This window comes from Leptinotarsa decemlineata, unplaced genomic scaffold, assembly GCF_025532065.1.
Source record: "Leptinotarsa decemlineata unplaced genomic scaffold, Ldec_3_MD MMD2_tig00078422_RagTag_RagTag, whole genome shotgun sequence".
Taxonomy (NCBI): domain Eukaryota; kingdom Metazoa; phylum Arthropoda; class Insecta; order Coleoptera; family Chrysomelidae; genus Leptinotarsa; species Leptinotarsa decemlineata.
Window position 1 is genome coordinate 9,765,442 of NW_027412747.1, and position 118,650 is coordinate 9,884,091.

General features: G+C 34.3%; 4 protein-coding genes across 9 annotated transcripts in view; 3 read left to right on the forward strand and 1 right to left on the reverse strand.

The window, feature by feature from the left end:
* Positions 1-21,749: 21,749 nt before the first annotated feature.
* Positions 21,750-29,496, forward strand: LOC141487217 (uncharacterized). The gene is made up of 2 exons (XM_074186030.1): positions 21,750-21,903; positions 28,888-29,496. Exon 2 carries the CDS (start codon positions 28,892-28,894, stop codon positions 29,405-29,407), a length of 516 nt encoding a protein of 171 aa, XP_074042131.1. The 5' UTR covers positions 21,750-21,903; positions 28,888-28,891; the 3' UTR covers positions 29,408-29,496.
* A 10,776-nt stretch (positions 29,497-40,272) lies between these two features.
* LOC111503334 (uncharacterized) lies at positions 40,273-56,893 on the reverse strand. 2 transcript variants are annotated; one of them, XM_074186167.1, is made up of 6 exons: positions 56,784-56,893; positions 56,353-56,706; positions 50,874-51,031; positions 48,547-48,740; positions 48,230-48,457; positions 40,273-45,263 (listed from the first exon to the last, which is right to left on the reverse strand). In XM_074186167.1, the coding sequence occupies exons 2-6, from the start codon at positions 56,637-56,639 to the stop codon at positions 44,829-44,831; spliced, it is 1,302 nt and encodes a 433-aa protein (XP_074042268.1). In that variant the 5' UTR covers positions 56,640-56,706; positions 56,784-56,893; the 3' UTR covers positions 40,273-44,828. The 2 variants fall into 2 exon arrangements, with proteins under 2 accessions (XP_074042268.1, XP_074042269.1); XM_074186168.1 differs by having other exon boundaries at positions 56,777-56,809.
* An 8,060-nt stretch (positions 56,894-64,953) lies between these two features.
* lig (ubiquitin-associated protein-like lingerer) lies at positions 64,954-102,137 on the forward strand. Of its 3 annotated transcripts, none has more exons than XM_023157623.2 (17): positions 64,954-65,080; positions 66,118-66,249; positions 67,546-67,733; positions 73,599-73,806; positions 74,658-74,921; positions 76,968-77,245; positions 77,842-78,195; positions 80,094-80,375; positions 80,757-80,999; positions 81,334-81,577; positions 83,138-83,344; positions 83,402-83,556; positions 90,582-90,860; positions 91,628-91,876; positions 94,742-94,924; positions 98,757-98,786; positions 101,566-102,137. In XM_023157623.2, the coding sequence occupies exons 2-17, from the start codon at positions 66,165-66,167 to the stop codon at positions 101,662-101,664; spliced, it is 3,348 nt and encodes a 1,115-aa protein (XP_023013391.2). In that variant the 5' UTR covers positions 64,954-65,080; positions 66,118-66,164; the 3' UTR covers positions 101,665-102,137. The 3 variants fall into 3 exon arrangements, with proteins under 3 accessions (XP_023013391.2, XP_023013392.2, XP_023013390.2); XM_023157622.2 differs by having other exon boundaries at positions 65,071-65,140; XM_023157624.2 differs by lacking the exon at positions 98,757-98,786 and having other exon boundaries at positions 64,955-65,080.
* An 8,156-nt stretch (positions 102,138-110,293) lies between these two features.
* Positions 110,294-118,650, forward strand: part of LOC141487184 (uncharacterized) — a 9,730-nt gene continuing 1,373 nt past the window's right edge. Inside the window, exons 1-3 of one of the 3 annotated variants that reach the window (XM_074185961.1) lie at positions 110,294-111,076; positions 112,353-114,833; positions 116,847-118,650. The exon at positions 116,847-118,650 is cut by the window's right edge and continues 1,373 nt beyond it. In XM_074185961.1, the coding sequence (XP_074042062.1) occupies positions 110,725-111,076; positions 112,353-112,393 (393 nt within the window). In that variant the 5' untranslated portion in view covers positions 110,294-110,724 and the 3' untranslated portion in view covers positions 112,394-114,833; positions 116,847-118,650. Of the gene's footprint in view, positions 111,077-112,352; positions 114,834-116,846 lie in introns of those variants that run through there. The other 2 variants (XM_074185959.1, XM_074185960.1) reach the window with 2 other exon arrangements.

The window sequence follows — 118,650 nt, forward strand, 5'->3', positions numbered from 1 at the left end:
CAATCAACAACCTTACACCTTATATTTTGTTTCTTCTAAACACTTTATACTGGGCGCTAATGACCGTGATGATGTGATATCACATTACTCCCCCCTCTGATTGAGACTATGGATGTCTTGAATAAAAAATTTAACTTTCCTTCCAGAGCGAGTGGTGTAGGACCTTTCCGTAGAAACTTTTTCCATTTCGTCTTCATTTTCAGTAGTAAGATTTTGACGGCCAATTTGGTTGATATCTTGTTCATCCCGAAGATTCTATATAAAAGCTGGTTTGAGTCTCTCTATGGATATATTTTTTTCCTTATCGTTGAATAAAACTGTGAAATATTTGTCATTTCGCTTTAAAACTTTGTATGGTCCAGAATATGGCTGTTGCAAAGGTTTTTTGACTGCATCTATTCTGACGAAAACATATGTAGCAGTTGGTAATTCTTTATATATGAATCTTTTCCTGTTGCTATGATCGGAACCTTGTGTTGTTTTCTTTTCATTCATTTTCTTCTTGAGGCTGTTTAAAAATTCTTCGTGATTAGGGTTGGATCTTGCATCTTCAACAACCATCTCTCCAGGGATTCTTAGGGTCATTTCATATACCATCTCAGCGCTACTGATAACACCTAAATCTTCTTTCGGTGTAACTCATTAAAAAAACAATATGTGTGAGGTTGTTGATTGATTATTTGAGTTGTTGCAGAAGTTTAACCATCTTTTTCTAGACAGTGTTAACGTTCTTTTTCGGGGTCACCAATTGTAGTTAACAAATAACTACTAACAACTTCTTCAATAGCAATATATATTTAAGAGGTTTGGACAAGTATTTATATTAATTTCTGAAAAATCAATCAATAACCTCAAAAACATTGTTTTTTATATTTTGTTGCTTCTAAACACTTTATACTGGGCGCTAAAAACTGTGATGATGTGATACCACATAACTATAGTATATTGTTAAAAAATAAAAAAATTGGAATCCTTCAATGTTTCTCAAAGTTTTTGTACTACTACTCCATCTTGATATAAAGAAATTTGGGAATCTTCCAATGAAAAGAAGGAAGTAATCAATTTCAAAAGAAATAACGTTATACATAGATGTGTAGATCATATGCAAAGAAGTAACTTTCAGACACAAATTGGAAGAAAAAGCCTTCCTGAAACAGCTTCTTTTATATAAACATTGAATTACACGAAAGAAAAATTCTTTCGAAACAAATACTTTTATATGAACACGGAATTATACAGAAAACACTTTTCTCTACTTTACACTTTTTTTTCTTATAACGTATATAGTGTAGAAACCCTGTGAATGATATCATATTTAATTTCATAACGAATGTTTGGAATACAAACTGAGTAGAGAAAAGTGTTTTCTGTATACTTCAGTGTTCGTATAAAAGTATTTGTTTCTAAAGAAATTTTCTTTCGTGTAATTCAATGTTTATATGAAAGTAGCTCTTTCAGAAAGGCTATTTCTTTCAATTTATATCTGAAAGTTACTTCTTTCAAAATTGATTACCTACTTCTCTCCTTTCTTTGGAAGATTCCCACATTTCTTTGTATCAAGATGGAATAGTAGAAAGCGAAAAATGTTCTTTCCCAAAAATTAGTCACTCCTAAAAATATGACCCTTTCAAAATAATACAATATGATTTCTTCAAAATTATTCAAAATTCAACTTGCAATTTACCACAAGGATCGATCTATTGAAACAATTATCTATATAAATTCACTACCAAATTCCAACTGCAAGGTATAATGAAATTATTTTCTGTTGGTACTACAATTATATATAAATGAAGAATGATGAAGAAAGGTTCGTATTCTCAATTGGTTTCATCAATATGTTAAAAGGCCAATTGATACTTCTGATTTGATAATGTTTAATAACAATGCAATCAAATATACAGAAATGATGAAATTTTTAGGTTTTTGCATTGATGACACATCATTCGGAACAAAAATTACTACTTTTGTCCGTTTTAATGTCATATGTTTTTGTACTCCATATTTCAATAAATATTTATTCTACTGTCGTTCAAAATGTTGTACTCTATTCATTGATGATGTTCATTTTTTTCACCAAATTGAACCAAAGAGCTGCCAAAACAACCCTAAAAAATTACCGCAACTTTTGGCAATGATAGTGTTTAAAGACGCATTGTTTGACGTTGGTTTGCAAAATTTCATTCTGGTGATGAGCCCCGAAGTAGTTAAGCCACGATATACTCATAACGGTATGCCGACGCGCATCTCTCTGTCCGCTCTGTTCTGACTTGTGACGTCACTGCGAAGCACGGAGCCGGACAACGCACAATTCATTAGAAGGAGAATGAGATTCGGTCGAATATCTCCAGGCATTTTCGCATGAAAATGGAATTATTAGTCTTGATGCATAAATACATACATGTTGATTTTTTCAGAAGTAGGTATATTTGTTTCCTGAGTCTACTGAATACTAAAATTATCAGTCATTTTCTCACCCTATTGATGAAACCGAGGGTGATACATACTGGGATGATATTTCCGACTTTTGACAATATTTTTGACAAATTCAATCGGCTACGTAATAAAATACATATTTTTTGAAGTACTTTTGTTTTCAAAAAAGATAAATTGCACGTGGGTCAAATTTTCCATATTCTAATTATTTGAAGTAACAAGACATATGACAACGAGCTACAAAATGAGATAGAAGCTATTTTGGTAATTCATCGAGTTTTCTTTCGTTGATTTACGAAATTATTAATTTTTTTTCCATCCTGTTTTTCAAATTATGGAAACTTATTTGTTTGTTAATCTCCCGCAATCTTATATAGGTCCTTGTTCTGCACAAACAATGTAATGCATCGTATGGTATTGGGTTTTCTATCTTTTCTATGGTTCTTTGCGTTAAAGTTTTGAAGATACCTTTTCCTCTGGATAATGTATTTCCATGCATTTTCTGAAATTCGGTTTCCATTATTTGTGCTGCTTGAAGGAATGAGTTATTGGGTCTTAGAAGACCTCCCCTTGATATGAATTGCAACCAATCCAAATCTTTAGAAGAAGCTGGAAGAACTTCCGTTCCCAAATTATTTTTTTTCTTGAATTTATGAGCCACATAACCCGCTATATAAGTTAATGAGTCATTGTTTATTTTTTCTTTTAATCCGAATAACTCCAACGCCTCTTGCGACATATCTGGTCCATCAGTGTGACATTTTTCATAACATGGATTTATAAAGGAATAAGAAATCAAATTTTCTTCATCTTGGAATTCCCGGGAGTTTTCCAAACATTCCGCTCCCGTTGATATATTCCCAAACATATCAGCAGTAATGCAGATTAACTCTTCAAACTCAGGATGTTCTGAAGTTTGTTCTAGAGGTTGGATTAAACATTGCTTTCCGGTTTCTTCGGTATTCCTGTTCTCAGTGAAAACTGATGCTGAGTGTTTTCCCAAAATGAACCAACGCATTCTATAAATGAAATCCAGAGGATTTGGATGATCATTAGATAACCCCATTCCTCGGATGTAAGAAAAGAAGTTTTCCAGAATATCCTGATTCAGTCGCGTAGTAAGAATATATTGGACATCAGAGTGCCTCTTCTGAAGATAAAGGAAGAGCTCAACAATTGATCTATTACTCAAAAGTATACCTTTCTGAAACTGAATCAAGGATTTATGTTTTCCCACTCGTAGTGTTTTAATCACATTGGAAGTTTTTTCTAGTACTTTTTTCTGATCCTCTAAATTTATACCAAATGCGTTTTTAGATGGTTCGTTAGCCCTTATTTTCGTTTTCGAATTCATAACGTCAAACCATCTGTTAATGAGCTGACCGAAGTCTGATACTTGTTCCCAGGGTAACTCTGATGGCATTAATCCGCTTTTTCCACAATATGAAACTGTGTTCGAAACAGAATTAGAGAACAGTTGCACTGCTGGCCTAACTTTTTGTCTTTCAGTTCCCTTCAATTCGATATGGTACTTGCTGACTTTATGTACTATAGAAAGCTCTGATGTAGATATATCCAGGAGACTTTCGAAACAGGATTTATCCATAAATGTACCATTTAACCAAAATCCTTGATCAATGAAGTGATTTCTGAATAACTTGATTAGATGTGGTACATCGACAAACAAAAAAATCCTCATAGATTCATTACAAGGATGTGGGAATGAACAATCCTTATCGTGAGCAATATTAATTTCCGAGAAATATTTCATATTCGTAGGACCCATGTCACTTACTATGGCTACCACGGTGAAACCGGCATTGAATAATGCAGATATAATTTGGTTTAAAATTTCTTTTTTCATTGGTTGATCAAAATCATAAAACACTGGTGCTTCCAGTTACTAATCAGCCTTCGTGCCATTACAGTTTGGCAAGTCTTATGTGGGCCTATCACTTGTTCATCTTTTTTATTTATATCAATCCTATTGGATAAATGGATTTCGTCGAAGGAAAGAACACACAACTTTTCAATGTCTTTCAATTGAAATGACATTTTTTGCATGAGATTGATAACATTGGTCAAAAGTCCGGGGCTGAGATTGAATGAAGAAGCCCATTTCCTTAAAGTAGAGAGTGCTGGTAGGGGCAATGCGTTCGCTCTCAAATAGCGATAGGCCTTTGGACTAACACTTCTCAATGATATGGCAGATGCAATATCCTCTGCTGACCACTTTCTAAGATTCTTATGGGGATTCAATAGTCTTTCTATTTGACCAGACGAAAAACATTTCTCCAATGATTTTCTGCATGTCTCCATATCTTTCTTCAGCTGTAAATTTTCATCGCACAGCTCCCTATTTAACGATTCCAAATGTGCAACCTTTTCTTCTAGTTCTGCTATACGTAACTTCGCAATTCTGAAAAAAATTAAAAATGCATAAAGAAAAAAAATCGATTAGAGGCAATATTCACAGTGACAATAAGTTCGATTGATAAAAGACCCTAACCTCTCTTTTTCTGTTTTTTGTTGTGCATTCGACTGAACTGAAGTACTGCAAGTGCTATCTACGTTTGTTTGTTCAGGTTGTTTTATCTCTTCAGTATTTAATTGTAGTGATGTGGAAACACTACCTTCATAATTTTCCAATTGTTACTCTGGTAATTGGATTTTCTACTTTTAGCAAAACGAATTGTTCTTTCTGATTCTTCAAATTGCTTTCTCTTAAATAAGAGGTTCAGAGTGGGCACAGCATCAGTTTTCAAAACACGGGCGTTTTTTGTTGAAAAAGTACCATATTGCTCTTTGACTGATAAATCTTCGAAACAATTTTTATGGAAATGAATAGAACAAATAGTTGCTGAAAACTATTGAATACCTAATAAATTATGTGTCATCATTGCTTTAATTAATACACACCATTTTTCAAATTGATGTTGTGCTTCCTCCTACATGCTGAAATCCATTGTTTAGACAGTTCTTTGCTCTTTGGGAATCGAAAATACTTAATATTGGTCCCTTTTGTCACTCTGTTGTAATTATTACAACCAAAAACCGCACAACCAGGCATTCTTAGTTATATACCTACCTACTCTTATTTTTGTTTAATTATTGAAGCTTCGAATACGACACTAAATTGACAAAAGCTAATTAAAAATGTTTGAAAACCACTCTTGACAATAATTTCGTAATAATTCTTAAACTTCACAGCACAACAGAGAACTTGTGGGAAATTCAAATTGAATTTAGGCAAGTCTACGAAGTTACAACCCCGATATGCTTCGCACTCACGTCATCTGCGCGAACTGGACGCGTTTGGAACTAATGAGTAGCATACCATTATAAGTGTATCGTGGTTAAGCTACAGTAATCCAGGTCGAGGATTTGAGGACCCTGGTGGAGACTGACCCATCACAAAAGGTGCATAGGATGACGGAAGAACTGGGCGGTTTGAAACTGGATGGTTTAAAACTCATTGGAGAGGTTAGCTTAGGTTACGTCCAAAGGTGAGTGGGTCTATTCGACCCTCCACCGCAACCCGCAAGGGTTTATTGTGGCTCACACCTTGTCATACTCGACCAAAAAAAAAACAGCTTCTTAACGAAGCCGATTACTTTATATGGTGAGTGGTCTTTCAGGTCAGATAGTAAGAGTACGGCTCTGCCGAACTCTAAAAACATGATTTGGTCCCCAGCGGGGCAGGCACAAAGTATGTGATCTGTTTCATCATTTTCCAAACAGAGGCGACACACACTGTCTTCCGACAGTCCGAGTCTCTGCATATGATGATTCAAATGACAGTGACCTGTAAGAAAACCTGTTAGATATCGTAGTTCATCCCTATTGTAATCTGTTTGGTATCACTATAACGTATATAGTGTAGAAACCCTGTGAATGATATCATATTTAATTTCATAACGAATGTTTGGAATACAAACTGAGTAGAGAAAAGTGTTTTCTGTATAATTCAGTGTTCGTATAAAAGTATTTGTTTCGAAAGAATTTTTCTTTCGTGTAATTCAATGTTTATATGAAAGTAGCTCTTTCAGGAAGGCTATTTCTTTCAGTTTATATCTGAAAGTTACTTCTTTCAAAATTGATTACTTCTCTCCTTTCTTTGGAAGATTCCCACATTTCTTTGTATCAAGATGGAATAGTAGAAAGCCAAAAATGTTCTTTCCCAAAAATTAGTCACTCCTAAAAATATGACCCTTTCAAAATAATACAATATGATTTCTTCAAAATTATTCAAAATTCAACTTGCAATTTACCACAAGGATCGATCTATTGAAACAATTATCTATATAAATTCACTACCAAATTCCAACTGCAAGGTATAATGAAATTATTTTCTGTTGGTACTACAATTATATATAAATGAAGAATGATGAAGAAAGGTTCGTATTCTCAATTGGTTTCATCAATATGTTAAAAGGCCAATTGATACTTCTGATTCGATAATTCACAGCACAACAGAGAACTTGTGGGAAATTCAAATTGAATTTAGGCAAGTCTACGAAATTACAACCCCGATATGCTTCGCACTCAAGTCATCTGCGCGAACTGGACGCGTTTGGAACTAATGAGTAGCATACCGTTATGAGTGTATCGTGGTTAAGCTACAGTAATCCAAAGGGTGAGCCAATCCTGGAAGATCCTGCCAGAAGTCCATAACTCTTCTTGCCATCCAGGTGTTCAATCTTTGTTTGGCAAAGCCTAAAGCGATGCCAATGACGGGTTCTGGTCCGATGAAGCACCCTTCTTTGCAAGGAAGTCAGCAACCTCATTGCCTTCCAGGCCAATATGGCCCGGAATCCAGACCAGAGACAATCTGTTAAGTCTTCCTATCGAGGAGAGTCGTTTTTGGCAATTTGCTGTCAATTTAGACGTTGCGCGGTAGCAGCTAAGAGCTTCCAACGCCGCTTGACTGTCCGAGAATATTTTTATTGAGGTCAATAGGCTCAAAAAGTGGCTACCCCACAATTTGAACGATCGACAGAAATTGTCTCGAGGTCTGTACTTCTTGGCTTTTGCGCAACCAAAACGATCCTATTTTTGATCGGATCGTCACGTGTATTGAAAAGTAGATCTTCTACGATAACAGAAGACGTTCAGGACAGTGGTTGAACACTGGTTAGTCACCTAGGCACTTCCCAAAGAGTAAACCCATAAAAAAAGACCATGGTTACTGTATGGTAGTCAACGGCTAGTGTGATTCACTACAACTTTCTGCAACCGACAGGAAATCGACGAAATGTAAGAAAAATTGCATTAGCAGCAGTCGGCACTGGTCAACAGTGCCGACTGCTGCTAATGCAATTAGCAACGACAATGCCTGTCAGTTTCACAAATCACCGTCCGAAAATTAAACGAATTGAGCGTTGAAGTTCTGCCTTACCCGCCATACTCCCCAGACCTCTCACCAACCGAGTACCATCGACTTCGTCGAATCCCGAGCACACAATTGTTATGCTGACAGAACGACTTGTGTTACGTTGGCAAAAGTACATTGATTCAAATGGCGCTCACTTCGATTGAATTGAATAGGTATTCACTGAGATACTACAGTTTAAAGTACTCATAAAAACAGACAAAACTTCTGAAAGAACCTAATAATAATATTTACCTTTGATAAAACTTACTCGAAAAAAGTGTATTCATAATTGTTAATTCAAATTTTGAAGACAAAACAAAACAAAAAATTTTCGCAATTGACATCTTTCTTTATCACGTTTTTCACATCGGTTTATTAGGCAGATCAAATTTATTTTCTTGTGCGATACAGGGGTTACCAGATTCGCTCAGGTAGCTGATACGAGATTGTGTGTAAGTTGTAATTAAAGGATAATCTTTAAATTATTAGACGTCAACTCATCATGCTTCATATACCCTTATCAATGGATAGCCAAAGGGCTTTGAATGATCCAGATTGGGCGAAACTTCCAACACTTATATCTTTGAAGCACGCTTTTCAGGAAAAAAGACGAACCTTCTTCTTGGATATATGATGGAATTTGCCGATACTTGATGAAATTCCATAAGTAACGTATTCAAAAAACACTTTATTGGGAGATTTTCACTAGACGATTTTACAAAAACGCAACACGTGTTTCGCTTCTTCGGGCGTGTCTTCAATTTGAAGTACCTACATTTCAAGTCCCTGAGTTTTACCTGAGTTTGTAGTGAATTAAATTACCTATTACCTATTCTAATTGATCATTCAGTAAATTACCTGAATTCCTGAATCTATTGATTACCAAAAATTTTAGAAGATTGAGTTCCAAACTCTTCTCTTCTAAATGTAACATGTCGTATTCATGACTGAACTCATGTCCTTCTGCTAAAAAGTGATTTGCAAATGTGGAATTGGTCTTTTTATTTACAATACTACTTATGTGATCTTTAATTCTTTGGGGAAATGTTCTCCATGTTTGGCCAATATAGAGTATTTTTGATTTTTTTTTTCTTGAATGGAGGATAGAAAGCTACTAGATCATATATTTTGCTTGACAGATTCAAAATGACATATACTATCGTTAGACAGTTCAAATTGTTCATTGGAAGGTTTCATCTGTTTCAATTATTTTGTACTACACAAATAGTTGTTTTCACAACTATTATTCACAGTAAGTAAATTCAATATCGCAATTATACATTTCAAATGTATTGGGGATGGCTCTGTATAATGTTCTGCACACTGGAACATATTCAAATTACAAGATATGGGAGTTGAAATATATGATTTTTTTCTGTAGAAGAATTATTATTCAAGCAAATTTTATGAAATTCAGCGAAATTCGTAACATGGGGTTTTCACAATTAGTTAATTTAAAAAATGAAGGCAATTTTTCATTAACAGGTTGGGCTGTTCGCAGCAATTGCTACATAGTTGCGTTTTCATTAATTCATCGAACAAATGTGAAACTTTTGTTGAACAGAAATCATTTAGTTCTTCGCTTCAATTATTATTTTCACATATAAAATGAAAATATAATTAATCATCATCAATATAACGCATAGTTGCGTTTTCATTCATTCATCGAACAAATGTGAAACTTTTGTTGAACAAAAATTATTTAGTTCTCTGCTTTAATTATTATCTTCATATATAAAATGAAAATATAATTAATCATCATCAATATAATGTGATATTTTAATAGAATTTTTTCAAAAACGTTGTATAGTGAAAAAAAACACTGCCAATGGTATACTTTTCATTAGCATTACGGTCATTTACTACATAGAGGGCTCACTGTATATTCAAAAATGTTTGTCAGGTGAGGCAGAAAACTCCATGAAAAATCATATCTGTATCACATGATGAACTCAAAGACATATTATATATACTGTTACCTTAAATGGAATCCGCTAAACAAGGTGTGTCCTTTCGTATTAAACGATTATGTAGTTTACGCGTGGGAAACCAATTATAAAAACTCTTGCGAGATAAATAAGTCATATAAACATGGTCTTGTTATTGAACGATGGATTATGTTTACAGCGGTCGTGTTTTTGCCTACCGTAAAAAAAATTCACAGAAGAGTAATTTATTCTTAAAACCAATTTTGTTGAAAAAAAATCTGTTTTTCCGTTAATCAGCTGTCGCCCCCATACGAACGACAACTCTCAGAAGTTGAGAAACTTGTGCGAGCTAAGGACCAACGAGGTCTTACCTTTTAACGTGTGATTCCTAAGTATCAAAAAATATTGAAGAAATTGAATAAATACTGAGTAGGTACATCTCTTTATAAACACTGGCGTTTCTATTTTTAATATACCTAATCATTCCAAGAAACTATAGTAGTACGTCATAGGGATACCTACTAAATGTTTTCTACTGTTTTTGAGTGTCTAACTGTCCACAATATGAATAAAATAAGTAGAATTTTTTTATGTTAAATGGTTTTGTACTAAAAACTAAAAAATAATTCGTTCTAGGTATTAGGTAGCAGTCACCACACCACACCCTCAGCAATCTACGGTATTGATCAGATAAAACAAAAATAAAATCGTTGGGCGTAGCGTAACCTGAGGAAATATGTAAATACTGCCCCCAACGAGTTTTTTATCAATACCGTAGATTGCTGAGGAGAGTGGTGTGATGACTGTTACCTAGGACCTTCCGAATAATTCTTAAGTTGTCAGTACACACATTTTTTACTTATTTTATTTTCAAGATTTCAGTTTCTAATTTTGTTACTCAATTCTTCTCATGATGTTTAGTTCATTTAATGCCTCAGTGTTACAAGGTATTACGTAATATGCCTCTTTGTAGCTGCGGCCATCTTGAATTTGCATCTTTTTCATAGTGTATTACTATTCTACAAGTCGAGTCCTGTCATTTGATACCCATATGGAGGTAGTTGTGAAACAATATATAATTCGCCATTTTGTAGCTACGACCATCTTGGATTTACAATGATACAGAAACCTTGGTTTACCACTGCCTACCGGCAGTGGCGCAAAAATCCCAGTGCCGTAAACCGACCTAGGTTTGTTAATGCTCGCAACAGTTGCAAACTTAGAATAAATGAAAACAAAGAATTTCACAATCAGAGAATCCCAAGGGGTCTAGATCCTTCTGCTCAGTAGCTAAAGATGTTAGTCAGAACTTTACAAAATCCATAATTTCACCACTAACCCAAGCGGATGGTTCAATCGCAACAACAGCCATAGGAAAAGCAAATCTACTTGTTGAACAATTTGCGTCCCACTCCATCGTCGAGTTTCTATGAAAGGCACCACCCACTATTCTCACACTAGAATCCACAATGCCAGAAATTACGACAGCGTCTAGCGAATTTTGAAACAGCTCGATATCAACAAGGCGTCTGGCCCTGATGAAGTACCCGTCATCATATCTACTTATGGCTTGTCGAATCATTTCTGTGAATGGTTCTCTAACTTCCTGAAAGAAACTTCCCTACAAGTGGCCGTCGATAGATATCTCTCGAATACTTTTAATCATCAACGCTGGTATTCCCAGAAACCCACATTGTCTCCAACCCTCTTTTTATTATATATCAACGACCTATTCGAAAAAAACAGAAATCCAGTATATTGCTTTGCTGACGACAGCACACTTGTCTCGTCACTCCATTTGGATTCCAGGACATCGTCTGCGGATGCACATCTTCACCGGCAGCAGGAGGTTGCTTATCTTAATGAGGATCAAGAAGTGATTTCAAATAACCAAGTTCAATTCAATGCCACAAAAACCCAGGCATCGGTTTTCTCCAAAAAGATAAATGTCTCCGAATCGGATATAATAATGTCAGGACAAACAATTTCGCTTTCTGCTTCGATAAGTTTGTTGGGGGTTAAAATAGGCACCAATATGTCTCATCACAATCATGTCGCTGGATTTGCAAAGGCTGCTTCTCAAAAAATTGGAACACTGTTCCGAACCAGAAAACTGTACACACCTTAGTAATGTTTGTTGCTTTATAAAACTCAGATCAGATCTTCTTTGAAGTATTGTTCTCTTGTATGGAGCTCCGCCCCTAAGCATACCCAGAAGTTGCTAAATTCCGTCCAGAAAAGAATCATTAGTTGCAACTTCGATACTCTGGAACATCGAGGAAAGGTTGGAGATCTTTGTGTAGCAACACGTATGATACGTCTCTCGAATATATCGTCTTTTTAAGCTGAAGTTGACTGAATCTAAAAGAGTGTGTTATACCAAATTAATCATAAAAGTAAAGCCTGTACGATGGTATGAGGTTCACCAAAAAATACTAAGAATCACCAAAGAAAATAGTGCATAAAGTGTAGAGTGCTATGACTGAAATTCTTAGAAGAAACCGAAAGTGATACAAAAAAAAAATAAAATAAAAAATTCATTACAAAAACATACCGGTAGACCGCTGTCCAGGGTCGGATTAAAATATTCATAAGAACCCCAGAGTATATATGGAAGAAAATGAATAATACGAACGACTGCCTGGAACAAATTAAAGAAAACAAAAAAAATGTTACTGTGGAAGATGTATATAAATTATTGGAATTCATGAATGGAAATTTCATCAAGAAGTTTGAGTCTATAGATAATGAAATAAAATCGTTGTTGATGATTGTAGAACATAAATGCACCGATGCTGAAAAAAAGATCTCATCATTAGAAGCTGAAAACTATGAACTAAGAGTACGAGTCGAAGAACAAGAAAAAAAATTGAAAGGAAATAACTTAATAGTATATGGTATACAAGAAGAAGAGGGAGAAACGTCTACTAGTCTGACAAAAACAATCATCCAAATTTTCGAAAATATTCTTCATATCAAATTGGAAGTGATAGAAATCACGAACATATACAGATTAGGAAGAAGGAGTAACTCAACAAGACCCGTGCTATTAACACTACTCTCGAATTTGAGAAAAATTGAGATTCTTAAAAACTGCTATAAGCTAAAAGGATCAAACTTTACAGTGTCTGAAGATCTCACTAAAAAAGAAGTCGCGGAAAGAAAAATTCTGTTAATTCATCTGAAAGAGGCCAAAAAGAATAATCGACAAGCCATCTTGAGAAGAAATAAACTAATAATTGAAGGAATCCCCTACACTCTTTCTGATATCCAGACTGAAAGCGCGAACGACCCATTCTCTAATCCAGGGAAAGCCCTCAGCGACCCGTCAACTCCTTTACCAAGGGGTGAAGAATTCGTTATATCATCAGAAGAAGAAGCAGAAGAAGGAGGAAAAGGGAATGAATATAACAAAAAAGAGGCTATAGTAGATAAGAAGAAAATAACCCAAGAAGAAAAACCAATTACCCAAAATCAACTAATCAATCAGAAATCAAGAAACAAAAAACCTACGTCAAATACGGAAACCCCAAAGAAACCAACTATAACCCGTACAACCAGGAAAAATCCGTAAAAATATTGTAGTTCAACAAAGCATAGACCAAATTAGTGAGTAGTAGTAGTATATTTTATATTATCTCATGAACTCTAGTGAATTTTAATGTATTTAATTAAGGAAATTAGATAGATTTATGGAATGGAGCCTTATATAAGAGATTTCCAAATAGAATCATTACCAACCTACCCATTAAGTAACACCCAAGAGGCGAAAGAAGTTTTGCAAATTAACCAAAATTCTATAAATTTCAAAATAATTCATAATAACATTTGTAGTATTGGGAAAAATATTGATGAATTCAAGGTTTTCGTTGAGGGACTTGACACTTCATTCGAGTGCATCGTTTTAACAGAAACATGGCAAATTCCCGATACTTCCATTTATGATATTGAAGGGTACACCACTTTGTATAACCACGGGAATTTGAATCAAAATGATGGGGTGATTATGTTCATAAAATCAAATTTATATCAGTCCCATAGTTTAATTGATCTCAACGGAAGCGTTATAATCAAAACAAAAGCAAAATGTTCAAATAGTACACTACTGATATATTCCTTTTATAGATCTCCCTCGACTGAGGTAGATCTGTTTTTGGGACAATTGAATGATATACTGGCTTCAGAAAAAGAAGAATATCAGTACAATTTATTTCTTGGTGACATTAATATCGATTTACTCACTGAAAATGAATTATCAAAAAACTATTTGGATCTTCTAAGCGAATATGGTTATTATTCTGCAATTAACACCCCCACTAGAGAAAAAAAAAATACGAAAACTTGTTTAGACCACATATTTATTAAAGAAAAAAGTAATAACTACAATTTCATTTTACCTATCACTATAGCTTCTTCAATAACCGACCACTATATAACAATAATACAGATCGTAATGAGCAGGTGTAACAAAACAAATAGTAACTCAAACAGAAACTACTACAAAGTAATATGTGAACATCTATTAATCGAATCAGTTAAAAACATCAACTGGAATGAAACCCTTTCGTATCAACAGGATCTTGATTCTGTAACAGATAAATTCATAGCTACATTAAAGGAATGCATACAGAAATCAACAAAGAAAATAAAAATTAAAAATAATGAAAGAAAGAGAAATAAATGGATCACGAAGTCTATCATTGAATTAGTCAACAAAAAAAATTATATGTATCTTAAATGGAAAACATCTCCAAATGATGAAGTACTAAAACGTGAATATATGAAAATGAAATATAAAGTTGAACAATTAATTGAACAGGCAAAAAAAACTATTACATAAAACGTGTGGAGAAAGAGCAAACTGAATCTAAAAAACTTTGGCAAACGGTAAATGAAATACTAAAGATCTCACATCAAAGTAAAATAAATGAGATACAAAATGGAAATGGCGATTTAATCAGCGACCCTGAGCAAATGACGAGGTTATTCAACAAGTATTTCATAGAAGTGGGAAAAGATTTAGCAAAAAATATTACTACAAATCAAAATTATAGAAATGAAAAAAAAATAACACCAAACTCCCTTTTCCTCGCACCTGCAAATGAATTGGAGGTTTTTAACATTATAAATAGTTTGAAAAATAAAAAAGCTCCAGGTTATGATGGCATCAAAGCGGAAACGTTAAAAATAATTTCAAATTACATTAGTACTCCTTTGACATACATCATCAACAAATCCTTTGAAGTAGGTTATTTTCCTACCGCTTTCAAGTTGTCAGTCGTTAATCCTGTACATAAGACAGGAGATAAACAAAATATTAGTAATTACAGACCAATTTCACTTATCACAACATTAAGTAAAGTTATAGAAAAAATCATAAAAAATAGATTAAATGAATTTTTAAAAAAATACGATCTTTTATTTGATGCACAGTATGGTTTTCGTGATCAAAAATCGACTCAAGATGCAATACATGTCTTGACAAGTACGATATATGAATGCTTGGATAAAGGTATCCCATCATTAGGTGTCTTTCTCGACTTGTCCAAAGCTTTCGATACCGTCGACCACAACATCCTCTTGAATACTCTTCATGAAATTGGCATCAGAGGTACAACATTCAATCTTTTCAGAAGCTATCTGACGAATAGAAAACAAAAAGTAAAACTCAATGATATATCTAGTACCGAAGAAATAATAACATGTGGAGTACCTCAGGGGACAGTTCTGGGACCCGTGCTATTTACAATTTATATGAATAACCTCTTCATGCAAGAAAAAGATGGTCAAATAATAAGCTTTGCAGACGACACCGTGATAATTTACAAAGCTGAAAACTGGTATGACCTAAAAGTAAAAGCAGAAAACGACTTGAACAACTTGAAAGATTGGTTCGATAGTAGGCTTTTATCAATTAACTTCAATAAAACCCATTACCTGCCTTTTAGTAGCCAAGAAACTTCTCTTCCCAACTATAACTTGATGATCCAAGATAATCTGATGTTAAAACCTGTAAACAAAATAAAATACTTAGGTATATTTTTAGATCCCCACCTGAAATGGAATGAACATATTATATATCTAACAAAAAAACTAAGATGTATATTATACAGATTCAAACAACTCATCACCTACCTTAATTACAAACAAAAACAAATTGTTTACAAAAGTCTCGTTGAAACTCACCTTAACTATGGCATTATAGCATGGGGAGGGGTATCACGAACGTCCATGCATATGCTCGAAGTCTCCCAGAAGAGATTTCTGAGAATGATCCTACAGAAGGATAAAAGATATCCTAGCGAAAATCTCTTCCTCGAGACACAAATAATGGATGTTAGGCAACTTTTTTATATTCAGGTTTGTATAAAACAACATTTAAATAAAAAAAATCTGATATTACCTGCCCATTCATATAATACTAGACAGAGAAATAGATATGTGATTCCCAAAATGAATAAAACAGTTGGACAGAAATGTTTTCATCATATAGCACCTAAAATATATAATGACCTACCTGAGAACTTAAAATCTGAAACTTCTTTGAAAAAATTCAAAATACTGTTGAAAAAACATATATCAAGTAAAGAAAGAAGAAAAATACGAGAATATATTGATTGAATTCCGTATAGTACCTCTACCTTACTTCGCTTATTAGCTTTTAATAAAAAAAAAAAAAAAAAAAAAGGTTACTTTTAAATTCCCAACTTTCATATTATATGTAACTTAAGGATTTATTTTTATCTATTTTTATTTATTACATTTTACATTTTATGTCATATTATTTTATTATTGTATTTACTTAATATTATTATTCATTCCGATATATGTATTTCGTATTTTATTATATATTTCTTAATATTTGTAAATTTTTTAACCACACACAGGTTTGTAACCTCAGTGGGATTTTGAATTTATTCTCAAATTACTTAAAATTGTATTAATTGTTATTCTTACATTCTAAGTCTTAAAATAAATAGTATGTATGGTTTCCATTTCATATTTGAGAATAAATGATTTGAATGATTTGATTTGATTTGATTTGATCTGTCTATCTTCTATAGATACTTTCACGGGAAGTGTTCAAGTGACTTGGTACATTTGATTCCACCAAGAGCGGTACATATCAGAAATACGGGACGCACTAAGAAATTGAGGACGCCCAAGAAATTGAAAAGGTGTTATTTTTAGGGTAGATTAAAAAAGATTTTGGCTTTTTACTTCTCCATCTTTATACAAAACAAATGTGGGAATCTTCCAAAGAAAGAAAGAAAGCAATCAATTTCAAAATAAACTCTTCACAGAGATATGTACATCATGCAAAGAAGTAACTTTCAGACACAAACTGAAAGAAAAAGCCCTCTCAAAACGACTACTTTCATATAAACATTGAATTATGGGAAAAAATACTTTTGAAACAACTGCTTTAATATGAACATTGAATTATATGAAAAATAATTTTTCCTATTCATTTTCTACTCCAACCATCCGTTATGGAATTGAATCAGATTTCATTCACAATATAACATATGAAAGAGGTAAAATTTCACTTACATGGAACACCTGAATGGCGGACATTCGATGTTTCGGAATAATACACTTGCCTTATTGCCTCTTCAGCACCAATCAGGATAGCATTACTAAATGAAGCACTCAATTCATTCATAAAATTATGACTTCATGTCAGCCATAGAAATCATAGAATGATTTTTGAGAAAGAGAGGTTTTGGCTTTCTACTTCTCCACTTTATACAATAGAAATATGGTTATCTTTCAAAGGAAGGAAAAAAGCAAATAATTTCAAAATAAACTCTTTACAAATTGTGTAGGTCATGCAAAGAAGTAACTTTCAGACACATGAACTACATGTCTTTGTACAGAGTTTATTTTGAAATTATTTGATTTTTTCCGTCTTTGGAAGATTCCACATCATTTTGTATGAAGATGGAGAAGTAGAAAGCCAGAACTTTTCTTTCCCAAAACCGATTCTCTCCTAAAAGTATACCCCTTTCAATTCAAACAAGATTTCTAACGTCATTACGTACTGTCATCAATGACATCAGTATATTCAACTCATTCGTGACAGTTTCCCATATAAGTGAAATTTTACCTCTTTCATCTATCTATCTATACTAATATAAAACTATCTATACTAATATAAATGTGAAAGTTTTGAAGATAGATGTGCGTATGTATGTATATTTGTGGCTCTTCCACGATTAAACGACTGAACGGATTTAGATGAAACTCTACATAAATGCAGCTTATACATCAGAATAACATATAGGTTACAATTTACTAAGTTTTTGGGTAAATTTTGATTTATTTTTTATCAAATATTTCACTTGTTGAAAGGTACAATGGAAAAAAAGATGAAAAAATATATCTTCCAATATACAATAACAAGGAAAACGTCAGCTTAAAAAGAAACTATTTACATTTACAAATGATTTGCCACAATGAAAAAAAACACAAATAACATCGATAAAATTCATTCAAGGAGTAGCAATTTTTTTCAATTAAAAAAGTTTTCAATCTTGATTTAAAAATATTTATATTAGGGGCTGCCTTTATATTTCGTCTAATTTGTTGAAACTTTTCGGTCCGAGATAAAGATGGCTTTTCTGGTAGAGGGCTGTTCGATGTGATCAAGGTAGCTAGCAAATTTCCAGAGCGAGTTGGATTATCATGAATTTGCTTGTTCGATAAAAAACTTGATATGTTATTATAAACAAAAATACATAATTCATAAATATATATCCCAACAACCGTAAGAAGTTTCAGTTTTTTGAAAGAGCTCCTGTATGACTCTCTTCATCCAAGTTTAGCAATTATTCGGACTGCCGACTTTTTTAATATGAAAATCCTTTCCACGGACGATCCCGTACCCCAATTCAAAATCCCGTATCGCAAATGACAATGAATAGTGGCATAGTACAGACTCAACAAGATTTCAGCATTACAGTAGTTAGACAAGAATTATAACGTATAACAATTTTTACGTAGTTTTTCACAAAGTGAGTCGACAGGTGGTGTCCAGGTGTGTCTGTAATCAACTGTGATGCCTAATGATTTAGTTTCTTTAGAGGATTCTACATGAAAATCATCATCATCATCATCATCATCATCATCATCATATACTGAAAATCTCGGACTCATTTGTAACCATAGTAAATTTCATCAGCACAGTTTTAGTTATATTTAGTTTCAGGTGATTTTTACTTGCCCATGTTATAATTTACAGGTATACCTTTCCAGTAATATCTGATAGAGTTGCCGAGTCTTTCTCTGTTAAAAGGAAATTTGTATCATCCGCATATGTTACCACGTGCACTGATGAAAGTTGTTGAAAATAGTGAAACAAGTCATTCGCAAAAATGATGAAGAAAAGTGGTCCAAGTATAGATCCTTGAGGGACACCTTGCTCTATTTTCCGTGGTTCACTCACATCGTCGTCAACAATAACTCGTTGAATTCTGCCTTGCAGATATGATTTAATTAACTTCTAAGCAGTTCCTCTCACGCCATATCGTTCCAATTTCTGTAGCAGTAGTTCATGGTTCACGGTGTCGAAAGCTCTTGAAAAATCTATAAATAAGCCACAAATGTGTAATTTGCAATCAAGAGCATTTATAATGTGTTGACTGAAATCACATAGAGCTGTTTCTGTACTCTTATTCCTTGTGAATCCATATTGGTTTGATGAGAGAATGTTATTCATAGAAAAGAAGGAAATTAATCGATTTTTGATATTCAACTCAAAAACTTTTGATACACTAGAAAGCAAACTAATGCCCCTATAGTGATCATACAAATTTTTATCACCCTTTTTATAAATTGGTACAACATTAGCAATTTTCAGTTCGTCAGGAAACATTCCATATTCTAGTGATAGGTTAATGATGTGATGCAGCGGATATGATAACTCATGAGCACATTTTTTAGGAGCTTGTTTGAAATCTCATCATAACTACTTGCACCCGAGTTTTTTAGTGTTTTTATCAAATCAATTATGTCAAATTCACTAATGGGATGCATAAAAAAGGATTTTGGCAGATGGGAACATTATTTTCCATAAATTTAATGTCTATCTCATCATGACACTTCATAGGGGAAAAAGGGCATTCAAATCATTAGCCATCTCGATTTTTGATATCTCAACAGTACCATCATTCATTTCAATATTATTGCTTCGTTTGTCATTTTTCCTGAGATGGTTAATCATCTGCCACATTGTTTTCGACTTGTTATTGGATTTTGCTATTATATGATCAACATGGCGTTTATGATTTTCCTTCAATTCTTCCCTATATATTTGTGCGAGATAGTTGCTCACAGTTTTATAGCGATCATCTTCCCTGGAACACTCTGAATAAAGCGAAACCAAGCCTTTGAGTTCCTGGGTGATAATATTAGAATTTTTTTTTTCTTTTTCTCTGTCCACGAAAACGAATTGGTGGAAAAGCCACTTCAATGTAATAATGAATTATATTATGGATCATAATATAACGATAAGTATTAAGTAAGTCGGAAAAATTCTTGCCCCCGATAACTATCTTGGCGTGCGCTGCCTGAACCGTTGGAGTTACATGCAGAATATGTACCGTAAGATTATTTCTCTAAATAAAAGTCGGGGAACGATGCGCGGAGGTAGAGAGCGGTCTAAGCAATGAAGCGTCATCGCCGAGAACGCAACCCGAACGCGGGCAGACGCGTGGGGGCAGACGTCATTGACGCTTGTGTTCGCTTCGATTCTCGAAGCTATTCATTACCTAGTGCAGTAGGCATATTTTTGTACGTAACTGAATTTTTCAAGTAAAAATATAAATTACCAGCTAATGCCCGCTCTTATATTGACTTACAGCCGAAGCTACTGGACGTGGATTCTTGAAATATGCAGGTAGGTTCTTTGTATCGCGTAAGTAAGCATCAAGAAAGGGAATCAGGAATTTCCACCCCCAAAGGGAAAAAATAAGAGTTTGAAATTGTATTAAACTCCATCAGTTTTGGAGTGAGAAACCTGAAGTTTTGAGTTGATAAATGAATGATATCTGATTCATTTCCATAACGAATGTTCGAAGTACAAATCGCATAGAAAAAATCACTTTTTCTTTTCGTTTGTGTCTGAAAATTACTTCCTTGCATGGTCTACACATTTTTTCAAAAACTGAATTTTGAAAATAATTGCTATATTTTCCCTTTTTCTGGAGTAGAAAGTCTAGACGTTTCTTTCTTAAAAATAAATCTCTCCTAGAAGTAAACCAACCCCATTCAATTTAAACATGATTCCTATGATAGTATCAAATCAAATAGGCGAATGAATGTCGTTTACGTACATGTCGATGACATGACTAGACTAAACTCATTCTTGACAGTGTTCCATGTAAGTGAAATGTTACCTCTTCCATATACTATATTGTGTAACAATCCCGTGAATGATATCTAATTCAGTTTCATAACGAATTTGTGTAGTACAAATACAATATTTATATAAAAGTAGTTGTGTCGAAAGTATTTTTCTTTCTTGTTATTCAATGTTCATTATATGAAAATAGTTGTTTGTAAAGAGTGTGTGTAGAGTTTTTTAATTATTTGCTTTTTCTCTTTCTTTGGAAGATTCCCACATGTTTTGTATGAAGATAGTATAAAGCCGAAACCTGTGTTTCCCAAAAACTGTCAAAAAAATTCTAATAACAATTTGTAATTTCCTGTCATTTGTGTAATACCTATGTTCATTCTTTATTATTTTGCAAAAAATTTGTAACTTTGCCTACTCCAAAACTTAAGAAAAATTTGCTGTTTCGTTTGAAACAACGGTGAATAAAGTCACACAAGATCTAACATTTTTTCGTGGTACATACATCAATATGATATCATTTCATTACCAGACATTCAATTGATCTTATTACCATACCTATTTTATGCTTGTTAACTTCTCAGCAAAACCCTCGTACCTTATACGATTCTGGTACAGATCTGGATTTAATAATGAATTCATTATGCATGAGTGGGTTTCAACATTACCTTATTCGAAGGCATGGACAATGGGAAAAGAGAACAACTTGCGTGCACATTCTGAAGGATAATTTCAGTTTCATTCAGTCTACAACGAAAACCTCTGCCGAGAAGGTCTACCCAAGTGTTTTGCAATAATATTAATTGAAGGTGAGTCATAATCCTTATGTGCGTAATGTGGGTAATAGTGACATATTTTTGAGTAATGGTGAGTTTTCTCTAGATAAAATTAGTTCCATTCATTGAGTTCATCCCCTTATTCAAAAAATATATTTTTCCTTGGCAACAGTAAAAATATACGAGACGTTCAACCTTGTCGATTGTAAGGGATAACTATTTTGCGAAATGTCCCAGTTTAGGAACTTGCAGATCGATCCTGCCAGAGATGAAAATTAACCGGACTGCTATAATTTCCATCGGTATCGAGTATGGAAAACCGTAAGGCACAGTTCTAGGTCCAGCTTTATTCAACCTATATGTGAATGAAGTGTTCTCAATAGCTAGTGAAGGGGACATCATAGGATATGTGGATGAAACTGTTGTCTTTTATCAGACTCCTACATGGCAGGAATTGAAAAATACTGCAGAAATAAATTTCAAATTTATTAAAGATTGGTTTCATAACAAACTATTAACAGTCAGTTTTGAAAAAACCCACGTTATTCCTTTCAGTTGCATCAAATATGTAGTCCCCCTTTTCACCAACTAGAAATAAATATAGATGGAAAAATAATGAAATTAAACTCTGTAACTGTAGTAAAATACCTAGGAATATGTATAGACAAACACCTTAAATGGGATTATTATATAAGATATGTGAGTAGAAAACTTCAAACCCTTCTATATAAATTTAAATATCTAAACACTTACTTACCCATCGAAGAAATGAAAGTAATCTACTTCGCCCTCGTAGAAAGCCGTATCCGGTATGGTATTATACACACATCGGAAAAGTCTAGGGATATTTTTATAACATACTAAATATCATAAAAATAAATGCATGAGGTCGTTTAATTTCGATTAAATTGGTACACTCGACCACCCTGTAGATTTCTATGGGTTGAACAAAGCCTACAAAACGGTAACTAATCTTTTATCAAGTTTTTTACAAACTGTAGGTTTTCGGCTAAAATGAATAATCTGAAAGTGTCGAGTTTGTACATTCTATGCAGTTCTTGCTCAGCAATTAAACTAGAAATATTGTGCTTTAACATGGAACGCCATCACTTACCATTGGCTGAGATGAATAGAGCTGTAGGGCTTCTTCAAGGTGGCATGCGATAAAATGACGTGGCTCTTCGTTTGGGGGTCTCCCAAAATGTTATCAGTCGATTGTGGCGGCGTTTCCGTGAAACTGGCAGTCCAGCCGAACAACATCCAGGGCAAGGACGCGCTACAACTGCAGTTCAAGACCGATTTTTGGTCTTAACCGCAAGAAGACAACCGACAATCACAGCACCTGAGTTGGTTAACGTGTTGCAGCAGACGCACCAGGTAACCATTGGTCGTGATACTGTCAGAAATCGACTGCATGAAGCAGATCTCCACAACAGAAGGCCACTTAGATGTCCACCTTTGTCGAAAGGCAATCGCGGTAGAAGATTAGAGTGGTGTCAAGAACATCAAAACTGGGATGTAAATGATTGGGCCACAGTTTTGTTTACAGACGAATCCAGATTTGGATTTCATCCAGATTCTCGTCGAGTAAGACTGTGGAGACGACCTGGAAATAATGAACGTTTGAGACACGTCCAGGAAGTCCAAACATACAGAGGTGGTACAGTAATGCTATGGGGCGGAATCATGATCGGCGGCAGAACCGTTCTCCCATCGAGCATGTGTGGGACATGCTTCAACGAAGAATTACTCCGCATATGGGGAACATTCACACAACGTTTCAATTGAGAGAGCTTTTAATCGCTGAATGGGCAAATGTACTTCAACAAGACATTGACAATCTCATTTTGTCGATGCACGATAGATGTAGGGCCGTAATAAACCAGCGTGGAGGCCATACTTTTTACTGATTCCAATTTTTTTGTATTATGATTTTTTTTCGGGGTGCCAAAGAAGAGCCATATTTTTTTTAGTTTTGCTTATATGCGCACTCAGTATTTTTGACCATTTAATAAATTTTGTTGTAAGTTACATTCGTTTAATAATCACCCGTCAACTTTTTTCTCTAAAGCGATCTAAAAAAAATTATTGCCATTTTTAAAAATATCCCTAGACTTTTCCGATGTGTGTAGCTTGGGGTGGTGCGCTCAAAACTCATCTCAATCAATTAGAGGTAATACAAAAATGGTTCTTGAAATTAATTCTACGGAAAAATCTTAGATACAACTTTAATAGCTTCTATAAAGAAACAAAAATTATGGAGATCAGGCAATTATCCTACCTTTGTATGAATATAAGGTAGGTACCACTTCCAAAAACAAAGCTGAGATTCCCAACCATGAATACAATATACGAAACCGTAACAAACACACCCTTCCGCATGTTACAAAATCTAAAACTTAAAGAGCATACTCTCTGCACTTATCCTAAATCATATTGTTCACTCCATGTATTTGTATTATTTATATATGTTCAGTGTGAACACAGTTATTATTTTTTTCACAGTTAAAACAGAAAATATAAACCTAGTAAATCATCTAAAAGAACAATTCGTTCAGGCCAGTCTCAACTCCCTACACAGTAGGTTAATGGACTGACACCTATCAAAAAACAACTACTCTCCTGGCTAATACCACGAAGGGCGTTGGATTATATCTGACAGGTGTCAGTGCAGGATTCTTCACTGAAGTTATTCCTGCATATGCTGTTGGCGATACAACTGCCGCAATAGATTTTCAATTATTGGAACACACTTGCAGACCGGTTTCGGGCTGTTTGGTCACTCGTCAATGCAAGGTAGTGTATATCATCAATATAAAGTTGATGATTTCCGATAATTGAAAATCGAATTCCGTCAGAGTATCATTCCTCGAACTAAGCTGTGAACGAGGAAACCAACTGCATATCCGAAATTTACCCAATTCCTCGTATAAGGAAAGAAAACTTTCACATATAGTCAAATACAGCCCGAAACCGGTCTGCAAGGGTGTTCCAATAATTGAAAATCTATTGCGGCAGTTGTATCGCCAACAGCATATGCAGGAATAACTTCAGTGAAGAATACTGCACTGACACCTGTCGGATATAATCCAACGCCCTTCGTGATATTAGCCAGGGGTTTTCTGATAGGTGTCAGTCCATTAACCTTCGGTGTAGGAAGTTGAGACTGGCCTGAACGAATTGTTCTTTTAGATGATTTGATTTATAGCCAGTCTTCACGTATGCCCACTGACTATATGTGAAAATAAATCTAGTAGTTTTCTAAATATTTTTGCATTTCGTGCTTACCACATATTGATCCATTTCCCACAAAAATAACACTTACTTCTTTGCATGATCCACACAACTTGGTCTTCCTTTCTCAGGAAGATTCCCACATGTATAAAGATGGAGAAGTAGACAGTCAGAACATTTCCCAAAAATTAGTCTCTTCTTAAAATATACCTCCCCCTTTCAATTTAAACAGGATTCTCATAACTGAGATAAAATCAATGTCATCACTTACTTTCATCGATGGCATGACTAGATTTAACAATATAATTCGTGACTAAAGTCGTAATTTTATGAATGAATTGAGTGCTTCATCTTGTAATGTTATCCAGATTGTTGCTAAGGAGGCAATAAGTCAAGTGTCTTATTCCGAAACATCTGATGACTGCCATTGAGGATGATAGTGTTCCATGTAAGTAATTTTTTTCTTTCATATATCCATTGTGTAGCAATCCTGTGAATGTTATCTGATTCAATTCCATAACGAATGTTTGGAGTACAATCTGGATAAAAAAATGTCCTATGATGTGGTCACCTAAAATTCCTGCCCAAACATTTAGTTTTTGAGGTCGTTGGGTATGAACTTGACGGTATGAATGAGGATTCGTTTCACTCCAATATCGACAATTTTGACGATTCACCTCTCCATTCAAACTAAACGTTCATTCATCCAAAAAACAAATTTTATACAAGAAATTCTGATGCAAGTTGACCCGTTCAGTGATACTTTTACAAAAACTCGAAATAATTTTCGTTCAATTCATGAACTAGTCTAATCTTATATGGATAAAATTTGTGAGGACTTATGAAGGATCCTGAAAATATTTGTAGGACTGATTCCTGATTCTCGAGATAATTCAGTAAGAGATTGCGAATTTTCCATTAGTCCAACGTGCCCTAAAACTGCAGTACAAATAGCTTCGTCGGTGATAACTCCTGAACGGTTACGCTTTTTATTGTTAACAGATTCAGTTTTCATAAATTTGTTCAATAATTCCGAAACGTATTTGTGTCGTACATTTCTTCCTGGATGATTATTATTGAACATGCGGGCAGCAGCTCTAGCACTATTTCCATTCTGGTAGTACAAACTTACTATTTCAATCCATTCTCGAAGCGTATAAACCATTGCTTCTCAAGAATTCACAAAAACAGATACACAAATTGTAACTTCACCTGGTAGGTATATAATCGTTATTGTAGAATGAGACTAATACAAAATGCAGAGAATATCGAATTCAAACTTTAGATAAAATAAGACTTTTTTGAAGCATACTTCACAAAAACACTTATGAAACCAAGGTAACAGATTGTACAGAAGTTCATTCAAGGTGGCCCGTTTTCAAATCAAATAATTTTTAGCTTCCAAACTATGAGCTTCAGACCATAATGTATTCTACTTTGTTAAAATCTGTTCATCATGGAACATCTGATAATGCAAAACAATTGATCCATTTAAAAAAATGGTCACATGCTCTGGGGGTGCGATAGGGAAAGTTAGATCAAATGTAAATATGTCAAAATGTGTCCCCCATTATACTATTGTTAAGGTGTTATTTTATTTTTCCTGAAAATCATTGTTCCAAAAGTTATTCAGGGTGGCTCGTTTCCAACTCAAATAATTTGTAGCTTCCGAACTATAACCTTCAGACCATATACTTTGTTGACATCTGCTTATCATGGAGCATCTGATAATGCGAAACATAATACGGTGATCCATTTAAAAAGAAATTATGACATGCTCTGGGGTGCGATAGGGGAAGTAACTTCAAAAGTGAATATGTCATACTATGGTTGACGTTTTTTATTTTTCCTGCAGATCATTGTACTAAAAGTCATTCAGGGTGGCTAGAGTTTATAATAGGGGAGCCCAAGCGGGGATTTCGGGATTTACTAAAGCGCGGCAGATTAATATACAGAGGGATACCTTGTACCCGGTTAAGTACATCCACCAAATATGAGCCACATATATAAAGCCCCATGTGAGGAATAAAGAATAAGATAAGTAAAAAAAATTGATCATCAGAAATTCTCGAGCGCATCAGATTAAGGTATAGGGTGAGTTAATTACCTGCTAAAAGGTGATTATTCCAGTAATCTGACAATTTGAGAGTGACGTAAAGAAAGGGGAGGGCAGCAAAGTTGTAAAAAAATAACGTTAATTCGACATGCTCGAGCGTAGCTAATTTTTTTTTATTTTGAAGAAAATAATTCAAGGATAACGAAAAATATATAATCTGAGGATTTCCGCAGGCCGAAATAACAAAAATTCGTCGATAAAGTTTAATGCGTGCAGCTGTGTGATACCTATATATCCCTCTCCGAGTTTCTATTCCTCTACTCTTCATTCACTTTTTCTTTATCTCCCACTCCGTCCCCACTCTGAATTTTGTTGCCATGACGCCATCACAGCTGATCACACAGACTCGTTCGTGATGAAGATGAAGATGATGACTAATTAATCAATTAATTGATGGATATAGCTATTACTACGTGGTAGGAAATCATAATGAAGAAAAGAGAAATTAAACTTTCTATATTTTTTACCACTTTTTTTGTAACTAACGTTACTGCAGTTTCGTCCTATAAGGACATTTTCAAACTTATACAATATATAAGGACATTTTCAAACTTATACAATATATAAGGACATTTTCAAACGTATACAATATATAAGTTTGAAAATGTTCTTATAGGACGAAACTGCAGGAACGTTAGTTACAAATAAAAGTGGTAAAAAACATAGAAAGTTTCATTTCTCTTTTCTTCATTGATTAATCAATTGATTATAATAAATAAATTTTTTGAGCATTTTTTTTATTATTTTCTTATAAATACAAGTATTCTACTTAAAAAGTATACACTTATTTATTTGCATGCTTTTCTTGAGCTTTACAATTAATTAAGTTCAATGAATTGAAAAAAAATTAAAAAAATATTGTTTTCGTCAGATTAAGCGAATCCCTTTCGATAATCGTCAGATTATGAGACAGCACGCCCAAAACATAAAGATGAACCATATACATCTTAATCTGACGCGCTTGAGTATTTCAAAATGGCGAATTTTTTTTGCACATTATAATAATGGCCGCGAGTTTGCGTCAGATCGAAATCGTCAGATTATTGAATGAGAGCTTTTTTGTTGCACTCAACACCCCCTTAGAAAATCTGATACGCTTGATTAATTTTTTTTCTTTTGACTTTTAACCCTTACGTACAACCACCCACATCATGCAAACGATCAGACGAACATAACAATATTATTAAAAATACGTAGAACATTGATGCTATCAATATCTGACGCGCCAGAGTCTGTCCATGCAACAGTATTTTTTTACATATTTGAACATCTATAGCCGCTTCCCCCACCGATGAAAAGGTATATATTATATAACATTTTTTTCTTCTTATCATCTAAGCTTTGCAACCTAATATGTCTTGAGTAAATCCCCATTTTGCATCGTGGGCTCCCCTGCTATTATCAATGCCCCGACGGCAGCCTGGCTCCTGTAGCTTGAAGAATAATAGTTTTCGAGATGGAAACCATTCTTGTTAGAATTTTGAGAAACAGTAAATGAAATTTCAATAAACAATTCCAAAATACACCAGCGCGCTGCAAAGTATGCGTTCAGACGGACAGTATACGAATGTTTTTGAAATTTGTGGCCGTTGATTATACGCTCGTATGCCTCTAGTTTGAGATCACGTACAAAACAACCTCACATTTTCATTTTATTCTTTTTTCAGGAACATGGCCAATGTATTTGTAGGATTCCAAAACAATCAGAAAAATTGCAGACGGAGTTTGAAGCCTCCAGGTGGGGGTACGTCAGATTTTTTCAATTTTGGAACAATTACAGATGAGCACAAGAAACCAGAGATAATAACACAGGTGGAGCAAAAAAAAGATGGTGGTTATCCTGTAGAACAAACAATAATATTTGAAAAAAATGAATTGGGAGAAGGAAAAGATAATACGTCAACAGGTGATCAGATCTGTGAAACTTTTAACGATATGACTGTGGATCAGATATGCGAAATTGAAGAGAGTGAAGATGAATTGAATAAAGATTCGGCTCTGACCAAAATTACAGAAAAAAACGAAGAAGTGGATAAGGAGGCTGGTGTGGACAAATCTACAAATGCTACTACTACTACGAAATCTTCAATTACAATGAGTAGTACTACCACCAGGAAAGAGTTGACATCCGAAAAACAATCATTCAACCGCGTACCGCCAGGGGGGCATTCAAAGGGACTCTGGTAAAAAAATTATAAACTATTGTACATATTCTTTATCTACTCCTTTAATATGTGTTTAAATATGGATTTTAAAATAAAACTACTTGATTTCTCCATAGTGTCTTCATATTTGTAATGTTATACGTTTATAAACGTATATTGGTAATGTTATACCTCCTTGAATATTATATATAAAAAATTGAAAAATAAAAATTCTGTAAGTCTAAACGATATTCCAATAAATAGTCGAAAATTCCGTCCTTTTGCTATGACTGTGTACTACTGCTAGTTATACTACCCCAACACTAAGTGAATGGAGTGGCATGTTTAACTACTTTTCAAGCTTACATTCAGCCAAAAATGTGTCAGATTTTAATATTTTGGGGAAACTCTATTGAAACCCCGGAATTTTCATTTTACAGTAGAGATATGTATCCGTTCATCAATTTACCGGAAAAGTATACCGATTCCTGTAGAACCTTATTTATAAATAAGTAAATTCTAACCATAACTTCGATTCACATACCAGATACTGTATCATTATTTGAAAATGATTTCAATATGTTCGTGATTATGAACAAACACATCATCGTTAAAAATTATTTTTGTGAATATGTACAAATGCATAACAATACATGGACGCCCGAAATTTCATTAAAACCTCCCAAGTCAAAGATGTCTTTCATTAAAAAAAGTGTCGTTGGTGAACTAATGAAAATTTACAATCACTTCTGTTCCCAATGCAAAAAAATATAAATATTGTAAAAGTACAATTCAAATCTACATTCAAAAAGAAAATTTTTAGGAGACTAGTTTTTTCGGAAAAAAGCTTATTGACTTTCTATTTTTCCATCATTGAACAAAAAATGAGAGAAACTTTCAACAGAATAAAGAAAATAAGTACAAAAAACACTTCATAAAGATATGTAGACCCTACACAGAGTTTCTTTCAGATATAAACTGGAAGAAAAAACCTTTTCGATTGATGGAGAAAAGAAAGTAATAATTTATTTTCGGAAACAACTAAAATCCTCTCTACTTTCAAAGGGAACGTATTCATTATAGAGTTTTAAAATGGCATTAGTCAAATGTTCGATTTTATATAAGTAGTTATCTATCTATGTATTATTTATTTTGTTGCTATTATTCTGAGATAAGGAAAAATATTAGTATCAAACTAGCCGTATTTCGTGACTTCCTTGGCGTTGATTTCAGTTTTCGAGTTTACCCATTGTTTTTATCAGCAAAACGTTCTTTTGTATCGACACAACTTTGATTTATATGAAAACCATTTTAGAAATATAGTTAACAAAAGTTTTAGCTGAATCAATTGAACAGAATATTTATAGTATATTTTGAACAAATGTTTGAAATGATTTCTCAATTGATATTGATATAACTTTTTATGAACCGACAGAAATAAGTCAAACAATTAATAATACATAAGTGAAAACCGCAAAAACCACAAACAAATAGAAAAACCAACAAAAATTCAAAAAAATCAGTATTTTAGGTTCTATTGCTTCAATAAAGACCATTGATAATAGTTACTCTCTGTGATGGAATCGGCAGATACTTGATGAAAATTAACAATTAATTCAAGAAACATTTGTGAGATTTTCACTTAACAGTTTTACTAGTTAGGTATATACTAGGTTAGGATAGGTTAGGTCCAAAGTGAGTGGTTCTATTCGACCCTCCACCGCAACCCGCAAGGGTTTATTGTGGCTCACACCTATTCACACTCGACCAAATAAACCTAGCTTCTTAGCAAAGCCGGTTAACTTGTATGGTGAGTGGTCTTTCGGGTCAGATGGTAAGAGTACGGCTCTGCCGAACTCTAAAAACCGGATTCGGTTCCCAGCGGGGCAGGCACAAAGTATGTGCTCTGCTGGTTCATCATTTTCCAAACAGAGGCGACACACACTGTCTTCCGACAGTCCGAGTCTCTGCATATGATGATTCAAATGACTGTCATAGGTATATACTAAGTTAGTATAGACACTACTGACACTATTTTATAACGAAACACGTGTTGCGTTTTTGTAAAACTCTTTAGTGAAACCCTCACAATAAAATGTTTCTTAGATTAGTTACACTTTCATTATACTTACTAATTGGTTTTGAATATCCTAGTGATACAGCAAATGAAATAAAATCATGATTGTTGAAGATTTTCCTATGTAATGTATGCTCCGAAATATATAGATTCTGTTGTGACGGATAAAAAATTGATCCCATTTTTAGATGGTAAAAATCCTTAAATGAATACTTCAAGAATGAGCAAACTGGATGATACCCTGGATATTTGATTTCCTCTTTGAAAGAGAATAATCTCAAATGGCTGTTCAACTCAAAAATTGATTCTTATAACAGAATACCATTTTTAACACAAACATTTCATTTTAAATGATTTTTGTGTATAGTTTATGAATCAGGATGCAAGAATAATCAACACCGCCAAAATGCTGAATAATTGTGCCAGAAGTCCTGATAAATTAAAAATATGTAATTCTATATAGAATTCATCTGTTTCAGACATTGAACCACAAATATATTTTCTAATAACATTGTCCACAATTATTAGTAAAATCCTGAATCTGCTATATCATTACACAGTATATAAAAAAAATACGCTTTTAAAGAACATCGAACTAAAAAGTTAAAAATATTTTTTTAAATAAGCTTAAAATAATAACGAACGAAAAATACTTTTTTGGAGATGGAGTAGTAGAAAGCCAAAAACTTCCTTTCCCAAAAAAGAAAAATACTAGTATTATTGTGAAAAAAGCGACGGGCGCTTGATATACAAAAAATATGGCGCCCACGCTTTTTTCACAATAATACTAATATTGTTATACGTTCGTTATTGTTTTAGGCTTATTTAAAAAAAAAGACTTTTCAAATCGATGTTCTTTAGTTCTTTTAAACTATATCTATTTTTCATTATTTAGTTTCGTATGCTATAAAAGCGTATTTTTTAGTCTTTTTAAACTATATTTATTTAATCTAAACTTTGGGATCAATCAGCCGTATATTGTTTAGAAAAATGACCATTAATATTTTCCGATTCCGGAAAGGGAGCCTGAAAATCAGCTACCAAGCCCAAGGAAGGCAGCAGGCGCGCAGAGGAGGGTTACAAATAAGGCAGCAGGCGGGCGTGTTACTACAAAAAAAAATAATTTTTTCAAATGAAGAAATCAAGTAAAGTGAGTTCGAATTATATCAAGGTTACGTACAGCGCCATCTGCCCGCGAATAGACGAAGCAATAATGTCGATAATTCCGTCAAATACAGATCCCGAGCATTCAGACGGGAAAGAAGGGTTACAAACAAACAAACATACATACATATAGGTGAAGCTAATAAAAGCGTGTTGATTAAAATATAAACAAAGGCGCTTCCCACTGTCTATCCCTATGTATGCTTAGATCTTCAAAATTACGCAAGTGTTTGATGCGGATTTTTTCAATAGATAGAGTGATTCGAGAGAAAGGTTTATATGTATATAACATGCATAATACAGCGTGACTCACGGTCGATGGTAGGTTAGACGTTTCTGGAAAACGCAAAGCATGATTTTTCTGAAAATTTCACCTTCATATATCAATACATTTTTGGAATCCCTCTAGTATTTTAATACTTTTTTGTTAATAATGTCCTATACCTATCTCTATCTGTTTTCGAGATAAAAAATAAATTGTGCTAAATATGGTCCAAAACATAGCCTTAATTGAAATTAAGTACATCAGTACTCTCAATTCATGAAAAGTTGATATTTTGATGATAGTTTGGGCAAATTCGAAATATTCAAATAACACCAAGAAATCGACTCCATATCATACAGGGCGTCCTAAAATTACTGTTATTTCCATTGTGCATAAAAGTAGTCGAAAGTTCATTTTTTCAAATGAAACCCCCTGTATCTTACTCGATAAATTGATAGATGGTGAAAAATGCTTCAAGATGATATACATGTCCCTATACCTAAATCGTCAAGTTTTCTTAATAAAGCCGTTTTTGTGGAAAAATAGTTATTCATGTTTTACCTACAAGTGTTGCAAAACGAGCGTCAGCAAGTGGAGCAAACAAATGTATCATACAAAATTTTTTGTATAACGTTACTGCTGATAATAAAAAAAATTATAGGGTCCATGGGATTTGAACACACGATCTTTGGATTACAAGGCATATGTTACAACTACATACGCCAACTCACGTTATTTTAAGGAGGATTATTGGTTAGTCATGAAGGACTTTCTACAGTTGGACTGAATACTACTTCGTCATCGTCAGTAACTTCATAGGGATTTAATATTACCAATAGCACGAACTGCATGTGTGAACTTTTCTAAATAATTTTTTGGGTAGGTGTTCTGATTGAAGTGTTTCTATCAAAGAGATTATCAATAACAGTTTTACAAAAAATAATTTTTAAAGAATTTGATTTCTAGGTAGCCGTGGAAATATCAAGCTTATGACAGTTTGGTGACTTTTATAAGTAACTGATAAATGGTTATTGACGGTGTTTCAAAAAATCGCCAAAAATGAATGCAAATATTGATTATTCAAACGAAGTTCTTATGAAATTATTTAATATACACGGACAGTGTGATCAAATCATTGTCAGAACTTGTAGAAAATTCAACCAAATGTATCCTGAATTAACACCAGTGAACGAGAGGAAGTTTGTAAGATTACAAAATAATTTCCTTAACTATGGCTCCATGTTAAAAGCGCCTTCAACATTACCAAACCCTGTTACTTGAAATGATGATAATACTGTTAACGTTTTGGCATATTTTTATGCATATTCAGAAACTTCCATTCGCAGTGCAGAAAAAGATTTAGGTGTATCACATTCTTCAAGTACAACGAATTTTGAAAAATCAAAAAATAATTTGGAGCGACGAATCAAAATTTACGAGGGGTGGTATTTTCGATAGAAGGAATAAACATTTTTGGGCTGATCATAATCCTCATGTTACAAAAGAAATGGGTTTTCAAGAAAAATTTGACCTGAATGTTTTCTGTATTCTGAAGAACAATAAAATTAGCTTTTTTATTTATGAAGATACACTAAATGCAGAGAGATATCTCCAAATATTAAGGACGACTTTAACCAATTTTCTTGAAAATTTGCCTTTAGAGGAATATAGGAATACGTGGTTTCAACTGGACGGAGCGCCAGCTCATTCCACCCAGGAAGTTTCCAGGAAACTTGACGAACTCTTCGACGATCGTTGGTTTAGACGTTTAGGGCCGTGGGATTGGCCACCGAGATCACCCGATCTCACGCCACTTGACTTTTTTTCATGGGGTGTTTTGAAAGAAAGGGTATACAGTACTCCAGTGCCTACCAAAGAAGAATTGCGACGGCGAATAGTGCCGAGTATTGAAGATCTGGATCCCCAGGAAATTGAGAAAGCAACCAAAACTCGCGTACAAAAAAACATTTTAAAGTGTTTACAATTTTGTTATTTTGAATCATCCTATTCTGTTATTGTCTGTACTTTCACATGTTTTAGCCCACAAAATTTTACTTTTTACCTAGAAATGACTGATTTTTGGTACAGTTGTTCCCTGGAAACTTGATGATTCGAAACACCGTCGATAACTCTTTGTAAATTACTTATAAAAGTAACCAAACTGCTATAAGCTTGATAATTCCACTGCTACCTAAATCCAAATTCTAAAAAAAAAATAATGTTTCTAGAAGAAGCGACTTCATTGAGAAAACTTGACGATTTAGGTATAGGGACATGATACATCATTTTGAAGCATTTTTCACCATCTTTCAATTTACCGAGTAATATACAGGGGGTTTCATTTGAACACATGAACTTTTGACTACTTTTATGCACAATGGAAATAATAGTAATTTTAGCACACCCTGTATGATATGGAGTTTTCTTGGTGTTATTTGAATATTTCGAGTTTGTCCAAACTATCATCAAAATATCAACTTTTCATGAATTGAGAGTACTGATGTACTTAATTTCAATTAAGGCTATGTTTTCGACCATATTTAGCACAATTTATTTTTTATCTCGAAAACAGATAGAGATAGGTATAGGACATCATTAACAAAAAAATATTAAAATACCAGACGATTCCAAAAATGTATTAATATACGGGGTGTTCCATTTAAAAAAATAAAGTTACTAGGACTTTTTGATGGAAGTGGCCGCAATGCTAAAATATTTTAGATCGATAGAACAGGTAAGGAAATGTGCGAGGTGAAATTTTCAGAAAAATCATGCTTTGCATTTTCCAGAAACGTCTAACCATCGACCATGAGTCACGCTGTATAGTAGAGAAACAATGATAATTTCAGAAGTTTCTGGTGTGATGCGAATTAACACATTTTTTGCGTTTACATTTCACCAGCCAAGTTGGCATATTCAATAGATTAGATCTACTTCATCTCTTGGTGTTTGGGAACAGGGCATTATTTGGAATATTCGGATTTTTTTTTACACAATAGGTCTAACAAAAAAGAAGTCACAAATGATAAGTTAACATCCGCTTGTCTATAATCAATGTTTAGCTTGTGAATCACTATTTATTCAGAAAAAGTGTTGTATTGTTTTACTTTCCTATGTTCTACCAGATATATAATATAATTTAAAGTCGGAATTATTGAAGTCTGGTAATCATTTACCTAAAAATAGTTATTTATTATACCTACAAGGGAGCTAAAATGTCAGACTTTTTCCTCGTCACAGAAAAAAATAATATTTATAATAATAGGGGAGCCCACAATTCTGAATGGGGATTCACTGTAACGTCGAGAGGGCCGATTGACTAGATGGAAGAAACAAATTATTTGATGTACACCTTTTCTTAGATTCAGAATGTATACATAGATTTTCTATTTAGTTTATGTGATGTCAGATAATATCAGTTAATCTTGATTGGAAACCTCATAGAATGGGTAAATAATTCACCGGATGATTCTGCTGGCGAATTTTCCAATGAAATAAACGTGTCAGGGGATTCTAAAAGAGTTGTTCTATACTGTGATTTGCCCAGTCCCATTGATTTGAATATTACATCTAAAACGAAAAGGGGTTTATTGTCAATAGCTCAAAAGAAAAGATCTTTGATCCCATTGGTTTCACATGTCCAGTAACGTTGATTCCGAAACTGTTATTACAGTTAACATGGACACTAAAAATTGGTTGGGATGAAGAATTACCAAGTGACATAATCGATAAATTTCGTTAATGTACCTATATAAAATCTCTAGATCGCTCAATAATTAAACTCATTTCATTCATGAAAATGTTTCTATTAATGTATTTTGCGATGCCAGCAAAGCAGCATTGCATCTTGTGTATTTTTAAGAACAGAATAAGGAAGTCGTTCTACAACTCATTCAGGCTAAATCTAGAATAATAGATAATATTTATTTACATTACATTAAAAGAAAAGTTAAAATAAAAGAAGACATTCAATGGTAAATAAATACATACTACCCAACAAGGCAAGCCTTCGTAGTGGGATTAAAACTTTACTAAAGTTTTAGTCCCACTACCAAAAACACCACAATACCAAGGCTTGAGTTATTAAGTACAGTCATTGGAGAAAGATTATGTCAATATATTAAGAGGGTGGAAGAGATGAAATAATTGAAATCAATGTATTCGTGCAATAGTATTGATGATTGGTATCATGTACCAGGGGACCAAAATCCGGCAGATATTGCATCACGAGGACGCACTGCGAATATACTGATTAAATTTTAAGTGGTGGGAAGGTTCTCATTGGTTAACAGAGTCTAGAAAATTGCCCCCATACAGAAATAATTTGTTCAACGGATGATATAAATATTGAACAGAAAAAAACTATTTCTGTTAACTTCGCACAAAGCGAAAATTTTCCCAGAAATTTCGTATACTTCTCCAAAATATACGAAAATTGTGAGAATGATGGATTATATGGTGAGATTTTATAATTCTTCAAAGAAAAATCAAATTAGAACTGGCAAATCAACTTTCAATGAAAAAGAAATGGCAGAACTTCGTATTTTAAAACTTATACAGAGAGAAAGTTTTGGTTTGGATAAAAAATCAATTGGAAATCTTCATTTGATGATAGACAAAAACAATATTATACGTGTACAAACTAAACTTATACTGGGTGATGACAGTAATGACTTCAAGTATCCTGTTGATTTACCCAATAGGTAAACATGACATTGTTAGGAAATTGATTGAAGAACAACACAAAATACACCTTCACGCAGGTGCTCAAACACATCTTGGAAAACTTCGTGAAAGATTTTGGATACTGAAGGGAAGAAAGTTTGTTAAAGAAATGATAGAGAAATGTGTCCAGTGTAAACGATTCAGAAGTAAATGCATAAATACACATTTTGCTCCGCTACCGAAAGAAAGGATAAACAGGTGCTCAAACACATCTTGGAAAACTTCGTGAAAGATTTTGGATACTGAAGGGAAGAAAGTTTGTTAAAGAAATGATAGAGAAATGTGTCCAGTGTAAACGATTCAGAAGTAAATGCATAAATACACATTTTGCTCCGCTACCGAAAGAAAGGATAAACAATGTGTCCGCTTTTAAGATAACGGGAGTAGATTTAGCTGGACCGTTGTACTTGAAAGTGGGAGAGAAGTCCTGGATTGTATTGTTTACCTGTGCAGTATATCGAGCAGTGCATCTAGAACTGGTGAAATCTCTATCAACAGACGCATTTGTATCATCACTAAGGCGATTTATAGCGAGAAGAAGAAGAGTTTCAGTTATATATTCTGACAACGGAACAAATTTTATTGGAGCAAAAAAAAATATTTGAAGAAGATACACTGGAATGAAGTTATGGACTACTCTACAGTTAGAAAAATCAAATGGCATCAGATTCGTCCAACAGCCGCTTGGTGGGGCGGTTAATGGGAACTCATGGTCAGGAATTATTTCATAGAAACTTAGGGAAAGCAACTTTAACATATGAAGAATTGATGGCGACTTCATGCGATTGTGAAGCCATAAATAATGCAAGGCTTTCAACTTATATTACGGATGAAGATAATTTAAAACCTCTCAGCCCTTCTATGTTTATTTCGGATATATCTACCAGTGAAACTCTAGATTTCGATATCATAGACAGACATCATTTAGTGAAACGACATAGATACCTGCAAAAGATAAGAGATGGTCTCCGAAGCCGATTCAGAAAGGACTATTAAGCGGAACTCGTACATACTGGTCAAAGGAAAACAGGTACTTTAAAAATTGGAGATGTTGTTCTTGTCAGCAGCGACAATGTGACGCGAATAAACTGGCCTATAGGAAAAATATTGGAAATTTATCCTGGAAAAGATGACGTACCCAGGGCAGCAAAAATAAAAGTGAACAATGGATAACTTATTCGACTGGTTCAGCGTTTACATCCTTTAGAAGTTACGACAGAAGAGGACAGTAAGAATTTTCATCAAATGGAAAAGACAGAAGAGCAGGACATCGAAGAGAAAACGGAAGAGATAGGGGGCGAAAAGTCAGAGCTCCGCATAGTTATAGTTTCGAGTGAAATTTATATTATTTTGAAATTTCTGTTTTGTTTTTCATTTTAATTTCAAAATGGGGGAGAATGTTACATTTAGAATGTATGTTTTTATCATTCCCTCTATATAAATATTTTCTATTTAGTATATCTGTTTAAAAATCTGTTTAAAATCTGTTTTTCCGTTAATCAGCTGTCGCACCCCTACGAACGACAACCCTCAGAAGTCGAAACTTGTGCGAGCTAAGGATTAACGAGGTCTTACCTTTTAACGTGTGATTCCTAACACGGGTTGGACGGTAGCAAGTGAAGATCGATCGTTCAGACTAGGGCTTGAACCACCGACCAACACGGCAGTCAATTCGAGTGAGTGAACAAAGCACCCACGCCGAACCGCTTGGCTACCGACTGACGACTGATGTCTGATGAAATTTTCAGTTGAAAAAAGTTTGTTAGTGAGATCTTGATTATAGAGTTGTCGAACAAACAGAATTTAAAAACGTCAGTAAGATTTTTTTTGATAATAAAATTATATCCATCCCATATTTAAAACCTTTATACCGATGGAGGAGCGCCTGGAGGTATTCAAAAATAAAAAAATAGTTACATGAAAATATTCAAGTGCTTCAGATATTGGTAGTGTAAATACCCCATGTGTCTCCTATGATGGAGATATATGTTAATCCGCCGGTTTTTACCTATTTTTCAAATAGGTAAAAATAAAATGTATTCGATAGCATGAGATATTCAGAGGGACTGTTAAGTGAACCCCAAAAAAGCTCCCATTCAAAAGACTGACGATTCGGGTGTGACACAATTTTGAAATACTACACGCGCTAAACTTGTCGACAATTTCGACAAGCTGATAAGTTAGCTTGTCGAAATTGTCGGATCATATTTCTTTCAATTGTGCCCCATCTACTTCCTTAAGTCACGCTCAAATCATCCGATTATCAAGATGCACACTTTTGAGCATGTAAATAATCTCATCATACGCGCTGGAGTATTTCAGATTATCGATTTTTTTACTATTTTAAACGGTTTCCACGTGCGCGGCCCTGTCTATATAAAGGACTAGATTATGTCAAGGTATTCGATTGGGTGCAAGGTATCCCTCATATGTTAGTCTGGTGCCCTTGAACAAATATTCAAAATTCCCTGTTGGGTTCCCGACTAAAATATTAGAGAAATTGAAGCAACTGTTATAGGTTGTTGCCTGAAAACAGTCAGTTGTCGATTAAGAGTAGCTAGTAGTTCATGGCAGAGTAAGCACTTTCATTGATTTGTACCAATAAAATGTCATTTGTACCAATTCAGCCATTCATGTGAGAGAAAACAAATAAAAGTGCAATAAAAAATAAATAATCTGTAGTAAAAAAGTTTACTATTATCAATTCTCTTACAATCTAAAGGACAATGAAATAATTGCAAAAAAAATACATAATTATGCATAGCATGAATATCATCACATTTGAAAAATTGTAACTAGTCAATTTCGATATCAATTTGTTCATATACACAGGTGTAAAAACCATCCATGTTAATGACAAATTAATAATATGAAATATTACAAAATTCCAGTTCAACAAATCTCTCAACCGTTATTTTCCTAGACTCTTTCTTCCTAATAAATAACATAATAAAAAAAATAAAAACCATATTATATACAAAAAACACACATTATATACAAAAATTAAAATAACTAGGTAATAATCTTTAAAAAAAGTACATCTAAAAACCGATATTCTTAAATACTACAGAAAGAAAGTAAGTAAAATTACCCATTCCACGTTTGCAAATATTATTTATCCTTAATTTACACTTCAATCGATTCGGTTATTCAAAATCACATTTCCATAAATCCAATAATAATTATCTACAGCAGTGAATCATAGTCACAAGAATATATTCAATATTGAAGAAATATATCATATAGGAACCACACAAAATTTGTTAATATAAATTAAAAATAAATTAGTAAAATGTTAAATATTAAACACAACCTTGTAAGAAATCCAGGTTTTTCTTGGATTTCCAAGTTGGAATAAAAAAATCTCTTATACAAATTCAGACACATTTTAAATTGTTACCAATATATAAATAGTAAATATAAATAGAGAGAATCCTAATTAAAGAAAACAAAATCCGAGCAGGTAGGCCATAAAAGTTTCATTTTCTATTGTGACAAACATCATCAGTGGTATGTGTGTTGACTGCGGGGACGAAGGTTATATCTCGAGATATAATATTCTTCCTCAAAGTCAACGCACATACCACTGATGATGTCTGCCACAGTAGCAGAAGAAACCTTTGGTACTTCATGTTCCATTTCGTACTCTTTAATCGTGACTCCGGCCGTGAAAGATTATGTTCTTATAAATAAAATTATATTCAAAATTACTAATAACACACCATATGGAAGTGTCTATTGAAAAAAAAAAAAACAAAAATATGGTGAAGAAATGATGAAGATACAGTTTTTACTATGACTAAAAATATTTTATAAAATCTCAAGTGAGAATTGAAATTAAAAAAAAAATGGAATGCCATGCTGTTTCTTGCAATTCCATGAAAACTGCACCATTTTACATTTTAAATTTTCATTAAAATTATGGTTTTAAAAGTCAAAACTTTTTGACAATATTAGGTGAGATCAGAAATAAATTTTTAATATGAACATGTATAAAAAGAAGTAAAGTAGAAACTCAATTGTGGATGACCTAATATTAAAAAAAAAATTAGAAAAAGAGAGAAACCATTAAAACAAAAATATATACAGTTCCAATATCACCCACATAGTGAATAAAAATAATTTTATAGAGGAATCTTAGTTTTTGTGGCATTTTCTGAGTATTTTCTTTCGCAGATTGAAATACATCAACTATTTTAGGGATTTTTGACCTTCGTTTATTTTTTCTCTCCTGGCATTATATTTATATGCCAGCCGATGGTGGCTAATTGTTTTCAACTGGTTAGTACCATTTACTAATAGAAAAAATAAATGTTTTATCTGCAAAATTAAAAGGTGTTCTTCGAAGTTGAAGAATATGTTTCAAAGTTTGAGTATGGGAAACTTATTCAAAATCTAGTCTTCTTAATTCGCCTTGACATACCCGAATATGACATAATCAAATCTGGACGAATTTTCTGAAAGTTAGTTTACATGTATACCTTGTTAGTTTAGTATGAAAAATTCATGATAGTGAAAACAATTCAAACGAAAATTTGAGAAACGTTTCCAATTTTAGAAATCCCAATGAAAATTTGTTCGATTGATGACTTATTTATTTTGTAGAAATTCATATTGAATATAGAATATAAAAATAACTCTTTTCTGATTTCCACAAAGTTTTTTGTTACAACCGGTTTTTACTTGAAAATGGTTTAACAAACCAAAGCGGGTCATAAAAAATGAAAACTTATTAGAAATCAAACAAAAGTTATTTTCTTCATCCTATTCCCAATGATGAACATGTCTGATAATTGTCTGAGGTATTTCTCAGAATACACATCGTTTCCACTCCACTATATACCCTTTCAAAAATCCCATTATGATATAAAAAACAAAACCTTTTTGGCTTTTTACTTTCACAAAATATATATTCACCTTTCAAATTATTTGACACCAGAGAAATAATTACAACAGAAACACAAAGCCTTCAAGTGAACTGAAAAAGTAACAAAAATGTTTGTTTGATGGAATATACGAGTTTTCACTTCCAGCAGTATTATTATGAAAGCCCAAGAACTTATTCTGAGCACAGAGATGGACAATACATATAAATTGTGTTCATCCATGTTCCTAAAACCAAACTACATAGCTTGAAGTAATAATACTCTTCCGTTCATTACCCTCCTCATCTTCAAAGTCCCCAATAAATATTATGCCTTCAAAAGAATCCCTTGATGAGAGACATTCCAAAGAGCCAGGTGAAACATGACAACGCAAAAAAAATATTGCCCTTTCTACACCTGTATGAAGATTTCCACTATAAATCTTTTTTTTTTCAGATTATGGAATGTGCAAAAATCCAAAAAGAGTTGACAAAAACTTCAATCAACTTCCTCAAAAAAATGACTTTCATTCAATACATCATTCAGTTTTTGTTTATGGTTTCTTATAGATGTTACCCACTCCATGATCTTCACAAATTGTAAATATCATGAAATGAAACTGGAGGACATAATAAATTATTCAATTGCAGTATTATCAAAGTAACCCGTGTAAAGAAGGTAGATAAAACTTCGTGATTCTCCATATATATCACAAATGGTTTTTTCTTGTTCATTATAAGAGTTATGAACAAAATAAAATGTTAACCCAAAATATCAGTATAACTATTTTCAAGTCAACAAAAAAAACAAAGATTACCTGAAAACTATGAAAGATAAAAGGGATATCTCTTATAGTCAGAATGTTACACTTGAAAAAGAACAATAACTAAAAGAGTACAAAAGCATAAGATAAACTATGGGCTATAATTGATGACCATTTCCTAAATAACCATGTAAAAAATTGAATGGAAAGATCTCAGGGACAGGAAAAACCAATCATTAACCTCCTGTTCAGAATGTTACATAACTTGCACTTGAAAAATATAAATAACTAAAAGAGTACGAAAGCATAAGGTAAACCAGGGGTCTCCAACCTACGGCCCGCGAACAGTTTTTTTTCCGGCCCGCGGAAAATTAGCATACTGAAAAGTTATTTTCATCGGATAATATAATTTCTTTTAAGCATTTTTACCTTTAAATAAAAATAGAACTTGTCTCTCACTTGTCACTTATGTTCTAAATAGTGTAAAACTGACTGTAAATAAGTAGCGGTCAACCCTTGAGCGATTATAAGTAGTCACGGACTGTATGAGTAAGGGTAGAGAGCTTAGCGCTGTTGTACTTTATCGCAGACATTTTTTTAGCCAACAACAAAGTTATATAAGGAAACATAAAAACTTGAAAAAACTAACGCAATAAACTCTCAAAAACCACCACTGAGCTCTCAATTATATAAATTTCTGGGTGTATGGGGGAGGGGCTTGACTTTCAGCCCAGAAATATTGCTGGCCCGCCTATCCCCCAAAAATTAACAACGTGGCCCTTGAGTAAAAAAGGTTGGAGCCCCCTGAGGTAAACTATGGGCTATAATTGAGGACTATTTCCTGAATAACCATGTAAAAAGTTGAATGGTAAGATTTCAGGGACAGGAAAAACCGGTCATTAACCTCCTGAAGTTGATGATCAATAATTCCAAAAAATAATGTAAAATTGTTAATTAACTCGAAATCCTCCCATAATTTACTTGAAAATCTAACTGGCGTTTTACATTCCACAATAAAAAATCAATATTACTTACTTATTCCCGTTGTTTATTATCGTTCCAGCTATATTTGAGCAATTGAAATTGCTTTAAAAAGTACCAGAATTCAAAAATAAAATAATAGCATTTGACGAGTGTCCAAGTCATTTTTCAATTAATAATTGAGTGTGAAATGAGACTCATCATCACTCAAAAAACAAAAAAATGCTACTTTAAAAACTAAATATCCACCAGAAGTTCACCGTTTTTGAAATATATTCAATAAAATCAGTTTAGGTAAAAACAAGGGGCCAGTCACAACCCTAATAAGAGCTAAAAGTGTATGAAACTGATTTGTTATTTATGAAGCTCAAAGGGAAGATCAACATGTTCCTCAAAAACAGGTTTAGGTCATTTACTTGAAGAACAAAACAGAGAGCCTTTTCCAGGAAATCAATTCCTCAATTTCAGATCAACTATACGAAAACAAAGAAAAATTACTCATATCATTTTTTCTGCCCCTTCACTGTCAAATCCAACCCCTCAGCAAAACAGCAGCCCCCGAAATTATCGCAAGACTGCTTCGCTTCCTTCTTCATGCTCACCCATACGGAGCCCAATCATCTTCTAACTATAGTCATTCTCGAACCTATCATCATGCTCCCAACCCTTGGAAGACTTGGAGCCCTTCTTACCGTCTGACCACACTCCCTTTGGCTTATTTGTCCATCCGCTGCTTTCCTTCCATGTAGAATTGGGTTCGTTGCTACCCTTACTCTTATTCAATCTCGCGCCAATGCCTAAAATTGGACGACCATGCTTTCCTGAATTAGGAGGTGCATCCCTAAAATGCGTAGACGAATTTTGAATGGAGGTATCAGATATGAAACCACTGGAGTAGCCAAGAGACGAGTTGTTCATATCTGAAGTAGAAAACTGAGGTAATTGGTCATTGGAGGTTTCTATAGGGCTCGTGACTTGCAGAACATTGACGCTGCTCTGGTAGCTGTCAAGGGTTTTGTTGTTCTGGGTAGTTTGCACGCTCAGAACAGAAGGTGTTCCCTGAAATAATAATGTACGGTTTGAAAATGAAGGTGAAAACAATAATAAACTAGTTTTTGGTGTGTCAAAGGCTTCGACTGCTTTGGTAGTTAGCCTCGTGTTCTGGTTAGGCAATGTTAACAACTCCCCAAACAACCTAGGGAGCATAATGGCTATTTTCAGTCAGTCAGCCATGTAACATTGCAGAATCATCCCAACTTCAACAAGATAAGTTCTCGAGAGAAATATCTGATCGAAGTTGGGTTCGAACTTATGACCTTTCGATCGTAAATCGGACGGTACCGCTGTCATATTAAAAAAAAATTGTTAAGAGTTTTAGGTATTTTTAGAAAAAATAATTTTGATGAAATTTCTGACTCTAGTCAGCACATAGTATCTTCAGAAAAGAGTTCATGACACATTTCATTTGACACAATACCTTCTTTTCTTCAACACTAGTCATTCTTAAATAGTTGTAAAAAAAGTTTACTTACATTACAAGAAAATCATAAACAACAGTACTGTCATAAAAAGAATTTGTTGATTATATATTAGAGGTTTTATGATGAAGAATAATACCACAAATGTCAACTTATCATTCACATAAAACAAAACACAACTAATTATACAAAAAAGTATTCAACATATAGAGACTTAATAAAAAAAAGTATTCAAGAAAGTGTTTACTATACCTAGACCCACAAAAGAAATATACAGACGTTCTTTCTCTTACATTGTAGCAATTTGTATCAACAATATTTTCAAAGTAAACAGTAAATTTTTAGAATAATCGCCAACAGCATTTCGTTTTGAATTTAAACAATATTCATTTAATTCCCAGTGGTGAAGTCATGACTACATTACAAATATTGCTTTCTCTCTTTCCTCTCATTTTTTCCCTCATCTATTTCCCTTCCATTTTTATCGCTCCTTGGAAAACATTTCAAACATGTTGACATCAAATTAGTCATTACGCTGTGAAATCCTCTTTCTTTATCTCTTCAGGTCGTGATGGAAAAATAGAAGCAGTATTTGCTGCTATCTGAATCAATGTGCCGTTTTCTCACTGCTGTCTCACCCTGATATATGTGTCAAAAAAATTTTCTTTTTTTTTTGTTAATCATATCTTCATTATAAGACATTTTTAACTGTAATACGTGGTGGGAAATAAAACTATTATCATTATTAAATTTTAATAGACCACTTTGGGTAATGATTTCGTTCGGAGCACAAGTATTTTTTTCTATGTTGGCTACTCTATGTACGTCATTAGTATCAGTTCTCACATGTAGATAATGTGTATATTGTCTATTTGAAAATCGTTTTTATTTTATTCATTTTATCCGCTACACGATAAAGATTTTATTCAGAACCCTAATAGTTTTTTAAGTTGGCAACTCTGTGTATTTATCGTGTCAGTTGTCATACGAAGCTTATGTTTTCAAGGGCGGCACATCCAAGGAGACGGCAAATCGAGTGATTCATCACCTAATGACGTAATATTCAAAAGCATTGCATGAAAAAGTCCCGACCGGCGGGCGCGCAATCTAAGCTTCAACATCGCCATCTACTGGCATCTGTTAAGACTAAGATGCAATGAAACGGTCGCCTGTCAGCAGGTGGAACCTCTCGCCCCCCGCTTGGAGGCGCCGCAAATTCGGTACAAGTATACATAGTCGTAACCTATGACAGGTGACAGGCAGGGGGAATCCCCTCTGAGCTCGTTTCTCAGTTGGTAGGTTGTAGGTACTTGTACTCAATTATGTTGTTAACAGTTCTTCGGAGGTGGTTCTAGGAATAATTATTGATATTTAAACTTTGATAGTGTTGATTATAATCAAATGTATCATCTGTCAGTGCAAAACAGTAGTGCAAAGGAATCGTAATCATGGCAAGTACTTACCTTGCATTTATTTATTGTACGACTCATCAAAAATAAATAAGGTACACTGGGGTTTGACCGCCATAAAAAATCTGAAGTTGACTTTACAATAAATTTCTAGTATGAATAAAATAAGTAGGATAATAAAATAAAGATAATAATATACTATGTTGCTTTAGGTAGAAAACAAGTGTGCTATATTGTCATTTACTATGGTGGAAGAGGAAAAACAAACGATAGTTCTCATCAGAGGTATTCCGGGAAAGAATGATAAACATCACCTGAAGATATTGATATAATTTGACTCTGATATAAGTATAACTGGAAGACCTAATATTGAGCCAACTCAGCATATGAAGTCGTAGGGCGACATACTTGGTATTGCGCGCCAGCGGTCAAACAGCTAGCGGCGGGCCTAGACCTCAGATTCATGAACGTGAATAACTACACTTTATAAGTGACAAACTTAAACAGGTTACTGTTCAATTTATACTGGGAAATTCATTTCTACCTAGATTATTTGTGACTTCAAAATTATTTTTATCTCTTGACTTACTGAAGACAGACAACAATCTTCAACTATTATAAAATAAAGATAGTAATAATTAATCTGAATGTACATAGTATCTTTCCTTCATTGACACACAAACTTCTTTCATTTCCTAGTATTCTGAAGCTGTTTCAAATATTTTCTGAAAATTTCATCAAAATTGGAGAATTGAATAGAACTGGCCGATACTTGATGAAAATCCATATTGAAAAATCAATTATACAGTTTATTGTATGATTTTCACTATAAGGGTTTTACAAAAAACCGCGACACGTGTTTCGCTATACAATAGCTTCTTCGTGCTTGAAGAAGCGATTTTTTGTAAAACCCTTATAGTGAAAATCATACAATCATACAAGCATGAAGACGCTATTGTATAGCGAAACACGTGTCGCGGTTTTTTGTAAAACCCTTATAGTGAAAATCATACAATAAACTGTATTGATTAGTTTTTTAAAATTGGAGAAGGCATTACACTATTCACCCCTTCCTCGAAGCAGATTTGATTACTCTTTCAAACTTAATGCACTGTATATCCTGCATGCTAATTCTTACCTGTATGTTGGCCATAAAAGCTTCTCCCACATTTTCCTGGTAAAATGTATACAATTCTGAGGAAAGCAGTCCAAACCTGTTACTGGAACCATCTAAACACAGCAGCAACCATATCTTACTCTCTTTTGTTAATTCATTGTTTGAAATGAGCATAAGTCTTATGTCATTCATAAGCTTATTGTATTGTTCCAAGCATTCCTTTTTTATGGAAGTACCATTCATGAAAAGCTAAAAATGTTAACAAACATTATAAAGCACAACTTCACCTCATTTGACAACCACAACATATGGACATTTCATAAATCAAATTGCTTTACCTGTGTTGTTAATAGTTGTAAGTCTTGGGGTTGACCACTTTCCAGAAGCAATTGGAGATTTTCCACCAATGGAGCTACTAAGAATGGGAAAGGATCACCATTTGCCATCCGACCTTTGTTATAGAAATCTCCTAACATCCGTACACAATTTCGAAAACCTACTGAATTTGTTTTTTTATGTAGAATGTCAGTGCCTGAAAATCAATAAAGTTATTAGATAATTGTGCAGGAACTATTCACAGCGACTAATTATAATTCATTCACATAATTCTCTATGTAACAAATTCAAATTAAACAGTAAAATGACTTCTTGTATATTTTTCAACTAGCGAAAAATGTGTTCATTCCAAATCATAAAAATGGAGTTTTCCTACTTTCGCCTTCAACTTGCATCCTGAATCATTCTAGCAAGTAATGACCATTTGTTGCGAGTTGAATAGTATACTTTTTCTTTGACTAAAATCAGGAAAATTTCAAAATAAAACTAATTTTTAGAAGATATCCCAAATAAGGGTGATATCATTAAATTTCATAATAAGAAACAAACATACTGCTGCAAATCATGCGCTAAAGAACATAACGCCGGCCACCACAGGTAGCCGTAAACCAACTGTGACTTGGTCAAGGCCGCGTGCAGCCTCGATTATGCTAGTCTTCGCATTGGCTTCGATGGAATTCTGAGGAATTTTCTACGGCCTTAGATTGCCAAATATAAACACGATCCACTCACCTGTGGAGACAGTCAAGTACAAGTGACAGAGCGGTACATGAAACAATCTAATAAGGCGATAGGCATTTGAATAATAGTTTAAGTCAAAGTCAGCAGCACTCCTTGACCTCCATGAGTTGAACACTCTGGCCAGATGGCGGTGGGTGCTTGTTAGTTTTTTTCCACCAATAAGTGTTAGCCCATCTGGGCCTGGAGCAGCAAAATTCTTGGAACCCACAAGAGCTCTTCGAATGTCATCCGAGGTTATCGGGTTGCGCAGTTCATTGAGCTCAGGCTGTTGAAAGCTTCGAACTGTGCTAGGGCTAGAGTGTCTAACTTGAGTGGCTACAGGTGATCATAGATATCCTCCCAGAAGGATTCCACATGATCAGCGGTTGGCGGATTATCCATAACACGAGGAGGCTTTTGGAATAAGCGAGAAGGTTTCTCGCGGAACCTAAGATTTCTCGCGGAACCTAAGGTTTTCCGCGATACTTCTCGCTCGCCTCACAAGTGACTTCTTAGCAGCCACTAGCATTCGTACACTATCAAGGCAGTGCTGTTTGGTGGTCAGCAGCACGCCTTGACTTAAAGATGGATACGTCATAGTTTGACGGCTATTCGCCGCACTGTGGGCGCGTGAAAGGCCTGTTGGCCGCCCTGTAATCCATCACACATTGGATACGAAACGCGTGTTGTCTCGCCGACGTGATCTTAGCCTCCATTTTGTGTACACGCCGTTCAATCTTCCGAATCGCAAGGCCGGGATTTCGTCCTTCCGCTTCGGAAAGCGATTGGACGACGCTATACTATTATTATTAACTGTTTCAATAAAATTTGGTAATTGTTATAAATAACTACCTTTAAATATAAGAAGTTCATTGAATATTTAATTTGTATTTCTTGGGTCACATTGGGTGACAATGTACATGGTGCTATTCAGTTAATCATGGGATAAAAAATTAGAAATTAGAATTTGAAAAATTTCGTTTCATAATTTTTAATTAAAAACTGAGAAACAATCTTCTGTTTCACACGCCAAGTTGTATGACATTATTTTCATTGATTACGCCATTGAATTTGGAGAAAATGGCATGTATAACCCGTTTTCAAAGAAAATGTTCACTTGTGTTACATTTTTGGAAAGAGAAATGTATAATCCATCAAATAGCCAAAAAAAGATTACAGGGTTTCTTCAAAATTCTTGACATCAGTTAATTTTCAGTAAAGTCAAAGTAAATTTTCAATTTTTTTTTTCATTAGAAATGTTGACTCCAAAGAGCTATACATTCATCCTGAATGTCAAATTTCTTGACCCAAAAACAACTGAATGGTGCCGTATAAAATAATTTTATTGTCGCCCTGTATACCTTCCATTGGAAATAGAAGTGAAGCTTCATCAGTGGTGCTTGGCTGAACCACAAATGCATTGCTGGACTCAACTGTCTTAAAAGGATGAGCCTGAGTAAGTGAGGTTGATGATATCTTTCCTTATGAAGAGGCCATCTATGGGATCGACAGAGAACTCAATTCACTCTGTATCAATCAATGGTTTTCAATATCTCAAAAATATCAATAGTCGTGATTTGTTTGTTTCAATACTATATATAATACTCACCATCAACATATTGTTGTAGTTTTGCTAGAAAAAGTAACCGAATATTTTTATTCTGAACTTCTTGAGATAGAAATGATCTCGATGATATCATGTAAACTAATTTGGAGGCCAGATCTTCATCCCTCAAGCAATTTTGGTAAATAGATTCAAAACTTTTCCTGAAAAAAAATTAAAGGTGAATAAAAATATTAATGGTTATTAATTTTGTGTTATTTATAATTATTTTACTAATTTAAATATATTTTCAGTGATAACAACCCAAAAACAATGATAATCATGAGGTTATTGTGATTATTTTATTTGCTGTTTCCGGATTTATCCAGTCCCATTATAACTGTAACGTCCATTTGACTGTGTCGATATCCTCGTGGCTAGCCTTTATATATAGTAATCGAATGCGCCAGAAAATTTCGCCGAAATTCCGTTGAAATCAGTAGCATTATTCTGGCTGCTTCTAGAGCTGCAGGAAACATTGTGCATTTGCACTCTCTTAGCTACGTCACGTTTAGTTAATGGTTACCAGTGGCGGCCGGCGTTATTTTCTTTCGGGCATGATTTACAACAATACTATCGCATATATCATGTCTATATTTGTTAAGATTATGGAAATTTTGATAACTAAATACTAGTATCTATTCTTCTTCTGTTTTCTGCAATCGTCATGAAATCGCCATAAAAAATTCATGCACCGAATATGGTTCCATGTTACACAACAAATCGAAAACTAGATTCTTAAAAGTATGCCGTCTGCCTTCTTCTCTGTAAATGATTGTATAATTTGATGGCCATATAGCGTGGACCTCTTTCTGTATTTCTTAATCTATGTGCAGAAAGAATGGGGTTCGAGTTATTCCTAGTAAAGTACTCATGAATGTTTTTATGAATGATTAATTTTTATTTATTATTATAAACGAAGTGTGCTTGCCAAAACGAATTTTTTTTATATGTAACTGATCTAAGGCATGTGAAATATCGTTGACTTCAGAATTATCGTCATCAATTTTGGCTTTAGTTGTAACTGCGTTGGACTCAGGGATGTACATCATTATGTTCCTGGATCTCCTTTCGCGTTTTTCCAGTTCATGAACCACTGAATCGAAATCATTTTGTTGAGCTGGAGATGCTTTAGCATGCTCGAGTGTAGTGAGTTTGCTCATTCATCTTTTGTTCAAGAGTTACAATTTGTTTTTTCATAATTGGCAATAATCTAAGCAAGCCTTTTTTAGCAGTTGTTGCAAAAATACTTCAATACTCTTTTATTTTGGAGCTGCATACATCTTATTTCAGAAGATGTAAGCTCAGCACATGTAAAGTGCATTCTTTGTATCACACTTGAAGCATTGCATGGTTCCTTGGTGTCAAAAGCATATCACTTTTGACTATTTCTCCTGGCCTATTCTTTTTTGGGTCCTTTGTTTTATACAAATGAAAAGGACAACGAGATAGGAGTTCTCTCCAAGACAAGAAAACACTTTATACTGAACGAATTGCAGTGAAATAGTTTGAAAAGGAGTTTTCGGAGTTGGTATTTTCGAAATTAATGTGATGAAAGGATCCACAGATTCACCACCAATCTTATATCCAAATAATAAACTTTTCAACTGCAGAACGTCAGCTAATATTTCAGTTTTAAACAGAATAAGAAAGCCACGTGTATTTACTGTACACACAAATATTGCGATTCTAGATCCAATACCTCAAACATAATATATTGTAAATTGATGGATGTAGCCGTTACTATGTTGTAGGAGATCATGATGAAAAGAGAAATGAAAATTTCTATTTTTTTTACCACTTTTATTTGTTAGTTAGTTACAAATAAAAATGGTAAAAAACATAGAAATTTTCATTTCTCTTTTCATAATATATTGTAATGCTTATACTTGACAAAATAGTTAGGTCAATGGAATATATTCACTTATGTAAAAGGAATGTCAATGGTTTTTCGAGATTGAAAAATGTCTGAATAAAAACACGTATTCACAACTGCTGCGGCGGTACAACTTCTCCTGCAATAGTTGTGTGACGAATGATTTATGGTTCAGTCAAATTGAGAATAAAATTTGACTCTCACCTACTTTTCCTGGAATGCCAGCCCCAATAGTAACAGCAGATTGTCGATATAGTATGGTATCACTGGGCGGTAATGGGTTAAGTATACCAGGAGTATACCGAATAACATGTAGTCAATTTGAAAATGTTTATGTTTCTTGGTGGTTGTTAGAAATTGAAAATTTCCAGGAGAGCAAATAACATAAAAGTGAATAAAATGGTAAAATCATTAATATAAATTCTAGAAATAATTGGACCGAAATATTCGTTGCAGACGAATCATGCCCAAAAACTTGCAGACCACAGCTGATAAACCTAGAGCAGCAGATAACCTGCTAAAAACTAGAATACACACCATGATCAATTGAGATATGATTTTTTTGGGTTATTTTCGTTACAGGCCATTGGGCTTGAAGAAATTATCATTATTATTAACCCTAGATCGCTACATCTTTATAAGCATCGACATAAGGGTCATTTTCGTAATACGGAAAGAATATTCACATAAACTATTTTTTGCACAGTGTACATTTCTTATTCTACATTCGGTTGAGGTGTGTTGTTTAAGCTTCATTTCGATCCATATATTGATAAATATTGTGACGAATATTGAGATATTATTCTTGGTGAGTTTTTTGATATTGGGTGGAGTCTGGAAGACATTGTTTCAAAAAAATCTTATGTTTTTTGTGATGTTTTTCAGATATGATACAAAACGGTTCACATTACAATATCGGTACATAAACAAAAATGAGCCGCAAAACTTCCTGAGTGGTGTGCTGATCATATTTGGGATAGTGAAGATGGTTTAGATGATGATGCATCAGATTTGGAGGAGACTGATGTGAATAATATAGAAGATATTGACATTCAAAATATTCCTATAATTTTTGAAGATGGGATTACATACAGTGAAGATGATGGATTAACAGAAGAGAGGATAATGGGAAATAATTCCACTGGTCCTGTTTTGGAAGAAAGACACACACTGGAAGCAGAAGATTCGGACGATGAAACTTTAGCGGATATAGCTAGAAAAGCGGCACAAAACAAAACTGTAATAAAAAATGACAAAAAAAATAAGAATATAATTTGGAAGAAAAATCTAGTGTTGGAGGAAATTGCAAAAACTTTCAGAGGAAACGATGAATTACCTCAAGACATTATGGCTCTCAGTACCCCATACTCCTATTCAAATGCTTTTTTACTGATCAAATAATAGCGGACGTTGTAGACCAGTCAAATCTATTCTCGCTGCAGAAAGATCCCAATAGGCCAGCTAATATTACTGCACAAGAATCACATAGATACTTGGGCATTTGTATTTATATGTCGATAGTTCACATGCCTAATATCAGATCCTATTACAGCTCAAATTCAGGTTTCACTCCGATAAAGGAAGGGATGAGCGAAAAGAGATTCGAAAAAGTAAGACATTATTTACATTTCAAACATAACAGTAATATGTTACCAAGAGACGAACTAATCACGATAAACTGCATAAACTGAGATCTATAATCACCAATATTCTAGCACGATATCCGACTGTTCCACTCGAAAATCATTTATCTATTGATGAACAAATGTGTGCCGTTAAGGGCAGACATAGCTTGAAACAATATATGCCTGCCAAACCCTACAAATGGTGAATCAAATTATTCATTCTTGCTGGTGTGTCAGGATTTTCCAACTTCGAAATTTATACTGGAAAGGGCAATGAAAGTGAAGCTTTGACAGATGCTGAAGAAAATATAGAAGTCACTAGTAACCTACTTCGAAAATTGTGTAGAATTATCCTAGTGAACCAAAGCTACATAGTTTATTTTGACAATTTTCATAAGAGTCTGCCCTTAATTACTTCTCTGGCTAACAGAGGAATACTTTCTCTGGGTACAGTACGGAGAACTAGAATACCAAATTGTAAGTTGCCACCAGAGAAAGACGTGAATGAGTGGCAACAAGGTAGTTTCTGGAATACACATGATGGTGTTGATATTTCGTGTGACTGCTGGAAACACAATAAAACAGTTTGCTTACTCTCCTCCTATATGGGAGAAATACCTAAAACTACTCTGATAAAATTTGATAGGAAGCAAAAGAAAAAGATTGATGTGGACAGCACAAACACCATCATATATAATCGCCACATGGGATGTGTCAACTTGATTAATAGTCTCATTGGACGATATAAAATCAAAATCCGTTCGAAAAAATGGTATATCAGGCTATTTTACCATTTGCTGGAGCAACTAATTGTAAATTTCTGGTTTCTGTATTACAGAACAAAAAGCATCATTCCACTACCACAGCTTATATACCACCAAAGGATGTGAGGCTTGATTCAACTGGTCATTGCAAGTCCATTACCTTCATCAAATTTCAAAAATGTGGCTTGAATTTGTGTTTGAATAAAAACAATAATTGTTTTATGAAATTTCATGCAACTTGATTTTTTTCACCACAAACCACTTTGTAACTCATAAATATGATAGAACAATTTTTTTCCATAAATAAATATGTTTTAGATGATTTGAATTTTTTTACTATTTTTCCCTGATTATTATCGATGATTTCTATCTGAAAATATGTTTTTACTTTAAAATAAAAAATCTCGCAATGTAGGGTTGAGTAACTTCCAATTCATATTCACATGAAAACATTCAAGAAAATATATCCTAATATTTTCTAGAATGAAATTTTTTTTATTATCCAATAATATTGTTCATGATATATTTGGCCAGGTCGGTAGCCAGACGGTTCAACGTGAGTGCCTTGTTCACTCACTCGAATTGACTGCCGTGTTGGTCGGTGGTTCAAGCCCCAGTCTGAACGATCGATTTTCACTTGTTATCGTCTAACTCGTGTTAGGAATCACACGTTAAAAGGTAAGACCTCGGTAATCCTTAGCTCACACAAGTTTTGACTTCTGATGATTGTCGTTCATAGGGGTGCGACAGCTGGTTAACGGAAAAACAGATTTCAAACAGATTTAATACAGGCCATATCTTCCATCAAGTGGTAACGTTACTATATTCTAAACCTCAACTGGATGTGATTTTTTGAACTGGATGTAAGTTCATGCAAGATATTATATCTTTCGAACCAATTGAGATAGATTCATGCTTCAAAATCCAAAAGGGAATTCACCTAACGAATTGATTAAAAAATTAAATCTACTGGAATGCTGGTAAAATACACAGGAGATTTTGAAAATACCATAAAAAAAACATCTACCTATACACCCACACCACTAACATATATGGGACACTCTAAGCTGTGTCACGATATGCCAACGAATAATTTTAATAAAAAAATGCAATTGGAATCCTATGTTGAGAGTCATGGAGTTTTGGAAACTATCTAAATATTTGTTGCGCCCGTTTTTAGGAACCTCAGGGTATATTTCAAAACATAAATCTTTACTTACTCCACGTCGTCGCTGGTGAGGCAAACTGCTTTCCACTGCTCTAGTAGGTGTCTTATTTTCTGGTTGAATTTTATACCATCATCATCGATATTCAATTTCTTCACTATGTTGACGAGGTCATTGTATTCTTGAGCATCCACAAACAGATTTTCATCATTCGTGGATTGAATAACGTGATTAGATAGGTTTCCAACAGGAACTACCGGGTTTGACATGTTGCTCGAGGAGGAATTATTTTTATTCAGATTCAACCATCCTCGTCCTCTACCACCGCTGTTCTTAGACATTTTTATTTCCGGACTTTCAGTAAGTACTATGAATGAAATTCGATATATTGGAAGAAAAATGATCTGTCTATAAACAAAAACAAATAGTAATAACTGTGATTACCGATAACTTCAATGTAAATATATTTTAACCTCACTTTATACCTTGTCTTATCGCTTGTCTGCCTGGCCTGTAGCCTACCTACTCATACTCATCCTACTTTCTACTCTCCCACTCCACCATATCAGTCCTACCTCCCACTTGTGAAGACAGAAGAGTAAACAATCACAAGGCAGTGTTGCCAACTGGATGAACCAATCAGTTCGCGCATGCACCTCATCCAAAATTAAATACCACAGAACTTATATTTTGTAGTTGGTATAGTGGTCAGATACCATAAAACTGAACTGTAACTATTGCCAGGAATCAGGATAATGCTAATTTTCAACCGCGCAACTTAGTAGATAGTACCTAATTTTCTAAATTTACAGCAGTTGATTTTTGAAAGTTGTGGTTTCGACCAAACATTTCTTAGCTTGAAATGATGATTTTAAAAAGTAAAACAAAATATCAATTTTTTTACGTACGTATAGTCACACTGAGTTCTTAAACGATCATTCGCGACCGGTCTAATCCATCCTTGCAAGTTGGAGTCAGACAACTAATGTTGAAGAAGTTTGATTCCGAGACTTTTTGTATTTTTTTATACATGTCCCGTTTCTGTCAATTATAACTGCGGTAGCTCTTTCGCTCGAACTACAATCAGATGACCTATTTTCCATTTTCACTATAATTTATTCCATAGAATTAATAATACTCGAGAGAGTCGGGACTTTTAGTTTCAAGATATTGGAGGTTAGATGGTTTATGACATGAATGAAAATATCCAAAAATATTCGTTTTCTCTTTCATCATGGAATGAACGCAGCTACTGAGAGTTTAATGTATTAACTGTGCATTCGATTATACAATTATCACCTGTCAGTTTCGAGTGCTCTCCACTGCCTCTTCTCAAATATTTTTTTCGATATTGATTATTTGTAGAAAATTTCGCTACGTTATGTTCAAATCCGCTACGCCCCTACCGTCAAATAAATTCCGCTGCAGTAACGGAAATCCGTTACGGTAACGGAATTCCGCTACAGTTGGCAACTCTGTCAAAAGGTATGCTAGGGGGCGGCACTATTCATGTAATTTTGTTGACCATTTTCGGCAGCGTTGCCGAAATCGAAGAGGGCGATCGAATTCAGAGAATTCTTGCGTTTAACAGTTTTCAAACAAGTATCAAAGCAGCTTTACCGCTGAATGTGGTAGAGGATGAGACGGTGACGGTAATCGCTGAATCCAACCGCTGTCGCTGGATGAAATGAAAACACTTTACTTTTTTGTTGGCTGCCAGTTGACAGTTCTGTTTTTGTCCATAAAACCCCCTTTGAATTAAATTTGAAAAATAGCATATTGAAGAGTGTAAAGTTTTATCACCGGAAATGTCAAATTCATTTTTCAGGTTTGTTGGCCATGATCACCGACAAATAACGTTATGTCGATGGCCGTGATTCGCAGGTTTTTATGTTGAAATAAGATTCCAAATGAACTCTGCAAATAGCCTTGATATGATTTTATATTTTTCGTTCATGATAGTTATTATACATACTTTCGACTGATAATATCAAAAAGCATACAATTTGGGATAGGTGGCACCCGCCAGTTTTAAAAATAAAATGTGTGTGTACTTACGTATTTTGGTGTGTAGATTACGAATCGAAAAGAATAAATTGATGATTTCCCTAATTTCATGAGTTACAACAAATTAAACTAAAAAACAGGCTTTTAAAGAACATCGAACTGAAAAGTTGAAAATATTTTTTTAACAAGCTTAAAACAATAACGAATGAAAAATACTAGTATTATTGTAAAAAAAGCGTGGGCGCTTTGTGCCATATTTTTTGTATATCAAGCGCCGTCGCTTTTTTCACAATAATACTAGTATTTTTCGTTCCTTATTATTTTAAGCTTATTTAAAAAATTATTTTTAACTTTTTAATTCGATGTTCTTTAAAAACGTGTTTTTTAGTTTTTTCAAACTATATTTATTAGAATATATACACAGTCTGCTGCGAAGATGTCAAAGGCACCTGAACAGACATGACTTCACCTCATATATATATATATATATATATATATATATATATATATATATATCCACAACACTTCCTTGAGCAATTCGAAAGTCACCGGAGCCCTTTCGTTATGGTGGAGAAGGGGAGAGATCTCTAAGGCTCTCAAGAAGCTCAATAATATAGAAGAGATATGACGTTGATCAACGATTTCATCAATAACTACAGTTTATGATAATTGTATATATGCATGTTTTGGAGAGGCGACACAAACACATTTCCAAAAGCGTTGACGAAAATCCGATAATCATGAATTGAACAACGAAAGTTCTAACTTGGTTTTTTGGCACGCCCTTTTCCATGAGTCACAGTCATGAACCCGAAGGTCAGCAAATGCGATCTTTGATGGACCTCAAGCTGTTTGAAAGTTTGCAGATCAACTGCTGAGTTCTCACAAGAAACCAATTAGTCTTCTCACTTAAAACGTGAGAGATGCTCTCCACTATCCTGCCTTTTTGGCGGGATCGTGAGGGTGCCACTTGTTCTTGGGTTTTCCCTATGTTTCCCCTTAGATAAAATGTATATATTATTTGTAAATGAAGAATTTTTATTTTTTGGCTGGTATCTGAAAGTCATAAGTTCAATTCTCATAGATTGCACATATTAATATTTATCATCCAGTCAATTCCTGAACTGTTTTGAATTGAATGAAATAACAAAAGTAGAGAGAGAGAGTGAGATTATCCTGTTCGTTTCCATTATAATATTTCTCTCTCTCTTTTGTTGGACATAGCCTCAGGGCAGGCGCATTTGGCCAGTTCTCCTCCTATTATATGTCACTCATGAAGCAGTATATAGCTTCGTCCGAGAATACAGTTTGCCTTGCACAAGTACAGAATTTTTTCATAAGGTACAAGCAAGGTTATAGGATATGATTTTTTTCAGGAAAGGGATCTTTTTCCCTTTGCTATATTTTAATTGGTTATGTAACATAAATCGTATTATTTCTTTAATAATTTTTGTGTTTAGATTCTTAAGTACCGTAAACATTGGCGGGTTGGCTGTCCTTGTTCATCTTTCACTGCCTGAACCACTGTGCATGCTGTTTTCGGCGAGTGCATTGGCTTGGGATGTGGGGGTTGAGCAAACCGGCCATCGGATGCCTGCTTCCACGTAGCCCCGCTGGATACGGGAATAACAAAATCACTTGTGGTTCTGTTATTCCCTAACTGAATGGCATCCCAACAATGGCTCAATCCTAAGGTGTGTGTATCTGTGCCGAGAGGATGAATGACACTGAGCCTATCAGCTGTCTCTACGGAACCTTCGAGAGACCTTCTTGTCACGGTAATGCGGGGCTCTGCCGTGATTGACCTTCTTTTCCTAGCTACTCGTGGGACTTTAATGGACAGAGTAAACTTAAAAATTCTTTCTGACCTCCCTGTAAATTTAATTCAGGAGCGAGTCTACAGAGGAGATGGATGTCGAGTTTACGACTCCAACTGACCTCCCTGTAAATTTAGTTCAAGAGCGAGAGTTTCTCAACTCCTCAACTCATGATCCAACAACTGAATCTTAAAAAAAAAGGTTTGGTGGTGAAGTGAAGAAATGACTGAGTCGTCTTACCAAGAGCTGGGTACCTTATAAAGCCGCCTTGCACCAAATTCTTGAGCAGCGTACGCAGAATCTATCTCAGGCAGGGGAACAAACCCCCCATGAGCAAGTTAGCAAACGTTTGCGCTCAAGTGATGGTTCACCTAAACCAGAGGCGAAAAAGCCCTACACGGCTGAATCTAAGGCATCGTCAGGTGTAACTGACGTGCAAAAACCCTCATATGAGAAGGTTGTCGTAGGTGTCAAGGTGGGAATCTTGCAACTTGACTATCCGACCACCTCATTAAAAGAGCATATACTTTAGGCCTGCCCCGGTGGAGACCGTATCAAGTCTTTAGAGTTCGATGGAGCCGTACTCTTACCATCTGACCTGAAAGACCACTCACCATACAAACGAATCGGCTTCGTTAAAAAGCTGGGTTTATTTGGCCGAGTGTAAATAGGTGTGAGGCAGAATAAACCCTTGCGGGTTGCGGTGTAGAATCGAATAGACCCACCCACTTTGTACCTAACCTAACCCTAACCGTAAACATTATTACGTTATTAATGAATATATGATACATATTTTGTCCGAGAAGGGGGCATTCTTAGAGAATGTAGTTTATTGTTTTGGGTTGTCCTCATTCACAATTTGGATAATCGTTAGCCCCTATACGAAATAAATGATGTTTGCAACTATGTACAGTGCGCTGTTCTGATTCTGATAATACTCAGTAGGTATGTGTCTTCTGTCCATATTTGATATTTTCATGTACCTACAGCGTTTTTTAGGGTAGTCAGGTTGGCTCTATTTTGCCTTTGTTTTGAAATTCATGTTTCCATTGTCTGTAAAATGATTCATTTATTATTTGTTCAGACAAGTTATGAAGTTTTTTATCTATTTTTATATCCGGTGGAATATAATATCCATGCTATTTTGAAATTTGTTATTTCTTGTACTTATTCTTTGTGTATCTTTCATATTTATAATCAGTATTTGATGATGTATCCGCATTTTTCAATCATTCTATCACGCTTTTTCAATCTGTAAATATTATATTTTCACAAAATTATTTGTGAATATATATTCATATGCTTTCATTTATTGTAATTATTTCCGCGTCGCATATGTTTGTATATTCAATCTTGCTGAAAAAAAAACAGTTCATTATTGGTATGCGTATTCCCATTCCCACCCTATTGTATTCTTCGGCAAATGATAAACTTTTTTTTTGCTCACAACATTTTTTAAGGTTTGTCTGTATCTACTTTTTAATGAATATATATCATAGTCAAAGCTGAAACTTGGTGTTATTTCATTTGCATATTTTTGAAGACTTTGTTTTTTCCAGTAATTGTTTTGGTTTTCATTCATGACATTTAATGTTCCCAAAATATCTATAATAGGTAGTTTGAAATCAATGCGTTTTATTACATAATGTTTTTTGTGTTTTAAGTCGATTTCACCCGCTTCCGCGTTCCTAGGTGTGGATTTCATACAACTTATAATATCATTCAAAGGCACTGTATATACGTTTGTTCTGTTTTTTTATACATGGGTTAAACAATATAGCTCCATATTCTAAATGCGTTTTCACCAGGCCATTGTATGCCATTTTCACTGGTACTGGATTCGCCTTCCAATATGTTCTGCAAAAACATTTTATAACCTTTATTTCTTTTTGCTTTATTTACTATATATTCTATATATTCATCACATTTTCAATTATGTGTTATGCTTGTTCCTAAATATGTAACATCACTTGATAATTTAATTTGAGTCTGCCCTATTTTAATATCCAATTGGTATGCATGTTCTTCCTTGTGCGTGAATAATATGTTGGAAATCATTTTCTTTCATCCATGTTTTTATCATATTTAATATTATGTTCTTTCTATCTACTATTTCTTTTATATTTTTTCCTATAAATATTACCATCAAGCTACATATAAGTTTACTATGTTCAGGTATCATATCAAAGAGTGATTTTATATATATCCTATCCTACTCCTACTTAATATTATAAATGCGAATGTAATTTTGATTGTTACGGTTTCACGCGAAAACTACTCAACCGATCATCATGAAATTGTGTACACATGTTCTTGGAGGCATTAGAAGTAACATAGGAAACTTTTTATAAAAAAAATATGTAAGATAAAAAATTGTTTGTCAAAAAATCTCAAAATCTAGCTACTTTAACGTCATCTAGCATCATCATAATTGCTCACCAGTGAAATATATTTTAACATTTGTTGTTGCAATTCAATAAAGCATATTTTAAATTTCCGAAACGTCATCGTATGTAATAATTTTTAAAAATTGATAATCCCAGCTAAGCATGAAATATAGTTCTCATATTGATTCATTTCTATTATACTGACACCTATTTAATAGCATAAATGATAGCGAAGCCGCGGGTAAAAGCTAGTATAAAATAAAATGGGACTAATTTGAAGTAGTCCTTTTGTATTTGATTGTGGTTCATGTTAATTTCTCTGTTTGTCTATAATATAATTTTGTCTGTTATTTGAAATTCTGTATATTGGGTAAGCGATATTATTTTCAATACCATAGGTATAAGACAATTGTAGAGTTTATGAATATTGACGTTGTCCTTCGCCCCCTTTATATCTGAGAACACTGCTATAACATTGTACGTATTCAAGATTTTATTATTTGTCAAATCAACCCATCATTAAAATATCATTTGGTTCACCAATACGTCACTGAAAATATATTTTATGTAATATGATCGTTATCTGCTTGCTTACTGAGAAAACGGACTAACACGAATGTACCCATCCCCAGACCCAAAACGATTGCTACATAATAATCTTTATCTACAGTTTACGCTCCGAGTTTCAAAAGAAATGCTATAAAGGTCATCAGAGTTCGTCCTAATGGTCCTAATGGGGTTAAACCCGAAACCGGTAATTTAAATAAAATTACCTGGTGGTAATTAGACAAAAGTGTTTTTATTCGAGATCTCAAAATCAACAGAAATAAGTAAATTTAAGAACTCACTTCATTATCACAACTGGATTCAAGTTTATGCCCTCTCAAACGGGTAGTATCAGGGTTTATAATATTGACAAATTATTTAGAGAAAATCATTTTAAAACATATGCGTGGAGTATTAGAGCATTGTTGTTTGATAAATTAATTGGGCTGTTTATCTTCTTTCTTTACCATTTTTGAAAATTACAAAAGTGTGTTCAGTGAATACATGAAAATAAATAAAATATTGTTCAATAATGACAATTTTGTTAAAAGTAGTTTCCTTTTCGCAAGATTCAGTTTATCAGGCAGTATTTCCTATCTCACTTATAATTGAAACTCAAAGTTTACTTAATAAACCAAATTGGACAAGAATTTAATTTGGAGCACATATATTTTGTTATATTGGTTTCTCTCTATATTTGTCATTAGTCATTTCAGTGGATCAAGATTTTTCAACCATCTACCCAAACTAGATCCAATCTATTAAGTTGTTTCAAAAGTTTTGCCATTTTTATGAGTCTAGTGTAGATCGATCACTTCCGGGCTCATCTTTGAGGCTAACATCTCCGGAACGAAATTTCGCACAGCAACGTCGAACAGTGCGTTCATTAACACTTTTTCAAATGCCTGATTGATTTTTTTTCGGGCTTTGTCGACAGCGCTTTGGTTCAATTTGAATTCGTAAAGAAAAATTTGCCAAAAATCACTTAACGACTTCATATAGTAATAAGCTGGCAGAAGACAAAATCTAAAATTTGGAAAAAATGAACAGCATTAATCTATAGAGTACAACATTCTCTATCTATCAGTATATACCACGATGCAGTAAAATGGATATTTATTGAGATATTGAGCTACAAAAACATATGACATTAAAACGAACAAAACTTTGGAAACAACCTAACAGTAACAGAAACAACAGTAAAAACCTTAGGGAATTCAAATTCATTTTGAAGTTTAATCCGCAAGAAAACTGCTTGTATACTGTTTAGGAATTATTTTCATCAAAGTATGAGTGGTATTTGTAAATGTTGTTTTTTTTTAATTGTATGTGACTACATTTCATTGTGCGGAATATTGATAATTGATTTATTTGAAACCGCTTCTCTTGATTATTCCCACGAAATATGTATTTTCTTGTCTTATGAAGAAAATAAACGGAAAAAATCTTATAGCTGCAGACATTTTATTACATATCTTTATATTACTGATGTGAACGACTTTTTCATCAAGCTTGATTTGGGTATTAGGCAGACTATTAAATTTTGTTTTGATGTATGAGACTTCCTGTTTCCAAAATAAGTAATGGAGTTATCGTTCAAATGGGCATTTAGGGCATTATTTTAAATTATGTATTCACTACACTAATGTAAGAAGATGAACCTGTTTATCGGTTCTAATAAAACAAACTAATACATCATACAATGCTAATCTAAATCATCTTTTATGTTCTGTGGTCGTTATCCGCCGCGCCTAAAAAACGTAGAAATCAGGTTGTGCCCAGAATGCGTGCTCTGATTCAACATGAGTTTCAAATGTTATATCACTATTCATATCTCGACCGGGGGTTCCGTGTGTTAACTCGAATACTTATTGTTTGCTGTTCTGTGCTTAAACTGTGGCAAAGTCACAGAATGCGATGTGGCGAAACCATATTAGAGAGAGACAGCGGGAGAAAGAGAAACTCAGATGCCATCTTTATTCTGTCACGTGACCCTTAGTACTTTGTGGGTTCCGAGTAAATCAGGTATGGTTAAAGAATTCATCTATTTTCCACTGAAAAAACAATTGTTAGTGAAAGTGAATAGTAGGTATTTTGTAATAAGTGATCCGATTTCTGATCCGCGTTAATGGAAACATTGGATAGTACGGAATTAGTTAGTGATTTCAGCTTTTAATTGTCAATACTAAAATCAAGCTACAAGCCTGGAAATGGCGTCTTTCCACATGGTGAATAATATAAATCGAACTCAATACGACAGAAACACAACTTTTCTCAGCGTTAACTGAATAGTTGGTTTTTCAAGTGCCTGGGAAACTGATTTTAGTTACCAAAGGAATGGAATATCCTATTTAAATTCTTTGTTGATGACGTGCAATGTTGCCGCTTGTACACAACATTTACAGCACAAAAAAGTAAAATTCCTCCATAATGACAAATAAAAAAATATACGTTGCACATATTCTTCATTACAATTTTTCTCTTATTCCTCAGAAAATATTCCGCGGATTTAATTTCCACATCTGATTTGATATTGCGTTTATTCACTGTTCATACTTTTCAATTTTAACAGTGAATTTATTTACACTGCCAGTAACTATTGAGTTGAAGTTACACTTTGACACAAACTTCATGAATCTTGATGGTTTACAACACAGCTAGAATTTCACCAACTTTTAACATTCAGTATATGAATTTTATACTTAAGTGAATTACTTCAATAAGGTAACCCATAGCTTATTCTAAAAATTCCCAACATTATGTTCAATTGTAGTTTTTTTTATTGGTGAGTTTAGTTCTGTAAACTTCTACAATACTGTATACTTACACCATCTCATAATACAGTTGTTTTAAAAATTTGCTCAGCAATTTTAAACCTTAGTATATATAATTTGTTTGCATAAGTGTCAATATTTTGTTACTCATCGATTGATTAATAATTGTTACTTGTTATTAAAGTGTGCATAAATTCAGCTTTAATGTATTTCTCACAATTTTCTTTTGTTTACTCATTCATTCATATCAAAAGTATTTGACATTGACAGTGTTCAATATTATTTCAGATTAAGCTTGTAAATATTACCTCTGTACATACTGTACAAAGAAAAAGATGAGTTCGAGTAATCGAGCCGCCTCTAAAGGCGGCAAAGGGGCGAAGGCTGACAAATCTCACAAGTCAGAAAAATCAGAGAGCGGTGAGTAGAAATATGAATTTATGGTATTTCCTTTTAACGGCTTGCTGTAGTTTTTGAAAAATGGTAATGTATTTTTATCTATTAATCACAAATATTGAGTCAAAACTTGGTGTACCATTATACTTTACGAGATATGATAACTTAACAGTTGAAACTGTCAAAAGTAAACTGTTTTAGGAACTCATTATTTCTAGTAATGAAAAATTGTAAAATGGTACAGTCTATGCTGTGTACCTTCATTTATCCTTTTCAAATGTTTTCACAAACCAAAGTAACTTTATTTTTGGAAATATGTCCAAACTAGTATCATTTCAATAGAATTTTTATTGTAAATATCAAGAATAGTGAATGTTGTGAGGTGAAAATTATGTTGCTAAATTATGAAAACTTGGCTTTGCCCTGGATTACAAAAAGATCTTTAGCTCTTTTCTTATTTTTCAACACGTAAAAGTACTGTTTTTGCAAATTCAAACTTTTTTTTTAATGCTACACAAACTATCAAACTTCCTGAATGGCAAAAAAGGAAAGTGGCAATCCTTATCTATTAGCTAGCAAAATAAATTTGATATTTCATTTATTTCTATTTTATTTGGTAAACTGCCAACAGAAGCAACAAAAAAGTATTTCAAGAGTAGTTGAATAAACATTTATTGTTTAGTCATCGAAAAGATAAAAAAATTAGGAACTGGTTGATAACTGATTTTGTATGTTATAGTCTAGACACATTTCTATTCTATTCTATTCTTGTTATTTTATAATTTCTATTGCATGAGCTCGTACATAAATAAATAATATAGCGGTGAATTAGCACATTGGTATTGCGTGTTGGAAGGTCTTGAATTCGATCCCTACCTCTTCCAGATATTTTTCTCAGGAGAATTTATCAAGCTGAAATTGGAATGCAACATTACATGGTTGACTGACTGCGAGTATCCATGATGCTCAGTAAGTGGCTCTGGGAGGTATTAACATTGCCTACCCAGAACACGAGGCTAACGACCAACATAGTCGATGCCGCTAACGCCAAAAAATAAATAAATGTTTACAGAATACAATCGTGATAAAAAGGTGTTATTTAATTAGTTTTTTACCAAAAGTGAGTTCCTGAAATAATTGTTTCAACTTTGTAGTGGATTTATCTCCAAAAGTGGACTGGGGCGTCAAATTTTGAATTGAAATTTTTGATCAGGGCACAAAAATACAGTCTGATTGAAATAATTTCAAAAACTAGCGCAAGCTTGTGAAATATATATACACCCCATAATGAAATTTGGTGTGTAAATTTCTATATTTCAGGTAAAGGAAACGAGAAACACCAACACAGAGAAGTAAACTCAAAAAATGAGGATCCCAGTATGAAAGAAAAAGTTAAAACATTGATTGAAATGACACAGAGATCAGAAGAAGAAGTTTGCTGGGCCCTTCACGAATGCAACAATGATTTGAATGAAGCTATAGAAATGATTTTTGAGTCCATGGGCATTGTGAGTAGTTTTTTATTTTGTCTTAATAATAATAATTTTTATTTCAAAGAGTGTTTTACACAAATCAGCGAAAAACAAAAAAATGAAACAGTGTCAATTTTCATAATTCTTAAATCTAATATCTACTAAGAATAATTTAGAAAGTCTTCTACATAATATTCGCAACTGTGACAAAATATAAAAAGTGTTCATCAAATAAATATAAGTGGAGCACTTTTATTTAGTTATGCTTTATGAAAAATACTTGGAAAGACTACATCATTCTGTCGATGACAATTTTGGTACTACTGACTATGCTGAATTATTAGATTTAAAGCAATGTAGATGAAACATCTGATTGGTTCACAAAAATTACCCATGTTCAAAAAATAAGTTATTACCTCCTAAATATTTTAATTAATTATTGGTTGACAGCAAAAAGACCGTTACTATTGAAGAAACTTCAGAATAACAAAATGAAAATACTGTAATTATAATTTCCTCTTTATCTGGACAACTGCACAGTTCTCAAAACAGTAAAAAGTATTTCACTACACAATAATTTCTTCAAACATGTTCAATACTCAACATTTTGTGATTTTGTAAACTGTTAATTGAAAATCTCATAATTAAGTGTTCCTTGAATACGTCATCATAAATTTTCATTAAGTATCTGCCAATTCAATCACATTTCAGCTTATTGAAAATATGTTCAATAGCATTTGATGAAATATCATGATAAACATATTCAACTGGTGATTTATGTATCAGGATTAGAATAAATCTATTCTTGTGAAGCATTCTTACAATTTTTCTTATTAGTCAGTGGGCTGTGCTCGAAGACTGGCAGTAAACAAATCTAAATAAATGAACTTTAAACGTTCAAGCCAGTCTCGAATATACCTACAGTCGGATATAATTCAACTCCCTTCTTGGTATTAGCCAGGGGAGTAGTTGCTTTCTAATAGGCGTCAGTCCATTTAACCTACTGTGTAGGTATATTCGAGACTGGCTTGAACGTTTAAAGTTCATTTCTTTAGATTCTTACAATTGGTTATTGAACGACGTGAAGTTATCCACATATATATGAGGTCTGTTAAAAAAATAAGGTGTGTTCAAATTTCGCGGGCTTTATTCATTCGAATAGCGGTTTCTTTTGATTTTTTTTTATGTTGGCACACTTGTCTCGAACATATGTTTGCAGTTTAAGCTGTTCAGTTTGCTAGTGAAAGGCATAAAAGTTAGAAGTGTTTCTTGTTTTCGGTGATTTTCAGCTATCGAAAAAAATTATTCAAAAAAATTTGCATCTGAGAAAAATGTTTACAGAATGTTTCACAGAAGGTCGAGAAGAAGTGAAGAGGCTTTAGCACATCAACAAACAATGAAAATGTTGAGAAAGTGATTAAAATTGTTAAAGAGAATCGTCAAATCGTTATTAGAGAAGTTGCTGAAGATGTTGGTACCGTTTGGCTTATGCCATGCCATTTTTTCAGAAATTTTGGGCAAGAAGCGTGTGGCAGCGAAGTTAATTCCAAAATTGCTGACTACTTTGAAGGGTACAAAATATAAATTGATGAATAAATAAATATTTTTCTGTGAGACATGACAATTTATCCCATTTTTTCAATAGACTTCTTACACTAAGAATAAAATGACATTCTAATTTTTTATTGCTTCAATCTCCCGTTTGTTATACTGCTTTTGAAATATATTTTAATAGTTCGGAATAACAGATCTGCTGACAGATTTTCCATAGGATGGCCTCTGGTGGGGGGTAGTTAATCTCAATAATTGAATAACTTGTTTCTGTGAAAAAAACATGATATGTTCGATATAATCTGTAAGGCCTTGGGTAGGGGTTAGTTGCCCTAAATAATTAATTTTTTTATGTTTTTATTTCAGAAAAGAACCCCGTTTATATATTCCGTATAGTTTGTAAGGCCTCGGGTAGGGGTTAGTGGGATTTGTTACTAAAAATAATTGAATGAAAAGTTTCTGTTAAATAGTAACACACTTTTATTTCAATATATATATTTTTATCGCAAAAAAAAACTAATATGATACATTCCATATAGTTTGTAGGGCCTTGATATATTCCATATATGCCATGTTTCCTGATGATAAAAAGTAATGAATGCTCATTATAAATGCAAAACGTTATCAGAGTTCTCATACAAAATGCTGTAGTTTCATTATGATTTATTTGTCACAACTGTTATATTCGATTTGATAGTACTTTACTAGGTCCACGCTATTTTTGTATTGTAAACGGGTCGCAAACAAAAGATTTTATGAGATTTCGGGTTGTTTCATTACTTACAGTGGTGTGTGTTTGGGTATTTAAGCAAAAATACTTTTTAAAACTACTAAGTATGGTTATTCCTTATTATATAATTATTATTGTTATAACATTTCAATTGAACATATTTACATAATAATAAATAGGCATGCTTATTTGAGAATATATTAGGTATAAGCAATCTTTATGGTCTGTTTTCATCAGATAAATCCAATGAATCATCGTCGAATGTTATAATTGAAGGTACTACAATTTCCTCGCCTAAATGGTCTAAGTTCCACATGTCCTATTCTTTTATAGCATGTTCAATGTTATAGCATGTTTGGAATTGACATTTTTTAAGGACTCGTTGAAATATTTCAACATCTTTTATTTTGAATCTTGTGTTTCTTCCTGCAACAAAACCCTCCATTTGAGCCCAAATAAGTTCAGTCAGATTAAGTTCGAAATGATGAGGAGACAGGGGTAGAGTAATAATATTTTGTTTCTGTGTCATTTTGTCGACTACATATTATGAGAAACGAGCTTTATTTGAACATACTATGGACAATAGTTCTTTTTTAACCATACTTTCATCAAGTGGTATGTGAAAAACAAGTAGCCATTTTAATTCACACACTAAGTATAATTTACTGATAATAAGACAGAATAAAGACGCATGGCTTCATCATTGATTCATATTCTTCGTGTAGTAAAGTACATGATCTGATCAAATCATAACATATTCCCCCCGCACAGCTTACCTAATTTAATCAGGTATGTGATACATTAAAAAGTGATCATCTTAGCAAGTATTGAAAATTCCAATCGAAATTCAAATTAAATACAACTATAAAGTCTTTTGATATTTTTAATATAAAATCATACAATGATTACTACATTTTTCACTTTTTAACTGACTCAATCATGTTCGCCTATGGAACAGCATCTTGAAAATGATTCGTTACTCTGCTGCTTAAGGGAATAGACTATAGTTTGTACGGTCTTGGGTGGGAGTCAGTTACTTTGAATAACCAATTTTACTCATTTCTATGAAATAATACCGCAATCTAATTTTGATATAGAGCCCTGATGATACATTCCACATAGTTTTTACGTCCTCAGGTGGGTGTTGATGAGAGGTAGTTACTCTAAATATTCAATTCACTTGTTTCAATAAAATTATTTTATTATATCTTTTTATTGCATCAAAGAACCCTGATACATTTTGTATAGTAGGAGCTTCAAGAGGGATTTGGTAAGGGTAGTTAATTGAATAGCTCCTTTTATTGAAATAGAATAGCATTCTAATTTTAAACTAGGTTTTCACAGTAAACTGAACCCTTAAGTTTAGTTCCACTTAGTGGTGAATATAATCACTTCAAATTATTTGTCAATTTTTATCAAGGAAGGATGTGCTGTTGATAAACTATAATCAGAATAAAAAGGAGTGGATTGATACAACATATTCACAGAAAACATAGAAATTGCCTGTTCCAATCTCATTTATCTTTACTTATAAAGTCACTAACTCGTTCATCTCTATTTCTCCATACTGGTAAGTATGGTTTTATGTTGTAGATGTGCAAATAAGAATGAATTTTTAAATATTCCAACCGGGGCGCCCCCCGTGGAGGTAAAAGGAGCGCATTTACATATAAAAATTCCTTTTCATCACTGTTTCTCTGTACCACTATATTTTCGGAGGCTGAAATTTTGTATGTTTCATGTTGTAGTTGTGCAATAAGAAAGGATTTTTAAATATTCCAACTAGGGCGCCAGCCGCGGGGTTACAAGTGATGGGTCGATCTCATTATAAAGTTTGAAGACATTGTAGGTAAAGCTTCTTTGGAACAGAGAAGTTTTGTAAGGTGGAAGCGAGATATGACCCCTATGACGTAAATTAAGGTTATGAATATCTGTCCTATATTTTATTTTATTGTAAAGATATGGGGGACACTGTTTATTGATTACTGCATGAGTTGAAATGAGAAAATGAAGTTTTCGACGATCTTGCATTTTTAACCATTTTGCGGATCTTAACTTGTGAGATATTGGATCATATTTACGAATACCGTAGATCAATTTGAGACATGATTTCTGATTTTTTTCTATGCGATTAATATCGTTATGATCTAAGCATGGTCTATACAAAACGCCACAAAAGTTAAAGTGACTCGGGACATGTGTATCACTTAACATTTTTTTAAGTGATTGTGAAAAAACATGTCTATGAGGGTAAAGCATTTTCAATGAACAATAAGCCTTTTGAAAACAAGAGTTAATATATTTTCTAAATCAAAGTTCTGTATCTAAATGTAAACCTAAATTCCTTGCATCACTTGTAAATAGTAACTCTTCATTTTGAATTTTAATTCTCATAATGGTTTCAATGTGATATTTGTTTTTTCCAAATATCATTACTTTAGAATTGAGTGCGTTGATTTTCAACTTATGCGCATGTGATACTTCTACTAATCAGTTTATATCTTCAGATATAACTTTTTGAGCCTCAAACCAGTCTTCTGGAGCAAATGAGTGATACAGCTGTGTATCATCATCGTAAAAGTGCACTTTAAAAATTGTAATGCTCGAAATGGAATTACTGGTGTATATACTAAATAGTACGGGGCCAAGAATAGACCCTTGTGGGACCCCACAAGTGACCTTTTCTCTTGATGACTGACCCACAGCTGTCTCCACATATTGACTCCTGTCCTGTAGATAATTACACAGACTAATAGCACTGTCCGAAAAACCTATAAAGTGTAAAATAGAGAGTAAAATTTCATGTTTGACCATCATTCATTGTTCATTTTACCCCATAGATGCAAATGTGCGTGTTCATGCTTTGATCAGGCATCTATCAATGTTTGGTTACTTTGTTTGTTGGATGGATATAGTTTAATCTAAATTGTCTGAAAAATAATTAAAATTCACAAATTTGGATACATTGTCATTTGGAATGAATCTCTAACCAAAATATGTTTAGACTCATTTTTACTAACTTTCAACTATTTTTCATGAGATTCTTGATTATATAATAGAAAAGTCTAGTAACTGCTTTACAAAAAATCATTTGTTTTGCAAACTACTTATATGCTATATGATATGAGAATAGTTATATATCTATGGTTCTTCCTCTATGTCAGAAGGTTGTTATACAGAAGCGAGCAATGAAAATTTTAAGCTATTCTTGAGTTTTATCGTTGAAGAAATCAAATGTGCTTATTTACAACATATATTTATGAAATTAAGATTATTTTATTCAAAACTATTTCAATATTTAATTGATGAAAATTATGGGTCACATGATTGTACTACATGTTACAAAAAATCTTGTGGCCTAAATAAAAAATGTCTCTAGTTGCAGACTCTTCAATATATTACCAGACAACAATAAAATATTTTCATCTTTCAAGAAAGTTTTGAAAAAATATTAACTGCTATTATCAATCCAAGATGTAGAAAAATTTTATAATTTAGATTAGGACAGAGTATGGATATTTTTATTTCATTTCCTTTGATTTTGACATAATTTCACATAATCTATACTTGTGAATGTATTTTAGCGAATGAAAATTATAATTATTATATTATATATTTAGGGTGAGTGGGAGACACGCGTGAAAAAGAAAAAAACTAGGCAAGCTTCTGCAAGCAAACAGGAAAAGTCCGAAGAGAATGCTCCTGCAGACGGTTGGGATGAGAATACTTCTCCGGGAGTTCAACAGGGCGAAGGAAAAGAGAAACCTAGAAACAGAAGCGGTCCCCCACCGCGTCTCCACCGTAACAATGACAATCGTGGATGGCGAGGTAAGGAACTTCATAGTTTCCAAAATGTATTTGTCATTATGAATAAATGAAAGAAATGATAACTGTGTTGGATAAAACAAAATTTTGTTTTGACTATTGCTTGAAACTTGAAAAATTATTGAAATCAAAACTCGCCATTGATAAGTAACTTAAAGATAGATTGACTTGTACAATAGATTCTTTGAATAAGCCGTCGATTACCATAAACCAACAAACAATTTGTAATAAACACAAAAAATTAATATTTCTTCATTATAAAAATTGACAGTTTGGACTTTCATTCATTTAGTAACAAGCAATAAATGGCATTCCAATCTATTGAAAACAACAACACTTGGGTGAAGAGGAACTTGTACAAGACGTTTCGTCTGCTATTGCAGCAGCCATCTTCATTGGTGGATGCTTTGACTGATAGCCCCAATTTTGTTCTTTCTAACCGTGACTCCAGCTGTGAAAGCCGATGTTCTTATATTCTAGCCTAATGTTCAAAAGTCAATAGCTACCAACATTTAACCAGATTCTTAAACAATTTAGCATTGATCAAAATTAATACAAATATAGATAAACAAATCATTTATTATGCTGGAATAAAATTATACAATGAACTAACGAATATAATTAAGAAATATAGTAAACTGAAATTTGAAATGAATTTGCAACAACATTAGTTGCTGAATTTCCTTTTCTAATCATTTATTGTTGATATTCATATTTTCTGTCTTTACTATATTGTTACCATTTCAATTATTGTTAATATTATTACTGACTTATTAATTTCCTTCCTATAAACAAATAGTATGTTTCTCATGAAATTGATGGTAAATCAGTCAATTATCGGAATGTTTCTTCAGGTCGTGAGAGGCAAGAGAACGATCGTAATCTAGAAGATTCAGGTCGTCCAGACTACCACCGGGACAGGGACCGTCGAGGCAGGCCTGGTGGTCCCAGAGGTGGTGGTGGCGGCCGAGGTAGAGGTGGTGGTAGGGCCGGGGGCCGGTACCCTCCAAGAGGAAACAGAAGTAATTCTTATAATAAGCCTATCGAAACATGGGATAATTCTAATTCCAATACCTGGGACAACAGTACGGCGTTAACTGCTACTAATCATAACACAGGTATGTTCAATTGTTATATTATTTTTTAATAGTGGGTAAAGGAGAAATTATAATAGAAATTTTTTTGGTCTGTAGCGCTCTGGTAAAAATGTGGTCTTTCATTGATTGCATAATCAACTTATAACATTGTAACGTATTGAAAAAAAACTCTATTGACATGCCCGAAGAAGCCATTGTATGGCGAAACATGTGTTGCGTTTTTGTGAAACTGTTTAGTGAAAATTTCACAGTGTTTTTTGAATACATTAGTTATGAATTTTCATCAAGTATCGGCTAATTTCATCATACAGTGTCATCCCCAAGGTATGGTGCATACTTTGGGGATGACACTGTATATCATTGTAGATAACTTATTTTCATTGAATGAGTAGAGGGAAAATAATACTTCATAATTTACATAACACTAACATTTAATGCTAACAGCTGTTTCGACATACTGTGTCATCTTATGAGCGAGTTATAACTCGCTCACGCTAACCAATGGGCTAGCATCTGACTGATGGAAATGTATTTTTTATTATCAATATGAAAATAATAATAATAATAATCATTTTCGGTACTTAATGTACAATGGTAAGTCAAGAATTGTACTACATAATATATACACATAAAGAATGGAAACAATAGTTTATCATACTTGAATAAAAAATAGAAGAATAAAGATAAAACATAAATATAAAAACACATCACGTCACATAATATACAAAGGTCACAATTTTAAAAGGAACAAATAATGACTGATTTTTTTGCTGGTATCTTTTTGGCAACACAGTTTTTGACAGATCACGCGTGAATCATGTCTTGTATCATTGTCAAACTTGTTCAGTTTGGTCTATAATTGAACCATGAATCGACTTGGAATGAACAGCGCTTGCAAATTATTGAATTTTATTATCAAAATTCATGCTTGGTGAAGAAAGTGCATTGTGCACTTCCAATTTATGGACAGTTTCGTCAGTCTACTGAGGGAGCCATTCGGAAGCTTGTGACTAATTTTCGAACCCAGTTTACATTATTGGACATTATACAACAACACGCATACGTAGAGTGAGGACCGAAGGAAATATTGCGGCTGTATCCGCCAGTGTTCGTGATGACAGTGAAATGTCGATTCGCCGCAGTTCGCAGCAATTCGGCCTCTGTTACTCCACTATGTGGAAAATTTTGCCAAAGGATTTGGGTGTATAACCTTATAAGATACAGCTGGTAGAAGAATTGAACCCACACGACCTCCCACAACGTCGGCGGCAAACCTGCCGAAACTACGACCGAAACTGCATTCGGGAGTTCCCGCACTTTGATCGGTCATGTTCGGCGCGTTGAATTTCATACAAGCAACGAAGACATTTTACCGCGTCCACTTGCCTAATCATGTCCTGACTCGTGACTTAATTTGTGATTTACTTTGTTTATTACGTAAATATTAGGTACCTATTGTGATATTAGGTAACAATTTATATAAGAAGGATCTACACCTACTAAAATAAACACCTCACCTATTTTAAGTATTTTTAAGGTGCAATTAATATTTTTTCTTGAATAGGGGTTTGTTTTGTTGATTATCAGTAAGTAAAAATGTCAAAGACTGCATAACATTGTGATTTAAAGATAAAAAAATAAAGACTGACTGATTATAATAAAGTTTTCTTTATTTTTTCCTCGAAACATAATCCTGTAAGGAAGTTTCGGTTTCGGATTTAGCCGAAACAGAGACCATTGCCGAAATTCGTTTTTTGTTTCGGTCTGACACTAATCATGAATTAGCACCTCAATAGTCTTTCAAACTGTAAAACCATTTTTTTATTAAGAATATTTTTGTATTATTCTTAAAGGTTATGTTGAGTATTTGTGTATTAGAGTTTCCTATTTCAAATGAAGAATATAGTGAAAGTATTTCTTCACTTTTTAAATTGAAAGGGGTATATTTTTAGGAGAGATCAATTTTTGTATAAAGATGGAGAAGTAGAAAGCCAAAACCTTTCTTTCTCAAAAATTATCACTTTGTTACATAAATTACTTTTCTTGAGATGATTTTTTTTTTTTCAGAAGAAACTTGGGACGAGTTTCCGGGAACAGATGAGTGGTCCACTGAAGAGTACCAAGGTAGTTTGGCTGATACAAAAGTCTTTACTCCCAGCGTGCAGCCTACTTTGGATCCAGTCACTGAACCTCCCGGCAATCAGGCGTTGCAAGATTCTTCTCTCAGCAGTCAACAGCTGGGGCAGACCTTGCAGATGGGACAGAGTATGCAGATGCCTTCTCAAAGCCCGGTACCGCCCTTAGTTGGTACTTTGACTGCTGCTCAGACACAGTACTTTACGCAGGTTTGTATTCTCAATTGAAATTCTTCAATTGATACGGGACAATAAATAGTAGCTCATGAAATGCATGGGTTCCCTTTTAGATTGAGCAAATTAAGGGAACTTACTAGTTTTTGAAAAAATTTCAATTGGACTTTTGTATTTTTGTCCACTGATCCTGAATCTGAAGTTAAAACTTAGTGCTCCGGTATTCCTTTAGAGATACTATTCAAATGTTGAAACTGCTGAAGAGTAGACGACTTCAGGACTCGCTTTCTTGAATATGTAGTCTGGAATGAAAAACTGTACAGTTTGATACGAAATTTTAAAAAATATGAGTTTCCTGTATATTTGTTCATTACTTATTCAAGTCATCTTTGCAAATACTTCAGAGAGGTAATTATGTGTAATGGAAATATCTAAAAGCTAATTACAATTTGTATAAACTTACAATTACCAAAAACAATATATATAAAGTCAAATTTCAGGTTTAATAATAATAAAATCGGTAACTTCAGAGAAGTCTCAATGATCTGATAATTGTAGAATCTTGTTTAATAATTAGTAGTTACCTGTGAGACGAATGAAATAATATTAATCACTTGGATATCATTCTACAGCTGCAACAGAATAATGACAATCTCAGTAAGCAGTACGCCTCTCCAGGCCAGACGACATACGAGAAAAGTACTTCAGTGCAGTACAACAATGCAACGACAATACCTTACAACAGCGGCGCCGGAACGCAGTATAATGCCAATGTGTCTCAGTACAACAACATCTCGACTTCGCAATACAGTAGCACGACGACTCCACCATATAGTGGTACCCAGCAGTATGGCAGTCAGGGCAGCAATTACGTTGATACGGGATATCAAAATGTTAATGCCGGTTATGGCGTCCAGGAGTCGGTACCCACCCAGCAACCACCCAGGGCTAAGACGCAGAGGGCTAGGGTGCCCCCACCTTCAAAGGTATTAATATTTTCATTTTGAATTTTTATGGAATGTAATTTGAAAAGGAATTTTTATTGTTTCTTGTAAATAGTTCAAGTTTTGCAAAAAAAAATATAACTAAACTTGTACCATGACGAGGAACCTTGAGCAACTGAGCAATTCTTCATAAATTTAAAATAATCATAAGGGCTGAAACAAAAGTATCACATTCAGAAAGAAACATGTCCAAAAAGCTTTTCCTTGTCATGGTAGAAATCAATAGTAACCTGAATTGTATGAAAAAAAATTTGAACATTTAGGTAACATCTATTGTTAAAAGATAGATAAATAATCAATTGAAAGCATTTTGAAAAGAAATCTCTTCTACCCTTCATGTCACTCTTTTCATCATAGATATCTTTGGGAAAATGGGAATCATAATCACCATATTTGGAATGGGGAATGTTCCTCCTGACGAAAATCAAGTAGTTTTCATAAAAGAGCTCTAAAACAACGCATTTTGAACTTACCATTTCAACCTTTTTCTTTAAAAAATTATTTAAATACTTTAAAAAAAGATGAATGAAATAATGCATTCAACATTTAAAGGGATTCGTTTCTATTTCACCATTTGGCAACATCGGTTATAGCTAATAAAGGGCAATGAATCTGTTACCTGTATGAGACAAACAAAGATGACATATTTCAGAGGCGTGCTGTTCTGTTTACTTATGTTCCGAGTTCCGAGAAATTCTGTGATATATGACATTTTGTGCACCTAACCTATCTTCCTCTATATAAATAAATAACAAAACAACTGTTGTTTATGTGGCTTGTGGAGGTGGTATTGAACTATAATTTATATTTTGCCTTAATTGTTGATTTATAAAGATAATTTTCTTTTTTTGAAGTAGAATATCTAGGTACGTATAAATTATTTCAACTTGATATAGGCGCCGTTGCCGATATGTGAATTAGAAACAAATTCCTTTAAAAATTAAAACCCAACATTTGAAACGTCAATATCAATACTTTTCGAAGTGAATTTGAAAAACTCATGAATTATACTCAACTTTATTTTGTTCAAACTTGCATTTGCTGTAATAACCCAAATTGAGGAACATTCCCCATTGAAAGCATTTTGAAAAGAAATCTCTTACTTTTCATGTCACTCTTTTCATCATAGAAAATCATAATGTCAAATATGCTTGAAGGTTTAATATAATTATTAGTTATAAAAAAATTCAAAGTCACTCTTACGTCAGATACAGTTTTTATGAGAAATAATCACCATATTTGGAATTGCATTAGTACTTTCCATAATTGAGTCCCAATTCTGTGTCAAATTTCAGATTGCAACTAATTGATTGCAGAAAATTTGGTTGCAAAATTGGATTTGCAAAATAAATGTAAAATAACAACTAAATATGATGACTACCTATTATTTAAGTTACGCAAGTGTGAATTGAATTCTAATTGGATATTATGAATGTTTCAAACAAATTTTATCATCTCTCTTAATAAAGGGTTTTTCAAAAAGAATTGTAATAATCGTATTTGACCTGAGTTTGGATAATTTTATTCCTTTTTTTTTCTATGATACTTCAAAATTGGTTATGGTTTACCATTAAAATTATTATAATCGCCCTATACAAAAGTTATTTGATAGTGATTCCTGGGTAAATGTTGATTCTAAAACAGGTATTGTATGAAAAATATTTCAATCTTATATCCAAAAATCCACATGATGATACGATGACGAGACTGAGTGTTCAGTTAAAGAAGGTTACCAGTACCAGAGACAAGTATTTTGTTTCGCGTGCAATGGTTACTCGAATGACTGTACACTGAGATGATCCTGGCAATCTGAAACTTTTTTCCTACACACCCCCTGCTAACTGGACCCTTTGGAATTACTAACTGCTCTTCTATTTTAGATACCTGCCAGTGCAGTCGAGATGCCCGGAGATTTGAACTCCAGCATAGGCTACTTGGATGTGCAGTTCGGAGCGATGGATCTTATCGACAGCAACTCTTCGTTTGATGGGAATATGGACACCAAATACAGCGTCGGTTCTCAATTGACTAGCTTGGACATTAACTCGGTCACGACGGCCAGTCCACTGGAACTGAACTCGGCGAATCAGAACTCCAATCTGGATGGTTATTCACCTAAAAATAATGCACAAAGCAGTATTAGCTCCGTATTATCACAGAGCGTGAGTGAAATTTTTTACTTTGCCATCCTTATACTATTATTTGAGAGATCAGTATTAATATTTAGCTCTATTTTTTTAAGTGTCTGCATAATATAACATTGTGTCATCAGTAAATAAATGTATATTACCTTCTTTCACCCTTGCAGTAGTGTCATTTTTTTCAAACATGTTTGGACCCATAATGGAACATTGTAGTACTCCAGTATTCATTTCCTTTTTTTTTCTGAATACTCATTATATTTCACTACTTATTCCCACTGCCAAAAAACTTGTGAACCATTTCAAAACATTATTGTTAGACCATAATTTTTAATTTTTAAAAGTAACCTTGATCCAATTTTTTATCGATAGAGATCATCTCTGACTTGCTGTGTTTTTCAGCTCTCTAATTCTGACAGCATTCCACAGACAAGCGAACATCTGGCCAGTAGCACGTACAGTTCTGCGCCGAGGAGTACAGCTCAAGGCGCCGGAACTTCGACGGCGGGCGTCGCGACTGCATCTGCTGGCGGCCTGGAACTAAGCAAACAGCCAGATAGCCACTCGTACTCGCAGCCGTCAACATACAACTCTTTCCCGTCGAAGGCAAATACCTACAATACATCTTCATACACCGGCACGACGGTATGTTTTAGTAGAATTCATCATTATTGTTTTAACAATATTCATTGGTCATCAATTAGATCATACAGAGTACGATATTCATTCCCATTCACAAAAATTTGAATTAACATTATACAACAGAATAACATAGAACATTACATTAACTTATGTAACAAAGTACATATAGTCATTATAGTACTATACCATCCAGTTGAGAATAAGGCTAAAATATATTAACGTTTAATGAACACTCGCTTTTGATTATTTTTGCTTAGAGCAATTATATTCACAAACTTCTTTCGTTTATGTTTCTTGGGGTCAATAAACTATATTGATTTATATTTTTATATTTCAGACGACAGCCAGTTCGTACTCGTCGAACCAAGCAAATAGCTATGTAAATGTAAATAGTCAGTCTGGCGGCGGATATAATGCTCCCTCTGGTAATGTGTACCCTAACACCTATTCCTCAAACAGCTCGTATCAATCGACTACGAATTCAGCAACATTCCCATCAATCAGTCAGGCTAATACGTTCTCTTCCAACAACCAGACGTACCCCCAGAACACAAGTCAATCAGTCTATGGTGCTAATACAGGTAAGGCATTGAGCAGGTTAATGAATTAAGAAAGTACTGAAGTTTAGTATTGACATGAGTAGAGTAAATAATGTGAGATAATATGTACATATATAGTACGTCAATTGAGAAGCAAACTAATATAATAATATCTGAGGATGCCCTATTTTTCAATATTTCATTCAAAAATGACCTATGCTTTAATAGTGTCATATGACATAGGCTTTAATAGTGTCACGGAAATCATCAGTCGATGAAACTTTATAAGTTGATTTCAATATTTGATTTCTTTTCAGGGCACTGCCACAAAATCAACTATAAAACCCTTGAAAACTTTACAAAATAAAGCAATAACATGTATTTGCAACTTGCTATTCCTAAGACAAACAACTAAATTAAACCCTGAAATTTTCTGGACTTTGATTCATTGTTCAAAACTGTCATCACCTAACAAGAAAATCAAACTATTTAAAAACTTCAAATGTAGGGTTGGTGAGAGTTCATTATTCCTCACTGAAATAACTTGACCGATTGCATATTGAAAAAATAATTTAATGAATAAAAAACACTTGTACTTCATCTTGTTCCACTGTGTAATTTTTTTTTGTTATTATATATTATTTATTATATTTTATTCCCCTTATATATGTTTATTTGGATTATTAAAGTTAATACTATAATTTTTATTTGCTCTTTTTACATAAAAAAAGGGCTGTTTTTCTCGAATTTGAAAATGATATTCTTTTAGTAAATATTTTTCGCTAGTGTTTTGAATTTTTTAACATATTTAATGTCTTTCAACATTTGTATCAATAAATTGCCGGGCTCTTAAAAGCATGTCTAATTTAGCGGCTGCCACAGACAAAATAAAGACTACCCACATAATTAAAAAGATGACAGTTGGACTCTCCAAGCCTGTGATATTTAAATATTCCGGTTATTCTCTGAACATGCCTCTTACATGTATATACACGTATATACAATATATACATACAACATCTACAAGCAATGCATAAACACATCATGGAATGTCAAAATGAGTATGAAGACACATTCTAAAGCAAACATTATAATATTGATAATACTTGTTTTCGCTGAGATTGGCTTTTGTATAGGCGCCTCGCCGTCGCCCCCATCACCGTATCCACAGTCGGCACAGCCGACGCTCCTACCATCACCCCCATCGCTCCAAAATTATAAATACAAGTGAAAGCGTAGGTTGTTGCTGAGATTTGGAGATGTAACTTTCGTCCTCACAGTCAACGCACATACCACTAATGATGTCTGCCGCAGTAGCAGACGGAACGTTTTGTATCTCATGTTCCATTCGACTACAACCTACCAGCCCTACATTAATTATTGTTATGTCTGATGGTTCCTTTGGAATATCTAATATAATCTAGTTCTCTTATCTATAAATCAACCGAAACAAAAACTAAAAGCATCAAGCATGATAACATAGTGTAAATGTATCATATATAAATGGAAAAACACGTGACACATTTTCATTCATATTCTCTTGAATATCATAGTATAATCAACTTGAGTACTTCGTGTATAATTGTTTTTTGTATCAAACAGGTTTGAGTAACTCAACTTACGGCAACACGTCGACGAGTCAGTACAACAACTACAGTTCCAGCAATAAAATTGTGAAGGATAGCTCGTACGAGAGCAGCTCGAATACGACGAGCGTCAGCCAAACCGCTACGACGAACGTCACTTCCTCAGCGCCGATCTCAATGTCGCAAACGACGATGAGCGTTAGCAAAACATCGACGACGTTAGGTAAGGGCGTCTACAAGATGTTCTTCCAAAAAAATTGACAATGTATTTGTGTTTCAGCTGCAAAGAACTCTAACAGTGTGGTGTCGAACATTCCTCCTGGAGTCACACCCGTCATGAGCACTCCATACATTATGGGGCAGGTGCCGTATTTCCAGCAGCCAATGTACTCTTACGAAGACATGCAGCTGCTACAGCAGAGGCTGCCACATATGGTAAGTTTAAATATCTGGATGGCAACAAATGGTTGATAGTTACCTTTTTGATCAATGATCTTACACCTCAATCGCATCCTTTCATATGTAGTTTCAATTCTCTGTGCTCAGCTTTGAATGCATATTTACTCAAAAATATCGGATCTCTCCCTAGATCTGTCCAACAATCTGAAGTGTTCATGGATGTGGTCACAAAGACAGACTAGGGAAATGTAAATCTTGAGGCGTTTTCTGGCGCTCATGTATTCAAAACCTATTCGTCTGTGATTCAAATACATTCATTTTGTCGTTGAAACGATGTCACATTAACTATGATTTGAAAGGTATTCATGATGGTTCGAAACCAGCGTGAGGTTGGTATTATTGAATTTGACATCTGACACAAATTGAATCATTCCATTTTGGCGAATCTTATAATTAATGACGTCATTATGAATCGTTTTTGAATATACACTCGAATATGATCAAACGCCTAAAACAACTTTGATGAGCTCTAACTTTGAAGTTAATGTAATAGTGTATAAGATCTTCGCTTCCACGGCCATAGTCACGATCAGATAAAACAAAATTCAGCCTGTTAGGTCGTGGTCGAATGGAGCCTGTTGTACCAAACGTTTCGTTTGTGACTTCGACAGACATCATCAGTGGTAGTAGGCAAAACGTTTGGTCATTCAAGTTCCATTCGACCACTGTCAACCAGCCTGGCCTTTTTTCTAAGTGAAAAAAAATCAAGTTGGTGGTAATTTACCAAAAGGTCTTGTACGGTTTTTATAATTTCTTCCACTAATTTTGACTATTATATTTCCTAACCGAATGGCATAAAAAAAAATGGAAGAGGAAAATTTTTATTTTTGGAAAAGTTGAACATGCAAATATGATAAGTTCCTGTATTGCTTTTGTAAAATAAGTTCTTTATTTATTCAAGTATCACTTTATTGTGAGATTTTTCACTGAACACGCTTCAAGCGTATTCTAATTAACATGCCTGAGAAAGCTGTTTTATAGTGAAACATAGTGTGTATATAGTGTAAATTGTTTGGTGAAAATCTCACAATAAAGTGTTACTTGAATACTTTATGGATTTTCATCAAGTATCGGCCAATTCCATACCACGAATCCTTTTTTAAGAAGGGGCATTTTTGTGTCATGCCACATTAATTAGTTGGTTCATGAAGTCGTAAATGTAAGATCAATCCCATACCTTACAATTAAGGTTGAAAGCCTCACTTAGAATACTGCAGTACTATATGGTTGACTTTCTATACAGTTTTTGTAGATGGAGTTGAGGATCTGTATCTGTAGACTAGGGAGGGTGAGTGTAAGCCCACGCACTTAGGCCACATGTGACCCATTGTACATCCTCCCGAGGAGTTGTCCTCCTAGGTCGCCGTCCATCCTGTCCTTTCCAGGAAGGTGGACAGGTCGCTGTCTCCCAGCGACATCTCCTTTATATCGGCAGGTGTAGGCCAAGACTCGCTGAACACACACTCTCTTATTGACGATAACTCCGGGCACTCGCACAGGACATGCCTGACAGTCTCATCTTCCTATTCACACATCCTGCATAGAGGTGTGTCCACTAGCCCCATATTATGTAGGTGTTTCCCTAGCTGACAGTGGCCAGTCAGAAATCCTACTGTAAGGCGTAGATTTTTCCTGGTCATCGCCAGATATTTCTTCGGCGCCAGCTTCCCAGGGTCGCCCAAGGTGATCCTGGCAAGATTACATCCTTTGATTTCATCCCATCTCTTTAAAGATTGAGCATGGGTGTAACATTTGACTAGTTCCGCAATTGTCGAAGTCATCAGGCCGTGGGTGCCACTTGGTCCTAAAATTCTTAGTCCAGCCACTTCCTTGGCTAAAGAGTCGGCAATGCGATTACCTTTACTCCTGTCGTGCCCTTCAACCCACCTTAGGATGATGTTATTATCTACCGAGGCTTTGGCTAAATCTTGGTGGCACTCTAGTGCTAGCCCTGAAGTAACACGGTGTCTGTTCAAGGCTAATAGTGCTTGTCTGCTATCAGTGCAGATGGAGTTGAGGATATTCAGCAAAGATTTTCGCGATATGCAGCTTTGGTAATGCCTGTAAATCTGGAATAATCCATATTGTTTATCAAACTATCAGAATTGAGGCGTCGGTGCAAATATCTTTTGACACTGTTTAACATATTTAATAATAATAATAATAATAAACGTCTTTATTGTATTAAATGACATATGATATACAAATGAAATGAAAGTGTTGGCGAAGTCTAGCTCAGAACTATTCTACTCAACCAACAGGGGTTTGAACCCCGATTTGAAAAAGAAAGTTCACAAGTTAGGTAAACGATAATTTTAGTAAATGGCTGTACTTAGTGGATTACAAAAATAATTGAGTGGCGCAGTAAACATAGATAAGTTATACAGGTTAATCACCATCACATATACATTATTGAAAACTTATTAGCCTGAATAATTGCAGTCAATTAAAAGGTAAAATGTAAATTATCAGAATTTGCTATATTACATCATTGTGTGAGTAATAAATAGTTCTTCAATTTATATTTGAATTTATTTATGTTATATAACTTGAATTGGTCAGGAAGAAGATTGTACATTCGAATGGAGTTAAAAATAAAAGATCGTTGAAATATCGCAGATTTGTGCTGGGGCGTCAGGGCAGATCTGTTTCTGACATTTTTTGAATGTATTCTAGAACGTGCAATAGAGCTGGTGGGTTGGACTTGTTTGGGAGTCCATGTGTGAATGAACCCAAGTGGAGTTGCCGTCTATTTTCCATGTTCAGCCAGTTGCACTCTTTGAGTTTATGGGAGATATAGTCATTTTTTCGTATTCCATAAATTAGTCTGCAACAACTATTCTGCACTTTTTGTATCCGTTTACTATCATCTTTAGTTAAACAGGGACCATAAATGAAATCGCAATAGTTGAAATGACTCAAAACTAGACACTCACACAAGGTTCTTTTCATTTTAATACTTAAAACGTGTCGATTACTATAGATCAGTTTGAGGGATAAAAACACTTTACTGACGAGATTACTTATATGTTGAGAGAAACGTAAGTCTGTATCCATAACTAAACCAAGATTCCTAGCGGAATCACTAGCTTTGAGTATATTATTATCAATTTTCAGTGTCATATTATTTTTTAAAAGAATTTCATTATATCTGTTTCCAAAATATAGTACTTTAGATTTGTCAGGATTGATCTTTAAGTTGTGCTCATTGGATATTTCTTTTATTTTATTCAATTCATTGTTTATAATATCTTCAGTGATATCTAGATTTTCGGTACGAAAACTGATATATACCTGTATATCATCAGCAAAAGCTTGCACTTTACAATTATGAATAAACTTTAGAATATCAGCTGTGTATATAATGAAAAGGAGAGGTCCCAATATAGACCCTTGGGGGACTCCCGAAAGTATGTCAAGCGTAGATGAATATGATCCATTATTCGATATTTTTTGAGAACGCCTCAAAAAGTAATTCCATAATAGAAATACTGAAGATTCATCAAAGCCATAAAATCTTAATTTAGCACAAAGCAGCTCATGATTAATAGTATTGAATGCTTTGGAAAAATCAAGCAGTATCAAAGTGCTAGATAAGCCTTGATCACATGCAGTTAATATATCAGTAGTTACGGTTGCTAGAGATATTTCACTATTTCTACCCGGTCTGAAGCCACACTGGCAATCAGGAAGTAAGTTATTTGAAGTAAAATAATCATAATTTGGGAATATAAAAATTTTTCATAAATCTTTGATATTGCAGGAAGCAGACTAATAATTCTCAAATCAGAAAAGTCCTTGGGGTTACTTTTTTTTGGGATCGGTATACCAACAGAGGTTTTCCATAGCACTGGAAAGTAAGATTTTTCAATGCAGCAATTAATTATGTGAGCAATGTATCAATCGATAAAAGGGCTACAATACTTGTAACATTTTTGCATTTATATTATCAACTCCAAAAGCATTAGTACAGATACTATGTAAAAATGTGTTAACTTCTTCGACGGTTATCAGTTTAAATGAAAATTTGATTAAGGGATCATTTCCTGCCGTAATGTTTGAAACATCAGCTAAAGTGACCAAAAAAGCTTACAATAGAAAACAATGGTAATATCTGTGAAAATTGTCATTAAAATATCCGACACCAGAGGATGATGAAATTTTTGGGAATAATTTTATAGAAAAGCACCTGTTACTATATTTTATCATTACTCTGTGTTCTCAAAAATTCTGGTAATAGCAGTATATTAAACTTTACTGATTTTCTGGCTCTATTGAAAGTTTTGAGCTCACAACCGTTTGGATTTAGGATGTATCATCATATGACTGTATTCGATCCTTATTCAATTTCTTGAAAGGTTTCAAAATAAGAATCAATGTGTTGGAATATTTACAGATCTAATGGCTGCATTCGCATGTGTTGATCATGAAGCACTCTTACATAAAATGAGTTATTCTGGTATTCATGGAAAATCTCGATAGTTGAAAGTGAAAATGATTTCTGATTAAGATACTCCCACATTAATGATATGCCTGCAAACATAATCCATAAAAACACCTCACTTCTATTTGCTAATTGTACAATAATTTTTATGAGAATACATAAAAGGGATGAGTCAAAATTATATATGAAAAAGTTCTGAATAAAACCAATACAATTACAATAATCTGCTCTTTAATGAGAGTTAATCTGTATCCTTGAACTTTAATACTAATGTAATGTTCTTGAGTGTGAATAGATAGTCACTTGAGCTGGTCATAACATATTAATGTTCTATAAGGAAAGTCAGCAAAGGCAGTTTATCCAATACAAAAGAATTGCAAGCAGCCCATACTTCATGATTTTTCTTGTTTTATCAATTCATACAACCAGCAAAATATCCATTTTCAAAGTTTTCCATACAAAATCAGATTTAATTTTGAAATTATGAATATTTTATACTTATTTTATACCCAAAGACCTATTTAAGAAATAATATATTCGAACTTTCTATTCGTCAAATATATTATTGGCCGCCTTCAAAACAAAATTTTTATAGGACAAGTGTGATCAAGGGAGCTCTCTTCTGCCTCGAAAGAGAATCAAATTCTTCATTTGAATTATTTTCCCGGTGCGCCATCTTCGTTCCTGTAGTTGAACATATTCAATTTTGCACTTGCAATAGTGGTATTACAGAACTCTAACTAGTTTTCTTTCTAGTTCTTTCAATTCCTGCTAGAGGGAACCTGGTAGACATTTTGAATAGTGATATTTTGACCATCCATCTATTTCCTTTTCCTGTTGGCGTTGGAAGCGGTTGGACGTGCTTCTCCAACATTTTTTAATTTTTGTGGAAATTTTTAGTTTTCATTTCTTATTATGAATTTCATGAAACGAAGAAAGGCTTCCTTAATCCATTGTCCAAATTCCTGGAAAATACAAATATTCCATTTCAGAGTAATTTGAACTTCATGAAAATTTCCACGTGGTTTGGTGAGTAAAACATTCTTTTGAAAACAAAAATTGATTATACAAAAAAAATTTTTTTTGATAAAACATTTTACCAAATTTTCATCACCATTTTTAGTGTCCATGAATGTATATTTATATTAAAGTAATAAGTTTTCAAATCTTTGACAATATTTTATATTTATCAATAACTTGCATAATCAAATTGGAACCCTGTTGGTAAAGGTTTATTTTTCTGATTGATTCGGCCGTTACTTGATGAATATCCATAGTAATCATAAACTACAGTAGGATTTGATCTTCAGAAACGTTATTTTCAAAAATATATCACATGTTTCACTATCACAGTAGTTTTTTTATAATGAATGCTATTCACTATGAATAAGTTACTGTAATAGCGAAACATGTGATATATTTTTTTAAATTAAGTTTGTGAAGTTGAAGATCAAGTGTAGTTCATGAAAAAATCAAGCTCTATTTACAAGTTATAATCTTATGCTAATTATGATATAAAAGTTGATATAAAAGTCATATTTATATGACAATAGCCATTGTATTGACTTTACATAAACACCTTATTGTTCACTTCCAAACACCTAATTGTCCACTTCCGTAGTATGAAAATTGGGTTCATCTGCTGTTTGTTGCAAAAAATCAGCATGCATTTCTATACCTGAGGTTAGAATGAGGTATCTTCACTTCTGGAGATGTTAGGTCATAACTGCTTCGTACATTTTCTAAATTCTTCTCTCATTCCTGAATTTATTCAGTTTGAATCTTCAGGACGTGTTCATCCATAGCTTGTCAAATCTAGAAAGAATTTTCACAACCTGCATGTTCCCTAGCCCATTTCACAATTTAGAAAGCTCTTTGTACATTTGACAAGCTGTGAGGAGACGAAAAAAAAAAGGGGGGGCATAAACATGTCGTCGATTACTGTGGACACTAGGGGCGCACTTGGGAGGAATGAAGTTCTCGACACACTTATTTCTCTTCATAGAAGAGTTGAGTCCAAAGAGAAGAATTCACTTCCTATCTGATTGAAACAATTGCGAGATGTGGTTATTATTTGGGTAGATGTAGCAGCTGTAAAAATAACTTACTCTTGTCTGCTCTTTTTTTTCATCTTGAGACTTCACTCGCGGATGTCTTGACTCTATCAAACTTTCCATTTTTCCAGTCTCTTCGGTAAACCATCTTTCTCTCTCCTCCCTTTAATGCTGTATTCACCTATCTTTACAATCTTTTTTTCTTTATTTTCGTTTTTTTCTCCATCTCCTTTCGTGCTCTCGATGTTCCTCTCTAATTTCACGTTTTTCTTCTTCCTCCCTCTTCTTTCCCACCTCTCCTTTTTCCTCCGCCACTTTTCTCGCCTTCTGTATTTTATCTTTTCTGTCTACTCTCTCTTTCTCATAGTTTAGCTTTCTTTTTCGTAGTTTAAATTGCCTAAAATAATTTGGAATAATGAATTATTTGTAGGTGACCTAACCTGATTAATGTAAAACATACTGGCACAGACTGTATCGCTTGATGAACTTTTTTGTCATTTCAGACAACTCCCTACTACGACATGAGTTACCAAACTCCGACAACTCTGGCTCAAGTGAGGGATGCCACCTTAGGAAACGTAGGTTATTCCCTGTCCGACGGAAGATTTACAAGGACTGATAACAACGCTTCTCCTGTCCCTTCGACATTGTCGCAGCAGACGAGCACGCTGACACAGGGCCACCAGGCGCAGCCAATCCTGGCCGGTACAGGCCCGCCTTACTTTTTTGCAACTGCTTTCAATACGATAGCTCCCAACTACCAGTTCGGAACTATGTATACGGTGAGTGTTGGTTTTGATTTGCAAAGTATTGAATACAAATTTGAGCCCAAGATATCTTGACATGAAATAATAACTTTGCTTGCTTATAAAAAGATATTTCTTGTTGATAAATATGTTGATAGTACATATGATATGTGTAGAAACACATTAAACATTTGTAAACAATCATAAATTTAAAATCAACTGCTTCTCTTCAAAATGAGTCACACATGGTTAGATACAAATTTTAAAATAACATTGAAAGAAAATATAGTACTTCTTGTTTAGGTTAAAATAAGAAATGAAATTGTAAAATGAAGTTTAAATATAGTTATAAAAATCATGCAATTAACATTCGCATAAGAACTGGTTACATACAACTAGACTAACAATTAATTACAGTACAATTCATCAAGGCCATAGTAGGATTTAGTTGAAAGTAACTCTTTTTGCACTTCCTTAATAGAACATTTCATTTATTTACTACATCTCTTTGCAGTAGTCCCAAGGTAACTGCAGAGGTAATGAAATATTGAGGTTTTTTTTTTAGTATATCGAGACAGATTCTTGGAAAAAACTTTCAAATTTTTGTCATGATGACACGATGACGAGACTGAAGGATTTGGTGTCATACAAACCATTATCTCCGGCAAGTATTTTGTCGGTTTTATAAAGTTTGCGTCGACGCCTCTTCCCAAAGATGTTTCTGGCAATCTGAACAAACCTTATGAAAATCAAAAGCGTGATTCACTTACATTACCAAATTCACAAAGTTTTTTTTTTTTTAGCAACTGCCAGCAGCAACTAATGCTCACGGTTCAAACAACAACAATCAGTATCCAAAACCGGCGACGTACGGCTCGGGGTATGGTAGCTATGATGCCCTTAACCAATCGCAGGATTACACCAAAGGAGCCTATGTGGGCAACACACAGGCCCAGAAAGCATCGGGCGCAAATGCTTCTTCAACCGGATCGGCAGGCAACGATCTGTCCGCCATGTATGCAAAGTCTCACACGGCTCTAGGGAAGGTGAATGTAAGTGTTGATTCTTGACTATGTTGAGGGAACTGTGGGTGGGATGTTACTCTTTGTGATCATATAGGGCAATAAATACATATTCCCAAACAACAGATGCGTAACGTCGAGATTAAATGGTACAGACAAATAAACCAATCGGGTTTAGATGGTATGAAACAAGCTCTACAACTTATTAACTGCCTGCCATATTTTCTATGATGATGAAAATCCATTAGAAGTATTAGTAGAAACCCTCAATAATACTTATAGTAATCTTGTTTCCAAATTTTTCCCTTTGAAGACATCCAAAAATAAATATGCCAAAAGACCAATAAACTTTTTCAATGATTGCGCGAAATGAGAAATACATTGAATACACTTCAAACAGTCAGCATCTCTTCCAAAAATCCTAAAGATAAAGCTATTTTCGTAGAATACAATGAAGATGCCAAAGTGAAATAAATTTGGCAAAAAGAAACTCTTACGACAATTTTATTCAAGTGTCAAATAACAAAGTCAAAGATACATGGAGACTGATCAATTTTGAACGAAACTCTTCAAATATGGCCACTATACTACTACTATCAATCCAAATGAATTTAATTTTTTTTTTTTCAAATATAGCAGACAATGTAAATCTCTTTCAGCATGTAATAGCAGTACATTAGGCTATTTAAGTAGTTTTTACAAACCGTGTGACTCTTTTTTTCATGCTTCCTGTGCTTCATGAAGAAGTAGTGGACGCAATTCATAAACTTGAAAAAACAAATTGTTATGACATTTATCATTCAAACAGTCGAATCCTCAAAGAAACTATAAACATTCTTGTAAAACACTTCTCATAAATCGCTGTTTAAGTGGACATTTTCCGGATGTATTCAAAATCAGCAGGGTAATACCCATCCATAAAAAAAGAGACCCGAATTCCCCTGATGATTACCGACCCATTTCAATTATACCTTTTTTGGGAGAAATCGTTGGAATTATTGTTGAAGAGCGACTAATGCTATATCTGAATAAACACAATATTCTACATGAACATCAATTTGGATTCATCAGAAATAGATCCACCACCGAAGTAGTGCTTGAAGTTATCCAACAGGTGATTAGAAACATAGAAAATGGAAACCATACGGTTCTAATATTGTGGGATCTGAGCAAAGCTTTTGACTGTGTTAACCATTATTTACTTATAGAGAAACTTGAATTTTATGGTATCAGAGGATCAGCTTCAAAATTCTTCCAGTCTTTTCTCTCATCTGAAAAGCAGACAGTATACATAAATGGTAACTTATCAGATGAAAGATCTATGAATAATGGAATACCTCAGGGATCCATTTCGGGTCCATCCCTTTTTGTAATCTATATAAATGATAATACCCTACATTTCTGAGGAGGGTGGTGTGATGACTGCTACCTAGGACCTTCCGGGTAATTTTTATTTTTCGGTGCAGTGTTCAGTTTTCAATTCTGTTACCTAATGAATCTCATTCTGTTTAGTTCGTTTAGTGTCGTGAGTATTACAAGGTAATATGTAATCCGCCATTTTTTACCTGCGGTCATCTTGAATTTGCATCTTTTTCAAAGTGTACTACTAATCTACTAGTCAAGACCTGTCATTTGATACCCATGTTGAGGTAGTTGTGAAACAATATGTATGTAATCTGCCATTTTGTAGCTACGGCCATCTTGGATTTACAATGATACAGAATTGACTAAATTGCATTGGCATCATAACTAAATGTGTATCAAATATCAGATCAATCTGTCGTTAGGAAGGGGGTCAAACTTCAATTACTAAATATGACAAACAGGGCAAGCTAAATGGAACCGTTTATTAATCCATCGTCCTTTTACAGGAAACAAATTCGTAACAATCAAATACCAGGTTGTTCTAATTATATATTTTGAAATGAAACTTCTGGATCTGGTGGACTGGAATGAAATTTATTTGAAAATCCTTTTCAACTGTGTATATACACAGTTATATATACAATGACAATTGTAATGTTCCTGAATTCGTTATAAAAAAAATTTCAAAAAATTATATTTTTTTTCTAGGATAGCAAATAATTTGACTATTAACTCCAGAATATTAACATATAATTGTATAATTAAACCTCATTTTGAGTACTGTCCAACTTTAATGCATTTAATAAACCAAAATAGGCTTTCCCAATTTCAAAAACTCCAAAATAGGAGCATGACAATTATATTAAGATGCAGTCGTTATACTTCCATTGATCACATTTTAAATATACTACAATGGCTGTCGATTTCAAATCGATTATTCTTTTTAACAATGGTTTTTATATTTAAAATAACCAAAAGTCTCCAACCAACATATTTTAATGAATTTTTGGTTTTTAATAATCAAATACATGAACATGAGACAAGATCTTATAATAATTTTCATATATATAGAACTCACACTGGTGGCGGAACTAAAAACTTATTCTATAAGGAACTACGGGAATTTAACAATTTACCAAATGCCATTAAAGAGGAAAATACTGTAAGAGGGTTTAAAAGTAAATTATTGGAATACCTAGAGCGTTGGTTAGTTGGAAAATATGTATATTATAGATAGTTACTATATCAATATTGGTTTTCAACATTGGGTTATTATAAATTGTATATTTTTTATTTATTATCTTTTTATTTAGTTTATCTTCATTATTATTATTATCTATATACATATTTGAATTTTATTAATATTTCTGACACTGTGGAAATTTAAATTATTAATTAGTTATTATGTCTTGTAAGATTAGGATGTATCCTATAATAATAAAGATTACATTTAAATTCAGCTATATTCTGTGATGAAATGTTTGAAAATATAAATTGTTCAGTTATTCCAATGATATTTTCTTATTGCAGTCTTACGAAAAGCAAGGGTTTCACTCTGGAACGCCTCCACCCTTCACTGGGGCGTTGCACGGTAGTCAAAACGCTGGGTTAGCTCCCAGCGGAACAGGTTATCCTCCCCAAGTGTATATACCGACGATGGCGCCTCATCAGCAGCACCATTCAACTCATTTGATGCAGCCTCCGCTTCATCAGGTAAGAAAGAAGTAGATTATTGTAGAATTTCATTTTACTCTGGGAGTAATTGGGGATGAATCTTTGTTTTGCAATAGATAGGTTGGGCGTGATTAGTATGTCTTCCATAGAATTTATAATTTTCTTGCACTTGTAGAGAAAATATTGAGTTTTGATTCATTGATTGGATTTGTTTATATTTTTTTTTATTATATTCTCGCCCACTAGGAGAGTTATATAACAGGATATTGTTATCTTTTTCTTAAAAATACTTTGAATTAGGATGCAAATTTCTTTATTTCCAACAATACGTGAAAAATTCAGAAATCAATTCAAATTCCATGTTTGAGTCCTTTCTCTAGTTGAAAGCTGTAAAAATGCTTTGATGTGAAATACATTAATATTTTTTTTTGTTTACTTTGTGATATAATATTGCCAAAGAAAACGTTATTTTTCAATTCGTAATATATACTTTACAGTTTACAGATGTGTTCAAATACATACAATTCTGAACATATTTTTCAGAATTTATTATTATTGATTTTTGGCTTTGCAATTCAATTGTCAGTTATTTTGTTTGAAGAATGAAATTTAATAACTGAAGGTTTGAATTGTGTTTTTCCTTATGTGAATTTTGAGAGACTTTTAGCTTATCATCATTTTGCATGTTATTTTCCTGGTGTTTTTTATTTATTCATTTCAATAACCCTTCTCTACTTCAACGGCCCAGTGGACGGAGTTTTTTATATCACATCGAAATCATACAAGTCAATAAAAGTAAACTAAAGAGTCATTTATTGTGCCTCAGGAACCATTCTTTCACTTTTTTCAACTTGGGGTATATTTTTCGGCTGGGATAAAATTTGTGTGATCAACTAGAAAAAGAAATTAATGTAGCTGGGGTTTACAACAGAGTGTATTTGCTAAATATATCAATATGGAAAGGGTATACCACCAACATTTGACGTATGAGGTGATAAATTTTTCCGAAATTATATTTTCATTTAGTCAGTTGTTGATTTACATTTGGTCAAATTGGGAGGCATTCATACAGAAATTATTTCGCACTAACTGAATCAGTAACATAAATTGACCATTAAATAAAATTGAAAATGTGAAAACATTCATGAATTATTTATTTTTGAAAAATCCAAAAGCTTTTGACTTGTAAATATCAATAAAAAAATTGGGGGATATAACCTCGATGTTAAAAAATCTTACTTTATTGAAAAATGTCCCAAAAAATTTTTATTATGGCATATTTGACAAAATTCTAAATGCATATTTGAACATTTTTGACACAATTATAAGACATTGAATTCATATAAAACAAAAACATTGAAACGTTGGCTTGCATGCCGTAATTTAAAAGTAACTGGAAAAAAAGTGAATTAATAGACAGGTTAGTATACAGACTCTAGTAAAAGAGTAGCGGTAGATTCAAAATGCAATAAATGAAATTAAAAGTAATTATAAATTTCAGATTTATTTCCGATTGAAATATGAATCATTAAATTATGAATTAATTAAATATAATAAATTAATATGATTTAATAAACGATTGAGGTTATATCTCATTCTAATCAATGATAATTAATGGTGAAAAACTTACTATTCGTTTCATGTTTACATACATATAAATATTTATTTATTTTTGGCACTGTTAAATCCACTCTCCTCGAAGCATGTATCCATTTCTTACCTCTAACCTCATTATGAGGTTTTATAAATGGTATAAAAAAAAACTTCTTCCGGATATCGATTATCCCATGTACAATTCGCAAAACAACAATGCTTTGTTGGCATTATACAAGCACAAAATAATTTTTTATGTCAGATAAATATTTTTAAATAATAAATTAATATTACGTAAATAACACTGTTTTACATGTGAATAGTTTATGTTTGTCCCTACTACTAGTGCTGGCTCTCCTGACACGTTCGCTCTACTATTCTCAGGAAAAAGGTTAATAGAGAAACAATCTTTTTGTTGACATGAAAAAAACTGACAAGTGTGGTTTTTAAAGTAGCTCGCCAGATCCCAAATTTGCAGTTAGTTTCTTTTTCATTTCTGCTCATGAAATGAATTGGAGATTCCTGAATATATACCTTCTTATTTAGCTCAAAATAGTGAACACATTTATCAAATCTGAAGTAAAATTGATTGATTTTCGAAATGAACACATACAAGTAAATATTTTATACTTTTTCCGATAATCGATTTGAAAGCACTATTCTGAATACATTCCTCTCGGGCAAAGTAAGTAGACTATATTTATTGATATCCGCTTAGAGAAAAAGAGTCACATACATCACCAAACTAGGAAATTGAATTTGATTTTTCCTTGGTATCACAGATATTTACTACGCACACCTTTTCATCATGACTTATTACTGGAGTTGGCTATGCCTCAGTGCATAAAAGAGGTTATTCTTACGGCATATTAATTGAGAGAGGTAGATACTCTCTACTATCTCCATTTAATTATCACATATTTTGTCCAGTCTTTCCTGATCCTTCAAAAATCGTCCAATTTAGAAAATTACATTTTTTTTTTTTCAACTTGCATGATTTCGATTATGAATTGCCTATTCCTTTAAATCGAAAAGGGAAGTTTCTAGAGAGTTTGGTGAAGCTTTTTGTTTTTCAACTTCTCCCATTGAACAAATTTAAATTAATTTAAAAATATTCATTCACTGGGAATAGATACAAGAAATATTCATATATAATTATATAACCCTCAAAGGGAGAGCTATTTCAGAATTGGTTGTAGCAAACTTCCAGTAGAAGGAAAATAGCTACAATAGAAACTCGTGCACAGACTTTTCTTTCAGATACAAACTGGAAGAAAAAACTCATTAAATAACTATCACATGAACAATGAATTACGCGAAAGAACAAAGTCTTTTCCAAACAACTACTTTCATATAAACATTGAATTTTAACATGAACAAAGATCATTTTTTCCTATTCAGTTTGTACTCCAAACATTCATTATGGAACCGAATCACAATTCATAGGAACGCTTCACAACCTAATATATGAAGGAGCATTGATACAAAATGTACCTTACATGGAACACTGTTATTCTCAATAGTGCACTTTGGAATTTTAGTAGAAGACACTTGTCTTGTCCTCTCATTAGTTATTTTTTCTAATAACTGTATAAATCGAAGCACTAATTTTTTCATAACAACTTTTTACAACTTTATGTTGCTGGAAGAGACAAGAGCAGAGTTATCACTTCCGATTACACAAAATTTTAATATTATGAAAGAAATGAGTGCTTTGTCTTGTAATGTTACCCATAAATGGTGCTGTTGAGCAGTACTAAACAAGTGTCTTGTCCCGAAACTTCGAAAGATGTTCCATGTAAGTGAAATTGTGTATCAATGATCTTTCATATATCAGGTTCCTTCCTATGAATAATTTCAGTTTCAATTACATAACGAGTATTGGAGTACAAACTGATGGGGGAAAAGAAATTTTCGTATAATTCATTGCTCATATGAAAGTAGTTGTTTTGAAAGGTTAATCCTTTCATGTATTTCAATGTTCGTATGAAAGTAGTTATTTCAAAAGTATTTTTTTCTCGACGTTTGTATCTGAAAGAAACTTCTTTACATGTCAGACTCTGACAGAGAAAGAATTCTTATTGTAGCTATTTTCTTTCTCCCTTCTTTTCGAAAGTTTCATTCATTATTTGTTTAATGATTGAGAAGTAGAAAGATAAAAATACCCATCTCTCTCTTTGATGTTCACACCCTTCGAATCTGTGGCGACTGGGTTATTTGTATCAAATACGACAGCATGTGTGACTTTTTGGTTATTTAGGTTTTGTTTTGCTTGTAGATGGATGTCAGGCACCAAGGCCGACGCGTGGTAAGTTATATTTAGACGTGCCGTGCTTTATGCCTTGCTCTAAGATGTGCGTGCGCATGCACTGGTGTGGAAATGCTCGAACGATGTTAAGGAGTAGCTGTTATTTAAAAGGATGCAAAAATAATGTTAATATTTTGCTAGTAGTGATATGACGATATTTTTCTGAAATAATGTGTAACAACTATTAGTGTCTGCGTGCTAGTTGACAATTGTGTCCATTTTAATAAGATATGATTGGACTATAATACAATTTGGATCCCGAACTTTTAGTGATGTTTCTTTAAATTTTTTCTTATAATTGAATATTTGTGACCGAACATTTTTTTTGTTGCCAATCTATGAAGTTCTGGTGCTTGGGCATGATTGCTTTTTAGCTTTTATGTGACTAACTTGTGTTTTAGATGTCCTTTGCATGTTTTGGCAACATTTTCATCAAAACTAAATATAATGCTTACTTCACAAATCATCTAACTATATTTCATGTTGACATATAAGTAGTGAATTGTACGCCACTGCCACTGAACACGAGATCTCGCTGGTATTTTGATATCATCTGACTCTTAACTAATCTTGAATAAGTAGAATTTGGAATGAATCTATTGAAAGTACTTCGATCCGATACATGATGTATTTACTATTGTTTACATAATTAGGAGCAATGTATATGATTTTGTGAGTTGTCTCAACAACAGGTCCGGAAATATAAAGTTCACTTATGAAATTGAAAATTAAGAAGAGTTACCATTCTTGAGAAAGAGACAAAAGACATATTTTAAAATTAATAGATAAGGCAAATTGTAAAATTAATTTAAGACACCAAAGGTGTGGTATACCTGTATAACATAAATAGGGTTAGCTTCGCAACTTCCTCTTGAAGATGATCACTAGGTGATCGAAACACGTGTCGAGGTGTTAAAAATAATGATTTGGTGTTGGGAATCTGAAAAATCAATCAAAATATATAATGTCGGGTCAGACAATTCCATTTTCTGCTTCGATAAGTTTTTTGGGAGTTGGAATGGACACTTTGGCACAATCATGTTGCTGGAATTTCAAAAACCCCTTCTCAAAAGCTTGGAACACTGTTCCTAACCAGAAAACTGTACACAACTCAGCAACTTTTGATACTTTATAAAGCTCAGATCAGAGCTTTGGAGTATTGTTCTCATGTATGGAGCTCTGCCCCTAAGCATACCCTGAAGTTGCTGGATTCCATCCAGAGAAGAGTCATCTTTCTGATTGGAAACGCGAACATTACTTGCAACCTTGATAGTCTGGAACATCGAAGAAATGTTGAAGATTTATCTCGCTTCTATAGATTCTTTCACGAAAAGTGTTCAAGTAACTTGACACATTTGATTTCACCAAGAGGGGTACATATCAGAAATACACGACGGACTGTGGCTGCTCATCGTTTTGAGGTTCAACTCGGTACACCTCGAACTTCACTTCAAGAACTGCGTTCATGTGGAATAAACTTTTTGAGGTTTCTCCAAATGGATTCAATCCCCAGCTATTCAAATCAATGTGGATCACTACTTTCGCACAGGCACCGCTCTAAAGAGCGCCTTAAGGATTTTGCTGTATCTGTGCTTGTATTTTTGTCCTTAAGCTCCGCCTCTTAAAATGTTCCCTTGTACTAACGCTAGCAGAAATCAATATTAATAATGATCTTTATTCAGATAGTCATCCTAATTTACAAATATAGTTTACATAGCAGTAATTATAGAAACACTACATAATTATTTTGTGTATTTTGGTTTTGAGTGATCCATCAGTTCACGTTTAAAAGTTCCTAAACAAGTACATTGATTGACACCTGTTGAAAGATTGTTTCCCAAAAGACCTATATGAAATAAGAATTCATTGTCGGGAATAATTAGTTTGAGGAACATATAATTTGTAATTGTTGATTGTGGGAAGTAAGGGGGAGTCAATCCAGATAGTATTTTAAATATTGAAATCATGAAGAAGAAAAATATCCTGATCTTGACGGAAAGCCGATTCAGTACTACAGCATAGTCCTATGGGGGGGTATATCTGCAATCTAATTTCCTTATTGTGTAACTTCTGCAATGAAGGTATGCAATTTGTATGGAGCAAAAATAGTAGGCTAGCACAATTATTGAAATGAGGCTATATAATTGTTTTGAATACTGTGCCAGCACAGTGTTAACAGTATAGTTCTAATGGGGATAATATTTGTTACACTTCAAAAGCAATCTCATTTCCCTATTATGTAACTTCTGCAATGAAGATGGTAATTTCCATCAAGCAAAAATAGTAGGCTAGCACAGTAATCGAAATGAGGCTGTATAATTGTTTTGAAAACTAACAGGTTTGAAATCTTGTGAAGAATAACTTTTACAATTTTGTTACTTGTGAGTTGATGCTGGGGTATCAACATTCCTGGAAATGGATTTCGGTTGCTTTAGCTGCTTTCGTGGATAGGTCATTCTTGTACATACAAGGTTGTCTGAATGTCTGTCGAATTCTGAAAGTGAATCGGTTTTGGTTGCCAGAATTAATTTTGAATCCTGTCAATTCAAGTGCTGCCATCTAATGAGTATGAAGCATTCGCCAACAATGTTCCCTATTTTTGAACATATTTATTTCGTTGATTACTTGATTATAATCATGATTAATGTTTTCTTTTATAATGAAACAATTTTTTTTCTCTTCAAGCTCATGGATTCTCATAAAGACTTGTTTGGTGTAACAACACTTGAAAACTATTTTCTGCAATTAAAATAATTCAATTATTTTTCATTATTTATAGGACTCCGGCACCACCGGTGGCCAGCGTTCTCAGACATCAAATCAGGCGAAGTCTGGAGCAAAACAGTCCTATCAGACATCATACTGGAACCAAGCTTAAGACGTCTCTAACCATCCGCTCACCACCACTTCGCCCTCTCCCAAAAAAGCAAACAAAAACTTGTTGATTGATTTAAGTCGTTACTCCTCTAGCCTATAATGAATGTATTTTATAAAAAATTAGAACGAAAGTGAAACCTTATAAATTATTTTCTTCAATACTGTATTTATTTTAGTAGTTTAAAGGTGTTTTTTCTTACACTTTTGACTTTATGTGGAATAAAAAAAAGCCTGTACGATATTTTTTTAACATTGACTATCATAGTTTTATTTTGCGTAAAGTCCTACAGTTAGGTTTTGTTCTTGTATAGATGTGTACGTTTTATTTTGGTGTGCGGAACGAGCATTTTTTTGGGATCTGCGTGTTTTTATAAGTTTCAGTTTTGGCCAGTTTGAAAATTTGATTGATTTTGTATTTCATTGGAACAGTTAGCGCTTTTTCAATTTGTGTACATTATACCATTTTTTTATTGAGGCAGTATTTTATTTCTGCGGGAAGGTGTGTTGAGGAGCCACTGTCAATTCGTACGGAGTCATCTGACACTCCTGGGTTTATGCATGTGTGTTTCACTTTATTATACCTACTCATCTTAAGTGTTAGAGATAGAAGACGGGGTGGTATAAAAACACGGGCCGGATGTCGGCTTCTGCAATGTTTGAAACTTTTTTGTTTTCTGAAAGCGTGGAGTGGTCACAAAAACCTAACCGCGCACTTGTATCTCCACAAAGTGCTCTAAATCGATTATTTTCAAATCTAGGACTGGCCAGATTGCCTTTCGACCGGTCCGTTGTAAGAAATCGTTGGATACAAGTTTAAACTGTAAATATACATAGATTGAAATTGAATTTTCGTACTGACTCGCACGCTGTGTATCGAGTCCTGCCTGTGCATACGCTGTCTTAGATTAGGTGGATTGGCTTTCTATGATGCACAGTCGCACGACTGATCTTGTAGGCTCTTGTCTCCTTCACGGAACTGTAAGTCGAACGTTAAGGATCGCCGTTCCGTTATCAGGCTGGGAGTTTTATTCAATGAATATCATAGTTAGATTTATTAACTAAATATAAAGTATCTTATGTAACTATGCTATTTGTATAAATATTCACTTTATTAAAGTAAGCACTGTATATGTGTAGTTTTGTTTTGTATTCGCCAATAACTTATGAGATATGGAAATACACGAGGATATATAATTAATGTTTGTTTTTTGTTGGGGTTGGGATGGTCGACAACACAATTTGCATGAATATATATATATATATATATATATATATATATATATATATATATATATATATATATATTGAGATTCCCAAAAATTATTCACTCCAAAAAATATAGCCCCTTCAATTCATGTTAGATTATGTTGTAAACTGCGGGAGTCTATTCAACTCTCCACTGCAACTTTCGAAGGTTGATTGTAAATTCCAGTTGATGGCAAGGCTTCTCATAACATTGATAATAATATTAAATATGTTTTATTGTCCAAAGATACGTTTTTATTAACGAAGCTTTGATAAATATGCTTTTTTGAAGAAAAAACCATAGTCAAGTACATGAAATCAGAGTATATGCTAATAGATTAATAAAAATATCAAAATTATAAATTTTGAATGCCACATTCTAAAAACATTTGTTATATAAAATAAACAGAATAACACACTTACGCGTGTATATATATATATATATATATATATATATATATATATATACTTACATACAAACACAAAAATAATTTTTGAAATGTCTAAATAATATATGAAAAATATAAAATATGATTAAAAGGTATTGTCATAAAATTCTTGCCAACTATAATAGGGCCTTTCGATAAGAAAATCTTGAGTTGATTTTCTAAAATCAGTACAGTTTACTACGCATTTCATGAAGTTAGAGAGATGATTATACGTCTTGTATAATACAGAATTTTTAGATAGAGTTTGGTATGGGAAGACTTAAATTTAGGGTCCGACGTGTGGTACCTATAATGGGAGACAATTGAGGGAAGTTTTTTTATATTTATGCACTAAACAAACGATTTCTAAAATAAATAGAGCATGCAGTGATAAATTTTTGTTCTCGACAAAGTCCTACAAGAATCTCGCCGCCTGGTCCCACTGAGAAACCTTACTGTTTTCGACTCAAGTCGAGTTTGATAACACACCCCAGAAGGGGAACCAAATCTTAGATGTGACAACTGAAGAGAACAGTTTTTGCTGCAGTTAGCCCCAGTTCGTTCGAAGTTATTTTCACAGCCATAACATCCAGGCGAAAGTTTTTTGTCAAGTGATAGTATGTGGTCCTCAAATTTCAACTTATTATTGAATAATAACCCAGGAAATTTGTTGCACGGCGTGTTCTCATCACATTTGAATTCGAAGCTGAAGGAGTATTATCAAGAATGCAATTAAAAGATAGAACTTTGGTTTTTGAGACATTGAAAGCTTGGAGTGGCGCCTCTACTGCGTCCCCCCACTCTTCCACTTTTCGACGAGCAATCAGAAGATACCGCGCGCACAGCGTGAAGAGCATCGAGTAGATTCATTTGATAGATAACGGCGCGGTGAGATTACAAAAAATTACGGTATAATATTAATAATCAACGAAAAATCGGATTGAAGAAAAAAACATGGCCACGGGCGTTAAAGAAAAAACATGGCTGCCAATGTAATAGAAAAAAACATAACTGTCATACAGGGTGTCTCATCGTTTAAGAAAAAAACACGTACGGGGTGTCTCAAATACGTCAGCGTGGAAAATAATGATATAATAATAATAATAATGAACGAAAAATCGGATTGAAGAAAAAACATGACCACGGGTGTTGAAGAAAAAACATGGTTGCCAACGTAATAGAAAAAACATGGTGTCGAAGTGTACAGAGTGTCTCAAAATATGTCAGCGTGAAAAATAATGGTATAATAATAATAATGAATGAAAAATCGTTTTAAAGAATTGCATTACACCACTCTGAGATTTTGGAGATAACAGTCTCCATGTAGATCTGCGGTTGCCAACCTTTTCAGTGTATTGACCTACTTTGATAATTTTGGAATGAACAGTGAGCTACCTATTAGTAAGCGACGTGTCAACTCAAATGAAATTATAGACAGTTGTATATTTGAGGTTTTTATTGAATCACTCCATTCTGATGAACTAAACTTATTGTAACGAATCTGAAGCCGCCCCTGACCCATACGCCAACCAAGTCATCGAATAAATACACAACTCACGCGAAATAATGCAGTCTATGGTTTTATTTCACATCAGTTTAATTCTTAAGAACAGCGGGAAAAATTATCCAGGCGCTAATTACTACAAACTGAATCTCAATCGGAGATATCATGAAAAAAAATCCACGTCACAGAAAAGTTAACAATTCCAAGTTTATCTTCTTTTGAAGATTTTTAATGGTGTCTAATGAATGTAGAATACCAATTAAACAGGAAGTGGAATTTAGTGATGAGAATGAAACCCGCAACTGTGAACAAAAATTTGATGCACCCCAAGGAATTACCTCAAAGAATGAATTTGGGCCAGAACAGATCAAAAGTAATATTATTGATATTGTTTATCATGATCTGAAAGATTTCTGGAAGAAGGCCCCCATTGTGTGGAGGCGGATTGCTCAGTCCCAAAAGATTTTTTCAGCACCGATAATTTACAATCACTTGACTGCCATGCTAGGACAGATGATGATATGACTCGGTATTTGAAACCACTTAACTTTGGCGCAGGTAACATATTTGTTATAATGAAAGTTCACTGCAGATTTTACAATTAAATTGTCACAATATACCTAAATCAGTCTATTCAACAGCCAGACAAACCAAACAGTATTTGAAAAAATAGTGAAGCAGGTGAATTCAAGCAGCTTTGATTTCAACTTGACAGAAATTATAGACGGGATATATTCTAGCAAATGGATAATTTTTGGAGATGGCCCACATTATCAGCCATGAAAAATTTGTAGATTTAGAGTTGGAACAGCGTTCCCAAATAACTTGTGAGACCAAGCAGAAATGTATTTTGCCTCAAAATGACTATCACACAGCCTTCTAGAACCGTAAACTTCTTTTGGGTCCATTTCCATCAGTTCCAAGTTATTAATTACCAGTATCCATTTCTTGAACCTATTTATATCTTTATCTGGATTAGGGAACGCATGTCTTATACTAGATATACTTTTGCAATAAGGAACGCAACATTTGTTGTGTTAAACCATTGTAAAACAATCAAAATAACGAAATGAATAATCACTAGGGTACACAGTCAGACAACACCACAGACCAACAACACACGAGTGACATGCCGAAATCCATCTTGAGTTTCTTCAGGTTGAAGCCTGGCTCCCTTCCCCTTTTAACTGATGTTTGCCAGAAAGACAAACGGGTCATAACTGAATGGGTCTTAAATGGTATGGCGGCTTGAATGTCCTCAGACATCAGTACCGCCCTTCACGATATACCCCTGCCTGGATGGGGTGAATTGGATGAAAACGTTGTTCATCTTTCATCGGAGGATATAGGGGCCTCATACGACAGAGTGTCGGGGCCTTCTATATCGGGAGGGGTCGTCTATAGCATAATCCATAGCTTCCCTGACTAATAGGTTTTCATGAGTTTCTGCATCATCAAAAACTCTTTGATTTCTCGACTGGATGGACTGCCGAATGGAAGATAGCTGCAAATCTCTGCGGATGACTTCATTCCGCACGAACCAAGGAGCATTCACAATCATCCTTATTAGCTTGTTTTGTAACCTTTCCAGAATGGAAATGTTGGACGGATCCGCTTGTCCCCAGACGCCTGAAGCATACATGATGACAGACTTGAACATCGTATTGTAGATGGTAATTTTGTTTTTTAAGCTCATTTTTGATTTTCTATTTATCATAGGGTACAGACGTGCTATCCGACCCTCGATCTTAGATTTGACGGACATTATGTGCGGGTTCCAAGTGAGCCTGCGGTCTATTAGAAGGCCGAGGTACTTTACCCGCGCTTGCCAGTTAATCTCCCTTCCAGAGATTCTCACTTTTCTGGCCGGAGAAGATTTCAATCTTCCCATGGTTATTGTCTGAGTCTTATCCGGGTTCACTCGGATCTTCCAATCAAGGTACCAGCGCTCGAGGTCGTCCAATGCACGTTGCATATAGACGACACCGAGCTCCCGACCCATGGAAGATGAGAGGAGAGCCGTGTCATCGTCGTAAAGAGATATCTTCACACGCTCGGGCCTCGGAAGGTCACTGGTGTAAAGTGAGTACAACGTCGGAGAGAGCACGGCCCCCTGTGGCACTCCAGCAAGGATCTCTCTGTTATCAGACAGAGATCCCTCTACTCTAACCTGAAATGTCCTGTCTTTCAGGAAGGACCCGATCCACCGGACAAGGCCCCGAGGTAGGTCGAACGCGTTTAGCTTGTGCAGAAGACCTTCGTGCTAAACTCGGTCGAAGGCCTTCGAGATATCTAATAAGACGATATGCACTTTTTTGTTAGTGTTCAACTCGCTGATTGTATTTTCGACCAGCCTTAAAGCCTGTAACTCAGTGGAGTGGTCTCTCCTGAAGCCGAATTGTTCATCAGGCACAACATTTCGGTCCTCAACTTCTTCGTTGAGCCTTTGGAGAACAACTCTTTCAGCCAGTTTAGCCGCCGAAGAGAGTAGACTTATCGGACGATAGTTCTGTGGGAACAGCGGGTTCTGACCCTGTTTTGGGATCATGACAACGACCGCATGCTTTCATCTACTGGGGAAGTGTCTGAGGGATAGCGAACTATTAATTATATTTAGTAAGCACTCGACGCAGTTGTCCGGGAGCTTCTTCAACAACTTGTTAGTTATTGAGTCAACCCCCGATGCTTTCTTAGCCTTTGCGGTTCTGATATATCCCTTCAGCTCTTCCACAGAAGCTGGACGGATGTCGTCATCGTCATCTTCCCTGAGGAGTCGGTGAACCCGGTCTTCCAACAGCATATCGCGATCAATGTCGTCATCGTCGTCAACGTTAAGCTGAAACTGACGTTCCATCGAATCAGCGAAGGCTAACGCTTTGTCGGTGGGGGAGTAGCATACTCCGCGCTCTCCGTGAATGGCTGAGAGAGCAGTCTTCTTCCCCTTGAGCCTGCGAGTGACTCGCCAAAGCTCGTCACTCCCAGGTTCAAAGGATTCCAACAGCTCTTCCCACCTTTCGTTTCGATAGTCATTGATGGCCTGCTTGACTTGATTGGCCATCCTGTTTGCCGCAATTTTATCCCCTGGGAAAAGGGTTCGCTGATAGAGCCTTCTCAGGCGATTTCTCCCTCGTATCAAGGCTTTGATACGAGGGGGAAACTCATTATAGCTCCTCAGCGGACACTCCTCCCTGGAGGTGGCCGCTCGAAGAGCATCATTCACGGAAAGCTCGAAACGCTCGACTGCCGCGTCGAGTTCGTCAGGAGAGTCGAGGAGTACCTCAGGAGGGGCGCGCATCTCTTCGAGTTGGGCTGTGAAGACATCTCAATCCGTCTTAGATCTCACGCAATAATCAGGGGAAGGAAGTTCATCGCCCAATACCAGGACTACTGGGTTATGATCAGAATCCAATTCCGACAGAACGTAAATTTCGCTAGTCAGAGAGACATTTTTGAGAAGCGCAATGTCTAGTACATCTGGCCTAGTCTGTCCGCGATAGTACGTAGGCTCATCTGGTCCCAGCACTAGATATTCATGTCTGTCAACGTGCGCATGGAGCGCCTGGTCGTTTCGATTAGTGGCTCTGCTCCATGGTCTGTGCTTGGCATTGAAGTCGCCAGCAGCAATTGTCGGAGTGTCGCTTCCCATCAGCAGTTCATTCAGTGATTCAGGGAGTAATCGAACGCTCGGGGGATTGTAGACCGAGATTATTCTATGACAACCCCTACTCAGTCGAATTTCGACACCTACAGCCTCAGTTCCGTGTAAACGGGGACTGTCAATGCCGTATTGTACACACTGAAGGGATCGTTTGACAAAAATGCCAACTCCCCCTCCAGCACGCCCAACACGTTTTCTATGAAAGAATCTGTAGTTTGGAATGACAATAGATTCGTTCCTCAGATGCGTCTCTTGTACTAGAGCTACATCGATGTTATTGTCTGTCAAGAAGTTTTCAAAGTCTAGTTTTTTTGAACGAATGCCATTAGCATTCCAAAAAACTATCTTCAGAGATCTAGGCAACGTTGGTTGTCTAGACATTGGCAGTTCCAATTAACACGTCAGTATTCACCGTGAACATTTTCTGTAACACGGGGAATTGTACGAACAACTTTTTCATCTGATCCAATGTGGAACAGATGTCTGAAACCCCCTGCGTCTGAGGAGAGGTCCCAGGTTGAGATTGAGAAGGGGCGGACTTTGCAGAACTGCTGGCACCCTTGGATGCAGCCTTTGCAAAGCTGACCCCTTCCTGAACGCGTCCAGATCCCACAGGTCTTGTTGGAGGGGTTGGCTTCCTGGCGGAAGACTTCCCCTTTTGTTGTACCTTCGGGTACGACGGGCAGCCACGGTAGTTGGCGGTGTGGGCCCCATTACAATTATTACATTTTGGGGGGTCAGTCCTAACCTTTTTGCAGGCACTGGTTAGATGCCTGCAAAAAGGTTAGGTCCCCATCTGCGCACTTTACGCAGATGGGGACCGCTAGACAGTTGCGTTGACAGTGGCCGAAACGTTGACATCTGTGGCACTGACCCACCGAAACTTTGGGATACTGAGGTTCAACCTGAACCTTCATGCTCAGGAGTTCCTTGACCTCGAAGATATGCCTTTGGTCCCTGCTCAATAGGACAGGAATCATCGGCATGGGCTTGTTGTAACGCTTCATACGCGTTACAGATGCGAGGTCAAAGCCTCTGGCTTCGAGCTCCTCACGAACGTCGTCTGTCGCCAGATGTTCTGGCACTCCCCTGAAAACAGCACGGATTTGCCGTTCTTCAGGGAGCGAGTAAGTGTGGTGAGGAATCTTTTCCTTCACCAACAATCTAGACAGCCGACGATAATCGTCAGGAGTCTCAGGTTGGACCTTAATGCCATCATGCAAGTTGACGGCTATGGAGAACTTAATGTTCTCCTGAGTCAGCAACTTCAACATGGATACCCATTTGTCCTTCTGACGGACAACAATAGGAGGAATTTTGGCTTTCTTAGCCGGTTGATTTTGAGTGAGGGGGGCGGGAGTACCAGGCTCCTCCCCATGAATTGATTTGACAGTGCTTTCTGAGTTGGAAACACTGTCATTTGCCAAATTGATGTCTTGTTCCATCACGTCTTCATTTATTGCACTGCCACTTGGAGTGGCTAACTCGTTTACCGGATTTTGGGTAAGTTGATGTGATGTCTCGGACTCGGTATAATAATTCCGAGCCTCTTCTCTCACATCGTCAATAATGGCTTTTTGGGATATTTTTTTGGCCTTGATTTTCTTTTTTGTAGGTTTTTCTTTCAAAATCCAGTTACTTACCTTGTCGCTGGATATATCGGGTAGAGGAGGGAATTCTTCATTGATTCGATGCTTATTCGACGTCGAGGAGGAGAAGGAAAGAACGCTGGCGTTTTCAGAGTCGCGAGCTGAAATCTCACTTACTTCTTCTTCTTATTTTTGACATACATCACAAACCACAAGAATATATGTGGGTCCGTGACATAAAACCAAAGAACAAATTTACAGTGCCATCTTAAGATTTGTATCGGTACTAAAAAAGGGATTCAAGGTGAAGTAACCTACGTGAACCGTCTAGGGTATATGGTCTGTGTTAGCAACACTGATAGATGGCGAATAACTTTCAGCAAGTATTACTCAACTTGCCAACTGTCAAGAAGGCAGTTAACAAAGTTTCAACTTAAATTCCTTATTAGCCATGGCATTAATGTTAGTTTTACTTTACATCAGTTTAAATTCTTTAGAATAGTGGGAAAAATTATCCAGACACTAATTACTACAAGCTAAATCTCTCTCGGAGATATCATTGAAAGAAATTTACCTTGTCAACGTCACGAAAGAGTAAACAAACAATTCCAAGTTCATCTTTCTTTGAAATTCGATAATGGCGACTGATAAATGTGAAAGACCAATTAAACAGGAAGTGGAATATTTTGGTGATGAGAATGATACCCACAACTATGGAGAAAAATTTGATGCACTCCAAGGAATTACCTTAAAGAATGAATTTGGGCCAGAACAGATCAAAAGTGATGTTATTGATACTGTTTATCATGATCTGAAGTCTGAGAGATGTCTGGAAGAAGTGAATGAAGGCCCTCATTGTGAGGAGTGTGGAGGCGGCTTGCTTAGTCCAACAGAATTTTTCAATACCCGTACTTTACAATCATGTAACTGTTACACTGTGAGAGTTGATGATATGACTCCGGATTTGAAACCACTCAACTTTGGCTCAGGTAACATACCTAAAAAAATCTATTTTAAAATCTGTTTTTCCGTTAATCAGCTGTCGGCCCCATACAAACGACAACTCTCCAAAGTTGAGAAATTTGTGTGTTACAGTAAAAGTTCTCTGCAGATTTTACAAATGAATTTTCGACAGAACAATAAAGTGCACATCACTTTGAGATAAGTCACTCTTTTGATTTCAACTCGACAGAAATTTTAGAAGGAATATATTGTAGCAAAACGATTATTTTTGGAGTTGGCCCATATTATCAGTCATGAAAAACTATTGATTTTAAAACAGATTAGGGCTTTCTATATGACATGAACCTCTGAGATTTTTATAATTTCTGGTTTGCTGATTGTACCCACAAAGGATATTGAAAATCAAAAATTTTAGATTTCAAGGGCAATTAGTTTTTGACTTGTGAAAGGTTAAAAATTTCACAGAATTGATCTAAAATTGTGTTTTTCTCATGTAAAAAACATTATTTTCTTTGATTTCAAAAAGGCATCCTTTTGATTTTTTTTGAAAGCTGATTGCTGATTGACTCTGCTGTTACTTGAACAAACTACACCTAACGATTTGATCTTCACAAACTTTATTTTCAAAAGTGTCAAATATTTCGCTATCACAGTAGCTTTTTTGTAGTGAATAACATACTAAAAGTCAATCATAAGCTGTTTTTCTCTTAACTAGCTGTCGCACCCCCCCTATACGAACGACAACCCTCAGAAATCAAAATTTGTGCGCGCTAAGGACTAACGAGGTCTCACCTTTTAACGTGTGAATCCTAACACAAGTTGAACGAAAGCATGTGAAAATCGATCGTCCGGCCTGTGGCTTGGTCTGCCGGTTCGCACAGCAGTCCATGGAGTGAGTCAACCCGACCGGCTACCGTCCTACCTTTACTCTAATTTTCCTATGCACCATGTAATCATCAGTGAGAACTATCTACTCAGGAAAAGTTCAAGTAAATGAAATAGTGCAACCTACCTTCCAACAGCTCCCATTTGATAATATAGTTAGGGAGCTAACTAATTTTGTTATTCAATAATCATTTCTGATTATATAAGAATCACAATAACTACAGAACAAACAGAACTGGCTGGTAACTCAATCGCCACAAAAGAAAAACAAGAAAAGGAATTTCTGGCAAAAACATAACAATCTGCACTGCCAGCAGACTAGCCAAATGTTACACTTGTTTGAGTGAGTTGATATGTGTTTTTATGTAAATGGACAAAATCGAGTATAAAGCTGTCAATATTTATTTGATTTTGAAGGGCAAAAGATGAGTTGGACTCTGTGTATGGGGACTCTGTAACATCATTTACCACAGTGAAATTTTGGACAGCTGAATTCAAACGAGGCCGTAAGAGCTTGGGAGACGAGTTCAAAAACTGCAACCAACGTCGAAAACATCCGCCAAAGTTCACCAAATGGTGCCGAATTAAAATGAGAGTGATAGCAGAGATTATGAACATGTCAAAAGAATGTATTCCGTAACATATTAAATCAACATTTAGGCATGAGAAAGCTGTCCGCGTGTTGGGTGCCACGTTTCCTCAAGTTAGACCAAAGACGTGTTTGAATTAATATTTTCAACGCTCTGTTGGCGAAGTTTAAGAGCAATAAATTCGAGTTTCGGCAACGATTAATTACTGTAGATAAAACTTGGATACACCGTCATGCACCTGAAACAAAAATACAGTCCAATTCATAGACTGTAAAGGAGGAACCGTCTCCAAAAAAAAACATATACTGTTTTTTGGCTGGATGTTATGGTGACTGTTTTTCAAGATAGTCATGGAGTTACTTCAATCGATTATCTTCAAAAAGAAAAAAACGTTACAGGAGAAAATTACGCATCATTACTTGATAAACTGAAGACAGAACTTGCGGAAAAACGGCCACATTTGCACTGTTTCACCAAGACAACGCACCATCTCACACCTCAGCGGTTGCCATGGCAAAAATCCACCAATTACGGTTTGAACTTGCTTGACCATGCCTCACTCACCAGATCTAGCTCCTAGCCACTTTTTATTGTTCCCTCATCTGAAAATTGCGCTCGGAGGACAGAGATTTTCGTTCCCGGAAGCCCCCTTCGTCAAAAGTGTGTGTTCGGCGAGTCTTGGCCTACACCTGCCGATATACACGTAACAGCAATTTTATTAGACCTCTACGTTTCAGGCTGATGAAATCACAAAAAAACTCCTATGATTTTGAATTGTATAATGCATTTCCTGCCAATATTAAAAATATGAATATGTTTTGTTTTAAAAAAGTTATAAAAATATTTAAAAAAAAACTGTTTTTATTCCACTTCAGAATATTTAGAACATGTGCGTAGACACACTTTTGACTCAAGGAAGATACTCGCCGAACCTCCACACTTAATTTGTTAATATGTTATGATGTACCCTGTAAACTTATTACAAATTTTTACTGTTTATTTTATTTTATAGAAAACTTTGTACCTTGCATCCATTTGTTTTTCTGACTTGTCATAAATGTATTTTATACATAACATGATCAAATAAATATATCTATCTATCTATAAAGGAGATGTCTCCCAGTGACCTGTCCACCTTCGTGGAAAGGACAGGATAGACGATGACCTAGGAGGACAACTCCTCGGAAGGATGTACAATAGGTCACATGTGGCCTAAGTGCTGTTCAGCAGTCACCCTCCCTACTCTACAATCAGTTGGTATAAGCGTATAAAAAATCCCCAATTTTTCCTCTCACTTATCATTGGATGCGTTTCTTTTTTCTCCGAATTCTGTTATACAGCAAGCCAACGGTCGTTAGAAAAAATAAATCAGCATCATCATCAAGACATATCTACTCAAGCAACGTGCACAACTAAACAACACCAAAAGAAATGGCCAAAAACCGCGGTTTTTGTATAACACTTTATAGTGGAAATCATACATTAAACTGTACTAATGAGTTTTAAAAGGATTTTCAAGTATCGGCCAGATCTATTCAATCAATATTTCTTTCATCAAGTCAACATTAAGACCGTGGTTCTGCAAGGTTCAGTCTTTGACCCTGTTTCATTTTGATATTTTGTATACTCGAGCGAAGACTCAGTCCGTGAGTTTCAAAGTTAAACGAGGTTTCAAGAAGTTATAATAATAGTAATAAAGTATACTTTATTGTCGAAAGATGAACATCTCGTAGACAAAGCAATTATAAATAGTTAGAAACCAAAAAAAAAGAGTCAGTTGTAAACAACACATAATCATTTTTCAAATATAGGTTAAAATAATTTTCTTACATTTAGGAATATATAAAAATAATTGTTATAAGGATATTAATGTAAATATAAATTAAATAAATGGATATGCACATAAATACCACACACATACATATTTATATACATCCTAGACATTAAAAGATAAATAAGGAAGTAAATAAATAAAATATATAAATGAATTAGATAATCAGATACTGTTTTCAAAATTGCAGGAGCTTTTAAAAATCATCATAAGCAATGACTGAACAGGGAATAATTTTATATCATAATTCCATCCATATCTTTATCAAAATTGTCTTGAACACTATAAAACACCTGATCAATGAGAACTTGCTTTACAGACTTCCTGAACTGATAAGGTGATTGGATATCTTTAAAACTTGTCGGTAGATGGTTATATATTTAGCTGTATTATAGATCAATGAGTTTTTAATCAAATTTGATGATGGAATAGGCAGTTTTAATTTGTCTTTTGGCGAGTGAAACCAACAACAACATGGTAAGATGATTTGTTCTTATGTACTAGACCAGGGGTCGGCAAGTAGTTTTGGGTGGGATCCGGATATTGTGAGAAAATTTTAACGAGGTCTAGAAAAAACAATGGATAATAATTAGGTGCTACCTATGTATTATTTTGGTTTCAAATCAAATTCTGAATTATAAAACACAAGACCTAAAATTAATGTGATAAACTACATTGACGGCCTTGAGCCAGTTTTTTATTTTTTGGTTCTCGATAGGAATAGCAAATTCAAGTGTGTTTTCTAGGAGGGTGTCCGTTAATCTCGAACGATATATGTTTTTCAAAAAATTCAATTTTGAAGAAGATTTTTCAAGCTAGTTATCTTGCAATTTTCATGTTTGGCCAAAAAGTCTTTAGTGGATACCGTTTTATACATTTGCAAAGACACATCTTGCAAATCAATTATCTCTATTTGAAGTGATGACTTTGACATATTCAACAACTTGGCAGCTACACCTGTCCATTCTGCCACAACATCAACTAATTTGATACAAACACACACACACAGGCTAGATAGAAAACTAATCAAACCATATTTGTTGTAGGTACTTGTAAAACAGGTTAACTATGCAACTTATTGAAGTAAAATAAGTACTTAGTTGAATTATATGTGACTCAAAAATATTATTTTAATTAATAAAGGTATAGTATACCATATCTATGTGTTGATTTCTACTTGGTAGAAATATTACAATATTTGGCGGTCCGATGTTCGACCTTTCGCGGTCCGTCTGTTGTGGACCATTGTACTAGGCACACAGTTTCGAGTATGAATAAAGAAGAAATTGTTAGTAATTTTTGTTCTTTGTCAGTTGCAAACCATCGACCATCCCTGTCTCTCTGCAACTCTCACTGTAAGGCAACTAGTTGATAACAAAGTTCAAAAACAAGTAACCTCATAAATGGCGTGTTCATACAGAGAGATGTCCAAGCTCTCTTCTACTCAGACTTGTCCTTTAAGAATAATTGAAAACAACGCTGCATTCGAGGTTCAGCACAGCACCACTGATGATAAACTTGATGTACCAGTAAAATTATATGACAACAATAGAAAATTTAAATAGTTGTACACGGATCCAGATATAGTACATTGTTAACAATTTCATAACAGGTACAAATAATGTGAAAAACTTATTTTTTTATATTTTCTTATTAGTCAGTGGGCTATGCTTCAAGGCGGACAGTAAACAAATCTAAATAAATGAACTTAATGTTCAAGCCCGTCTCGGATATACCTACACAGTAGGTTGAATGGACTGACGCCTATCAGAAAACAATTACTCCCCTGGCTAATACTACGAACGGCGTTGTATTATATCCGACAGGCGTCAGTGCAGGAATCTTCACAGAAAATTTCCTGCATATGCAATTGGCAATTCAACTGAAAGAGTCGACCTTCAATTTTGGAACGGGCACACTTGCAGACCGGTTTCGAGCTTAAGACGAGGAATGAAATACTCTGAAAGAATTTCAATTTTCAATTATGGAATATCATTGACTTTAGGTCGATGATGGTCACTATCTTGCACTGACGAGTGGCTAAGGAGCCCGAAACCGGTCTGCAAGTGTGCCTGTTCCAAAATTGAATATCAACTCTTTCAGTTGTATTGCCAATTGCATATGCAGGAAATTTTCTGTGAAGATTTCTGCACTGAGGCCTATCGGATATAATCCAACGCCGTTCGTGATATGAGCCAATGGAGTAGTTGTTTTCTGATAGGTGTCAGTTCATTTCTTTATATTTATTTTTTATAGTATCAATGCTTGTGAAATCAAGTCAAGTTCTTAGGAATCTATTCAATGTTTGCCATGTAATGAACCTCGTTAATGTTGTTCAATTTCAACTAGAAAATCTAAACAAATTATTTAGTGGCTAATATTTGCACATGTTTTGATTTGAAAATATGTAATACATGTTTTATATTCAAACGTAAATTTGAGTGTGGAGTAATTTGCTCTCCCTTTTTAATGAAACTAGTATTTTTACAGATTCAGGAATCCTTTTTCATGAAACCCAGGAAGAAACAGTTGTTGGGAAGGAAGAAGAGGTTACTGATAAAAATATGTCATCAACGCCATATGGAAAACTATTTGGACATGGAGAGGAGATTAATGAATTTAGTTCTGGAAACTATTTGAGTTCAGTTAGAGAGGGTAGATTTCATGAGGAAAACGAAAATTGCTCAAAAAATTTGAATGAAAGAATTGATGTGAAATTGGTTGAAAACTGGCATAATGAGAAACTCCCAGTGTCATCGGTTAAAAGTAGTATTTCAAAAAAGCATATCGACTCAAAGCCTTTTCAGTGTAAAAGCTGCTCTAAATCATTCTTTCAGAGTTGGCATTTGAAAGATCATGAAAAAATTCATACCGGCGAAAAACCCTTTCAATGTAAAATCTGTTTCAAATCATTCCGTCATTGTGGTCATTTGAAAAGCCATGAAAAAATTCATACAGGCGAAAAACCCTTTCAATGTAAAATCTGTTTCAAATCATTTGGTCATGGTAGTCATTTGAAAAGTCATGAAATTATTCATACTGGCGAAAAACCATTTTCATGTAAAAATTGCTCTAAACCATTCTTTTACAGAAGTAACTTGAAAAAACATGAAAGATTGCATACTAGCAAAAAGCCATTTCAGTGTAAAATATGCCCTAAATTATTCTTTTATTCTAGTAGTTTAACAAGACATGAAAAAATTCATACTGGGGAAAGACCATTTCAGTGTAAAATCTGTTTTAAATCATTCACCCATTGTTATGCTCTGAAAATACATGAAAATATTCATACTGGCGAAAAACCATTTCCATGTAAAAATTGCTCTAAATCATTCAATCTTGAACGTTATTTGAAAAGACATGAAAAAATTCATACTGGCGATAAACCATTCAAGTGTAAAATCTGCTGTAAATCATTCATTCGTGGGTGCGATTTGAAAAGACATGAAAAAATTCATATTGATGAAAAACCATTTAAAACATTCATTCGTGAAGGTGAATTGAAAATACATGAAAACATTCATTCTCAGGATTGACTTGAAAAGGCATGAAAGGTTGCTTACTAGCGAAAAATCATTTCAGCGTAAAATACGCCCTGAATCCTTCATCAATAGAGTTCGCTGAAAATTGCATGAAAAAATTCATACTGGCGATAAACCATTTAAGTGTGAAATCTGCTCAAAATCATTCATTCGTTGTAGTGTTTTGAAAATACATGAAAACGTTGATACTGGTAAAAAACCGTTTCAATGTAAAATTTGTTCCAAGTTGTTCAGTAGAAATATTTATTTGAAAATGCATGAAAAAAAGCATATTGACAAACCATTTTAGTGTAAATTATGTTCTAAAGATTTCAGTAATTATAATTTAAAATTGCATGAAAAAATTCATAATGGATAAAACTCATTTCATTTTTAAGAGCACCAGTGAAAAAAAACATTGTTGAAAAAACTCCCAACTGTCTAATCTCTGGTAACGGTAAACAGTTTTTGAGTCAATTCTTCCAAGATGAACTGAAGCAGTATGAAATTAAACATTGTCCCACTGCTCTATACCACCCTCAAGCAAATACTGTGAAACGAGTCCACAGGGTAGTTAAAACGATGTTGACAGCGAATGTCGCCGATAACCGTAAAAAATACGATAAATTCCTACCGAAGGTCGCATGGGCAAGCCGTTCCGCTGTAACCCATAACTTGGAAAAATTAAAAAATATGTTTTTCCGTTAACCAGCTGTCGTTCCTACGAACGACAACCCTCAGAAGTCGAAACTTGTGTGAGCTAAGGACTAACG

Excerpts from the sequence above, each read along its gene's own strand:
- LOC141487217 (XM_074186030.1), top strand. The coding sequence starts at position 28,892 with ATGGCCAATGTATTTGTAGGATTCCAAAACAATCAGAAAAATTGCAGA.
- LOC111503334 (XM_074186167.1), bottom strand. The coding sequence starts at position 56,639 with ATGTCTAAGAACAGCGGTGGTAGAGGACGAGGATGGTTGAATCTGAAT. Across the intron at positions 48,741-50,873 it reads ACTACAACAATATGTTGATG|GCACTGACATTCTACATAAA; the intron begins GTGAGTATTATA and ends ATTGATTTTCAG. Across the intron at positions 48,458-48,546 it reads TACAACTATTAACAACACAG|CTTTTCATGAATGGTACTTC; the intron begins GTAAAGCAATTT and ends TAACATTTTTAG.
- lig (XM_023157623.2), top strand. The coding sequence starts at position 66,165 with ATGAGTTCGAGTAATCGAGCCGCCTCTAAAGGCGGCAAAGGGGCGAAG. Across the intron at positions 66,250-67,545 it reads GTCAGAAAAATCAGAGAGCG|GTAAAGGAAACGAGAAACAC; the intron begins GTGAGTAGAAAT and ends TCTATATTTCAG. Across the intron at positions 83,557-90,581 it reads AGCAGAGGCTGCCACATATG|ACAACTCCCTACTACGACAT; the intron begins GTAAGTTTAAAT and ends TTGTCATTTCAG.